Source organism: Centroberyx affinis, unplaced genomic scaffold, assembly GCF_046629955.1.
Source record: "Centroberyx affinis isolate AG114_WGS23_722 - 3 ecotype Tasmania unplaced genomic scaffold, CSIRO-AGI_Caff_v1 ptg002779l_1, whole genome shotgun sequence".
NCBI classification, from domain to species: Eukaryota; Metazoa; Chordata; class Actinopteri; order Beryciformes; family Berycidae; genus Centroberyx; species Centroberyx affinis.
In genome coordinates, this window is record NW_027280934.1 from 4,375 (window position 1) to 144,490 (window position 140,116).

The following is a 140,116-nucleotide window of genomic DNA, read 5'->3' on the forward strand; positions in this document are numbered from 1 at the left end:
TTCAGAGCTACCTTTCTGGCGGGACTGAATATGTCTCACTGGGAAGATGCAGGTCTACTCCACACCAGGTTCAGTCATTCCCCATACCTCATCTCACCTTTGACGGCCAGGACATCCCCCTTTTTTGTGTTAACCTTTGTTAGCAATCTCTTTTTTCTTTCATTATTATTTTTATGTTTTTAACTCTGTAGCACTTTGAGATTCACTACGAATGAAAATTGCAGTACAAATAAAATGCATTCTTATTATTATAAGACCTTGTGGTCTGAGAGTCTGTATTGTGTCTTGTTCCTGCTTCTCATTACGTTCTTTATAGTAGCAACTCCTCTCCGTGCCATTTCTCTCTCATGAGTGGCTTCCAGCAACGTTTATTTGAATAGTCCAATGTTGATACCCAACTATCAGATGACAAAAATTAGATGTTCAACAAAGTGTCGCTATTTGCTGAATATCCACAGACTATGTAACCCTAAACCTGACCTTAGCCGAACCCTAACCCTGACCCCATTTTTAAACCTAAACCCAACACTAACCCTGAGCCTGTTTCTAACATTAACCCCAAGCCTAAGATTAACCATAACCCAGACATCGAATACCTTTAGACTTTTCACACTATTATGAGTATCACTTGAAACTCAGCGGACATTATTGTCACTTGATAGGACACTGACTATCAACACTGGACTATACAAATAAAGTGTGACCAGGAGTTGTCCATCTAATTTTTATTTGCGGCAATATATAATAGAAAAATTGTAAATTATAGTGAATGAATGTAACAGTCAGATAAACTTGGCATATAGTTATGATGACAACTGATACCTGCTCATCTCCCACCAATATTCACTAGTGCATAAATGACCCATTGTCTTTTTTTTTTTTCAAACAACCTCTTTTGTAAAATAGGTGGACAGTGTGAGTTAATGGGCTGAACACAATGAATGAAGCCATAGCAGTACTGTGATATTGATTAAATCCTTCGTCCTAGTGATGCATCTCCTTCACACTGTCCTCCAAACACTGCAACAAAATCTCCTGCAGAGTATTACAGCTTCTATCATTCTATCCGACTGGAAGATTGTAATTGCCACCCTTCGTTATGTTAGAGAAAGACACTGCCTCCATGACTAATTAATGAGCTTACGGGAATACAGGGTGATGACCTTTGTTGCAAACCCAGTCTGATGAAGATTGAATCAAACTGCTGATTTAGGTGGTCTGCCAGTGTCTGTAAGACTTGACATTAGTATGTTTTCAAAGAGCGTATGGGTCATTTCTAAGTGTTGGCACAGAAAATCCAGCCTAAAATAGATCTCACACGTTACTCCTACGGCCTTGAGTAGATAAACAAGATGGCAACAAAACAAAATTCAAACCTGTGACGCCATCAGCAGACACTTTCTGGAGCTGCTCCATCGACAGCTACACTGACTGTGGGCGCTGTGATATGAGTACAACTAGTGGTTTGCTCGTTTGAGTGTAACAGCTCAATAAAACCTTCCCTGAATTCACAAAGTCTGTTTCCCAATCATTGCCAATGGAGCAGTTCCAGAAAATGTCTCTTGAGGAGCTCTCTGGATTTTATCATTGGGATAGACTTACTATGAGCATGTTTACTGACTGAGCTGTTGCACATCATAGGAGTGACATCAGTGAGTTCTGCTTTAGTGGATTTTAGTGGACTTTAGGTTACCAGCATCTGGCATATCCATACCATCTCCTTTAGCTTTCATTCACACTCTAAGTGTTGCAAAAATCAAATATCTGCAAATGTCATCAAGTGATGCAGGTTTTCAGCAATGCATTCAAAATTAATGTTTTATTTATAGTGAATCAGTTTTGGTTTGTCTGAAAGTGTGCAGTCTTGTGATGTGTGATGTAGAGTCGTGCAAAAGCTAGAGAGGCTTTTGTTAGGAGCAACAGCGATGTATTCATGATGATTGTATTCATGGGATACATGAAATACATGTGGCATCGGTCAGTCGAATAAGAAATAAAAAAATGAAAGTATAATTTTGTGTAGCTGATACTGTAGTTGTTTTCCGTGCAAGAAAGAATCAAACTTCAGCTTGATGTGTTCATGTGTTGGGAAAAAGCCATGAGTCCCACACTGTTTTTATAGTGCAACATTGTATCAGAAGGGGGTCCTTGTGTTGCACCAGGCGAGCCTGACAGAGGAATTTCAATACAGAAAAGTAGGACAGAATCTGCACTGGGCAAGCCACAGGGCCGTGGAAGCCTTAGTTTTGGCACAAGCAGATTTGCATGGAACAAAGCAACACACAATAAAAGAGGAAACCGATAGCAGGGCAAAGACACCATGATGAGGAAGTGCCAAGAAGTGCCAAGATGTGCCAGAGCAGTTTTTCAAGCTAAGCAGGGGCGATAAATGAACTTGGAAAGAGTAGAAAGGAAGATGCTCAGCTGGAAAGAATTTTGGAATATAAAGGCATCAAAAATGAGATACTTCAGCAACCTATGATATACTGCCATGACCACAAAACCTCAACCGGAGGCTAGGTGATGAAACTAAATGTCCTCTGTGTTCAGATAGAGCAATACTTTTACAAAGCTTGCTCGAGGACAATATAATTGGCAGCATAACAAAGTGTTGAAGTCCCTGGAATCAGCCATTGAGAGTAAATGATCAAAGATGATTTTTTCCTTTTTTCAATAGGAAACACAACCCAAAACATCATGTTAGATTCGTATATGAAGGGCAAGAAGTCAGGAAAGAATTACTAGGCAGAAGTTAGGGGAGCTAAGGGAGGCTTGGGATTGGTACATGTAAGCAGATGTAGACCTGACCTAGTATTGTTGTCCAATACTCAGTGGACTGTCTGCTTTGTTAAGCCCACTCTGCCACCAGAAGATGTTACAGATGAGACATTTAAACACTGAGCGAGCAGCCAATGCTGAAAAGAAAGGGTGCAAAGCCACGATGAGCGCTGTGGAAGTTGTATGCTGTGGATATATGGAGAGATCCACTATCAGTTTACTTAGGGAGTTACAGACTTGTGGTCAAGGCTTATGTCAAGCCAGATGAAAAGAGTTCCTCTTCCAGTGGAAAAAGTTTTTCAAAACGTATTTTAATGGGAGGAAACCACTTGATAACGCCAACGCCCTGCTCTCATCCACTATTTGTTTATTCTGACATGCGAGCCAAATCTCTACACAGGTGCTCACACTAATTCATATGGGGAACATAAGGGCCATGAGCTGGATCTAGAGGATCTAAAGCTTTTGATCTGGCCTGTGTATGAATCTGAGTTGTTAATTCTCTCTGGCCTGCGGCCTGCCTCGTCTGCAGTCTACGACTCTGAGCCACAAAGAACGGGAATAAGTTCCAGTTGCCACACAGAGTGCAGAGTATAATTGCTTAACATGAAGTCCTCACTCCCTCCAACAAAATGTTCAGCATATCCTAGCTAACCGTTGCTCCCTGCCGCATAATAAGCAAGCTAGCTACAGCAGCTAGCTGAAAATTGCTCAAATTGTGCTGACGGCAGTCAATTTCAGGGTAGGCGAGACACTGAATGCTTCTTTCTGGAGTGTAAAGAAAAGCCAGTGTCTGATTTGCCTTAAGTCCTTACTGAAGATGTGACGCTCCACACAGAGGTACGCTGTGCTGATCAATGCTGCGCCAATCATCAGTTTCATGGCGAGCAAGAGGAAAGCCATACTGAGCTGGAGGATGAATGGTGTCTGTGACTTGTTTTTTTTGGGTGCGTGATATATTGGAGCTTCTCTGTGCCCTTGATTGTGAAACTGCAGGGAAGCAAAATCAACATTTATACACACAATTGTATGTCAGTGGAAAACAGACTCACCATCACTGCATTCCCAAATGTGGGATACCTTCATGAACTGAATACATTTAGGCTTGTTAGTAATATTGGACCTATAAAAACACAATCGAGAAATTCATTATTGTACTCCAAGGTAGGCTACATTATTTTGCTTGACTGAGCATATAGCCATTGAGGTTTATGAGCTCCATCTCCCTGCCTGCTTCCCTAAAGACACACACACACAATACACAACACGCACCAACAGTCATACAACACTACAAAATGCAGTGTTATACATGAAAACATACTTCGCCAAGGCTATGAGGGATTTATCAACCGGCCACTTTGACCGCTGCAAACTGAGAACCGGCCAGTTGACCACGCTGAGAAACTACAACAGCATTACCTCGCCGCTGATTAGATGAACGAACAAGACGAATACAGTATGATCAGACTGGAGGCTTCGGCGGTCTCACCACCGGGACAAACTCCTCCTGTTAAAGAGGCGTTTGACATCGTCAGATGACGGTGTCATCTGAACAAAGCCTCTCTGTGTGCGCACTCATATAGTACCTGCATATTGGAGTACGTGATCCTAGGAGGCAATGAGCATGTCCTCTATTGGGTGTGTGTGTGTGCCACGTGTGAGCGGATCTCGGCACAATCAAACCGTTGTACTAGTGTGTGTCCCCAGGCAATGAGGTCCTGATGGCACAGCTGACTCCTTGACCAGGAATGTCAGTCTGTCGAGGCCTCCCACATTAAAATAACCAGCAAGCCCTGTCAGCACAGCCCCGCAGCATACACATGGGTGCCCCAACAGCTGCCCTACTCCAGATTTACACAACTATTGGGTGGGTGGGGGGGACATTGAGGAGAAGCAAGGAGAAGGGGTCTAGGGAGGGAAGAGCTACCCAATAGGCCCCGAGAACAGAAGAAGAGATCACTGCAAGGGGAGGAGACGAGGGAATCGAATTACCCTGAAGGCTCCCTTCTCTCTTCACTCCCCCTTCTAGTGCTCAAATGAGTCAGAAAACAAACTAAGCTGTATATTTTTTGGACAATACAATCACTTCCTGACTGCTGTGAAGGTTGTGAGATGGGCGTACGCTACAGATTGACCAGGGCTAAATGGCACATCCTTTTGATTTTCCACTGCAAACTGAACACGGTCTTGTGCTGAACCAAGTGGAGCTTGACTCTACGTAGAAGCCTGTTTCCTGCAGATATCCTTTATTAACTGTTGAATGGAGAGGCTTGGCATGGCCCGACCACAGAGTACACACACTTCAGAGACAGCTGCTGTGTCACACCAAACAGGGTGTGTGTTGGGAGGTGAGGGGGGCGGGGGCGGGGGGCAACTGTTTTACAGCACATGCTCATACAGTGCTGGAAGGAAGATCTGAAGTTGAATTCTGAGCTGCAAAACGCAACACATTCTACCTGTCAAGATCAACATCGACAAAGAGACAAACATTCTTCAGACTGACAAAAAAGAAGAAAAACCTTGTGCACAGTGTGTCAGTCGAGAGGTGCTGCAAGAAAACCACCAACAGAGCAAAAAAAATGCCACATATCTATGGCTGTAATCGAGCCTGATGAAGCTGTAAGCGAAACGCGTAGCTCAGTATGATCTATTTAAAAAAACAGATATATTCTTCAGACTGACCTCTAAGTGAAAGCATAATGCTCCGATACTGCTGGACTTCCCAGGAGATGTTCCTCTGTCCCAGATCAATTGGATCATGCAAGTTTAGGCAAATATTAGCAACAAATGAGAGAATTAAAGAGATCAGCCAGCAAAAGGACAACTCCCTGTTAATGTCAATTTCCACATTTGAAAACAGAAAACTGTCAACCGACCTTTAACATTGTAAACGATTGTACTACATTGTAATATTCTAGTGTTCTAGTGTTCAAAATAAAATATAGGCAGGGATGCTCACTTCATGAATGATTACAATATGAGCTCTTCCTGCTCATCTTAAAAAAAAAATTAGGTTGCAGAATGAATGGACTGATTTTTTTGTATGAAGGCAGCGGGGCTTTAAGAATATACAGTCACAACATAGGGTATTGCATTTAAATTTGTTTTAATTAAGGAAGTGTTATACTTTCACTCTAGGAAAAACAAAGGTGAAAATTAAAAAAAAACCTGGAAGTTTCAGTCCCAGCTTTGTTTTACGAAATTAACCTTTTATTTTAGTCTTGGAATTCCTTTACATTATACATTTTCTTTTTTTTTTAAGTATTTCAAAATATCTTTTGCTGGTTTGTTCAGTACTTTCTTTCTTATAAGTATAATCTCATTTCAATATAGTTCTCTTTTGAAAAAAAGAAAAACAAACAAAACAAAAAAAAAACATCCATCCATGCGTTTCTGTCCAGAGTCTTGGTGTGTTGAAGCTGTTGTAAGCTATGCCAGTACATGGCCAGGTGCTGGCAAGAGAATAGTCTTTCCAGTTCTGACCGCGGTAGAGAGGCTGATGGTGGCTCATCATCCACTCCACAGTCCACCGGCTCTGGGAGCAGAGCTGGAGGGTCCGAGAAGCTTCAGTGGATTTGATGCAGTGCTCCCTAGTTGCCAGATCTTTGGACCCAAGTGGTGTGCGGGAGCAAATGTGCATCAAAAGGTCCCATATCTGCGTGTTGTCCCTGGTGGGGTGGGCTCCCCCAGAGTCCTCTCTCTGCTTGTTGGTTTTCAGAGCTGCCATTCTCAGACACCAGGATGCATCGGTGTGAGGGAAAACATTGCTTTTCCACTCCGAGTGGATCTTCCCGGATGATGCAATGCGATTACTTAAACAATAAGGGTGATACTTTGTAAATATTGCTAAGACTGTATGTCTATGTTTGAATATGGCGAGACTGTAATTAACTATGTGAGGTCAAAGCTTCGATTGAGTCTCAGAGAGGCCCTTGTTTGGGCTTACACATAATCCTCTCAGTAACTTCTTGTAACATTTTGGGTAATCTTTTCATTTTGAGGGCCTGCGACGGCACAGCCCATGTTATACAGTTCTCCATCTGTTAACACATCGAATGCAAACCTCCACAGAGTGACAGCAGCTTTCTGTACATTCCTCTCAGACTCATCTGACTGACTTGCAAGAATCCCACATACTGCCCACAAAGGAGAGACCTGGACTGGAACAGGAATACAATGGATGCTGGTTCTCTCCTTACACGGAGCAATGGAAATATCTATAACAACTGGGTCAAGGTAGACTCCTTACTCTTTAAATATAAACTATGTTGCAAATAGGAAAGATTTCATTGGCTTCTTTTCTAGTTATAAAAACCAATTTGCTGGTTTTAGTAGGTTCTTTCTTTCCTTTTTTTTTAATAAAGCATAAATCACTCTTTTTTTCAGCCAATGAGAAAAATCTCATTTACACATTTAGTCCATGACTATCACTTTCTAATAGATTCACACGACCAATCCAACCCTCAACACAAACTTCAGGATAATACATCAATAGTTCCCTGCAAATGTACTTTTTTTTTTTTTTATTTACGCCACGATATTTTAGCAGGCTATTACAGCTCGATTCGTCATGCACTTTAAATCTGTCGTTTCTGCGTTGTTGCAAAAATACCCCTATCGCAGATCTCACTGTAAACTGAACTATCAGCTGTTTCACTAACAAATTTCTCAGTCGTCATCCACGTCATCTCCCTCGGACTCATCTCTCCTCTCGTACAGCTTATCCCGCTGTCTCTCCTGGATCTCCTTCATCTCCTCGGCGTATCTGCAGAAAGCCCCTCCGAACTTGCCCCAGGCTTTGAACGGGATGGTAATAGAGTTCCTGTAGCTGGGCTTCACCTCGCTGACCCGCAGGAACACTCCGTATTTGTTGGACCCGACGTCGAAAAAAAACCGTTTGGAGTCCACCATGATGGAGGTGCCCTCGGGAAGCTCGCCGTAGCCCCCGGCGGCGGTGCCCCCGGCCAGCTCCTCGTCGTCTCCGCCGTAATCATCTATGAGCTTGGCGAGGGCGTCTCTAAACTCTATTAACCCCTGGGCCGGAAGGGCTATGGTCTGGCCGGCCAGCATGCCGCCTACCGGGCCCCCGACTCCAAACCCGGGTCCGCGGTTAACGGTCTGCCGGATCCGCAGGAACCTCCCCCGCTGGTTCTCCTTCAGGTCCAGGTAGTATTTGCGGTTCTCCCGGACTAGAAACTCGCTCTTTAAAGCCCGCCGGGGCCCGCCGTCCTCACCCACGGTGGACTGGGCGATTTGCTCCGGACTGCTAGGCCCAAGTTGGGCGTAGTGCTCAATGAAATCCCCAAGGTAGTCACGGAACTCCGCCGCCACCGACAGGGAGAGGGTCAAGCGACTTTTAGAGCCCCCGGCCCCAACCTCGGCGATTTTGATGAACCTGCCCTTGTTGTTCTGCTTGACGTCCAGGTAGAAGCGCTTGTTCTGGATGTCCAGGCGCTTGGACGCCAGCTCCTGGGTCTCCTGGTCCCTCTGGAAGTGCTGGAAGCCGCTTCCACCTCCTCCTCCCCCGCTGCTACCACCGCGCTCACTCCCGCTGTCGCCATCCGCCATCTTCAGCTCCACCATTCGGCTTCTCCCTCTCTCCTGCGTAGCTTTTTTTGCGTGCACACTGCCAGAGCGCGCCCCCCTCACGGTCATCGGGGAGCGCCTCCCGGAGTGTTGCCATTGGCCCGTCCAGCTGCCACTTTCACAAAGTGCACACGCGTCCTGCTTCCCCATTGGTCCGTAGATGTTTTCAATCACGCCTACATGTCGTTTATCTCGTGAGTCATTGGTTCACATTTAGGTTCCGTTTACGTAGTTCTTGGCAAACTTTTTTTTAACTTTAACTTTCTCCCACTGGTTGTAGGATTCCGTTATTTAGTGACTGCTGATATAATATCTTTACCATGATTTGCCATGATTTTATTAGATTCAGATTCAGATCCAGATTCATGGTCTTGGACTCTCTCTCCCATCTATTTGCTTTTTAAACTCTTCTATTGCTCCTCTCATATACTCTCTTCCCTCTACTATTTATTTATTTCTCCCTCTGTCCATATTCCCTTTGGTCCATAACATCTGGCCTGCTGTAACTGAAAACTCCTGTCCCACTCCAGCTGCAGCTGTCAGGTAGAGCGGAGCGGTGTTAGGCGTGTGTTTCTCATCTGCTTTTCATGAAACTTTAAACAGTTAGCAAAATACTTCAAAGACCACTAAATCATTTTCATATTAACACCAAAAAAAAAAAAGTCATGCACCCTAAATAGTTCAGATGCTGTGCCAACCTTGAAAACACACACACACACACACACACACACACACACACAGACTCTTAAGCTCTTCTATACTTGTGCGCTAACTTCATCATGTCCTCTTCTACAAATCACATCTGTTACTGACCAGTATATAATTAATTAAAGGAAGTGAAAGTTCTGCTATTGTGAACATTCAGCTGGAACTATGAATCTCCACACAGTTGCAGATTTTAAGAACAGTTTCACAATTTTACAAAACAAAAATTCCAAAAGCTCCCAAATTACCCAGTAGGAGTATGCAAGGCCTTTTATGTCCTTTATGGTCAACTGAGTGTCACTACTGTAAACCACAATCACTGTCCAAGCACCAATCACACAAAGTCAAATTCCTTCTACATATCATGTCCCACTCTGAGTTGAATTATAAAGGCTTCTATGGAAGAGGCCGCAATCTTGGCCTCCTGGGTTCTATATCACACATCTCATGTGCTATATTTCTTTGTATTTCACTACTTCCACCACTAGTACTATCATCACCAACCACAACAGTAATAAAGGTTAATCAGGCCCAAAGAGCCTCAAGATGTCACTGTTCATTCTTGTTTATTTGCATCGTGAGACCAAACACAGACAATGTGAAACCTTGGAGGAAACATTGACAACATAGTTCAGCATTTGTCCCAAAAAGGGCCAAGATGGGACAGTTTAACATTTTCTGTCTGAGACTTACTAAATTAATTCTGAGAACAACACAGAGCTATTGAGCGACTTTACTTTTTCATTTTCTTTACATATATCTGTCTACATCACCAGGTAGAAAGGTATCATATTACAACCTGTTTTTGACAAATGATTTTTCTTTTTTTTTAGTGAGCCTCTTTTTTAGTGAGCCTCTTGTTTTTCTTGATACCAAATCCTGTCTACAGATGGCACTATAGTTTCACCTGCTACTCAGGTGCATCACTTGTATTCACTCTCTTTGCAGCTCCCAGTCGGACGTCTCCACTGACACCTGAAGACTCGCATCAGCAGTCGCTTCAGAGGGGAAGCCGAGCCACAGCTGCCATCACACTGCTGCCGTTCTGGAGTCTCTACTGCCTCAGTGTGTCCCTCCCTAATCCCTGTCACCTTCATTTGCATGATCTATCTTGTATAGTCATGAAGCTTGTAAAAGCCCTTCTATGTGCTGTTTAATATTTGATATGCGATCTTACGCATCACAGGTGCTGGAGTTGGCAGGAAAAGCCTCAAAGGATCTGAAGGTGTATCACTCTATTTCTATCTATTCAAGGGGTTGCTGGAGGAGGTGCGATGGCTTGGTAAACATCAGAAATAATTTGAATTGTGGGTTCTAATATTTTTGTCTTTGTCCTTTTTTGTCTCTGTTATCTAATGTTTCATTTTGTCATTACAGGTGAAAGCTAAAAATAGATATGACGAGAGTTCTCCCTTGTTCTGAGAATGAAATTCAATAAAACACAAACAAGACAACTCTCTTCCTCCCTCATGATGTCTTGTAGCCATAAGGCTTTGACTGGGAAGAAGAACAAGCAGAACATAGAGGACATGACCTCAGCAATGAGGAAGGAACAGGCAGCCATGTTTTGTATATTTGTTTATATTTGAAGTGGGAGAAAGTATTTTGAGGGAAATCCTGTCATTTGTCCTTCAGTATGGTGTTCATGTTGGTTTGAAGGACAAAGAAAACCCCTTTTTTTTTTGGAAACTTTATATTCACAAACTTGAGACTGGAAGGTCTTAACTTTTTTGAGAGAAGTACTCTTGCTTTGTGAGTTTTATAAAAAAAAAACTTTTATAAAAGCTATAATACATTTTTTTTTATTGTATAGTGGTTTTATTTTTCAAATTTCTAGTGATTAAATGTCTCAAACTCTCACACTGAGCTTCACCTTGTGCTTTAACTATTTAACACCAATTATCTACCTCATTTAGGTGTGTTATGTTTTTCAGAGATATTTTACTTCCAGACAATATGCATAAAAACACATGGGACAAACTGTTTCAAAGCATTTCTTGGGCATTATTTTATTTTAACACTCTGGTCCCACAGTGGCATAACTACAAAAATCAAATAAAACAATTTACAGATTCAAATTTAAATAGAACAAAACTATACATCAAGTACAGGCAGAGCTAACATAGACACACATCACATTATTGCACACCACCCTGTTTAATTCATATGATTCACCTTTGCAGCAGTAACCATTTCTTTCTATCTGCACTGATCCTGTCAGGATATGAGAATATTACAGTCAAATATCAGGCAATAAAATCTCATTTGACTAAGCCTTGCAAAACAACAGGCAGTAAACCTGCTGGGTGACATATCAGTAATGCTGAGGATATGTCTGGTAGGATCCCATGAGCTGAGCGGTCCCTGAAGGCAGCATCACCCCTGGGAGGCTGCTGTACTGGTAAAATGAGTCCAGGGGCAAGGCTGGGACGCTGGGAAGAGCAGAGGGGGAGCCGTACTGCAGGCTGTGGGGATGGAGGTAGGGGGCGGCAGCGGGGCCGTCCTGCGCCGAGTGATATCTGGGGTAGGGCCCCGGCCTGTAGGCCTGCAGCTCGGGGTAATGCAGGAACTGAGAGGCTACGTTAGCCTGGCAGGCGTGAGCCAGGGCGTCCTGCACCGTCCTCTTCAGCTTCATCCGCCTGTTCTGGAACCAGTTCCGGATCTGAGGGGAGGAAGGGAGTCTTGTGAGGCAAAGTTCTCATACTCACACGTTCTCATACTCAGTATTAGTGAACACAGACGGCCCTGTGGCCCCTGAAGCTTTGCTGTTTAAACCTCTGGCGCTTACCTGTTTGTCCGACAGATTGAGCTTCTTGCAGAGCTCGGCCTTGTCCTGCGTGCCCAGGTACGCGTTCCTCTTGAAGGCTCTCTCCAGGCTGCTGATCTGCTCTGCCGTGAAGGCCGTGCGAGGCCTCCTGCCCGACGGAGGGGAGGGCGGAGAGGCGGGGGCGCCGTCCGAAGGGGCCGCGGGGGAGAGGGAGCGACCCCCTTCGCTCTCGTAGCCCGAGGTCTCCTCCTCTGTCCCGCTGCTGAAGCCGGCCTCTGTCACTGGAGGGGCAACAAAGAAGAGAACGCTTTTAAATGACACTTGAAAAGAAGAGATAGTGTTCAATGCAACAATCCTCAACATGTTCAATTTATGCAGATGTTAGACGAAGCTTACCTTGTTTACTGTGAACGTTGTGAGAGCTTTGGTGGTGGAGAGTGCTCATCTCAGGGCCTGAGAGGCTGGGAAGACCATATGTATCAAAACCCTGGCTCCTACTTTCTTGGTGCTCCTGATTCGGCCAATTCCCCGACTTCTGCCTGCAGTAGAACCCAGGCAGGCTCTCTGAATGCGTCCCGGAGGTGCTGAGTCCAGTTAAGGGCTTGGTGGAGGCAGAGAGGGTCTCTGTGCCTGCTGGCTGGCTGCTCTGGGCCATCCATTCAATGGAAAAGTGTCCTCTCATGGTCGCAGAGTGCTGTATAGAATGTATCCTTTGGCTTGTATGGGTAAAATCCCACAGAAGGCTAAGTCCAGGCAATGTTCTGAGTGCAGAAAAAAAGAAAGTTTCTTGGGAGTCCCTGGTGTGTGTGTGCTGGTCAGTGTCCTGGTCTGGTTGGAGAGTTATGACCTGCCCCCTCTGAGCTTGTCTCTATTTATACAGGGCATCCCTCCTCAGTTAAAAGTCCCTCAGCCCAGGATCAAAGCACACATCCTCCCTTCCCTCCCTCCCTCCCTTCTTTAGTTTTCACAACTGGAGTAATTAAGACGTCTCATTCACCCTCAATGAGGCTGTTACTCACTGGCTCCAGTGAGTCTGGGAAGGAGCCCCCCCCCCCCCCTCCTCAAAGATACTAGACACACCTCGCCCCAACTGTCTGCACCTCCTCTTACAGTCTCATCTCCATACTGTAAATGTGTATGTGTGTGTGTGCATGTTTGTTAATTGTTTATTTCTCCATTCAACAGCCATTTTCTTCTCTCTGACCTTTGGGATTACACAAAACACTGCTCATCCATATTTCAAGGCCTACATGCATAAAGGATCTTGAGTATTGATTTGAGACTTGTTTGTCTCTTATGACATTTTAAAGTTTATATGTGTAACATCTGACATGAGCAGTAATCTCAGATGAGGATTCCTGTTTTCAGAAACTTCATGTGTAGCCTACTGCTAATCAAGCATTTATTTCTAATCATTGTAGGCTCATGAAGTGTTATACTATTGATCTAATAATTAACATTTACGTAAGAAAAAAAGAATTTGACTTCCATGAGCCAAATCCATCCTTCTTAAAACAGCCTATAGGTTAACATGCAACATAATGAGAATTGAGTGGCTTAATATAATGCCAATGGCTCATCAGGATGATCCCTAGATTAAAGGCATTGTCTAAAAGTTACCATTATATTACTGATTTGATCCATTGATGACAACTTTTACAGTGATAGGTTTTGGTTTGTGTGATTTTCCTTGCTGCAGTAGAGCCATATCTAAGTTTGGCTGTGGTGGCTCAAAATCAAAATAAATAAACCAGAATTCTAGAAAATTGTCCTCAATTTTATGAAAACAAAGAGCTCATCCCATGAAAAAGCACTGGTAACTTTAATGTCCTACAATTAATTCTATAAGGATAGACAGCAAAACTATTAGTCTCCATAGGAATATTAAAGGAATGTTATGATGTGAAACCATATGGGAGATTATAAACTCACTATTGAGTACCACAGACACACTACAAATCCCTATAGGATACTATATGAAAATACCATAGGACACAAAAAATCCACAAAATAGGGTAAGGTCGCTTTAAAACCCACTGCTGAGTACCAGTGACACACTACAAGTCCCTATAGGAATATCATAGTGATTTTTCGTTGGGGAGGATTTGCACAAATTTAAGAACATATTAGCCGATATTTAAAGTCAATCCGTAACACCAACTACTGCCTCTTAGAGACAGTCGTCTAATCTCCCACACTGGGCGCGTTGGTATCAAAGCGTCGTGCGCCTTTGAAGTGCCCGGTATCCGTAATGAGCTATTAGCACCAGGCCTCTCCAGTGCGCGCAGAGACAGACGTCTGGAGGCGCGGAGATAGCGCGCGGTCCCCGGATCCATTCAGCGGCTCTGGCTCTCTAATTATCTTATCAATAGACCATTTTGTGATTGACCCGATTAATCCTTAAACCCACAATGTATTTGGCCCCATGCTCCATTTGCACACAAAACACCCCCCTCCCTCCCTCTCTCCCTCCTCGTCGTCCTCTTCCGAGACAGTCCTGGACCCGGGACGGTGATGATGATGATGGGTCTGCGCTACTTCACAGGTGGGATCATTCAGCCAGTTCAGCCCGTTATCACTCAAAAAGGAGACAGATTAAGTTGATCCCGAGATCCCTATTTTAGCATTGAAAGCGAGACAATAGTTAAAGATGATTTGAGGCGCCGGGGATGAACGACGCATCTATCAGTTTCCATTATGTATGTGGGCTGCGCCAAGCCACGAAAGTCCTGTTAAACCTTTGAGTGTAGGCTCATGTTTCATTTCCTTATGGTCGATTGATCAATCCCTGATCACTAAATTAATCCCTGATGACTACATGATTGAATAAAACAGAGCCTATTAAAGAAGCAATGCACCCCATAAAGATGATCCTAAATCACAAGGATGTTTGAAAGGATGACAGTTAAAATACTGCAATGCTATAAAATGTATAATGTATAAGAAATAATCAATCGAGGTGCATGAATTATGGTGTTATGGAGCAACTATATGAGAAAGAGAGAAAAGTAAAATGGGAGGATGGGAGATTAAGTGTGTGTGTGTGTGTGTGGAGGGGTGAGAAGCCTGATGTGAGTTTGAGAGGAGGCATGTGGATGAGTGTTTTCAATATGGTGCAATATTGAGAGAGAGGGACAGAGAGGGAGAGAGAGAGAGAGGGAGAGATTGGGATGGCTGTCGGTGGGGTTGGACCGTCTCCTGCCTCTCGTCTGCCTCAGATCTGTCGTTCCCTGTCTGCCCCTGTCTCTCTCAACAGGCCCCACATCAAAGAGCCCCACACCAAGCCCTCTATCACTGATCGGGACGGGAGATGACAAGGTGGAGCGAGGGTGGGGGGGGGGCAGGACTGATACTCATCCATCCCATTATACAACATACAGACAGTGGGGCAGCAGGACAGTGAGGGGGACAGATAGGGATGTAGATATAAAATGAGACAGAAAACAAATGATCTTTGAACTTTTAACTGTCATCAGGCAGATGCTTTTTCTGTATATGGTGCGTGTGTGCGTGTGTGTGTGTGTGTGTGTTTGTTTTGCCTCTGGATAAATTCTTAGAAACCCAGAATCCTGACACCATCATTATTTTCATATTAATACTTAATTTACAGTTATACTCATAACATAAATTAAGTGTCATGCCTTCTTTGCTTCCTTTGCAGTGGTACAATAATCTGCTGCCTTTTCCACTAATAGCCTACTACTCCCATAATAAAACACTTTGTATATACTATATTTAGCTATTCTTACTGATCACTGTTCTGTTCATCATATGGATGAACACATGCAATATCGCTTCAGTTGGTATCTGTCTTGTTCTGTCTTTATTTGCTATACACACAGTTACTGTGTTACTTTTCTGTTTGCTGTTTGGGTTTGTGCACAGCGTTTGGTGTCAGCTGTCTTTGCCAGTGTTTGTTTACATTTGTTACTGTGTGTTTTGCTCTCTACAGAATAAACAGCACTTCTCTGTGGGTCTTCCATATTCATAACATAGCATGGTTCATGCGTGAGTGAAGTCAAAACATGGTGGTGTGTGTGTGTGTGTGTGTGTAAATGTGCCTCATCCATGACGAGGTGTCATTCATCCCCCTCGGCCCCAGTCCCAGGCTGCTGTCTGTGGGGTAACGGTCTCCTGCTGGGCCCGTCTTTGATTGGCTGCATTCAGACCCTTTCATCTCTAATGGGCCTGTTTGCTACTCTGTTATGGACACAAACACACCTCAGCCCCCTCGGGCCCCGGCTGGGACCGCCCCGGGCAGACCAGTGACAGACACATGCCCAAACACAACTGCCTCTTACTGTCTCTATTAAGTGGTGCAGTGGGATTTCTGCATATCAGAATATTTCTCATTCGGTCAAAATATGTCACAAACACACTCTGTGTCTCTCTCTCTCTCTCTCACACACACACACACACACAGTAAGCCAATCAAACATTAGCTCAAGCATTCTTCTTCATTACAAAATGCTTCAACAGAGATACAGCATAGCACGAGGCTGGGAAAAAAAAGTCCCTTCTCAAACATTTGACTCTTTCCGATGATGAATGGATCCCCCTATGCAGATCAAGGCAGTGATGACGCCTAATAATCATTGATCTGCATTGCCGGTAGTCTCCAGGAGTGGCCCGCCCCGTCTGTAACACAGTCAGTTAGGCCTCTTCCCCTGTCCTATTGATCCCTATCAACTCCATCAAAGGCTCCCTGGGCTTTGATGGGGCCAGCGGGACTGGTCCTGGTGGACAAGCAGGCACTGCGACTCCCCTCATCAAATGGAGCACAGGGGGAAGAGGGAAGGAGAATGAAATTTAAATTTCCCCCCCGAATCTATGAGCTGTAGTACGCTTTATGGTTCCCGAGCCTTTAGGGCAGCTGACGGGGAGAATTCCCGTAATGCTGAATGAACCTTTAGAATATTGTTTCATTCACACTGTAGTATTAATGTTTACTGACTGACAGATTTCAACACTGTTTACTCATTAGGGGACACCAATAAAATAGCCAGGCTGCAACTTCCATAGTAGTTCATATACTTCCTGAATGTATTATTCTATTTAATAAATTACAGTTTAGCACAATACTTTTTTTTCTGCGAGGGAATCTACATGGGCTCCCAACAAGATGTGGAAAGCTCAGTATATGGCAAATTTCTGGCATCTATGGGCACAATTATTTACATTCAAACAAATGATAGTGACTCTAGTCTCTGTTCTCACACACAGTACCGCAGACTGGTAGTCTCCCCAGCGCAGAAGGACGTCACTCCGCCGTCTCCCTCTCACTCAGACACTTTTGCTTCACACATACGGTGTCAAAAACAGTGATGCGTCAATGGTGATTAGTAAAATGAATGTCCTTTTCTCCCTTCTCTCTCTCTCTCTGTCTTGTATTGACTAGACATAAGCTATGATGGGTTTCCCCATGATCTCAGTCGCCCTCATGTGTTATGTCTTAAGTAGAAAAAACAGTTTCTGCACTAAACAGCCGTACAGGATGGAGTGTGCACATGTCAACGAGAGTAGATGTGTGAGAGGAGATAGAGGTGTGAGCGCTGACGCGGCCTTTGAAGTTAAACCAGTATTTAGAGGTTAATGAGGCTGTTAGGAAGAGGTGAAGGAAACGCCTGTGAGCTCACACTCTCTGGCACAGAGACACACACGCACACACACACACACACACACACACACACACAGACGGGAAATGTCTCTGAGCTCCTCTCTGGGATTAAATAAAAATGAGGACTTGTTTGTTACAGGAAAGAATTAATGAGGATGATTGTTATTATTCTAATAGATTTATTCATCTATTTTTTCAGGAATTATTACATGTCAAAGAAGAGAGATCTCAAACAATATCTAGGCTCTCTAGAAGCCTATAGAACTGTGTGGTTTACGTTTCTGAAAAAAAGTACAGATAAGGTGACATGGATGTTGTGAAATACAGGTCACCGGTACACAGGTGTGTATGTGGGGAAATGCAGCCATGCAAACGTGAAAAAAACAAAAAACAGTCTGCTTCCTTCACACATGCACTCTCTAGTTTATGGGTTTTCAGTCGTCAGTGTTGGGGAAACTACACAGAAACGTATTTGAAAACTGGATTGTATTGTATGTAATGTATTTTATCAAACAAACACTACTTTGAAACCAAACTACACTGAAAATGTATTTATGTTAAATTGCTCTTGCAACAGTCTTATCATGTCTCCCTTTTTAACATGATCTTCTGTAAGCCTGGGGCCGTATCCACAAAGCTTCCTAGCACTAAGAGTTGGTCCTAGTGGTGAAATTCTAAGAAAACTCTTAGAGTGATAACGTTTTCTAAGAATTTCCCCTTAAAAGTAAGACTAATTCCTAGTAAAGATAAAAGCTATTCACAAAGCATCTTAGCCCTTAAGAGAGCTCCTAAGGTGAAAAACTGTGAAGAGTAGAGAGGAGGACTTTTAGGAGCTTAGGAGTTTCTTAAGGAGAGGAGGAAATGGCTGAAAGACGCAGAAAAGACGCATTAACACTATTATTATTATGAAAGTTATCACAATGTTAAGATAATTGGCAATAGGCAAACCTGTTGTGGTTTATGCAACCGCATAGTAGAACAATCACACAAACAATGACAGGTCCTTCACAGCCTCATATTGTGACAAAACCTGTTTAATTCCCACTGGACGGTCACACCGTGCGCCGACAAAACAGCAGCTATGGAAACAGCGAGTTTTCTCTGTATTGTCTGGTCACTGATGGGAAACACGTCAGCACCATATACAATAAACTCTTGTTCAAAAATCCTATTCATATAGGCTTGCCAATATAGTCTATAAATTATACTAATACTACTGAGTCTTGAGCCATTTTAACCAAATCTTAACATCAAATTAGTAAAGTATAACATTACTGCAAGTATTAAAAAGTACGGTTCGTATGGTTTTCAAAGATTTTGTCCAATGAGCTCTATTTTTATTTTGATAGTATAAGCAAACCACACGTTAATATCGAGTAAATTGTGTTTTATCTTGTGTGATTCCTTGTGTTCATTCTGGATGACAAAAAGAGGCGTGTTGATTTTTCTTGATCAACCAATGACAGTGTCCAAAGAGAGCATCACACCTAGCAACGGGGTCAACCACAACTCCTTACTAAGATTACATTTTTTGTCCATTCCTTGCTCAGAGTCGCTCTGAGAACTTTCCTAAATCACTCCTATGCTAGGACTCCTTGCTAAGGACGTTTAGGCTAAGATAGGAGCTCTGAGAGGACTCTCAGAATGTTTGTGGATACGGGCCCTGAACTACTTGGCTAAAAGGTGTTAAATTACATTAAGTTAACTACTCCTCATAACTGTATCTCCTGGCAACAATTAAATATAAATGTGAAGGCTTAATTTAATTTATACATCTTTTATTGCAATACCTTAGCAGTGCAATAGGGTTGTACAGTTCAGCAGATAAAAATACTTTAAATTACAGGCACTGATGTAATTTATAGTCATATACAAAGAGGTAGCAGGCAATAATACATTACTTATGATTTTATCTTCTAACATTTGAATGAGGACACTTTGACATTTGATAATATCCATTAAGTCAAGTACTAGCGTTTAAAAGACTCCCAAACTGTGGCACTTGATTAAAAGAATAATTGATTGAATCCCTCAGTTCAACTAAATGCTGAACTGAGCTTTCTGGTTTGCTATTCAGCTGAGGACACTTTGTCTCAATGCCCCTCCCTTCTACCTTCCTGTCTCCAAAGTACAATCCTCTGTCATGGACCAAGCACTTGCTTGGAGCTCAGGCAGGTCAGGCATTTCTCTCTGAGGGAGGAATGTACTCCAGACCAAGATGAGCAAATATATCCTCCTCTGAACTAGCTCTCAGATACAGGCTCTGTGTGTGAGAAAGCAGAAAGAAAGAAAGAAGGAAAGAAAGAAAGAAAGAAAGAAAGAAAGTTGGTTCACATCATATTATACATCTGCAAGTCTCGAATTTGCAAGCAGTACATACAAGCAAGTATGAAGGTATTATAGTACCAAAACACCTGAGAACTTGCATGTTGGAAGTTACACTCTCAAAAATATTCACACACCTGTGTCCTAAATTTGAATTCACAGGAAAGATGTACAACTGTAAGTCAATATTGGAATGAATGGAACAGAAGCTACAATCTTGCAATATGATATTTGCTCAAATGTATTTGTTTTTCTTGAATATGTTTCGAGAACAACTCCATGATTACAACTTCTCCTGCTGCTGCAGCCTCAACCTTCATAATCAAGTATTAAATGCGTACGCACAGCATTAAAACAGTATGTGCATGTATGTTTAGTAGCGGGTTTTTAAAGTGCATGTGTGTACCTGCTTGTTGTCATACAGAGCATGGCTGCTTAGAGACATGGCCTTCTCGTGTCCCGCCCAGCGACGCAGCTCTCTCTCAAACAACTGGAAGTGGAAAAAACACAAAAAACGTATTATTCTCCCTGGAATCAGTCAGACTGCTGTTTTAGACTCAGGCACCAAAGGCTAGAGGTCACTTAGACCTAACGTCTAAGAGCTGACCTTGGATCCTGTCCAGCCCAGCAGAGCGAAAGCGAACTGGCTGACAGGGGAGACGACCAGGTCCACTCTCACAGCCCTCCACGGTCTGGGTCCAGAGGTTTGCGTCTGGTCTGCCTCCGAGTGTTCCTCCTGGCCACGCATGTGCGGGGCGATGTCACTAGGGTGGATCAGGCTCAAGGGATTTGGATTTGGATCTATCTGTTGGTAAGAGTCTGTAAGTGCCTCCCCTTTACTCTGCGTGGGGGCTTCAAGACTGCACACTTTTCTCGAATGAGTTTCTCGGGTTGTATTGAAGTTTTCATGCGTGTTTGTCTGCAGACCGTTCTCTGCGTGCACCTCTGACAGTTTTGCTCCTCGTCTCTGCCCCGCACGCCTATCGGTGGCCAGTTTGAAGATCGACAAGCACCTCTCAAAGCGGTCCATGTTGGAGGCGGGCCGACCGGGACCCTCCTTGGACTCGAGGTAGGAGTTTCTTGTGGTTTTCTGGTACAGCAGGAAACCCTAGGGAGAGGGGGAGAGGGGGGGAGGGGGGGGGACATTAACTTGCAGATCTGTGACTGTGCAGCAACCGCTCAAAGTTTTCTGTCAAACTGATTCAGATATAAACTGCAGCGAGGACGTAGAAAACCATTAAGAGGAACAAAAATATTGAGGTTCTTGATGTCCTTTACAGTGAAACTAACTTGATAAATGTATTATTATTATTACTATTAAGGCAGTTCAGCAGCCACTGAATCTCATAACTGTCTGATTTACTTGTGATTCCAACCAGGAGACCAGTTTAGGCATTAGTCCCTCCTCCTTGCCTTCCTCTGGGTGGGTTATGAGGAAATCAACATCATGGCCTGTCAGCTTCCCTCTGGAAAGAGCGTCAGTGAGGTCAGTGTGTTTTTTTATCCTCGGAATGTCGACTGAATCGCAGGAGACGGGGAACTTATCACATGATACCTCCTGAATCCTCCGGTCAGAGTGACCTCGGCGCCCGGCAACACGGCGCTGACCGCTTCCTCCACAATCGCACCGATGGCGTCGGCCTCGGCCTTGGTGACCGGCCGGTTGATGTCGTCATAGTGCTTCAGACCTGAACGACAAGAGATCGCTCGTTCAGAGAGAAACTAATGAGCGAGCACGCATGCACACACGCAAGCAGAAAAACACACACCTGCTTGTTGCGAGTGGTTGAGTGTGTGTCCCGATCCCTGTAACTGTGACAGGCTGTGGATCCCCTCTCTGAACCACCGATCTGCCGTCTTCGCTCCAACTCCAAAGATACCTGTTAACACCTGAGACACACTTTACATTCAATAGGCAGCGAAACAACAAAGGCTTTGTCTCATTCACAGACAATACTATGTTCATTTATTTGAAGGACTGCACAAAAGCTAAGGTAAAGATACTTCCACGGGGAATGAATTTTAACTTGACTGATGCATTGAATTTCCTCTATTTCAGTTATAAATTCTTCCAAAATCATCCTGAATTTGATTGTAATGCTGCAATCGACAAGTAGATCCCAAAATGAATGAATTACGGAACGCAGTCGACAAACCTTTAGAGCTTTATACCGCTCGGACTGCTTTATAGATTCAGCCTCGCTTGATGCTCCATTCTCCAAAATGTCCTACAGGAATCAAGACGAAAATCATCTGCTTATTAGATCTTTTGGGAGTGTGATGAAGAGCCACCAAAAGGAGGGTTAATATGACCAACTATAGGCAAAACGGGACCTGTCCCCTGACCTTGATAACCCTCTGCGAATGCTCCCCAAGACAGGGCAACCCTCTGAGCTGCTCCATGCCCGTCACTGGTCCAGGGAGGGACTTCAGCACGGCGGCGGCCCGCCTGAACGCCACGCCTCGCCCTTCGTCCTCAGTGAGCTCAGCGTTGTCTGCCAGGACGGACAGAGCATCCTGAGACAGAGAGGAACGAGACGGCGGTGGAGGGAAAACTGTGTCAATAGACTAATAGCTAATATCTATGCAGTGGGTGTAATGTAGGACAGCGGTTCTCAACGTGGGATCCACGGACCACCAGGGGTCCAGGGGGTCCCCAGCAAACTGATATATTGTTAAACTTCAGAATTATTTCATTTACAAGAAGTTAACACAATTAGAGAATGTAGAAGAATGACTGCTTTGATCATAGTTTCTCTGTTATCTCTCTACCTACAATACAGATAGTCATGGGATTCTAGACAAAATCATATCTAACAATAAAAATATTCTCAGATTTGGGTTTGAGAGACAAAATCTCATCAAATGGGGTCTGTGGCTCTAATGTGGACTAAATCCTTGATATGAAAAAGGATGAGATTCACTGATGTAGGAGATGTGGCTACATGGACTTAGTGTAGAAAAGACGCACAGTGAGCAGGGTGTTGTGTCCTTGCAGAGCGGTCCTTCTCTGACAGGCATAGCTGGGTACGGAGAACGCTGCACCCTCCGCTTGGTTCTTCTTCTGCTCCTGAAAGAAACAGAGCGATTATCACTCTTCACAGCTTATGTCCAGGCGACACACACAAGCAGCAGCAAGCGCTCCTCCACAGTGAAACCTGCCTGCAGTCTGTGTCTGTCCAGTATCTCTACAGGACGGCCTTCGCGCATGCTCTCTGTGTACCAGCTGATGTCCAGCAGGTGGACCGGTGGCCTGCAGTGGGCTCCCCTCTGTCCTCTGCCTCCGTCTTGAGAGTCCAGCCATGTCCGGACCTCGTCTCCAGAGTTGTTTTCGGACACGACGTGCGTGACAGACCGGCTGTGAAAAGAGGACAATTCAACTAAACACTACAGCAGCTGAGTTCACTGGCGACACTTAAACCAGAGAGGATGAACGTATCGGAGAAGTGCCGACAGCTCGTACCTGAACAACTCTTCCACTTGAAACCCTTTCCTTCGTCCAAGCTGCGAGAGGAAAGCTCTCCGGCTCGCCCCCATCTTTCTCTCCAAGAGGAATAAAACAACCAGGGGGAACTCGGTGACTTTATCCCCGCCGGGTTTCGCGTTGCTGTCAGTCCCAGTAGCGCCAGCACTCGAGGAGACAACTCTTCTTCGTTTTAACGGCACCATGTTTGACTCGGTGGTGAAGTTTGCTAACGTTAGATAAACGGATAAACAAGGAAAAATGTAACGTTACCAAAAAAATAAAACATATTTTATGTTGTTGCTAGGCAGTCGTGACTTTAGCCATGTCATTCTCAACAGCTTCTACATCAGCGGTTATCAACAGACTGTAACGTTAAACTAAGTTAAGTTAAACTGGCAAAACTATCGGGAATCATTTTCTCTAAATGTCAACATCTCCAGGAGATGGAGAGGTAATGAAGCCGCCTGACATGAATCATCTCTTCTCTACCTCCATCTACAGACGTTTACCAGTTTAATCCCGGATGCAGCTGTGCAGAGCCGGGTGCTGCAGTGCATTATCAAAATATTTCCGACTGGGAACCGTGATTTACCTCAACAGTGCCACCCTCTCCAGTGACGAGAGGTTGTGGAAAAGTAGGCTAACAATATTTTGTATTTGTAAAACAAACGGACTAGTGGTGTAGAAAGTCTAACTTCTGCTGCGAGTTGCAGAATGATTCATTTCACACCGACGAACAGAAAATATTGTCTCATGATCAGTTAAATGCACGAACTTCTCCAGACCGGTCGTCTTTAAAGTAGATAAATTAGATTAACTACTTCATATAGCATAGAGTAAAGCGTAAAAACTCTGTTTCGTCTTTAGCAGCCACTTCATCAGCAATTATAATCAGGAAAATTAGAACCATTATTATTTTTCATTCTGTGCACCCTGTTGTGTATCAAATTCCCTAGACTTTTTCACTGAACTGTGAACGCAACCGCTAGAGGGAGACAGGGTGAATACTGTGGGGAGTACATAAACCTGTGGGGGCTTTTTTTGTCATGTATAGAGAGCCATCTGTAATCTAAACGTCAAGTCAGAACAAATCAAGAGTCCAGTATCAATTTAATATCTTAAAGAAAACTAAATATCCAGGACTTTTCAATGCCATATGGTTTTAATAGGATAAAAAATTGGTGAGAGCATCATGAGTTTGATTTCTAGAATCAGTTTCAACTTCAATAAATTAAATAATTCCATAAAAGTTCAGAAAACAGAATTTAAATTCAGTCGTCTGCTGGAACAAATCTCATCACTTTCAATCTAAGTCATTTACACAAACACAAGATCTCAAGTCAAGACTTTAGAAACCTTTTCAAGTCATCAAAGTACAAGTCAGTCAAGTCCCAAGTCACCAGAACCCAAGTCAAGTCTCAAGTCTTCTCTTCATGCATCAAGTCAAGTCTCAAGCAATTAAAACTGTGACTCGAGTCTGATTCAAGTCCAAGTCATGTGACTCGAGTCCCCACCACTGCTGAAATATTTAATTCTCCTACAGGGATATTCTCTCCATTGCCCTCCAGGGAGGTCAGAGGTCAGGATCAGCTACTGCACACTGCCACTGCAGCTGGTAGGGATTCAGCGTTTTGCTCGAGGACACTTCAGCAGGGCGGAAGGCAGCCAACATGGCTGAACAAGTTGGGGAGGAGGTTCTGGTTCTGCCACTGGGCCAGAGGCAGTGATATAGAAAAGGATGCTAAACTATCTGCTCTTACGTACAATAACCTCCATAAGATCACAGAGACAAGTAATCTCTTGTGCCTGGGTTTGGGAGAGAATTGGTTATTGATTAGGCAGTCCAAGATCACAACAATAACATATATGATTTCTTAAACTGAGTAGTAGTTATCTTTGATTGTCCTCAAAATGCTCCAGATTTATCTCATGGCCCGTGTTATCAGTTAATTGCGGCCCATATAACAATTTTCCTCTTCTCTAGAATCACATAACACTGTGAGGAGGGAAGACAGTAGCTTCAGAGCAGAGATGCTTATGGTGCTGCGAGCTATCGGTTCATTACTGCTGCAGGCCAGCCTCGACAACAGAGGCCCCATAAGGGAAGTGCTGAAAGACTTGGGTGATCACATTTCTAGAGCCACTTCCTGTCAGGGAATGTCTTCTGTGCTGAGGTGTGTGTGCTGAGAGACTTAAATACAACTGAGCCTCTGTGCTATACACTTGCATTATTAAGAAAGAGAAAATCTGAGTAAATAGCTACATAGGGTAACACACTTTAGATTAGGGAACCTGTATGAACTATTAATAAGTTGCTTATTAACATGCATATTAGTAGTGTATTGGTTCATTATTAGTCATTACAAACCACTTATGAGCACCTTATTCTGCACTATTGTATTCTACAAGTATAGCCCATTAACTATGGCTTTTCCCTCAACCGCCTCCTAATTAGTTCTTGTATTAGTCAATAAGGTAGTTGCTGCATATGAACTGGGCTCTTATATGCTTTGCTCAGTATGGGGCTTATAAGGCGCTAGTATCACAAGAATACTTATTCTCCCTTAATTAGGTTTTCTGAATAACTTTCATTCATATGAATCATTTGAACATTTCTAATGGTTTACAATACACTAACAAAAGATATTGGTTTCCTTCCTAAAATTGCACAGGAAATGTTTTTATCCATTTAACAAACATGAGAAACCAGCAAAACTTCCTTACTGACTGCTACAAGCGCTCATTAGGAGGCTGTTGAGGGAAAACTCATAGTTAATGGGCTATACTTGTAATAATGAACCAATACAGCACTAATATGCATGGTAATAAGCAATTTATTAATAGTTAATATGTGTTCCCTAATCTAAAGTGTTACCCTAAATAGATTTTCCTTTGCAAAAACAACATCTGATGGAGACAGTGTGTTTGTTTGTTGTGTTTGTTAAATGTCAACAAGAGATTAGTAGCCTAAATAAGTCAGTGGAAAGCCATCTGATATATTTTGTGCACTGTAGTTATTGTGCAGAGTACAGTGTGTGGTATTAAATGGCTCAAGAAGAAAAGACAAATGTATAAATGGAAACTTCATTCATCCTTCAGTCAAGGTGACAAGATATCATCCACCAGTTAAAAAATCCCCATGATATAGATGAGCACAATCAAACCAAGACTTTCTTTGTGTTTGAGTTTGAGTCACAGGAGAACTTAGATGTGTTTGTGGTTGCAGTGAGAGATCATCTTGATATCAACATGTGCACAAGCTTCCTTAAAAGATCCGAGGCTCTGCTGTGGTGCAGTTGTGTTACTGGATGTCCTATTGGCTAACAGATGATGGACGTCTCAAAACTCTCTTCACCTTAATGTTAATAAATCTGAGCTTGCTCTATTTGGCTACTACCAAATGCAACTTTTAAAATTCATGACAATCTTTAAGTTTTTACAGAACAATGTCATTGCTTTTAACATGTGCCATTATTTTCCATGATTCTTTTTAGCTCCTGATCCCTGTATGTTTTGTGCCTGTTTGTTGTGTTTTGGTAGGTTTTTGTGGTGCAACCTGTCCCTGTTTGTATTTTTATAGGAAACCTTTTTTTTTTTTAATCTAATTTTGCTGCCCATCTTGACAAGGACTCCCTGGCAGAAGAGATATTGTATCTCAATGGGACCTTCCTGGTTAAATAAAGGATAAATAAAAAAAAATAAAAAGCTACATCTTGACTGTTAATATCAATCTAGCTGCCAAATATTTGAGTAAGTTTTGATTCTGATATGAATTATGACAATTATGACAGGCTCATGCAACAAAACTACAAGGAGAGAGCTGGTTTTGTGCCAAGGATCCCCATCTGACAAGACTGTAGCAGTCTGCCGATGTTTTAGGTGTGGAGAGAGCAGAGAGAGTGACGCCTCTCATCAGAGTATTCACTACTACTGACAGTCTGATAACTTCTAGTGCCCTACATACATTAAGTGAAGCCTCTCAGTTACTATACTGTACTATACTCTACTATACTATACTATACTATACTATACTATACTTTACTATATACTATACCACACTATACTTTACTATATAGGCCTACTATACTATACTATACTATACTTTACTATACTTTACTATATACTATACCACACTATACTTTACTATATAGGCCTACTATACTATACTATACTATACTATACTATACTATACTATACTATACTATACTATACTATACTTTACTATATACTATATTTTACTATATACTATACCATACAATACTATACTATATACTATACTATACTATACTTTACTATATACTATACTATATTATACTATGCACTATACTATACTTTACTATACTATACTATATACTATACTTTACTTTACTGTATACTATACTTTAATATATACTACACTATCCTATACTTTACTATATACTATACTATTCTATACACTGCACTGCACTACACTATACAATACAATACTATACTACACTATACTATACTATACTATACTATACTATACTATACTATACTATATTATACTATACTATACTATACTATACTATATAATTAGAATGTACTATTATGCTTCTATAGTTCTATAGTATCCATATCGTAACCAGAGACAGGACAAGTTTATTTGACAGTTTAAAAATAAAAAAATATATAAAATATAAGAATAAATAAATTATAAATGAATAAACAAATTGTAAATAAATAAATAAATAAATATTTCCTTAAGTTTCATGTTATGTTCAGGAACAAGATAGTCTGGCTATCAGTGTTGTGTCGTGATGCAACACTTGCAAGTGAGCACATGGTCCATAACCCCCCCTCCTCCTCCTCCTCCCACCCACAGCCTGAAAAAAAAAAGTGATCATATGACCTCCACCAAGTCGAGTCTACTTCCTCAAACTTTCAGGCTTAACCCGTGCGGCTGACCGACCAGCCTCTCTGTGTTCTTCAGAAGTGATTTGAACATATCCTCCCCCCCCCCCCCCCCCTTATCCAGGAAACGAAAGCTACCCTCACACGCGCAGAGCTCGGCTGCGCTGGCCCGATGGCAGGTTTGGAGAGCGGACCCGGACCGGACAGAGGACGGCGACACCTCGCAGCGGTCGCGCTGCACTTGGCGCTGCTCACCTGCGTCCTCAGGTGTGCGGAGAGCGACAAACCGAGCAACATCATCCTCATCCTCACCGACGACCAGGATGTAGAGCTCGGGGGGATGGTGAGATGGCCATGCTGTGAAGTCACTATAACAGATCTGTAATGGTCCTAAAGGGACTGATTAGGGACTCGATCGTGAGTTTACAGTGACGTTATCGTAGGCTACTTTTATCTCTCACTGCGTCGTATTACCATAATACTCCTTTAAAGTCTTAAAGAGTGTTTATGATACTCAGTGTAGAGTTTATAGTGACCTTATCGCACTTGATGATAGTTTTATCACCAATGGTATCTGCAATATTCCTATAATATTCCTATGGGGCTTGTAGTTTTGCTGTGATATCTGCATAGTATCCTTCTAAAATGTGTTGTAGCATTAGGCCTGGCCTGCTGTAGTTCTATTTAAGGAGACCTCTAGTTTCAGTTTGTGTGCTGTCAGAATGTTGTGGGTCCTTTGACCAGCCGGTAGCCATTCCCATACCTTGTTTCCATGTGTACCGTGGCATAGACCTACAGTATTTATTATTAATTAGAGCAATTCAATTACAACATTGCTATCTTAGGAATTAGTTTCTTGGCATCTTCCTCAGAAAGGGAAGCCAGGTCAGTGTTTGTGTATCCTCAGAGGTTATGAACTTGTTTAGATATATTCCAGTTTGCATGTTGAGAGGTTTATTGCTTTCCATGCCTACCTATCCATGTCTGCATTCTACAGACCCCTATGAAGAAAACCAAGGCCTTGATCGGAGATGCAGGAGCGACATTTTCGAACGCCGTGAGTCCTGAACTGACCGCTGTCACCTATGATCACTTGTTTTGGAGCGTATCGAAACATGAATGAATTATCCTCACTCCTCTCTCCTCCATCCTCCTCTCTTCCCCCTCTGTCCGCGCTCTCTCTTTCTTCCTCAGTTCACGGCCACGCCGCTCTGCTGCCCCAGCAGGAGCAGCGTTTTAACGGGACAGTACCCCCACAACCACGCGGTGAGGAACAACTCGCTGTCCGGGAACTGCTCCAGCCCTCTGTGGCAGAAGGGCCCCGAGTCCGAGGCCTTCCCCGTCTACCTCAGCAAACAGAAATACCAGACGTTTTTCGCCGGGAAGTACCTTAACCAGGTTTGAACACACGCGCAGTGTATACATTTAAGCAGATTCACCCCCACCCATTTAACACATACACAAACACTGATTTTCTGGCGCAAAATATGACTGCTGTTCCCATAAAGGATATGATTTATAGAGGTTTTCAGCCCATTTCATAGTCTGGATTGCCTCTATTGAGTTTCTCTGTCTATCTGGGGCATTGCTCTCCCACTCCGCCTCATATATAAGAATTTAGGGAAAATATAGTTATTTTGTAGTGGCTGCCACTAGTAACAGTTTCTTCTCCCATCAGTATGGCACAAAGGAAGCAGGAGATGTTAGCCATGTTCCACCTGGCTGGGACCAGTGGCATGCACTGGTGAGTCTTACACACACACACACACACACACACACACACACACATACACACAAAATACAATTCGTCCAAGTAATTCCGTCATCACAACCTGTGCTATATGGGTGCAGGTGGGGAACTCCCAGTACTACAACTACACGCTCTCGGTCAACGGCAAAGAGGAAAAGCATGGAGACAGTTATGAAAAAGACTACCTCACAGACCTCATAGTAAGTGCTTCTCTCTTATCATACCCCATTTGCATTGTGCAACGACTTGTGCATGCGCTGAGTCTGTAATCAGCAGTATTATACGCGTTTGGAATATTTACTGAGGGTCTATGGGAGGAGTTCTGCTTACCTGGACATTTTCCAGATAAGAAGAAGATGAAAACCAAACCTCTTCAAACTGTCTGAAATATAAAATATGATGCGTTTTACTTTCTTCCTCTGAATCGCCCTGTACTTTTACAGCAGTCAACAGTGTAAAAAGTTAATGATCAACAAACAGTAATTATACTAGCGATGTCAGAAAAGAGAAACTGAAGGTCTAACGTATATAATTTACTTTCTGTCTCTGTATCATCCTTATGTCATCCTTATAATTCTTATTCTAATAACATTTGAGTGAAGAAGTTTGGTTCCTTTCTGTTTTTGTGTATTCTCAAATGTATTTCCCATGTTAGGTTTCATGCAGCTACTGCATGACATCATCATCAGGTGACAGCCGTGTGTTTCTGCCTCACTAACTGTCTGTAACAGAATAAAACCTCCTGCCAGTGTGAATGTCTTGTTCAGAGTTCATGACAGCTGAACTTTCCCTTCTCATCAGCAGTGTTATAATGCGTTGTAGTAATATTGTTTCTTTTCCAAGCAATGAATACTGTAACAAATTACCATTTTCATTTCAATAATAATATTACAGTCACCAGTTAGGTTCCTGGTTAAACTTTATTTGTCCCAATTGGTCTTGCAGCTTGTCAAGAATACAAGACAGTAGGTTAGGTTGTTACTTTTATTATCACGACATCTAAATAATAGATTGGAGTTGAATTATCCAAAAACCATATCCCACCCCCATCCTCCAATTAATTTCCCTCAAAATTAGTCCCTCCGTTGTTTCATCCTCCATTGTTTGATTTTATAGAGCAAAAAGATGATAGACATTGGACATCAATGCTATTTAGTTTCCCTGATCATTCACACAGAAGTTGTCCTGATTTTGGAAGGGAGCAAAGGATGAAATCTGCGAGTAAAAAGCCACAGTGAATAGAGGTTTCAAAATTGGCAGCCAAAGTCATTTAGAGTAGAAAAGACAGATTTAACAAAGGTTGTTAATTGTCAAAGTGGCTTGTAGAAGTGAGGGACTTCCACTACTGGTCATAGATAATGTTTACCTGCATTTAGCTAGCTGTGATTGGATTGATAATGGTTCACAGATGCAGCAAATGCACAACCATCTACATTCCTTACAAAACTCACTCAACTAGCTTTCTTACACTGCCACTAATACACCATTGGTATTTGTTTCTGGATGTCTGATTCCGGTTTGGTCAAATGAAGAGGGTGGAGTTTTCGCTGAGGTTCCTTACTTCCACATCCGTGTTATCAAATGGTGACACTATGAAATGAAACATGTATCAACTGTGAAAATGTGCTTATCCCTTGTTGCAGCTGAACAGGTCGCTTAACTTCTTGGATGGCCGGAAAGCTCAGCATCCATTTTTCCTGATGCTGTCTCCTCCGGCGCCTCACTCTCCCTGGACCGCAGCTCCTCAGTACCAGAAAGAGTTCAGCGATGTCAAAGCCCCTCGGGACGGCAGCTTCGACAAACCAGGAAAGGTACACATAGTGGAAATACACATGCACCTACACACACACACACACATTCACGGTCAGAGATGTGGGATAAATGGTTTTATTGGGGCTCAAATATTCTAATATATATGAATACTTTTAAATGAATCCCCATCTGTGTGTGTGTATATGTGTGTGTTTCAGGACAAACACTGGCTGCTGCGTCAGCCCAGCAACCCCATGCCGAATACATCGCTCAACTTCCTGGATGATGCGTACAGGAAAAGGTGCAGCGGTTAATCATGCGCCTCATGTGGCGTTTTCCACTACCATCATCAAAACGCCAAATTATGTAATCGTGTAAAAACAGTGTCAGGTCTCCTCCAATAGAGATCCAGACTCAGGCCAAGGCACATCGACACTGTTCTGGCAACTCATTGTGGCCCAATATCTATTTGTGGCTCCTCATGCTTTTCTATGTGTGGGTCGTCAATGTATATAGGTTGAAGAAACCCTGATATGAATCAATTTAGATTTAATGCTAAAAGAAAACAGACAAGAATAATATCGAGCATTGAAGTGACTGTGTTGAAATCCCCTCTCTCCTGCAGATGGCAGACCCTCTTGTCTGTGGACGATATGGTGGAGACGCTGGTCAAGAAACTCGATAACATGAAGGAACTCGATAACACCTACATCTTCTACACCTCAGACAACGGCTACCACACAGGTCCGACTGTCCGCTAACACAACAGGCCGAGCTTGGTCATCGATAACACAACCAAACCAAACCATCTTTGGTCCTAAAATGACTTCCAGTAATCAGCTCCCTCCCTTCACTGTTTCAGGTCAATTCTCTCTGCCCATCGATAAGAGGCAGCTGTATGAATTTGACATTCGGGTCCCCCTGATGGTCCGCGGTCCGGGCATCAAACCGAAGCAGACACTGCAGGTCAGAGCCAATCCCCCACTGGACACACACACACACACACACACACTTACTTGTGCTCTCCTACTCTCTCTTTTTGTCTTCCTCTCTTTCTCATGGCTGCTTCATACATACAATTTAGGCATCCACCATACTTCATGCACCACAACTAGATAGATAGATAGATAGATAAATACTTTATTGATCCCGAAGGAAATTCTGGTGTACAGTAGCTTCCAATGTGTACATTACGAGATAGGAAGGTACAAATAAAAATTCTGAAAAAGCATGATAAGAGACTAAAAACAGATAGGAATAAACAAAGATAAAAACCAGTCCTGGTAGAGACTGGGAAAGACTGACATCTATATAACATGCAGTAGTTAAACTGTCATCTTTGTGACTTTCTGTCAGGCTCCAGTGTTGAACATCGACCTGGGTCCCACCTTACTGGACATATCCGGCGTCAACCTGTCTTCTGTGAACATGGACGGGCAGTCTTTCCTCTCTCAGATGGTCAGCTGTCACCTTAAAATGCATTTAAATGTTTTCAAAAGTATTGCCTTTGTCCATCCTAAATAAGTTTTAACAATGTATCTCTTACTCTTAGGCCCCCTCACTGCGCAATGGCACCGCGCGCCCCTATTTCCTGGTCGAATACACAGGAGAGGGCCGTCCCTCTCCAGACCCTGCTTGCCCCAAACTGGGCCCTGGCCTGTCTGTGAGTGGCCCGCCACCAACTAACTCTCCTCAAATCTGAGCGTACACAAACACGATCTGATCTCACTATCTTTTCATCGCTCCTCAGCAATGTTTCCCAGACTGCGTGTGCGAGGACGCCTACAACAACACCTACGCCTGTGTCCGGACCCTCGTCGAGCACAACCTGCAGTACTGCGAATTTGCAGACAGCGAGGTGAGTCTGGGGTGTTTGGAGTAAAAAATTATCGGGCATTTCTCGACGCGTTACCGCAGTTGTGAGGCTTATCTCGCCGTCTGTTCCCCCCCCCCTTTCTCTCGCCAGTCGTTTGTCGAGGTGTATAACCTGACCTCGGACCCGCACCAGCTGGAGAACATCGTGAAGAAGGTGGACCCGACCCTCCTGCAGGCGATGAACCAGCGGCTGATAAAGCTCCAGTCCTGTGTGGGCGACAGCTGCCGCGACACCAAAAAATAACCTGGGCGGGACCAGCAGGCCGAGGCTGGAGAAGACTGTGAACCGCTGATGTCGTCGTGCTCCTGGTGGGACGGGGGTGGGGGGGGGGTTGGTTGTGAGTATGATAGCGGCAATTGTTTTTTTTTTGTTTCTTTCTGAGCTGCACACACACAACTCATAGCACCAGGAGTTTGTTTTATTAAAATATGACCTTGTAAGATGAACTCCTGGGTCTATACATATGTGGATTGGACTTATTGATGATGATTGGACCTATGTGTATTTGCACATATGTTGCACTATAAACTTCCTTCAGCAATGTTCTTTACAAAGTACAGGGTTTGCAATGCTGTCTGGACATTTTACTCTTACTTTTTTCTTAAACGGTACATGACCAAAGGTTTGCTGGTAGGACATTGCAGCTGTTTTTATTCAGGGTGTCTTTGGGGTGAAGCTCTACATGGGTCACTTCTGTCCAGTGTCTTAGAACTCGCTCTCATCATTTTATATTGGCAGCACTTTTACATGGAATGAGGTAGTGAAGGATATGAAGACGGAGCAAGTCTTTATCTTGAATGGGAGCCATACTGTTGTCTAATTTTGTTTTTATTTCAATCTTGACTTTTGGTTGTGATTGTTTAAATTTTTTACATCGAGTATTAATGATGACATTTGCAGAGAGCCTTTTTAGAGTTGAAAAGGGAAATGTCCCTGTGATCCTGATGAGATGTGTTGTGACATTTTCTAATTGTGTGAGGAATTCGTCAAGGGAAATCTTACATGATAAAATTTGATATGAACGAAAGCTTTAATCTATGTGCCTTATGTTTTTGCACTGACGAGGCTCACGTGCCTTAAATGTGAATGTGTTTGCACTGTGAAATCAATAAAAAAAATAAAAATAAAAGAACCATTTTAAATTTGTCATGAGGGTATTTCTTACACAAACAATTGTTAATCCTCTGCTGCACAGGAAGAGATGCGTTTTAGGTTTACTGAAGCAACAACAGCGGCTTGTTGGAATAAATATAAAGTAGATGAATTATAAGAAGTCGCAGTCTACATGGAGTGTCTTTATTATTAGTGAGTTGGGCAAGTGCTGACATTGAGAGCGTAACACCAAAGGAATGTCCTCTTATCACCAAAGGTGTCAAGAAAACCACAAATCTTGTGAATTATCACTTTAAACTCCATTTATAAACTGTTAGGATCAAGGACAATCTCATGACATTATCAAATATCAATGCCAGAGCTGGTTGAAAACATAATGAACCGTCATGTTTCCATACTAATATACATACATATATTAAACCTGTATATTTTTTCATAATTCTAGATGCTGACGATAGGTAGAATATCTTTAAACAATCTCAGCCATGGCGTTTTGATGATATTATAGAATTGCATTTTCCTGGACCATGAGGGCCAATTCCCAAAACTATTAAAACTGAAAGATATCTTGGGACGTTTAAGGAAAATGTTTACTTTTGGAGAACAGAAAAGCCCAAAAGTGAATTTTGGTGGAATTACCTTTAGAGACACACACACACACACACACACACACACACAAATATGGACAATGGATCACCCAGCGAGCAGGAATAACATACAATTTAATGACTACTTTTGAACAAAGAAGAAATATTATTTAGAAGCAATATTTAACATAGCAATCATGCTGGACCGGTGCGCTTATGTCACCACAGACAACGAAGCACTCCACACACCCATCAGAGGTACTTGTAGACCGCCTTATTCTGCAGGGTCTGGATCTCTAACTTGACGGGGCATTTGTAGAAGTGAGTGAGGAGTGACTCTGTATAGCCTATCAAGAAGTAAAACTTCTGTGGCGGTAGTTTCTGTATGATCAGTGCGCACACTATGAGCATGTTGCCGCGCCTCTTGATCACAAGCTCATTGGCCAGACAGCCATGGAAGGTCCCGAACATGAATCGTCTGATGAACACGTCCTCCACTGTTCGATCTGCTGCTCCCTCCTCTCCTTTTAGGTTACCTAGCAGAGAGGGGGGGGGGGGGGGGGGGGGGGGGCAAAGACACAGGAGGATATGGAAATTAGAGTTTGGTTTCTGCCTGATCTGCATGAATTGTAACCCAAGGACGTTTTGATGGATTCGGTCATGAACTACTAAAGAGGCTCACTAGTGTGGTGGGACAGCCATCCTTTGCGGTGGGCGATGTGATGAGGGTGAAGCGCTTCCTCATAGGTCACAGGTCTGTCTCCTTTCCCCACACGGATACGAGCTGCTCGATTCTGAATGAAGAAATACACAGAGAACAAACACAAGATGTCAGGAAGAAGTCATTTTACAGCAGCCCGCGGGTTGTGTCTTTCCACAGGCCGTGGTGCTGTGTGGAGCTCGGTGTTACCTTGCAGCACACTGCAGTGACATGGAGGGCTCGGCTGCCAGAGATGCTGCTTAACGTGCCAGACCTGGCAAAGGCACTCTGCAGAGGAAACAGAGAAAAGCCTCATCAGAGCAAACAACACTAATTAACCTCAACTGGTGCCGAGAACATAAAGTTTTGCTGCCCGCTGGCACCTGTCAGTTTAAAGTACCCTCGCGATAACATCCGTGGCATTTAGCTGATGCTCTTTTCCAGAACTAAGAAATAGTGAGCAGGTACTTGGGTGGAACCGTGTGCTGTATTTTGATGTGGCAAAGAAATAAAGTTAGCTGCTCGGCGAAGTACATATGTAGAAACATTAAATTCTTAGATAACAGCATGCAATTGGTGTGACATTGTCCCCCCCGTCATTTAAGAGAGAAGCTCGGAAAAGGCACAAATCGTCGATGTCAAACATGTTAACAGCCACAGCTATACATGAAACTAAAGTTAGCTAACGTTAGCTGTGGTGTTCTAGCCGGTCAGCTAACGCTACATTAAAATGTTATCGCTTCTAATACTGTATCGAAATTAACTTACAGCAGATTTACGCATATATGTAGCCTACACACTTAGATATTAAATCGTGCACTGTTAACATGTTTTCACAGAGATTTCCACAGCTAAATAATTTCCTTACGAGTAACATTATGCTCCGTGTGCTGCTCAAGGACGCCGCCATCTTTTTTGTATGAAGACTACAAGAAGCAGAAGGGTTTAACGCCAGCGGTAGTTGTCCAATTTGTCTCTATTCCCATTCCGCTATAATTTGAATATACATTTCGTGAATATTGCAATAATTATATGTCATATCAAAATGGCAACAAAGTTTCCTTTCATTCATATTTGCTTTTAAACAGGAACTATTTATTCGACAGCCGTTCCCACCGGACTACTTTTGACCTGTACCAACCGGATGTGCTAAATTAAAATAGCTTAGCTAACGTTGCCCAACAGCCCTCCTTATCTATCAACTTGTATCTGTTGACAAACACGGTTGCTATTGGTCCGAAAGTCTTCGGCATACAGTTTTTAAAAGGTTAACAGAGTCGAGTAAACCGTTAAACCCCTCCATGGCGTCGCCGCTAGCAATGACAGAGATGTACGACAACGCTCTGCTGGGCATCCTGCAGCATGTTGGAAACATCCAGGACTTTCTACAGGTCTATTTCGGGTTTCTCTACCGCAAGACCGACTTCTACCGGCTGTTGTCAGTTCCCAACGACCGGATGGGTTTCCCCCCCGGTGTGGCGGAGAAGATGGTGCTCAAGGTGAAGTTTGTCAACACGTTAAAGGGACATTTGTTTTATGTTAACATTGTTAAAGACGACCTTAATTCAGTTAAACCTAAGATATTGTTGCAAAGTCCAAGCGTCTTATATAATTTGCCACCAAAACTTCCAAACTCGGACTGACCACCTAGCCTACATGATATTCTAGTTTGGTTAATGTGATAAATTATTACACCTAAATTACCAATCTACCAGTTTAGAGGGAACGTTGTCCTTGAATGCTCCCCTGACGTGAATATTTAGTACATTTTTGGAAACCTTCGCTTTAACGTTGCTCTCAACAATAATGATAAGAGCTACCGTGCCGATGATGATGCTGTCAGTCCGCTATAATCTCTTCTTCCCTCTACAGACGTTCAGGTTGTTTGAACAGGTGGCAGAGCAGGACAGAGGCAGACAGCTGAGCGAGCTGCAGCAGAGAGAGGAGAGCAGATCGGTCCCTCCTGCGGTCCAAGAGCTGGAGGTCAAGAGTGAGCAGCAGCAGCAGCAGGAGGAGGAGGAGGAGGAGGAGGCCGTGGAGCGGGACACAGAGGCAGCCCAGGCAGAGAGCGCTCCCTCGGGTGCCGCGGAGCCCTCTTCTTCTGCAGCCTCTAAACCGGCCGCCTGCCCTCTGCCCGTCAGCAGCAGTCCGGCCCAGCCGTCTCAGGGAGACCAGGCCGCTGCAGCCGGCACAAACTCAGCAGAAGGGTTAGTAGCCACATGGGCTTTTATGCATCAAGGCTTCAGGTTTTTGTTGGTGGATCAAATTTCACTGTGTTTCATGTGATTGTTCAGTATTGTTTTTATTTGACAAGGGCTTTGCATATCAGTAGATCTCTGTAAATGAACCAGAACTAACCAACGGGAAGTTTTCATCTATGATTATTTTTCTGAAACATGTGACAAATGGAATTTGTCATCACATCAGCTACACACATTTATTATGGCATTTCTTGGGTCTATGACTGTCTCCATATGCCTTAGTAGACTCAGCTTTGAATATTTGGCACTAGGTATTGGCATCTACTCAATTTTTCTTTTGTTTCTTTTTCTTGAAATATCTATCTATCTATCTATCTATCTATCTGAAATATATCAACCTATAGTTGTATTACCAGAATATTTCAGATGAATATTTCAGAAGCTAGCAAAAAATAGTCTATAGATTACAAAATACAAAATAGCCACTGTTGCCTAGACCAGTGGTTCTCAGTCATGGTCCATGGAGGGTCAAGAGTCTGCAGGTTTTCATTCAAACCAAACACTACAGCAAACAATCACTCCAACTTCAACTCAGAGAGGAGGAACTGATCAGTGAAATGAGCTGCTGTAGCGTTTGGGCGGAATGAAACCCGGCACACTCTCGGGTCACGTCGGTTGAAGGGTGATAATATTCAGCACCGTCAGTCTGCGATAATATTTTATTCCCTCTACTAACGTTCAAGTGGTCTGAACAGCTGGCAGAGCAGGACAGAGAGAGCACTTCAAGAGCTGGAGATCAAATCTGAGCCTGGCTGAGTTGAGGAGACCAAAGAGCAGAAGGGAGAGGCAGCCCAGATAGAGAGCTTTCCCTTAGGTGCTGGCCTAGATGGGCTCAAACAATCAATTTATAGGTCTCAGTTCTTGTCATTATGCATCTATAGGCCTAGTCTCATTATACAGATAGTGTATATGCACTGAGAAAGTGTTTTAAGTGTTTTTAAGATTCGAGCCATCAACCAGCGCATTTACAAGTTGTATTGTTCTAATTTGAAATATTCCTAGTGTTTTTAATTTCTCACTCAAACACAACACCGCTCAGTGTCTCAAATGTAGTCCTATATTAGGCATTAGAGTACATAATATATGATATGTCAAGGATTTTGAAGAAAATAAAAGCATTATTTGGGTGTGTACGATTATATTTGTGTGTGTGTTGTGTTTCAGGGGCCAGGACCAGCATCAGTCTGACCCAGATAGTTACAATGGGGCGGTGAGGGAAAACTACAGCTGGTCTCAAGACTACGCTGATGTGGAGATCCGTGTGTTCGTCCCCAAAACGGTTGTCAAGGGTAGACAGGTAAACAAGGCTTCTTCACTACCTGACATACCGGGAAGCCCGCAGTCATTTCATAACACCAAGTCACTGATTGATGTTTCGCATGATGTTTGTTGCGCTTGCCGTCATCAGGTGTCCGTCAGCCTGCAGGCCAGCAGCGTGCGTGTGTGCGTGAGGGAGGGAGCGGAGGAGAAAGTACTGATGGAGGGCGAGTTCACACACAAGATCAACACCGAAAACTCTCTATGGAGCCTGGAACCCGGATGCTGCGTGGTCGTGAGTACACGCGGTATACGAATTCTCAAGTATGTAACGCACGCACCGGCGAACACACCGGTCGAGCTTACTCTTTTTCCGTTTCCAGCTGTCGCTCAGTAAGTGCACGGAGGTTTGGTGGAACGCCGTGCTGAAAGGAGAAAAGGAGATCGACATAAACCAGATTAACCGCGAGCGCTCCATGGCGACGGTCGACGAGGAGGAGCACGCCGTCCTGGACAGACTCACCTTCGACTACCATCAGAAGCTCCAGGGCAAGCCGCAGAGTCACGAAATGGTGAGACGTTGAAAGCATTTTGTTGGCATATGTGTAATTGCTGGTAGAAATGTTATCATCGTCCAAATCGAGAGCAGGTTTTTTAAAAATTTTGTGTCATCAGGAGTAGGGTTGCAAAATTCCAGGAATTTTCAAAGTTGGAAACTTTCCATGGGAATTAACGGGAATTTATGGGAATTAACGGGAATTTATGGGAATAAACGGGAATAAACCAGGAATTTACTAAATTGAAGGTATGCTCTTAATAGGGAACTTAAATATAGTTGGGGAAAATATATTTTAGCATAATCCTGACTAAAACAACCAGATATCATGCAAGTACAGTTGAATATCTATGCTATTCCTCAATCACATGCACACATAGCACACTGCTTACTGCAGGGCTATTGAGACCACACCCCCTACATGCCTACATGCACTGTGCATTCCTGTGCATTTTTGTTAATTTTTGAATGGGTTGGGTCGGGGGGATGAGTAATATTTAACTCAACATTCATGTTTTTGTTCTTCAATGAAAGAATTGATTGTTCAATAAAATATTTAACACTTGATAAAGTTCTACTTACAAATAAATCTGTTTTAATTGTATTATTTTGGATGGATGTCTGCTTATAACAAAACAAACATTTATGCTTGGATATGATACCTTTCCATTAAATTACCCTCAATTCCCAGTTAATTCCCATTAATTCCCATGAATTCCCATAAATTCCCATAATTACCATGGAAAGTTTCCAATTTGGAATATTTCCAAAATTCCCCCAGCTTAACTTCCCATGGAAATTTACCGGAAACTTTCTGGAAATTTACCGGAAATTTTCCACCCCTTTGCAACCCTAATCAGGAGCCCAGCTGTCATTTTGCACTGGTTAACATGGGACTTGGTGGTCAAGAGTAGGGAAGGGACTCGCCCCTAGGTGGTGCTGTCGTCCTTGCCGCCATGAACAGTATGTAGCGTGTCCAGTATGTCCGGTTCGAACAACGTCTCTCTGCGTGTCTCTCCACAGAAGGTGCACGAGATGCTGAAGAAGGGCTGGGACGCGGAAGGCTCGCCGTTCAAGGGGCAGCAGTTCGACCCGTCCATGTTCGACATCCCGCCCAGCGCCGTGCAGTTCTGAGGCCCGCCGACATCCAAATCTATGAACTGAATTTTAGTTTACACGCGACCCGCGGGACTGTCCGGCACGGCGCAGTCGACATTTACCTGCCGGTCCGTTAACGGGAATGCCGGTTGAGTTTCAGCTTAATTGTAGAGGAAAGGAGTGAGAAGAAGGAGCTGCCAATTTGGATTTTTTTTATGGAGCGGGATGAACAGGAAAAAGGGATACAGGTTAAAGAAGATTTCTTTTGCTGTTTGGGGAGCACTGAAACGGATGAATACCTGTGCTGTGCAACCATTTTGCTCTTTGTAATTGTTTTTAACTACAGTGCCTGCCTCTACGTCTGCCCCACTGAGTTGTTTCTTTATTATTATTATTATTATTTTATTGTGTTTTTTCATTTTTGTCTCTTCCACTGATGCCCCTAACTGTTGAGCATTTGTTCATTCAGCATCTATTCCTGCTGCTGGGTGAATCGATCACTTCTGACCTGGGAACTCTGTCTCAAGGTGTTCGCTGGTCACTGGCAGGACTGGTTTTTGTTTTTCTTTGACCTCCCTGTTGTTGCTTTCTCTATGTCAAGGTGTGTGTTATATGTATGCCTGAAAATAATGAAAGATTATAATTAAACTTTGATTGATTCATAGGCAGCGATTATGCTGATCGAGTGAAGTCAGCAACAAGAACAGGCTAAATCATTAAAGAATTTCCTCTGTTACACTCTGTGCTGTCTTTACTCATTATTGTATGCTAGAATTATCTTTCTTGCGAATACTTGGAGGTACATAGAAGATGTAGAGAAACAAACGGATGAGATGCTTATCTGTACCCACTAAAACTGAGTCACAAGTCTTTATGGCACAGCTGGCCAGCTGATGATGCTCAGTGTTGCCCCATTGAGCCCAAATTATAATAAAAGATCTGCTACATGCAGGGGATGACTGGAGTGTCATCTCTTCCTCACTATCTAAAGAGATATTTCCATTTCATTGTTATTTAGATCGAAGACTTAGTCCAAAGAGTCTCTCTTTACTGAACTGTTTGCCAGTCTAAATGGCGATAAGGTAGGGATAATATTATTGTGCTGAAAATACAGAGGCAGTTGAAATGAATTAAACTAAACAGTGTGACATGCACAGCTTACATGCTTCAGCATTGCTGCAGACATTTATTGTTTCAGGTCATGCAAAAGCCTTATCAGTTGACAGTGACTGCAATTCTAAGTCTTGTATTTGATGAAAAAGTCACAATCACAGCAGTATTAAGTTTATAATATTTTTATTAAAATATATATTTTTTAAGACATGCATGGAGCACACGTCAAGCCTAGATGTTGGTAATAGACAGTAAAATGTCTGAAAACGTCATGATGGTTGACCTGGTGGGCTCATAATTAAAAATAATAAAATAAAACTCCATTACCTGACAAAGTAATGACATTTTAAAGTTGTATTTTCCAGGACAGGAGAAGTTATGAAAAATGATAAAAGGGAGAAAAGTTTTGTAAAAGTCATGAAATGTTATTTGTTAAGTTAATGATTTTTTTTTGTCACTCTGAAACTAAGATAAGAGCTGACTAAGAGGATAAATGTACATAGTTGTGGCATTTTTTTTTTTTTACCTCATCATCCACTTTGGCTGCCTGCACTTCCTCCACCTTGGCCTCCTCAGATGTTGTTGCTCAGTCTCTTCCAAAAGGAGACCTTGGTCTTGGCAGAGTCCTTCCCAGGGACATTTTGAGTAAGTGGGATGGCGACATGAGAGGCCCGGGAATCCTCCTCCTCCTCTATTGTGGTCAAGGTGTTGCTGGTCCTGGCAGTCCTGGGGTACCTCTCCAGTTGAGGTGACAGCCTCCTCATTACAGTAATCCAGTCTTGACGAGACAAATGCTTGTATATGTGTTTCAGTGTCTGCCATATTAAGTCTTTTGTGTCTTTGGGCCAACAATTAGCATCTCAGTTTTGTTGGCATTTAGAAGCAGGAATTTTTATGACTTTATTAATGACATTTTTTGACTGCAGACAAGCATGATTCTAGTTTTGAAAGTTGTGAGCAGTCGTTAGGCTTAATCGGTATGTAGATTTGAGTATCATCAGCATAGCAGTGAAAGTTGATGTCATAATTCTGGATGATTTCGCCAAGTGGTAGCATGTAAATAGAGAATAGCAACGGGCCTAGCACTGAGCCTTGTGGTACACCAAAGTTAACTTTGGAGATGATGGAGAGATGATGTTGTGAGAAACACTGTGCCTTCTGTTAGACAGATAAGACTTAAACCATGAGAGTGATTGTGATCAACTGTATCAAAGGCAGCGCTCAAATCTAGTAGAAATAAAACTGAGGAAGAGTCAGAATCTAGGTAGGCAGGTCAGTACCTTTGTGAGTCCTGTCTGTGCTGTGAAATGACCTAAAGCCAGACTGACATGGTTCAATTAGCCCATTGCTAGAGAGATGGGCTACTTTGTTAATTGGGTAACTACTATCCATTCCAGGACTTTAGAAAGACAAGATCTTGCATCTAGTTTTGACTCCAGTTATCCTCTCCTCACATCCATCCATTTGTATATACCCAGACAGTGCTGTTATATTCCCTATATCATCTATCCATCCATCTCTCTGCTATGCAGACAGAGAGATAGGGTGGAGGAGAGTGTATTGATGTAAATATAATGATGTTGATGCTCGCTATTCTGAGGCGATGCTGAGAAACTGAGGAAAGCTGCTACAAGGTAGAGCAGTGGTAATGAGGGGCCCATAGTGGCCCACATGCTTGGCCCTATGGGATAATCTGCTATACAAGCTTCAATTTTCTGCGTCACAGTTTTTCCCTTGTCTGCCTCTTTTCAGCACAGCTTCATTTTGCCAGAGGTAATTGTTTTAAAATTACTTTTGGTGTGGTGGGAGGTAACCTCACCGTGGCAGACTGCCACAGTCAATGATAGCTTGCATGGTGTGTATTACTCAGAGTACACAGAGTACCGCATGTCTGATTCAAACAGCTTAATGCAAAAAATATAAAGGCAAAAAACACCACACAAAAAATCTTCTTATGAGAAATTTGCATTATGAGACATTTTGACTGACATGTCTTAGCCTACTCCTTGATCACATGAAGGCCTGCTGCATATATTTATGGTGATGCAAACGATGTGCAGAGTCCTATGCAGACAACCCACACCTGAAATGTATTGAAAAGAAACTGATCAGGCATGTATTGATCATAGCATTACATGACGTTACCAAAAAATGGGACAAAACAACATTTGGCTTGGTTCATGCATGCATGAAACACATAGGCTATCTCCTACTCATGCGACTTATGCATCAAAACGCAATGATGCAAAGGTGAAAGTGCAGATTTCTGGGTTCTGTATAAAGTTCACTTCAACTGTTGAACTTCGGCATACAGTTGTCGTGTGACTCGGAAAAAAAGGCAAAGTAAAAGGACACGTAGCCTACAAATGCACGGTCAAAAACTAGTTTGTAGCTGAACAGAATCCACCTGATGCGTAAACTACATGTTACACAAGTATTTGCAATATTAATCAATACAATCAATAAACAATCAAGTCTACAAGAGATACAAAAATTTAAATAAAATATATTTTAACAAGAAATGGCGCTTAGTTTATCCCATTTGAAGTCATCATCCAAACTTCAAGTGCAGGTTGAAAATTTTGCAACTCCCCATAGGTGTTGCACATTTTTTTGTCCTCTTTTTTCTTTTTTGCTTCTTTCTTTGTAACATGATATGGATATGTAGCCTACTGTATCCTTTCTGTGATGAAGAAGAAAAAAAAGGTGTTGCAAGGTAATGCAGTCATGTTAGGTTTTATCACAGCTTAGCAGCATGGCACCACAACCCCCAGCAAGTTACAAGTAGGGTGATTTCTACTCTATTTTTTTTATTGCCCCTCCTTAATAATGTGTAATCAAACGCGATGCTCCCCCGCACTGTTCAATCAGCATAACTCCCGCCGATGATCCCCCCCCCCAGTAGATGAGCACGTCATGAAGTGGGCTCACATTACCATTCCGTGCGGTATTTAAAGAGTCCTCGCTTGCCGGAGTTCTTCGCCTATAGCCAGGACCGTCTGCCCGGGCTGCAGCTAGACCTCCCAGCCGTCCGTCCGGAGGTTTGAGGTGGGCGGAGATTCCAGGTTCCATCCCGTCCGCAGCGACACCGTCTATTTCGGGCTTTGGGACCCCGCACCCGCACCCGCACCCGTCCGAAGGCAAACATCATGGCAACGACTACATGCACACGTTTCACAGATGAATATCAGCTGTATGAAGAGCTTGGCAAGTAAGCCGTTGTTGCATTATATGTTATTCGGAGTTGTAGCCGATATGCATGCAGCCTGACCCCGTCCTAATGTGTGAGGGATGGAGGGTTTTTTTTGCACATCTGCGGATGGATGCGGCTCCATCCCTTCAAAACAAAACACACGCTGCACGCCAAATGTAGCCGCTGCCAAACTTAAATAATGATAATTGCTTGTTTGGCGGGTTTTTTTTTATTTTATTCCATTACACCTCCTCGATGCAGCAGCCAGGCTATGGCAAGGCATCAGTGAGTTCGATTTTGCATAAACAGTCGCGTCTTACAGATGGGGCTGCAGGAGCCCAGAGGCACTTAAGGCTCTTTACAGCACCCCCCCCCCCTCTGCCGATAGGCTAATTAGAGGCAGATAGGCCTAATATCGGGGGAAACGGGGTTGTGTGGAGGGGAAACTCCTCCATCATCATTTGTGACACATAGCCTCATAGAGAAGTCAGAGGAAGCTGCTGCTGCTGCTAGTCTTTCGAGGTGTGTGTCTTGGGATAAATGGAGAGAAAGAGATATATAGAGAGAGAGAGATGGGGGGGGGGGGGGGGAAGTGGGATGCAGGTGGATTCAGAAAGAGAGGGAAACTGAAGAGGCTAAATGGTGCCACAGTGGGTAGAGGCAAAGTGGACTTCATGTCCCTGTCAGGCTGTGCGTGGGTAGAGAGGATCTCTCTGCAATGTTTGCCTCACAGGAACATTTATTCTAGCCATCAAACACACAAGTGCGATGCTTTGGGCTGTTTCATTCCTGAGCCCAGAATTGGTTTTTAACGCAGCAAGGTTGCCAAGATATCATACCGTACTTTAATTTCACAGTCATGATTTGAGTTACAAGTCTCTTTTTGAGGACAGCGTTGGTGATGGTCTCTAAGCGTGTGTGTGTGTGTGTGTGGGATGTGATAAGTTAGAGACAATAGTCATGCTGGAGTAGCAGCAGCTGCCCTCACTGATAACGGAGCCTTATTGCCGTTTTGCTTGTACTGTCACTTTTCGGTGTGTGTGTGTGTGTGTGTGTGTGTGTGTGAACCAGCCAGTGAGGCAAAGAGACAGCGAGACACAGATATGGAGACAGGAAGAACTGACAATTAGAGATGGCATTCTTTCTAGGAATTGAGTGTGAATGTGTGTGGGGGAAAAAGAGAGAGAGAGAGAGAAGCTTTATACCTCTTACAAATGTCCCTGTCTGTTTCAAGTGTCGGGCTGTCCGGCTCGTCAAGTAAGTCAAACTTGTCTTACAGGAGGAGTTTGGAGGTATGGCTGCACTTTTCTCCACTTCCACCACTCCTTCACTTCTGCAGTTAACCCAGAGACAGAGACAAAGACAGAGAAAGTCAGAGGGGGGAGAGAGAGAGAGAGAGAAACACACACATGATGTTATAATGTGATATGTATGTTTTCAGACACTGAGAAGCATAGGAAGAGGCAGATGCATCAGGGTGATTTTTTCATCATTATGCTGCCCGTGTGTCCCAGATCTGCAAGCTCGCATTAGCATATTTTAGCGAGTGTTTGATGGAGGAGTTTGGAGGTATGGCTGCACTTTTCTCCACTTCCACCACTCCTTCACTTCTGCAGTTAACCCTTTATGTTGAAGCTGTCCCGTCTTTCCCCTACCACAAAGCCAAGGGTGTCGGGAGTACACGCTTACTCACCGCATCCCATTATAATAATGTATGCGTGTTGGAGGGTCTATGAGAGACAGGGGCTCTGCGTGGCGTGGGGGCGTTTCATTGCGTAACAACGCTAAGGTGAGCTATAATTAACACTGAGAAGTGACAGAGGTGGTTATTTCTGTTTGTCTCTGTCTCTGAGGTTTCTGTTGGGGCCTATGGGGACCAGTTTGATAGGCGTTCGCTCTCCAATCTATATCAGCCAGACCAGATCAGGGAGGTTTACAGACAGAGAGAGGAGTCCAGGACAGCGATGAAAGCCGAGGTCACTCTGACAGCTGAGATGCCCCTCTGATGCCAACAACGCTGATATGGCAGCTGACCCATCTCTTCCTCCTGTCTCCCGTCTTTGTTTCCCAGGGGGGCCTTTTCAGTGGTGCGCCGCTGTGTCAAACTCTGCACAGGCCAGGAGTATGCCGCCAAAATCATCAACACCAAAAAGCTCTCGGCCAGAGGTGAGAGAAACACACTGAGAGAAAGACAGAGAAAGTCAGAGGGGGGGGGGGGGGAGAGAGAGAGAGAGAGAGAGAGAAACACACACATGATGTTATAATGTGATATGTATGTTTTCAGACACTGAGAAGCATAGGAAGAGGCAGATGCATCAGGGTGATTTTTTCATCATTATGCTGCCCGTGTGTCCCAGATCTGCAAGCTCGCATTAGCATATTTTAGCGAGTGTTTGATTCGAGTGTGTGAAGCGTTCACGTCTGTTCCTCTGAGAGAGGCAGATGACTGTTTTAGTCACACGCACTGTCACATCCACTGCAAGAGGAAGGACACGAGCGTCTTAAGGACGGTTGAAATTATAATACTTTTGAACAAATTGTTCAGAAAACAGACATTTTCTGACAGCTATGAAAAAAAAGTTCAAAGCTTGTGCTTGTTTTTCACACACTAAAGGCCCTCACACACCGGGAAGCGGTGGGTTGCCGCCTCTGTATTTCAGTGGCAGGCCGGTGGCAGCTCTGCCTCCCTCCTTGGCAGCAGCGGCACAGGAAGGAGTGTGTTTGCTGCCCACCAGAACGAGCTTCTCCACATTTCTGCCGCTGACGTCTGAGCATGTCAAACTTTTGCGGCTGGCCTCTGGTGTTTGGCCAGTCAGATAGAAGGGGGCGGAGACCAGTGGTGTAGCAATAGCTAAGTTAGCACAACTTTTTTCAGCTTTAACAAAAAAACTAAGAATATGTCCGCCACAATCAATCAGGTTAAGCAAATCAGTACCAGTACTCTCACTATAATTCAGTTTTTATTTTATCTGCTAATGTGTACACAAAATGAAGACACTTTATTCATAATGTCGCTCCTGTTATCATATTTTTGGCCAGCTGGCCCTAGCTATGACGTTGACAAAATCCCCGCCCCGTGAACCGTGGTGTTCGGTGACAAAGGCACAGATTCAGTCTCTTATGTTTATACTTCAAAATTAATGTGGTAATGATTTATTGATGATAAAATGCTACAAGCAGCACCTTTAAGAAAAACACAAATCCCGTCAGCCACACACACAGACCAGACTACAGTAGCTACAGTAGCTACTGTAAGCTACTGTGGCACGTCTCTTCAGCCTCAGGCTCCAGCTCTGCAGCTCTGCCTTACTCAGTTTTGTCACAGAGTCAAAGCCTTCCCTTGCCCTGCTGTTAGGTCAGTGGAGCCGGGTTACAGAACCACTTATGTTTTTGTATGAGAAAGAAAAATCCCTCTATTTGAGCTGTGTGAGTGTGAATATGACTCAGCAGGACAGGACTAACCGCAGCGTTCTGGCAGCCACAACAGAGCAGAGGCAGGACAGGCACCGGGATCGCTCCAACTAACACGCCCTCCTCTCCACTCCTCTCCTCTCCCCTCCTCTCCTCTCCTCTCCTCCCCTCTCCTCTCCTCCCCTCTCCTCTCCTCTCCTCTCCTCTCCTCTCCTTAGCTATCTGGAATGGGGGTTAAATGGGCAACTGGGACAAATGTAGCCCTCAGGCCATTCTCATCTATGCACACACACACCCAATCTATGTCCGTGTGTGTGTGTGTGTGTGTGTGTGTGTGTGTGTGGCCACATGGGTAAGACAGCATGCTTGTGTGTGTTCACTCACGACTGCTTGTCAGTTCCCATCACAGTATATCTCATCATTAGATTTCTCGTCCACTATCAACACACCCAGCACATACTATGTAAACCCAAAGGATGCAGGCATATGATATCTTTATTATGGAATACTATTTGAGACAATCAATGACATTACATGTGGTGTAGTGGCGTCTGGGGATACTGTGAATTATCAGGGAACCCCCCCCCACACACACACACCATAAATCACCAGTTTGAGGTATTGTTGTAAAGCCCCTGCTTGACTGTCTTGTAGACCATCAGAAACTGGAGAGGGAGGCCAGGATCTGCAGATTGCTCAAGCACTCCAACATCGGTGAGACTCGACCGCTTTTAAAATACGTTTATTATTATTTAGGCGTGCTTTAGAGCAGTGATTCTCAACCTTTTTCATATCAAAGACCCTAATTTAGTCCATATTAGAGCCACGGACCCCCATTTGATGAGATTTTGTCTCTCAGACCCAAATCTGAGAATCTTTTTATTATTAGATATGATTTTGTCCATAATTCCATGACTATCTGTATTGTAGGTAGAGAGATAACAGAGAGACTACGATCAAAACAGTCATTCTTCTACATTCTCTAACTGTGCTAACTTCTTGTAAATATAATAAATAATGCTGAAGTTTAACAATTCATCCATTTGCTGGGGACCCCCTGGAACCCCCTCAAGGAACCTTGGTGGTCCCCGGACCCCACGTTGAGAACCACTGCTTTAGATTACATTAGATTTGATGAGATAAAGGGTTTAATGGTGTAATCCCCATGGTGAAATTGCGTTGTTGCAGCAACAAATAATAGGATACAGCAATGAAAGAAATAGGATAGAAATAAGAATAGAGAAACATTACAGCAGTAGTGCATATTAAGTCGAAATATATGACTGAAAAGATATGAGAAGTATGAACATGGTATGGACAATATGTACCAAATGAGAAAATAATATGAAAATAAAATATGTGAATTGTGAGCATTCTTAATGATCTGATCTTTTTGATACGTCTTTCTATGTCTGTCTCTCTCTCTCTGCCTGTCTGTCCCTCTCTCTTTCTCCCTCCCTCGCTCCAGTTCGTCTCCATGACAGTATCTCAGAAGAAGGCTTCCACTATCTCCTGTTTGACCTGTGAGTTTGTTCATTTCCTCTCTCCCTCCCACTCTCTCCATCTCCACATCTCCTGAAATCTCTTCTTCTTCTTCTTCTTCTTCTCACTGCTATGCCTCTACTTCAGTCTCCCTGCTGTACTGTGCTTCCCTCCCTCTCCCTCCCTCCCTCCCTCCCTCTCTCCCAGTGCTTTATTTTCCACTCCCTCTTCTCAATCCCCACTGCATCTGCCTCCTTTATACTCCCCACTTTTATTTATTCTCTCTCTCTCTCTCTTCTCCTCATTCCATCCTCTCCGTTCCTTCTTCTCCAAGGCTCTCCTCATCCTTCCTCGTTTCCAAGGCAGTTTCCCCCATTACATAACAGTCAAACCCCCCTCCTCTGAGCTCCCACTTTAGCCTATCGCACACACACACACACACACACACACACACACACACACACACACACACACACATACACACACACACATACCGCCACACTCCCCCGCACAGGAGCCAGTCTCCATGGCAACCCAGAGTCAGAGTGAATCCTGCAGCCGGGGTTTCCCCCTAATGAGGACATCCCCCTCCTGTCTCTGTGTGTGTGTGTGTGTGTGTGTGTGTGTGTGTGCCTGTGCTGCCTCAGTGCAGGAATGTGTGTATGCGCTTATATAGCACGCGTTAACCTACCCGTCTTTCCATGTCTCAGGGTGACAGGAGGGGAACTGTTCGAGGACATCGTGGCTAGAGAGTACTACAGTGAAGCAGATGCGAGGTAAACAGCCAAATATATTTCTCTTCTCTCTTCCCCCCTCTCCGTATGTCAGTCTGCCAACCTCTGCAGTCCCCGGGTCCCCCCCACCCACCCCCCACCCCCGGGTGACGAGGTTCACAGACGGACGGAGGGAGGGAGGCACGGACACGAACACAAATACACACACGCCCCCCCCCCACCTCGGCCCCCCCCTCAGGAGGTAGACTTAAATCAGTTTGGCTGTGGAGGCGTTTTGTGGAGGCGAGAGAGAGAGAGAGAGAGAGAGAGAGGACAGAAGATATGAAAGGAAGGCAGGAGAGAGAGAGAGAGAGAGGTGAAACGAGAGACGCAATAACAGGAGGAGGAGCTGATTTCCTTCGACTCTTTTTTGCTCCTTTATATCTCACTCCCATCTTTGAAACAAGCGCATAACTCATGCAGAAAACTGGCTCTGTGTGACCAAATCCAAAAGCCTAATGCAGCTTATTGGTTACTTAAAATAATGCATCCTGCTCTAATCACATAATTGGTAGCGGTTCATTTTTAATACGGGATACATTTGTCAGTGAAGTCCCGCATAATGGGTTCATCATAGTTATTAATGCAACTTTGGGATCAATAGATATTGACAGTGAAAAACAGCCAATCAGGAAAGTGGGAGGGTCATTAATAATGTCACCAATCAATAGGAAACTCTCTCCTTGATCCGACAAGCCATCACTGATCTCAGTGCGACTGTGGGATAAATACTGTAGATATCAATGATCAAAAAACAGCCGATCATGAAAGGGGAGGTGCTTCAATGACATCATCAACCCACTGTCACACATCTCAGTGTGTTTTCAGAATCAATAGAAAAAGGCAATCAGAACTCAGCCGATCGGTCCTGGAAATCATCACTGGACTGGAAATTCTCCTGAGTTCAGGTGAATGCGAATTTGGAATGAATACAAATAAACAAAGGGAAAGCAGTCAGGCAGGAAAGGGGGAGGGGCTTAAATGAGCAATCGATAGGATACTCACTCCTGAGTCTGACGAGCATCACTCTTGTCTTAGGGACTTTAGGGATCAATAGAAATAGAAGGTAGACAAGCATCACTTTTGTCAGTGCGACTTTGGGATCAATAGATATCGATGATGAAAACCAGGACAAAAATCTTCTGAAATGTAAACATGGTGACAAGCAGCAAAAAAACTAATGTTTGATTAGTTGCGATGAGGCAGACGACCAGAGAGGATTTTCTGTGGTGGCACCCAGACAGCTGTTTGTAGTCACGCCAGTGCTTCCATATTGAATTTCCAGTTTAAATGTAGGTCACATGCAACCAAAATGGCAGCACTTTAGATCCCTGATGTTTCTACTGAGGTGTTTCTCCTGTCTATGTATGCTTGTTTTTCCTCTGTCTATATGCCTATGCCTCTCCTCCTCCTATTTTCTCTTTTCTCCCCCTCATCTGCCCTCATTCCCCCTTGTTCTCTTTACATAAATTGTGTGTGTGTGTGTGTGTGTGTGTCACTGTGCGTGGGCGTACGACTGTAGCGCGGCATGATCGCTATCCACTAGTATCTCACCGATGGTTTTCTCTCCTCACTCACGTCTGCACACTTCCATCGCTCTATCCCTCCCTTGCCCTCCAACATAGCCACCTTTGCTCTTCCCTCCCTCCCTCACACCCTCTACTTTCCTTCTCTCCTTCCCTGTCTCCTTTCCCATCTCTCCCACAGCCCCCCCCCCCCCCCTCCTCTCTTCTTCTTGCATCCTATCCTCCGTGTTTGCTCCCTGTATCTACGCCTCACCCTGTCGTTTTGTCTCCACAGTCACTGTATCCATCAGATTCTAGACAGTGTGTGTTACACCCACCAACATGACATAGTGCACAGGGACCTCAAGGTGTGTGTGTGTGTGTGTGTGTGTGTGTGTGTCTCACCGTGCGCCCTGCACCCTCTGCACAAGGGCTTTTTGGTCTTTACACGCTTGTTTGTGCTCACCTGGGTTTTTTTTTTGGTTTTTTTTTGCCTGTGCTTCAGATGACTTGCCTGTGCCTGCGGTCTGTCTCTTTTTGCGTTGCCTGTCTTTGGGTTTTTTTGCTTTTGGGACTCTTGTTGCACTATTTTAGACCGTCTGAACTAGAATTGCAATTTCCAGTGGGTCCTGGCAGACACCAGAGAGAGAGAGAGAGAGAGTGAGTGAGTGAGCGTGAGAGTGAGAGAGAGAGAGAGTAGAGTTCAGCGGAGTGGCCTACCTCTCGGATGCCGGGTAACCTCCGAAAAATTCCGTCAGAGGCGCCTGGTCGCCCTTCCCTGAATAAATTACACAGGGAAGTGTGCAGGTTAGACACACCGCCTCCCACACAGGGCTGAAGCACACTCCTACACCGCCTGACTAATGTTCGGCCCTCCACTGGAAATAGAGAACGGAAAATTGCGCACCTTCTCCTTCAATAGTGCACCTTCAGGTTCCACTGTTCACACATACACATGCCTATGTTTCAGCGCGCCTAGGGAGGGAGAGCTTTTCTTTCCTATATATAGTATGTGTGTGTGTGTGAGGATAAATTGGTGTTTCAGTGTGTGATCGATGGCGAAAGTGTGTGTGTGTGTGTGTGTGTGTGTGTGCATTACGGCACGCACACAGCCACCGAGACGTCGCTGCCTTTGCATGACTCTGATAGTCGGGGTGGGGGGGGTGGGGGGGGGCTGAATGTGTTCGGACTAACCTGCTCCCCCTGCTGTTTGCATGCAGTCATTGCATCCAGCAGATCCTGGAGGCCGTGCTCCACTGCCATCAGATGGGGGTGGTACACAGAGACCTCAAGGTGAGTCACCTGCAGGGTGTGTGTGTGTGCGTGTGTGTGTGTGTGTGTGTGTGTGTTTGGATTTGATTCATGGTTGTGTACGACTGTCTGTCATACTGTACAGTGAACACCGGTAAGTGCGGCGAGGAGTATTTTAAGAAGCATGGTCATTGTTTTTTGCGCATGCCTGTGCATTTTTCCAGGCCTGATCTACAGTATGTGTCAATGCATGCGTGAGTGTGTGTATGTGTGTGTGTGCGCGCCTTTCTGTATGTGTGTGTGTGTGTATTTGTGTGTAATTAGAGTGTATGTATTCATTTTACTAGATCGATGTCTTCCAAGAATGTTTCAGTTAAGATCAGGTTCATTTGAGTCGCTCCAAGTGGCTCCAAGTGGATCCAGGTGGCTCCAAGTGGATCCGAGTGGCTGGTGTGGATCCTTCTCCAGACCGGCCTCGACTCACCTGACGTTATTGCAGTGCTGAGCTCAATAATCCCTTTAACCTACAGAAATGTGTGGAGGGTTTTCCCACACAGAGGACGCCAAATGCAGTTGCGATGCGATGATTTCCCCAGATGCGTTCTATTAAGTGAAAAGGAGAAAGACACCGAGATATTATTGTTGTTTTTCTCATCAGCTGTTCACCAAATGAGGCCCACAGATATAGGCCAGTGCCGTCCCCGCCCTTCACCACCCCGAGGACCAGGAGAAGAACATTACCTAATATGTTATAGATGGATATTTGGTCCCCGGTGTGCAGCAGTAAATGTCATATATGTCCTACTGCACATGGGTTTTTGTGATAGACATAATAGCAAAAAAAAAAAACAGGGAGCTCATATTGTGTTTTTCCACTTCTGACTGATTTCCCTCCAGTGCAGTAATTCTCCTTCTTTTATGCACCAATAACAGAAACGCTCCCACTCCTCCACTTCACGATGTGGCAGCGAGAGGAAACGAGCCAAGACTCTCTCTCTCTCTCTCTCTCTCTCTCTCCCTGTCGATCTCTTTACCACTAATCCTCCCTCTCTCTCTCTCTCTTGTACCTTGTCACCCACTGGGTCTGACTTCAGAGTGGGAACAACCTCACCTTGGTAACAGGGAGGGAAAATGTCAACCTCGCAGGATGCATTTTATTCCCTGAGAAAGCGTCCGTTCATTTTCTCACTCCCTTTCTTTTCCCCTTCTTTTTTTTTTTTCCTTTTCCCAAGAATTTATTCAAATGTATTTAAACATTTTACCAAGTAACTAAAAGTAAAGTAAGTTATTTTATTTATTTTACCTATTTTAACAATTATTACTATTATTATTATTGTTTATTATTACCTGTAATAAACAATAATAAGGTAATAAATAAGAAAATCCAATCCAAACTCATCTTTAGCAGCCCACAACTAAATGCAATCATTAAATGAAGATGTCTTCATATATAAGAATCACTCTCATATTTATTTCAATGTACTCTGCTATATCATTTTATTAGAGAAGTGAACCCGCTTGCTTCCAACACTGCCACATATTTATTCAACAGTTTATTTTTCACCTTGAGCCTTAGTCTTCATCAGGTATCTCACCATGAATTCAGAGGGTCGAAACAATGGTGAAATAGTTGAATAAGTATGTGGAAGCATTGGAAGCAGTGTGTTCTCCTTTTCCATGATTCCTTGTAAGCTGCTACACTGGACCTCATGTTCAGAAGTCAAGCTTGTTCTCGTTGAGTTTTGAAAACCACCAGCAGAGGGCGACGTGCCGACTCTCCTCACTGTAACCAGTGCAGCTGCAGAACATGTCAGTGTTTCTGTTTGCCTCTGTGTGCCATGCTGGAGGAATGACTAGTGATGACATAAATCAATCACTATCATCAATAAGTGCACATACATACAGCAAGGCACTGCTAGAGAGGGAGAGCTTTTCTATACTATATATATATATGTTATGTATGATATATATGTTTGGGTTAGATCAGTGTCTGAATAGGAAAGACACAGCTGCTGCAAAAAAAGACAAGCAGTGTTGGTCATTTGACGGGGCCCATCTGTCTGTCTCAGCATCTTAGTGTGTGTGTGTGTGTGTGTGTGTGTGTGTGTGTGTGTGTGTATGCATGCACGCGCCTTTCAATATGTGTGAGTGTTGCTATGAATACGTGTGCGCTGCATCGGTCGCTATTTATAGCCCTCTGATCCGGGTTTAACTGGTTGCATCTCAGTGGTCTGTCACAGCTTCCTTCCTTGTTTTTCTCTCCTTTTCACCTGATATGAAAACCATAAATCATGCCAAGGTCATAATTTTCACCTATTTTGCCAAACGTTTTTTTTCTCACCCGTCCGGAAAATGAAAACTTTAAGAATAGGAAGGAAGCTTCTCCGGCTCGTTGAGATGCATCCATCGACTCCCGGAATGCTTACATGATCATTTTCTAACTTGTAAAACTGATGTGAGAAGATGGTTTTTGCTGAGGTGACGGTGTGTGGGGTGTGTGTCCTGTGTCCTGTTCTCCGTGTGCAGCCGGAGAACCTGCTGCTGGCCAGTAAGTGTAAGAATGCGGCGGTGAAGCTGGCTGACTTTGGACTGGCCATCGAGGTTCAGGGAGACCAGCAGGCTTGGTTTGGTATGTAGCACACATACACACACTTAAAGACCGACACTGGCCCCGGGCCCCAGAAACCTGACCCCCACTTGTGTGTCTTTGTGTGTGTGTGAGTGCAGGTTTTGCCGGGACCCCTGGGTACTTGTCTCCAGAGGTGTTGAGGAAGGAGGCGTACGGCAAACCTGTAGACATTTGGGCATGCGGTAAGTTCTCTCTCTCTCTCTCTTTTTCTATTTCTCACTGCCTCCCTTTCCTCTCACTTAATCAAAGGTTGTGTGTGTAGGTGTGATCCTCTACATTCTCTTGGTTGGATACCCTCCGTTCTGGGATGAGGACCAACACAAACTGTACCAGCAGATCAAAGCGGGAGCGTACGATGTGAGTCTGACTCTCTCTCATTCTCACTTTTAGATGAAACATTCACATTTACAGTTTCTCTGTATTCTCAATGGCACACACAAAAAAATCTTGCATGCATGTGTGTGTATGTGGCTTTAGTTTCCCTCCCCAGAGTGGGACACGGTGACTCCGGAGGCGAAAAACCTGATCAACCAGATGCTGACCATCAACCCGGCCAAGAGAATCACCGCCCAGGAGGCCTTGAAGCATCCATGGGTCTGCGTAAGTACATGTTCAGTCACTGCAGCAAGAAAACAGGGGCCTGCAATTTGTCCGTCTGTTTACACACACATCCAATCTCTGCTATGTACAGACTCTAGGTCAGCTCGTCTTAAAGGATTTGCTCCATATATAAAGGGCAAAAGAGCAACATATGGCAGGGATAAGCACTTCTCTCTGCCCTTCATCAGCAAAAATAATATCAGCAAACACACCCAAGATACTCTGATATGTGCGGTGAAGGCTTGATCCATATAAAAGACAAACATCTGACAAAAACGACACCAGGGTTTGGAATGGAAGAAAAATCTTGAATGATTCATACAGCGATGACCTGTCTGACTCCAGCACCAGTCAGTGTGCTCCCTTTGGATAATGATATATTATAAAACTAGTTACACTGCAAAAACTGACAAACTTAAGTTATTTTTATAGCTCATTTTAGGATTTTTTTGTCAAATAATCTCACTGCACTGGCAGATGATTTTACTGGTTTCAACCAATTTGACTATTTTTCAGGAGAATGTAACTTGTTTCAGGACATATACTTGGTAAAAGTATATTGTTTTATGATGATTTCTTGAAAGACGTCATATTGGCATGGATCAAGTGACATTTATTGAAACCAGCAAGTTCAAATCACTGGTCATCTTGTCATTTTTTGCAGTGTAAAATAGATTCTTGGTATTGAACTGAATTAAGAAGGGTGATGATTGCAATATATGGAATGAGACATAAAATCAGCAAAGTCCAGGGAAGCAAGTCTCTCCTCACATAGACTCCAGCTGATGAAAGCACTGTCAGTGTTGTTCCTCTAATGTTTCATTTGTCTCTCTCTCTCTCTCTCTCTCCCTCTCTCTCTCTCTCTCTCTCTCCACAGCAACGTTCCACTGTGGCCTCCATGATGCACAGACAGGAGACAGTCGAGTGCCTGAAAAAGTTCAATGCCAGAAGGAAACTCAAGGTCTGCATGAATATTGATGACTGGTCAAAATATAGGAATCTTTGAAAATAATCCCTGTAGTCTTGTGATACTGCAGGTTAGTTAGTAGGGGGGTTTCTTCCTCTGATGACCATAACTTACCATTTCGTGGACATAAATCACATTGTATACGTTTCAGTTTCACCTCCTCCTCAGCTGCAGCCTCTCCCACCTCTCCTCTCTCTCACTCCCTTCACCTGTTTTCTTCTCTCGTGCCTCCGCAGGGCGCCATTCTGACGACCATGCTGGTGTCCAGGAACTTCTCTGGTGAGTTGCTGCTCGTTAGAAGGAGGAGAGTCAAGGGAGCGTCTCAGTCAGCGGCCCCGAGGGGGAGAGGAGAGGAGGACAGGATGACACGCCATCTGTCTGCTTCTGCCATCTCACACACACACACACACATAAAGCAGTAACAGCAGGTTCATGGGTGGCGGTGTCACAGTAAGCCGAGTTTGACAGGAAACGGAGCAGAGATCTTTGCTTGGTCTTGTGCCTCGTTACCCATAATCTCCTACACCATAATTTCTGTTTGCTCATTCTTAACTGTGCTTAGTTTGATGCCAGTGATTCACTGTGTGTCCCTATGTGATGACAAAGCAAATAGATTAAGACCTGATAAATCAGAAAGTAGAGAAGCGGTAGAGAACAATCTTTATAGTCTTACATGTCGTGATCAAATCATTTTCCCATAATAGTGGTGTCTACTTTACACTGACATTGCTGTTCATTCTAGTTTATACACCGGACTTCACACAATCTTATATATTAGCTTATATTATTTGTAAGACACGGTATCAGCCTTGTTAGGGGGTAAAAGATCAGTACGTTTTTAGAAAAAAAAGAAAAATAGGGACAGGGGGATGGAGTGAGGGGGAGTAATTTCTTTATATATGCACATACAGTATAGAATACATACAAATACATACTTAAACGTATATATAGTATATACGTATACATGCACATACACTTATACATTAACTTCCACTTATACACTGCCCGTCAAAAGTTTGGACACACCACATTTTCCTTTATTTTTACTATTTTTAATATTTTAAAATAACAGCAAAGACATCAAAACTGTGAAATAACACAAATGGAGTTATGCAGTGACCAAAAAAAGTGGTTGGCTTTGGAAAGAAATTCACACATAGGATCAACTTCACTATTTATATCTGCCCAAGAAACAAATTTCAAGCATTTAAGCAGAAGCCTTTAGATCAAAATGGCGTTAAGAGAATGAAAAACAACAGCATTCAGTGAGGTGTGTGGAAACTTTTGACTGGTAGTGTACAGTATATACATATACATGCACATACACATATATAGTACATTAACTTCCACTTATATTTGCATATGCGTGCCTCTATATCTCCACACCCAAACCCAGAAAACTACAGGTATATGATTTTTTTTTCACATAATCTTGGAAGTTGCAGTGTAACAGTTACTACACCAGTCTAAAGTCTCTCTTCTTCTCTTCCTCTGCTCTTTGCCCTCTCACCAACTCCTTCTCTCTCTCTCTCTCTCTCTCTCTCTCTCTCTCTGTGTGTTCCAGTGGGCCGGCAGACTACCGCCCCCGCCGCCGTCAGCTCCGTGGCCGCCACCACCGCCGGCATCGTGGAGCAAGGTAGCCTCGTCTCTCTTAGTTTCATTCTCACGTATCTTTCATATCTCTCCTCCCTTCCTCCTCTCAAACGTTTTATCCTTTCACATCATCCCTCAGTGTCCCCCCCACCACCCCCACCCCCTCTCACACAGTCCCTCTGTCCCTTAGCTTGTTTTAATCTCTCTTTCCCAATCTTTCCCCCTAATGCTTCTGAAATGTTTGCCAAGGTAAGCAGCCTCATCTCGCATCTGGGAGCGGAGAGAGTATTACTGTTCAGACTTCTTTTTGGCCGTCATGGGTGAAGAGGGGCTTGTGTGTTGTGCAATGCAGTCACATGGACGGTGTATGTGGCCCGGATATTACAGGTGGCGAGTTATCAGATGCGCTGGAGGAAGGGATGTGCTAAATGTGAGGGAGGTTTGAGATGCAAAAAGCAAAAAAAAAAAAAAAAAAAAAAAAAAAAAAGAATTGTGCGGTGTCGCTTTTGCGAGTCGCGGGGGAACGCGCGCCCACTCAGAACCTCGGGGGTTGCCATGGCGATTGATTAGTGTCAGCGCTTCAGCTTTTTTGTGCCGTTACCTTCCCCAGCCGTCTCTGTGTTCGTCTTATCCTTCTTTTGAATCGTTTTAAGGGAAGACAGCGTTGATGTTACACGGTAGCGTCTGTAAAGGATGCTGTGTGTGTGAGTGTGTGTGTGTGTGTGTGTGTGTGTGTGTGTGTGTGTGTGTGTACATCCCCCTGATGCGCCACCCGCACTAAAAAGCCTACATCCCAGCCTTCTGGGACGAGGACCAAAAACACATACTATTTGGCTTTTGGATGTCTATTTTTGTACTTATGGCCTCGTACCGCTAAAGTGTGTTTTTGTGTTTTTGCGTCCCGCTCCATTTGCGACATCCCGCCCATTGGAACTAATCCAGCCTACTCTTGAGATTAACAAACCCATTATCGCATACCTGCATCTCCATTCCACTCTCCTCATGGTCTTTCACCTCTAATCCCCCCCCCTCTATCCGTGCGTGCGCGTGCGTTTGTGTTTGGATTATACGGTGAATCGGTTAGATAGACTGTTTTTTTTTTTTTTTTTTCACATCCCTGATGCCCTCTGCTTATCTAACGCTTTGGGCAATGGATCAGGGTTAGGAGGTGCCAGTTGGACGGAGATTTTTAATGCTCGCGTGTGTGTGTGTGTGTGTGTGTCCGTGTGTGTTTATACGTTGGATTTTAATGTCTTTTTACAGGAGGGAGGGAGGGAGGGGTGTTTTCAGAGGGAGGGATGAATTCTGTTGCCACAGTGTTTTCCCTGCAGGGTGGTAAAGGGGAGGAATGGGGGAGAGATAGATAAGCATTGTCACCGTGCGTGTGTGAGTGTGTGTGTGAGTTTTGAAGTTTAAAATTAAGATTTTCAGACGCTTTTATGAGCAGGTGAAGTCCAGCGAGTGCATGCATGCGTCGCCGTGTGTCTGCGGCTGTGTTTGTGTAAGCAGATTTAGAGCGCTGTGGGCATCTGAAGGTGTATGATGTGTACTCTTCCATCTGAGGGAGTCTCCTTCTGCCTCTCTCCAGCAGCCAAGAGCCTCCTCAACAAGAAGGCTGATGTCAAGGTAAGGCGGCTCTCCTCTTCTTCCGCCCGCCCTCACTTCGCTCCTCTCCTCCTCCTCTTACTGTACTTTCTCTTGTTTCGACTTTGTTTGCTCTGTATCTCCTCGGCTGCCCTCACGCTGTCCCGACTCCTATTGTCTTCTGACCTCAGCATTAGGGAAATACTTTATTCTGTTATTACTCTATCACAAGGGCATCCAACAGTTTAAGGTTGCTATGACTTTGTCAGGCATTGTAGAATTTTACCTACTATAATACTTATGAGATTTAAAAAAAGAAAAAAAAAAAAAAAAAAAAAAAGCTTATTAACACAAATTGTCCCAAGCTGCTGCATTGAAATTGGCCTTTAAGACACAGCGGGAGTTAAAACTGTTTGAAATTATCTTCCTCACCCTTTTCTCTGTTCTTTTTTTATCTTTCTGCACAGAGGTGCACCGATGCCAGTTTTTCAGAACCAAAATGAGTACAGAGTACTTTATCCAAGTACCAATCAATTAACATTCATTCATTCTAGTATTGGCCTATTATAAAACAATAGCAGGAACAAAGTATGCAATGAAAATTGTGCAAAGAGCCTCAATCAGTGAAATAATACTAATAAAATAGAAAATGATTATAATTTTCTTTTTCAAAAACAGCAATGATTCAGCGTTTTCATGTTCAGGTTCATCTACCACTGTCAAGCCAGCCAGAATAATAAAAATAATGCTTTCTGGTCAACATTTCAGAATAAAACCCATATTGATTACGTTTTTTTTGAGTAATACAATGTACCCAATAGTGAATATATTTAAGGGGGGGGGGGGGGGGGGCTCTAGAGTGAATGAACATATAATCCTGTTCACACCATATAGGCTATTTATACCAACATGACTTGACAGGTGACAGTGGCACATATTACGCTTTTATTTTGAAGGAAGCATCGCCTCCCTTCCGATATTCTACGTGCCTCTGGCTGGACTGAGGGAGCTGCTTCTCCTCTGCTCCACTCCGGAAAAGTATTTCATAAAAGTATCGGTATCAGGACGGCTTCATTTGCATATCCGAGTACGGGGTACCTGGGCTACAGATATTATCGGTGCACCTCTATTCGCTCTTTTCTCCTTTTCCCGGTCCCAAGAGTGTTTGTGGTTTGCTGCACTGTGTCACAGTCTGTGTGTCTTTGTACAGCACACAATGCACTCTGCACTGTCGCAAATGTGTATGTGGTGTGCATGTGTGTGTGTGTGTGTGTGTGTGTGTTAGAGTGTGTCCTCATACATGCTTGCATGACTCAGTGTGTGGCCTCTGTGTAAAAAACTCTGTATGAGCATTTTCAATGTAATTAGCTGACTTTGTCTCAGATGCAGATTGTTGTATCCAGACCTTTTGGGAGTTAAAGGTGTGTGAATTTATCCGCATCCATAATAGTTTTACCTTCCCTCTCTCCTCCTCCTCTCGGCCTCTGCTGACCCGTTTCCATGAGCCTGCTCTCTTTCATTAACCTGCATCTTCTCTCCCCTCCAGCCTCTCTCTCCTCATTTCCATCCCTCTCTCCCCGGGGTGGCTTGATGCTAATCTCAGATTATTTCCCACCAGATGATTAATCTAGTCGTTGCATAATCCCGGTTTCTCCCTCGCTGCACCCTGACGTCACGGGGATGCACACAACCCCGGAGCTATTTCAGTATCCCCGCATAAGCATAGGCACACACACACAAACACACACACTCTCTCTCTCTCTCTCTCTCTCTCTTCTCAGTTTCCAACAATCCCCTGGGAATATGCTCTTTTTTTCTGACCAAGCAGGTGCAATATCTAAGGGCAATAAGAGTTCAAATCAAGTTACGTAACAGCGGTAATAGACCACTTGTCATCCTTAAAGGGGAATGCCATTCAGTTTAAGAATTCACGTGTGCATGGCCAAGGACTACCAGCTCCATTGCCAGTGAATGGGGAGACATGATAAATGGATAGGATATTTGCTTCAGCTTTTAAACCCAAATGAACCTCTTCTTAGTGCTCTTAGTACTTGGAAAATTCTTTATGATGCTGTCAGAGTTTACGTTCCAGCCTCTGCCAGTTGATTTTCAATGAAACTATATATCTATATAACATCTCAGATTAGGGGAAACTCTCCTGCCGTCATTTCTGACATTGAGTAACAAAAACTGAACTGTCCTACGTAGCAGGAATTATATATTTAAACTCTGCTAATCCGTATTTCCCATTTTGCCTCTTATAGTCCATTTATCCCGCACTGCGTACCACACATAATCACCCCATTCACTACTACACTTAATCACCCCATTCAGCTTTCATCATATCTACATCTGCAATGTCATATACAGTAATACAAAAATCGCATGACTGTAAAAATACCACTTTAAAATAAAGGGCAGGGAATGTTGATTGTGTTTCTAATGGCCAAGTAAGCCTCAAGCGATGTTAGCTTTCTGTCCATCACTCCTAAACCCAAACCAAAATGAGAGAAAAAGAAGGAATGTTAATTGTCTGTTGTATGGAAAAAGCAAAAAATAAAAAACAGGGTCTTTGTAGTGTCTGACTTAATTAATTAATTAATTTTTTTTTAATAATGAATTGGTTAAAGAAAAAAAAAGAAAATAGCATCCATCCATGATTCAGTTGAACTACCAGCAAAATATTACAGCAAAATATAGTTTAAGTACTAGTTTGATTCCGTGCAGTGAAACTTCTCCCTGACAGTTATGGTTATGAAGAAGAGAGCAGCTCACTGGTCATAAAATATGTTTTGTCATTTAGTTTCAACACTTTGTTTTACAGAAACCAAAAATGCTGATAATGGAAACTCACAACAATTCATTGAACAGTGAAAAAAACCCATCTATTCTAAACAAGTATAAATGGATATAAGTGGAGTAAAATGACATCAGTAATACAGCACAGGTGCAAAAAATGAAATGATGTTTGGTTAAACCAAAAAATGGCAAACATTATTGATGGTGGACTTAAATGGGCTGGGGTTTTCAGATGGAACATGTAATTCATATGCAAGCCAAGCAAAAGAAAAAGTGTTTCAGTCCTCTATGCTTCTGAAGCAGAAAGGAATAATTAATTTAGTCAGGATCTAGTGCTGTGCTTTCTGAAGTCTGGGTGGTTTGGTTCATTTGCAAGATTCATCTTTCTTGCCGAGCCGCTGTCCATTCCTGCTCCACCTCTTGGATCTGGTTCAGCAGAGACTTTTCTTCCTTCCAGGACGCTTGTTGGAGGAGGATTTTGGCCTCCAGGTCCTTGGTCCTCATGGTGTCTCTCTCCATGGCTTTTAAACCTCATGCACAGCTTCCCAGTACAACCACCGTCTTCTTCTGTTGCCCACTGAGCAGCTCCAGTCAAGTCAGTTCACGTCCCCCAGGATTCAAACCAGTGACCGACTGGTGCTTGAGCCATAACACAATGAGGCAGTGTTGAAATGAGTCCAGAGGAGACCAGTCACCATTTATATTTGGCCTCCTACATGATGCCCAAATCTGACAGCACCCTCCTACAACCGTCTCACATGGAGACAGCAATGTCCCAAAGCCATCTAGGGCCTAAGATCTGCTGCAATGTTACAATGGCCCAAACCAAATATGGCTTTCACACAGCTGTGAGGGGGGTGATGTGGGGTTCTGTTGTCCTTAAGGGTCTCCTCTTAAAATGTGAAGATGTCTGTTTATAGTAATGCTTATTATTAAGAAAAACAATAGCTCTTATCAGTGGTGACCCTTTGGCAAAATGAATGTGCAGAAGTCTCCTTCTGCTTATTCGGACTGGTCATTTGATTTTTCCCACCTGGGAAACTACGCGGGTGTTCCAGTTGTGATCACTCCTTCCAAACTCCCCCCAGCCCCTCTGCTTTCCACTAATCTAAATGATCTTTATTATACCATATTTTTTTTATCACTCTGGCCTTTAAACTCAGAGAAATAGTGAAGAAGACAAAACTATAAGAGGAAAGAAAATCAAGGAATGCAAGGAAATGCATTGAAAAAATGTTATAGCAGCAGTAGTTATAGCACCATTTGCTGGCTGTATGCAGGACTGCATTTTAGGCTCAAATATTATTATTAAATATTATTAGGCCCAAAATAACAAGTGAATAAAATAAAAGTGTTCAGTGCAATCTCCTAAAGCAGATGATATGATTTCAAAACTTGCTGTAAACTTGCCGAAAAATTGCTTGACTGTACAAACAACAATTCATTGAAAACATTGGGTGGAGAAAAGAATTATAAATTTCTGCTCCATGAAACCTTAAAATAGAGAAACAGCAAGGCCTGTTTTATATCCAAAATAGTTGGTACTGTAGTTGCAGTAGTCAACTATGCGTCAAAATAACAAAAAAGTGATGAACTACTAAAATCACTATCCAAATATGAGTTAAATCAAACTGAATAAAGCCACAGCAAAATGTAGTTCAACTACTAGCTTCATTACATGTAGATTAAGAGTTTAAGAGGAATTCAAATGTAACAGAGGAAGTTAGATGTGTGAATGTTAGATTTGAGGTGATACTAACAGACACACAACAGTAAATCAAGTAACAACTGTTGAGAAATGCATTAAAACAAGTAGAGCTTTAGTAATAACTGGGCATCATACTGTAAAGTCAGAGTATAGATGAGCACATTTCAGTCCATACCTGTCCACTTGATAAACCCAATGACCTCTAAGACCCAAGATCAGTTTCTCCATGTGTGCTCACTGCTCACCCAAAAACACCAATGGATAGTGACATCAGATCCTGTGTATATGTTCTCTCCACATCTCTTACTGCTCTTTCTCTCTCATACCCCTTTCACTCTTTTCCCCATCCTGGCCACAATTTTTGTTTCTATTTAGTTTCTTCGCTCACAACACAATGAGTCAATTACAGGCGGCTCTGCTGAGGAAGACAATGAGGAGGGAATACAGAGTCAGTCGGCTTCGAGCGTGGATCCGGTCTGCTGTGCCTGCGTTTGTGTGTTGTTGCATGTTGTCATACAAGTCGTGGAGCTGTTGATGGTGTCTATGGGAAGCGCTTATAGAACGAGGTGTCTGTATGTGTTGGCATGTTGGCACGTCTCTACTCCTCTTTTCTTTCTCCCGCTGTTGGGACCAGGCTGTTACATGTTAACCGTCCTGAGTAGAGATACATTTAGCACTGCGGTCTGTCGGAAGTAGCAAATGCAGTTTGACAAAATGGATTTCAGCGCTCATGTCTTTTATATCTGACAGATGTTGCGGAGGTGCACAGCTGTCATTGGTTTCGTTTGCCATCTGCCGAATAGCGCGCCCTGCCAGTGAAACCCAACGAAGTAGCTCAGATTTGAATATCCGAGCTCTGACTGGGATTCATTTAGGTTTTATTGCGGTTAGAAATACACTCCTGAATTTCTACTGTAAAGCCTTTTTTTTTAAAGCCACATCTGGTTATGCTGGAGTCAGGATTGTGGGAAAACACTTACGCTCTCCAGCACTAAACAACCCATAAACTGTTGGTTCCACCCACTATTTCTGTCTTTATTCATACATGTATTATACTATTTTTATACAGTGATCACCCGCTTTACAACCACCTCTCACCATTGCTGCTGTGCTCTAATGCAGCCCTTTGTGTTCCCCTGCACAGCCCCAGACAAACAGCACGAGAAACAGCATAGTCACCAGTCCCAAAGGCAACATCCCCTCTGCTGCACTGGTATGCAGCTCTGTGTCTGTCCATCTGCAGTTCCTACTGTCTGTCAGTGTGTGTGTGTGTGTGTGTGTGTGTGTGAGAGAGAGAGAGCGAGAGAGAGAGAGAGAGATCAATCTTAATGATATGGTCTTAGGATATTTTTTGCAATGACTTCCTGTATTATTTTTGTAAAGATATAGATAAAAAGAAAGATGCTTGGGCAAAGTGAGCGAGAGATTTTGTGAGTTTGTGTGTGTGTGTGTGTGTGTGTGTGTGTGTCTGATTTCGCTCAGGTTTAATAAGTATTGCATTGGCATAGATCAGCCATAGCAGTGATGGTTTCACTCTTATAGCCATTCTCTACCATTAACTCTTTCTAATCTTTATCCTATCACAATCAGTATTTCCCTCCTCTTCAGAATTAACTTCTTTCTCCTCCTATCACCTGCTACTCCTGTTTCTCTCTCCATCCATCTTTCCCCTTATGTCTCTCAAACTCTCCCCTCGTGTTGTCGTCCTCAAACCACCCGCTCTCTCGCTTTCCTTTCTCTCCGCTCATTTCTCCGTCCACCCTCTCTCTCTCTCTCTCTCTCCTCCTTTTCTTCCCATCTTCCCCCCCAGGAGCCCCAGACTACTGTTATCCATAATCCAGTGGATGGCACCAAGGTACATCCTACTCCCCCCTCCCCTCCATCTCTGTATTTCTTGTCTTTCTGTCATTTTGTCATTCTTGTCTTCACTCGGTTTCTCTATCTGTGTGGGTTAAGCCGTAATTGGAAAAAGGTCTGTTTTTTTGGTTGTTTTTTTTTTTTGCAGGATGTGTTTATTTCTGTATTTCCGTGTGCATCTATTCGTATTTGTGCATGAGACAGAGACACAAAGAGAGAGAGAGAGAGAGAGAGGCTGAACCCGTGAATTACTGTATGTGTGAGGTCTCTGTTGTCTTATACTGCCCCTCTGTGTTCAGATGGATGGGGCATCTCGCGGCTCAGAGCTGCCACTGTCAGCAGGAATGTGACGAGATTAATGGTCATCCCGCTGTTCGGACCATATGTAACAGTGGCTGAACGTGATGTGCTGTAGAGCTGTCTGTACCTGTCTGTATAAGACGGCTCAATCCATATGCCGGATTGTGCTGCTGAGTCACACGCAGAAGTGTATGTTCATGCAGTGTGTGTGTGTGTGTGTGTGTGCGTGCGTGTGTGTGTGTGTATGTCTCAGTAACTGACATGTCTGTCTGCGTTTCTGTGTTTACAGGAATCAACCGACAGCAGTAACACCACTATCGAGGATGAAGATGTGAAAGGTGGGATTCTCGCACTCACACACACACACGCACACACACACACACACACCCCGTAGATGACAGGGAGGCTCCTGTCTATTTTGTGGTGATGCGAGGGACTGCAGAGAGAATACAGACACAGAGAGAGATGACATGAGGAGGGCAGAAAAGAGAATGAACAACAGAAAGTGAGCGAGAGAGAGAGAGAGAGAGAGAGAGACAGGGAGGGAGGGAGAGAGAGACTCAAAGCGAGCTGAGCCCTCCCGCTGGGCTGTCAGTGTGGGGAGGAAGCGGAGGGAGAAGGACACAGTAAATCTCATCTAAAGTGCCCGGGGACAAGAATAGCAGGATGAGCTCAAGCGGCCTCGCACGGGAGATGTGAGGGACAGACACAGCGGGTAGACATGTAGGTGAGGATCAGTCGGGGGTGTGGTGTTCCCTGGGAGGAGTTTTTTTTTTTTTTTTTTTTTTTTATTGTGGATGCTGCTCTAGACCTCCATGCTGGCCTGAGCCGGGACAACTCCTCCTTTGCTTGGAAGTAGTTTTGGTGTGTGGAGGGGATTTCACTAGAAACAGATGGAGAGAGACAGATGAAAGGGAAATGAAGTAGATTTACCATGAGTAACAAGCTCGTAGGTGAGTAACATGGGCTGCATTCACCCTCAGTGTGTATGTCAGTGGTGTGTGTGTATGTGTGTGTGTGTGTGCCACTATCATAAGCTGTATTCACACTGTGTCCTGTGTGTGCATGAGAGCAGAAGCATGCATGGCTGTGTGGCTGCATGATGTGAGTGAATTGTCAAGTGAGATGGAAATACTTTGTTGTTCTCACTCTCTCTCTCTCTCTCTCTCTCTCCCCCTCTCTCTCTCTCTTTATCTCTGCAGCTCGCAAACAGGAGATCATAAAGATCACAGAGCAGCTTATCGAAGCTGTCAACAATGGAGACTTTGAGGCCTATGCGTGAGTGCAGCACACATCCTAGCTTGTACCACAGCCATCTCCAAGCAGGAGTCTCTTCTGTTTACATTTACTGTATGTCACTGTGGGGAGACGTAAGATTTTAGTGTGTAAAATGAGCGCTAAAGGTCAGTAGAGCCATAGCAAACTATGCATTAGACCTTCTGAAGTGATTGTTTTATCCCTGCATTAGATGATTATGTCCTTAATGTGTGTGTTTTTTACAGGAAGATCTGCGACCCTGGCCTGACCTCCTTTGAGCCTGAGGGGCTGGGCAACCTGGTGGAGGGAATGGACTTCCATCGGTTCTACTTCGACAATCGTAAGACGAGAATTTAAAGGAATAGTTCACCCAAAAATGAAAATTCAGTCATTATCTACTCACCCCCATGCCAGTTGAGACTCTGGTGAAGTCTGTTAGTCCATAAAACAGTCCCGGAGCTTCCCAGCATGACTCCGTAGCAAAACATTTGAAGTCGATGAGGACCGATCTTTAGAATTAGAAAAATAACAGAAACATAACCATAAAATTACTCCATACACACTCGTGTAGCATAATCCAAGTCTTCTGACACCATATGATCGCTTGGTAAGTGGAAAAAAATGAAATTTGCATTAAAGGATAAAGCTGGTGTTTTTTAATGCGTTGCTTACCGTCAACAAATCCTATGAAAATAACAAAATCAACAATGCGTTTGCTCTACTCCTGTTACTTTCAGACTTCCCACGTACCGTTTTTAGCCGTCAACCTAGAAGTCATTGGCTCCAATTGTAAGCTAAAAACCTTGAAATACAGCTCACAAAGACATAGTTTACATTTTAAAAATCATTAACTGTTACCATGAAAAGTCAGGCTGTTGTAGTTATTACTAAATCAAATTCAAATGGGAACAAATTCTTCATTACGCCGGGGACTATTTTCTGTGCTACGGAACTACTTTCCTGAGATCGCAAACATGTTTACAGCCGGCTTATTAAGTTGTTTGAGGAAAAAGTCGGCTGGCCCGGTACATCGCGATGATGAAATATGTTGCCCAGAGCAGCAGCATGGCTCTTTGACGTGTTTTTAATAGTTTTTTTAATACAATGGAGTTCTATGGCTGCTGGGACATGGCTGCATTGGGCACCGGCTACATGGACGAGACTTGTTGGCAAAACAAAATCATTGCTGATTTTGTTATTTTCATAGGATTTGTTGACGGTAAGCAATGCATTAAAAAAACACCGGCCTTATCCTTTAAATAATGGATTAAAAAAAATAAATCCACTCACAGGGATAATGACAGAATTTTCATTTTTGGGTGAACTATTCCTTTAAACTATAATTGAAATTCTTAGTGACTTGACAAGTTGTCAACTCACTAATCAATCTCTCCGTCTCTCCTCTACCCCTCCGTCAGTCCTCGCCAAGAACAGCAAGCCCATCCACACCACCATCCTGAACCCGCACGTGCACATGATCGGCGAGGACGCGGCCTGCATCGCCTACATCCGCCTCACGCAGTTCGTCGACGGGCAGGGCCGCCCCCGCTCCAGCCAATCGGAGGAGACCAGGGTATGGCACCGCCGAGAGAGCCGGTGGCAAAACGTCCACTTCCACTGCTCAGGAGCCCCCGCCGCCCCGCTACAGGGATGAGGTGCGCAGGAGACACACACACACACACTACACACAGTATTCACACTCACACACACATGTAGACTCACACAGTCTCACTAGACTGCACACTGCAGGAATCCTGATAATACAAATATTAACAGTAATAACTTTTGTAGCAGTTTTTCAAATGCACTTTACAGAGTGTTATAACACATTACGTAAAAACAAGAGATTACATAAAAAGAGATTCCATAATATTGTATCAATGAAAATTTAGTCAATAAATAAGCACTAAGAATTAAGATTCTAAGAGTTGATGCAGAAATAATTCCTAAAAAGAGAAAGAGTCAAACAATGTAACTGCACAGGCAATACAGGCAATTCTCTTAAGAAGAAGTTGTCATTATTGTTGCAAAAAAGTGGGGAGGGAAAATATGTTTTGTGCAGAGGAGCACTGGAATATTTTCTTGGAAGCAAAAAGTTTGATATAGAGGAGCAACGACTATTGGATTGCAAGATTCACACCGAGAATGAATCTCCATCTCTCAGCATTAGAATCACACTGCTTTACGTTGTGCTTCAATATCACAACGCACACATTTTCTCTCCCTCCTTTTCCTTTTGAACACCCTCCTGCTCACTAGCAGGCTGTATTCAGGTGTGTCTATTCCATCTTGATGTGTTTTTTTTTTTTTTTTTTTGGTGGGATGTTTTTATAGGCCCTGTGGAGTCTCCTAATCTCACCCTCACAATATATGTATTTTACACTTCTCTTTTCTTTCTGTTCTTCATTCGTATTTCATTTGTAAGTACAACTAGACTCAACTCAACTCAACTATTGTGCTCTTTTCCCAGGAAAGAGAGACTCTCAGAGGAGCAGAGAGGAACAAGTGGATAATCCAAGAGAGAGCGTAACGGTATGGAGAGAGGAGCGCAGGTGGATGGAGAGAGGCTGAAGAAGTGTGAAAAGTCAAACGGGTGTCACGGGCGTCACGGTCGCCCCGCTCTCTGCAGACCCGCCTCGCTCTTCTCTCTCTGCCTCACTACAAACCTCGACAACAGACAATAACACCGGCGCACACACTCCCTACCCGCCTCCTGCCTCAGCGCACCAAAACATACAGTGAAGAGCATATCAGCCATAAAGGGAAACCGGACAGACTCTCCCCCCCTTTTAATTCTATTCAAACATAAAGTTATCGTTACTTACTCCTCGTGTTATTATGGCTGCAGTCTGTTGTCGTTCTGTTTGAAACTGTACAGTATATTTAATGGTTCATTTTAAACTCTCTTTCTTTCTTTTCTTCTTCTTCTTCTTTTTTTTTTAACATGAGCATGACTGTATTAATATTACCAGTGGCTGTTTTTCTGCACGACTCTAAGGCTGCCTGTGTGAAATGAACATACAGTACCACGTGTCTCACAGAGAGCACCCGTGGGTGTATTTGATTAACCGGTTCTGTTTGTTTTCCCAACTGAGCTTTTTCTCTCTGAAGTGTAGTTGACCCCCCCTCCCCCCAACCCCCTCTGAGCTCCTCTGTGAGACCCCCCCCCACGCACTTGCAATGAAAATCATGCAGCATGCTATAAGATATTAATGTTGTTCTTACTTGATTCTCTGTGTATGAAGCATCGCAAGTACTTACTTAAGAAATGACGATATCATGTTTAAAACTATAGTAACACGCCGTTATGTAAAACTCCAGTCTCATCGTGGTGACTTAACTACAATATACTGTAGATGGTATTTTAATTGCATGATATTCAGAGTTAATACGTTGGTGAGTTGGGTGTTACTGTGTGTTTTGTTGGTTTCTCTCTTTTTTTTTGACTGACTGCTGGTGAATTATAAACTGCTGTCTATTTTCTGAGCTTTGTAAGTGCATAAACTATTTTTTTGTTAAGATGATAATGTAAGATATGAGGATATGGGTGAGGATGAAGGTTGTAGCGTGACTTTTTAAGAGCATTGGGCTTGGATCCTGGTCAGACATGAAGTGACTCTTAACAGTATCAAAGGCAAAGCAGAAGATCCTAGAACTCATAACTTAGTAATAAGAATAAAACCTTATCTGAGCGATGAAAATAATACAACTCAAGGGCGGCTCTCAGGTTGGATTATCTGCAACCTTTCAAAATGCAACTTTTTACAAAGAAGAGATTCAAAGGGGCTAGGGATTTAAAAAGGTGGCGTAATTGTGCCACCTGTGGAATACACCAAACTCTCCTCAAGAGGGTGCCAGCATCTCACAACACACAACCAAGGCAGATCATAAAGAGTGTGTGGACAGTCCGAGTAGAACCAGAACAGCTGCTGATATTATGCTGCTTATATTTGAGTCCCACACAAAAAACTCTCCAGCGCTGACTTCCACAGGAGCAGATATGAACATTATTGACACAGTGTGCGCACAGTACAGCCGGTGATGGGGAAGGGTGGGCCCCCCGGGGTCTGATAAGCAGAGAGCAAGAAGACAGAGGCTGGGAGAAAGATAACAACAAACTAACGCAGACTGTCTTGGGACTGAGAGAGGAATTGTCTTTCCAGGCCTTCACATACATCAGTGAGTTCTAACTGATCACTGCTACTCACAACACCGACAGGATAAAATCATGCAATAGTGTGAATGACTTGGTATGGCATAAGAGTGAGTGTATTTTTATCAGACAGACACTATGCAGGTTGAGTGTGGTATATTTTTCTTACCATTGCCACTCTGTTGCTCCTATACGGCATAATAAACCCGAATAGTATCCTTAGAGTAGTGGGATTATCAACCTGGTCACTTGGAGTCAATGTCCCCATGGTCCGATAATTATGTGGCAGTTGTGTAGAGTTTAGGAAAACAAATCCAAGGCTACTGGTAACCTCCACCTTAAGTGCTTTAGCTGAGCCTCATGATTCTCTTTCTCAGTTCAGCTGAATGAATAGGAGAGGAATGATGATTGAACAACGGTAATGTGAAAGTTATGTAAAACATTTCTTTTTTCTGTTTTCTTTTTTTTTTAATTATTATTATGATGATGATGATGATGATGATTCCTCCAGTGTGCATTCCCAGTCCTATGAATAATGAAATGTGATCAGATGTTATCAGTGTGTGAACCAATAAACTTACAATGCAGAGAGCACCCGAGCGCTCCTATCTCTTATCTGTACCTGTGGCCAAAGAACAAAGTGTGTGTGTGTTTGTGTGTGTGTGTGTGTGTGTAAACGTGTGCATGTGCTTCTGTGTTTGAGTGACAGCACACATGTCATTTCATTTATATACCCATCTGCCTCTATCTCTTAACTAGGGACAAAGTTTAACCTGACTCTGCAGCCACAACCCAACCAGTGGGTAGAGAATCACCAAGAACTGTGCCATAAAACAGTATTACCAAAATACCATTTCAGTCAAGAGAGCAACAATTCATATCCAGCTGCTGATAAAAAAAAATGAAATTGTAGGTTGCAGTAAGGACATTTTTCTACCTCCCACTGTGCAAAAGATAGTTTTGAGGGTCACCAGATGGAAATTAAACTCAGTCTTTGGGTCTCAGTCTTTTATGTTGTTTTATGTGGAGATCCCAATGCCTAGTAAAGGACTTGACTCTAGTGATGTCAACAAGTCTACATGGGAAGTCCATAAACTCTGTGTAAGTCTTGGTCTTTACATAATCAATGCCAGGACAAAGGTTGACTAGATATTTACAGCTCTGTCCTAGCTAGTAGTTTCATGAATTATGCTATTATACCAAAACATATAAATGCACCATATAAAACCACAACTATACTCAGATCACAGCCAGTACTTTACCCAAAGAGACTCAAGGAGGAATGTTCAGACAGACAGATAAGAGAATGGCAGTAAATGATAAGCAATGTGATTCACATCTCTGTACTGTATTTTGTCATGAAAACATTCATTTAGAGCTGAATAGAACTGAACTGTATTTAATTCTAGATTTAGGAATGACCAGAAAGTCATCAGAAAGTTCAGTTCAAGTCAGTTCAAGTCAGTTCAATTCAATTCAATTCAATTCAATTCAATTCAATTCAATTCAATTCAATTCAATTCAATTCAATTCAATTCAATTCAGTTCAATTCAATTCAATTTAATTCAATATGTTTTACTGGTATGATAGAACAGAAGCCTAGTGTAAGTTGTCAAAGCAAAAAGGCAGAGGAAACATTATCAACATGAGGACGAGAAGTAATTAAACATCAATCAATAAATACCAGTGTTATGTTATCAGCAATAATATAATGAACAAACAATCAATCAAACTGTTCCACTGAGTTAATCATTACTACAGCATACACATGTTTCTGATGCAACAGCCAACAGCACAGCCGGCTGAAATTGAGGTTTGCGTGCTGACGTCACGGCCGGCGTGACGCAGATCAGCACCAGGGTGATTAGACAGTGCCCGGCAGTCCACAGATCAACCGGCACCACCTATGCGCCGCCAGACCATCCTGCTCGGGACAGGACAGGGTGCGTTTTTGTCCTCGACAACTACAGCAGAAGCGGTTGAAAAAGCTCGCCAAGCGCCAACAAGTCTGCGGGAAAGGTAACGTGCTTAACCGAGCTATATAATCCTGGTGTTAGCCTACTTTTGGCTAGCTATTACTGTTTAGCATGGAGAGAAGAGAGAGAGAGATTTGAATTCACTGTCGGAGCGCTACATGACTCACGCGCGTCACTTCTGCAGGCAAAACAGCACTTTGTATAGTTTTGCCATTCACAGTCACATTTACCCTATTTGTATGTGCTTTTGCTGGGCACATACAGTATGTGGGGGTGTGGGGGTAACATTGCGTACCCAAATTTTATGGTTATGAGACCTTTCCAAGAGCCACAGTCTCCAGTGGTGGTCTATATTTAGGATGTAGCCTACAGAACTGTACTCAGGTTTATCATCTGATCTGGCCAGCTTGGGCACTAAGATAAAGTTACTGCACTGAACAGTTCAGCATTAAGATTTGTACGCATTTAATCGCACTGATGGAGCAGAGTGTGTCTGATTGTCTTTGTGTTTACATTTGTACAGACTTAGTGTCAGGAGGCCGGTGAGGAGGAGCAGAGGTGGAGGAGCAGGCTTCACCGGACCAGGCAGACAGGAGGAGCAAGAGGAGCAGCAGCTGTTGAGGAGCCCGCAGGGTCTCCTTGTCCCGGGACATTACTGCTGCCTTCTTCTTCCCGGAGTGGAGAGGAAGAGGAGCTGACCTGCAGCCATGCACCGATTAAGGACTACGGTTGCGAGGCTACGGCCTATCACGGCCGCACAGACTGCCAAGAGCCTCTCACAGCCCCGACCCATGGCGGTTGACGGGGCCCTAAGGACGTTTCAGCCCATGAGACGCCTGAATGCATCTGTGGCCGCTGAGCCCTTTCTGAACGGGACCAGCTCTAACTATGTGGAGGAGATGTACTATGCATGGCTGGAGAACCCCAGGAATGTGCACAAGGTAATTGTGTGTGTGTGTGTATGTGTGTATGTGATATTTGCTTGATTTATGTTTTGAGAGCCAATGTGAGACACTCTGCTTCAGTTTGCCCTCAGGCCACACAAACACACATACCTGCAGTGCTATCCCACAGTCCACCCAATCCTGACCCTCACATGGCTGTGTTGTTGCACTGAATGTGTTTCATTGTGTCCTGACTGGTCCGTCTCCTTCTTCATGACGGCTTGTAAAGACGAGTTCTCAACAGTAGTCGATGCCTGTTCAAAAATCAGTAGGGTAAGGGTTACACAAATAGGCACAATCAATACTGTGTGTGTGTGCATGTGTGTGTGTGAGTGTGTGTGGATAGAAGAGCCCCTGAGCAGCAGAAAAGCAGCAGAGCGAAAAGTAAATGACAGGCTGCAGGGCAGGGAACAGAGGGAAAGGAATGGCTGGTATTGTAGGTGTTAGGTCAGCGTTGAGGAAGCTACTTTGAAATTCGAGTTTCACAAGCTGTCTCTTACTTCACACTGGAAGAAGCTGAACTACAGTTGAGCTTCCCTTAAGAGAAATATAGTTTTTTAAGCAAATCATGAAGAAAAGCTAAGACTGTGACCATGTTTTCTGGTTATTTAGTATTTCTAAGGTGAAAAAATGCTTCTTATTATATTTATATTGCCTTGATATGATTGGCCAAGGAAAGGTTGAGCTCAAAGATGATGTTAAGATGTTTGGCAGATTCTTTTGGTGCTAACTGTGCAGCAGTTGAGATTAACTGAAAGGGTTGATTCTTCTTTTGCTGCTTAGTTTTATATGCACTGAACTACTACTACTACTGCTACTACTACTACAACTACTACTAGTGCTGCTACTACTACTACTGCTACTACTACTGCTGCTACTACTACTACTGTTACTACTACTACTACTGCTACTACTATTACTACTACTACTACTATCACTACTACTACGACTACTACTACTGCCACTACTGCTACTATCACTACTATTACTATTGCTACTACTACTACTACTACTACTACTACTACTACTACTGCTACTACTACTATTACTGCTGTAATAATAACAATATTTGATAGCACAAAGTTACTGTAAAGGGAACTAAACAGATATTCATCCACAATAAGCTACAGTAAGGACATGATTTGCATTACTGACGCCATTAATGCCCGTAGCCAAATTTGGGACAACTAAAATAAAGGCATCAATAACTTTCTCCAAGTCAGAAATTAATATTTTGTTCTAGTTCTCAAATGGTAGAAACAACACTGAATAACTATTTGGAATTCAGTCTCATAATTTAGACCAGAATCAAAACACTTCTAAATTACTAGAAAGCCTGATATTAAATACCAGGTTGCCAAGACTATCTAGAATTTAAAACTTTTCTTTTTTGAGGGCTAAGTAGAACAACCTCAGATTTATTGTCATTAAGCTGATCAAACTATTAGATCATTAAGCTGATTAACCTGGCACCCTTGGGCATAATCACAAACTTGCTGAATAGAGGCAGTTGATTGAATTACTTCATCTTCTAATTAGCCTTTTTTTTTTAAATTGGATATAATAAATATATATTCAGTGTTTATGTATCATTTTCTGAAGTTTATGATCTAATGTTTCAATTTCATACCCAAGACCATAATTCACTAGTTTTCAATGGCGGGCCACCATCTTTGACCTGGCCAGCTTAGGGTTTTACTCTATTAATAATAATATTAATTGTTATTGTTATTATTTTTAATACATTACTTCTGACTGGAAGTATATACAGTATATTCATAAACACACCATCTTGCAGGTCCCTCACTTCACTTGCATCAACATTTTGGTCCGACTGTCCGTAGCCACATCCCTCCACAGCCTCACACATCATTAAATAACCATTATTTTTACCACTAACATTGGAGTGTAAACTGTGTGGGATGCTTTGAATGAACTGAGAGACAATCTACTCCGCCCACAGGAGGTTAATATGAGGGGAGGACTATGGAAATATGTAGAGAGCTGGAGAACCTCGCTCTCCCTCACTCTCTCTTTCTCTCTGACCATCTCTTTTCTCTCTCTAATAGCAGGCTCCCTCCAGCCGTTGTCTGTTGGTAATGAGCCGCATTATTGTGCGGCCAGGTGTTAATGTCCTGTGTGCTGTTGTGCTGCAAGCCTTCAGTCTTACAGTGCCCTACTCAAACCTACATTATGTCACACACTGCCTGTAAGCCCCTATCCCTCTGCAGAGGCGGATGTGAAGTAGGCCACGGGCTTGTGTTTCCTCTATACTGTAACAGCATTGATCTTTAAAGCCTCTTACGGCAATAAGCCAATTACTTTTCTCTCTGGTTAGAAAGGTAGATGCAAGGTCAAACCCTAAGGCATGTGTGTGACTGCGTTCATGCGTGCGTGTTTGTTGTTGATCTGGTGTGACCCAATGTTGCTTTGACAAGGGTGTGGTGACCAAAAAAGCAGGATACCATGTGTTTGCTTACATAAACGTTATTACCATGGTTGTGAAATACAGTGTGTTAATCAAACCCAGGATTTAGTCTATTAAATCAAACCCTGCTTCTGTGTCAGTTCTTATTGCTCCTTGTGGGAAAACGCCTTCTTAAAATGGCTTGTTAACAAAAAGGATTACACATTATACCACTTGAAAAACCAAATGTCATTGAGTTGTCTCCTCCTTTCATCCTCTCTGCTCTCCCATGTCCTCTCTCTCTCTCTTTTCCCCCGGCAGTCCTGGGACATTTTTTTCCGTAACGCTAACGCCGGGGCTCCCCCGGGTGCAGCCTACCAGAGCCCTCCACCCCTGGGTGGGACCGCTCAGGGACTCGCCAATGCCCGGGCCCTGGTGGGGGCTCAGCCCAATGTGGAGAAGCTGGTGGAGGATCATCTCGCAGTACAGTCACTCATACGGGCATACCAGGTACATTACACACATGCTGTTACAGTCATAAAAACTCTCTCTCTGTCTCTCTCTCTCCCTCTCTCTCTCTCACTCTCTCTCTCTCTCTGTCACTCTCTCTCAATCAGAAACAAGTCATATCAGAGGGGTTGCAGTGTGAGCACATCACATGACATTGATTTTCAGGCGACACCTCCGCTATCACTTAGGCTCTTTTGACCTGTTTGTGTATATAGCAAGACACCAATCTGTAGACATGTGTTGAGAAAGACTGAACTGAGCATCTACACACAAACACACACACAAACACGCACACAAAACCACACACACTGAGCTGTATTGCCCTGTGCCCTAGGTACGAGGGCATCACATAGCGAAGTTGGACCCCCTGGACATCAGCTGTGTAGACTTTGATGATGCCCCATGTACCATTGGTTTCCAGAATGTTGGTGAGAAATATTAACCTGCTTACATGTTCATTCATGTTTTTTCTCTCTGTCCCTGTCCTTCCTCCTTCCTGTCATTCTTTGTTTTTGGCACCTTTTTGTCCTTATACACTTGTCCTCTTTGGTTTATTCCACTCTACTCTGGTATGCTGGTTTTATTTTTTGCTCCTTGATTTTTATTACTTACATATTTGACACACCCACTCATCCCCCACATGCTTGAGTGCTTTCCCCCTCCGCCATTCATCTCCCGCCACTTCTTGTTTACTCCCAACTGGCCCATCCTTGCCCCTCCTTGGAATCTAGATCCGGGGTCACCACGTGGCTCAGCTGGACCCACTGGGCATCATGGCTGCCGACCTGGAGCCCACGCCTTCAGATCTCATCACTTCCCACGATAAACTGGGTGAGGAGAGGGGAGGAGCAGGAAAGGAGGGGACAGGAGGGCTAGAAGAGAGGGATTGGATATAAACCATCCAAAATACTCTCATTCCATCTTTAACAACCCTTATCTTATCACCTTCATCTTCTGCTCCGGGTTGCCAACTACTCCGGCTTGCCACTCTCTAATTTTCAACATTTTCTATACTATTTGGGCTGTGGCATGTGTTGCACAGTATTTTCTCTAACTGACTATGTGTTATGTGTATACTATAGTTCTTATCAGTACATATAACAACTCATTGTTCTTTGTTCATCCATACATATGGCGAAACAAGATAAGGTGATATGCGTTATGGTTGTTAGCTTCTTAAGTGATGCAGATGTGGAGATGGAGAGATACAGTCATGATGCACACTTCCAAGTGTTGTCAGAAAGCACATTGCATTCTGCAGGTGATTTATTTGTGCCACATAAGAACAACTTATCTCTGTTGCAATTTGATGTGATAACACACCGCCTACTGTCCCTTTAAAAATGAAGCACTTGCGGAAATAGTCCAGGACATTTTTTTCAGATAAGGCTCACGGTTATGGCCTATTGTGTTAACTCTGTGTAGTCAGACCAGGTTTGTAGCATTCATTCATAGTGTTCTGTTCTGGAAATATGTAGTGCATTGCTTATTCAGTCCCCTCTTCCTCCACTGTGTTAACTAGCCATAGACAGTAAATGCACTGAAGGCCCCACTGTTCTCATCGCAGTTTTGTTATAATGGTGCAAGGCTTAGAACAAATAGGAAGGTGTGTGTGTCTGTGTGCATGTGTTTGGTGTATGCAGTGGTGTGTTATGCACTCTCTGTGCGTGGAGAACACTGTCATTGTGCGGCAAATGAAAAGGTTGGGCCTCTGAGTTCAAAGCCAGGTGATTGTCACAACCTGTTGTGTTGTAGGATGTTTCCACAGTTAATAGTGGTATTGTTAGGTTTCACCGAGTTCTGCTTTGTCCCGGCAGTGTTGAGGTTCACAGAGAGGTCTAACAAAAGGTCGGTGCATACCGTATGGAGTCAGAATTGCCCTCAGAGAATATGTGAGAAGCTCTACGATGCTTAACCTGTGTGTGTTTGTGTCTCTCCATGCCTCCAGAGTTCTCTGATTATAAAGAGCGTCTATGTAATCTGGCTGCCGGAGGTAGGACAAGACCCTCACACCTCTGCTCCTAGTGATAAACTACTGTATACCTCTTCTCCCTTTACTCTCTTAGTGGGAACTGACCCAAGGCCTATTTCAAGTAGTGTACTGTACATTCATATGAATAGCTCTGTCTGGGCCACTCAGTACAGAATGTACAGAAGCACAGTGCTTGGGAGTAGGCTGCGGGTCAATCTGTGGTGTCAGTGGTGAAGTTTGAAATCAGTTTCCCATGGTGTATCATTAGCCTGTCAACTAATACTTGTGATGGCAGGGTTATCTTTAGTGTCCTCTGTATTGGTACTCTTTTTTTTTTCTTGAGAAGAATGTTGGCACTGACACAATGACACAAAGAGAAGAAGGGATGAACCTGCAGGATAGTGCACCCCGGAGGTGTGTGTGTGTGTGTGTTGGCTCCTCCTAACCTTTGTCCAGGAGTCAATGGGGTCAGATAGGACTTATCCAGGCTTATCTCGGCCCGGTTCATTAAAACGTTACCTTGATTAGATTGGAGGCGGACTACTTGATTACTGTGCCGGATTCTGCCTCTACTTTGAACCATCAACAACAAAACAAGTGTGTGTGTTTATGCGAGGGGTGGAAAGTCTAAAGATCTCTTATGTAACGCAAAGAGCTGACTCTGGCATTTTTGATTTAAAAGCCCTGTCCCTAGCACAGCACCCTGCACCACTTTAGGTGACATTAATGTACAAACACAAGATATAGATACAACCCCATACTCCCCCTGCCAAGGCTGCAGGTCCCATATTGTCTTGTCCCTGTTCGGTGAGATCAGGACATCCTGTGTTTTGAACAAACACAGGCTCTCCTATGCCTCAGGCTCCCCCTCCTCAGAGTATACATTTAACCACATAACCAGCAAAGTGACCCAACTATCCTGTGTGTTTGAGTTCAGTGTGTGTGTGCTTTCAGCTGCTGTTTGCACTGCTTCAGAAGGAGATCAGCTGTTTCTCACTGTGTTGTCTAGCATACTGTGGGGTTTACCACAAGGGGAAATCCACTCAATTTAGGAATTCCTATATGGTATAGCTCTGGTGTTAGCATAGTCCAGTTAATATTTGTCAACATAAACTTTCAATGCCAGAAACTAGAATGCCAAGACTGAAACCTGTGATGTCGGCAAGATGAAAAATCTAGAGCTGGTCCATAAACAGTGAAGGAGATAATAATCTTGTTCACTGACTGACTTTTTTGAGTTTTTTAGTTCCATCTGAACTTTATTCTTTAGTGTATAATGGTGCTGAAAAAGAAAATGCACCTTGTTTCCAGACAGTGTGGCTCTCAAAGTCTCCCTCACCGTCTTTTCCAATGCATTCTCTGTGGAGCAGCTCCAGATTTTACAGGTTTGATGTCAAAGGTTCAGCTTTCAGTTCTCACATTTTTGGCTTTGTGAGAGAGTTGCCCATGTTCACAAATATGAACTGGACACATACCACATACCATCATAATAGCATATATGTGACCTTGTAATAATACTAAATAGTTACAACATGCTTTACAAAATAAACCGTGAACAATAAATAATAAAGAAAAACAATACAATATAGATTATAAGAGTAAATGCACAGAATAGAAGAGTGGAGACTGTAGTTCAAGTAAAAGCAAGCCGAAAGCCATTTTTAAAAGTGTTTTAAAGGAGGACACAAAGTTGGCTTGCCTGATCTTGTCGACCAGATCACCTCAGAGCCTCAGAGTGATGGAGAAAGCAAAAATCACCTTTCGTCTTCAGCCTAGACTGTGGAATGACAGCCATAAGGGGTTAAAAGATAGAGATGGAGATAGAGATAGAGATAGAGATAGACCTCGATGCTAGTCCAAAATGTTCCTTAAAAGTTATCAATACAATTAGTTAAATGGTGGTAATATGCTGTCTCTGTTCATGTCAGGAGTCTTGCTGCGGCATTTTGGAGAAACTATAATCTGCATATAATAGTCAACACGTGACAAAATAAAAGCACGGGTCACAGTTTCCAGGTAATCTTGAATTCAGTGGAGTTTCCCTTTAAGGCAGTTTGACCTTAAGATCTGACCTGCCCTTTCTTGGTAATGGTTATATTCTCTCTCTCAACCTTATGGTCACTTGTTTTTCTGTTCCACTTTCTGTCCCCCAACGCCCACCCCCGCCCCCGCCTCGACCTGGTTTGCCCACCTCCACTTCTTCGGCTGCTTCTCCCCGTGTCACTGTGGTTACAACAGGTTTCTACGGACTGGATGAATCCGACTTGGACAAGGTGTTTCGGCTCCCCACCACCACCTTTATCGGCGGCAACGAGAGCGCTTTGCCGCTCAGAGAGATTATACGCCGCCTTGAGGTAAAATAGACTTGCCTAGTCATTTGGTTAATAGCGTACAAACTCCACATTCCTATAGGCTGAATAGGACATACTGCACCTAAGATGTCACATGTCTCTTCTAGATGGCGTACTGCCAGCATATTGGAGTAGAGTTTATGTTCATTAATGACTTGGAGCAATGCCAGTGGATCAGACAGAAGTTCGAGAGACCAGGGGTTATGCAGTTCAGTCTGGAAGAGAAGAGGACCCTGTTGGCTAGAATGATCCGATCCACCAGGTCTGACGTTTTTTCTCGACATTCCTAAACACACCTCACTAATTAGCTGGAAGGCATGCCGAGCATTTGGAGGGGGAGGTCTGTCTCTGAGGGGAGATTTGACTGAGCCACAGTATGAAGCAGCACCACCCACACCTGTCTAAGATTTCCCCCTGTTTACAGGTTCGAGGAGTTCCTCCAGAGGAAGTGGTCATCAGAGAAGCGTTTCGGCCTGGAGGGTTGCGAATCGCTAATCCCCGCCCTCAAGGCCATCATTGACAAGTCCAGTGAGAGCGGAGTGGAGAGTGTCATCATGGGAATGCCGCACAGGTACACATGATTGACATGTTTTTGCACTGTGCTGTGCATATGAAACCGCCCTATGCATTTACCTCACAACATGGCAGCGTTACCTCATGTTGCTGGGCAAGCATATCACCCAGAAATACTGTGAACTCATTATCCTCTGCATAAGTCTACTGATACCTTTCATTACTCTGCCCTCCTGTCAGATTACTGCACAGTGTTACGGCTGAATGTTCCTCACTGATGTCTTTCTGTCTCTTGTGTCTCCTCAGAGGCAGATTGAATGTGCTCGCTAATGTGATCCGCAAGGAGCTGGAGCAAATCTTTTGCCAATTTGACTCTAAGCTGGAGGCTGCAGATGAGGTTTGATCATTCATTACAGAGTCCAGTGAAAGTTTTGATCAAAGCGGTTTCTGCACAATTAATGAAACTTGTCATGGATAATCCAAGCTAAACAGTTCACGTTAGCTCAGCCCTGAATATGTTAGCTTTACTTGTCAATAACTGTGTCTTTATTTTCCGCTCTTAGGGTTCTGGGGATGTGAAGTATCACTTGGGCATGTACCACAGAAGGATAAACCGGGTCACTGATAGGAACATCACGCTGTCACTCATGGCTAACCCCTCCCACCTGGAAGCAGTGGACCCAGTGGTGCAGGGAAAGACCAAGGCTGAGCAGTTCTACTGTGGAGACACTGAGGGCAAGAGGGTACATTTGTTGATATATGAAAGTATACAAAAGTATGTGGACAAAGCTTTTGTGTTTGTGTTCATAACATACGTATAACCTATGACTTCCCAGGTGATGTCTATTCTGCTCCATGGCGATGCTGCATTTGCAGGCCAGGGTATTGTCTACGAGACGTTCCACCTGTCTGACCTGCCCTCCTACACCACCCACGGCACCATACATGTGGTCGTCAACAACCAGGTACGCACACACTTAGGCCCAGTTTCAGAGTTGGTGCACATAAGTCATGCAACTATGTCCCTCAGCTCAGCCAAGACAAAAAGTACGCGAGAATATTTAAAGGGGAGAATATTTAAATGACCTCTCTTTCGCACCAGCCCACTGGGTTGCCAGGTTTCTGATATTAGTATGTTTTTGTAGGTTGGTGCTCTCATCTGGCCACTCACATTCTAGGCCTGAAGAGAAACTGAAAAGTCTAGGCCTGAAGAGAAACATAGCATAGATCAAATAGGCCTAAAAGCTGTGCCACATATTTAATTACATGATATGCTTTTATTAGTTAGCAAATTATATGGATTTGCATCATTGCATTATTTGTTCATTAGGTCTTTAATTGGCTAATCTGTGTTTTTATTTAATTTCAATATCAAGTGCTATAATTTGGAAATTGCTAAGACATTGGCCATATTGAATCCAGTATCAGTTGGGCTAAATAAAATGAAGCTGTTGTTTTTATAGTGGGTATAGTTTGACCTCCAGGTTTCCATTTCATTGCCTATTCTGCCCAAACTCCCATCCACACAGATTGGCTTCACCACAGACCCCCGGATGGCACGTTCGTCTCCTTACCCCACAGATGTAGCTCGGGTGGTCAACGCTCCCATCTTCCACGTCAACGCAGACGACCCAGAGGCTGTGATGTATGTGTGCAAGGTAGCGGCGGAGTGGAGGAACACCTTCCATAAAGATGTGGTGGTAGACCTGGTAAGTATGTAGGAGACACTGACTGTGAGTGTTTTCAGAACTACGTGCGTTATGCAGAGGGTTCCTCCTGATCATGAAATATCAGGATTATCAAGTAATTCATTGATTCTCTGTTGAAGTCATGGGATGTCAAGACATTTTACAAATTGGTCATTGGACGTAAATTATACTGTTTGTTTCACAAACATTCATTGCATTAGATGGCTGTAATCAGCTGCTTTTTCATTCAGTGGCAATATAAGAGATCAGGACCTGAGTTAAATCAAAGAGTTTAAAATGGACATTATACAACGAATGGGTGAATTTAGCTGACACTCTTATCTAGAGCGACTTATAATGACTACATCAGTAGAACAAGCTTCAATTCCTAGATCATTACAGGTGACCAATACAAAGGAGGTCAAAGGTCAGAGGCATAGTGCCTGGTCAATAGATATAAGTATTGTCGTGACCCTAGAATGTTTGTGGACGATAGAGAAGAGGTAGAAAAAGGAATAAGAGCTTGTGAAAGCTGTATGAAGGATCTTTGTACTTCAAGATATATACTGGTCATGAGTTTGTGTCAACAAGAGAAATGTGTTTTCACAAAAGTTGTGTAAACTTTGTCTCTCAGGTGTGCTACAGGCGTAATGGCCATAATGAGATGGATGAACCTATGTTCACCCAGCCACTGATGTACAAGCAGATCAAGAAGCAGAAAGGAGTTCTGAAGAAGTATGCTGACAAAGTCATTGCTGAGGGACTCGTCACTAGACAGGAGTTTGAGGTAAAGTATTTTCAACCAACGAGGTAGCTGAAAATGGCATGGTTTCAATTTCAAGAAATATGAGAGACTGAATATTTATTTACCAAATGTAAACAAACGCCTATGTCTCATTTGCCTTGTGTCCTTTCTGAATTTGAAGATGTGTGATTCAACACCCAGGTAAAATTATTCTGCTTAAGCTGAGGAAAACTGCTTCACTGCTTCACTGTTACTGAGCTTGAAGATGAAAGGTGGTTACGGGACTTGGCTTTTCTGTGTGGTGTAACAGAGCATGTCAACACCCTGGATGTTAAACTGCAAGGACAGAAATGGATGATCACAAATAGTATGATACGATGAAAGCTGTCCAGACAGAACTGTTTGTGGGAGAGCTACATGCAAAAGGAAAACTTCAGTAGTAGGAGCAAGACTTAAGCATGATATTTGATGACCTTGAGATAGACTCAGATATTGAGTTTTCAAATTTTTGTAAATGTAGTTGCAGTTGTTGAAAAGCATTCCAGTATATTCGAGATAGAAATCAATGAATTACAGTACAATGAAGGCAAGTTTGAATCCCGTAGGACAGGCAAGTTTGGCCCTTTCATCCAAGACACAACACCACCGCTCTGCCCTTAGGCCAACCATGTGCTGAGTACATTGGGAAGCACCTAATTGTTTAGCACATGTTCTCCATGATAGAGATGAACAAACCATCCAACAGGTTCCACCTGACAAACATCTTCTGTCCATTTTGAAAGTGCCCACAGCTCAGCATCCCTATAGGATTAATGCATTTACATCAAAGAAACGGTGTCAGGTGTCTGGTGGGGGCAAACAGGTCAGAGAACAAGCTGTACAGGCCTGTGGCTAAGTAATATGCAACAATTACTTTGTCATATTTAGGACTGTGAAATAGCGTATATGTTAGTTATATGGGACCTGTTGAAACTTGGCCAAGAAATGTATTATCTTACTTAATGATTTGTTATTTTTGTGGCTAAATGCCACATATACACACTTAAGTGTCACTTTTTGACCTGTGAGGCAGGCTATGTATCACTTAGCTATATAGTACATGTAAAAAGTTAAACATTATATGGAACATTTAACAGGGCCAGAGACCATTTGCTTGCTTTGTTCAATTAAAAGATATATGAATCATTTTTCATCCCTCAACTTCATTTTACATTCTCAGTGTGGCCCTCATTGAGATTGAGTTTAAAAAACCTGAATTAATAGAACAAGTGAGAGCAGCAACAACGCTTATGTACTTAAAAATGTCTGTGAGTCATCCACTGGCACCCATATTCTCTTCCACTTTATTCTTTTTACATCCTCAACTCACATTGCTCTCTTTCAGGAGGAGGTAGCTGAGTACGACAAAATCTGTGAAGAGGCTTATGCTCGCTCCAAAGATGAGAAGATCCTTCACATCAAGCACTGGCTAGACTCACCCTGGCCTGGTGAGTGCTTTTTGTGTTCATTGTGTATATGTATGTGTATTTGTGTGTGTGTGTATGTGATGAAATGTTTATCGGAGTACATGTAGACACACGATTGATATTTCTTTATGCATGTATGCATGGGTATTTCTTTGTGTGTGTGTGTGTGTGTGCAGATTTTTTCACACTGGACGGCCAGCCAAAGAGCATGAGCTGCCCTTCTACCGGCATCAGTGAAGAGGACCTCAGCCATATTGGAAACATTGCCTCCACTGTCCCTGTGGAAGACTTCACTATACATGGAGGTATTCTCTACCATCTCTCCTCTCCCTCTCCTCTCCCTCTTTTTATATCTTCGCAGCACAAGCAGTACAGTACGTGAATGCTCTCTTAACGTACTCTTTTTGTTTCTGCCTGTGCACATTTATTAGGCCTGAGTCGTATCCTTAAGGGCCGTGCAAATATGGTGAGCCAGCGAGTGTGCGACTGGGCCCTTGGGGAGTACATGGCCTTCGGCTCTCTGCTCAAAGAAGGGATCCATGTCCGCCTCAGTGGACAGGATGTGGAGAGAGGCACTTTCAGGTACATGCATCATTGTGAATAGCAGATCCACTTTTGCTAAGTAGTTCTGTCATCTCATCCATTCTTACCCCTTTCCTCTTCCTTTTTTTCCTCTTTTCTCCGCGTGGCTTCATAGCCACCGACACCATGTTCTTCATGACCAGAATGTTGATAAGAGGATCTGCATCCCGATGAACCACATCGCCCCCGACCAAGCTCCTTATACTGTCTGCAACAGCTCTCTTTCTGAATATGGAGTACTGGGTGAGTAAAGCACACACACACAAATTGTACCCTCTCCTCTAATGCTCAAATGCTACTTTTGAACCATACAGATATTACAGTATAGCTTTACATAAAGTATATTTAGTCACCCATCACTTAACACCCTCTATTTTGCACCTGTTTCTTCTTGTTCTATGTGCAGGTTTCGAGTTAGGCTTTGCCATGACTAGTCCCAATGCGCTGGTCCTGTGGGAGGCCCAGTTTGGGGACTTCCATAACACGGCCCAGTGCATCATCGACCAGTTCATCAGCCCAGGTCAGGCCAAGTGGGTCAGACAGAATGGCATAGTCCTGCTGCTTCCCCATGGCATGGAGGGAATGGTAGGAACTAAACTGCTTTATCTGCTGCTCTCTGTACTTCTCTCTCTCTCTCTCTCTCTCTCTCTCTCTCTCTCTCTCTCTCTCTCTCACACAATCTGAGTTTAAGGTTAAATGTGCAATATTTCTGCTTTACTGAAGCATAATATGACTTGTAAATATCAGCAGAGGTTCCCGAATGGTAGTGAGTGAAACAAAGGGAACAGCCACATCTTAAAATATAATTTGAGACTTGTTGCTAATCGATAGGGTGTTCTGGTAAATTCGGCATGTATACAATCCTCCAAATAGCTCGCATTCTAACAGACCGGCCCATTTATGTGCCATGGAAGTAGTGTTACGTTTGTTGTTGTTGATTCTGAAACAGTCCAACCTGCCCTGCCATGCCGAGAGTATGGAAGGTAGAGTGTTGTTGCAGTGACAACACTGAACAATAGAGGCCAGCATTGGACCAGAAATTACACATAGACCCTTTAAGTTTTGTGATGCTGTAAGACATCAACTGTTTCAGAGTTTCAGAACATTTTGAGCAGGTTTCCCGGACATGGAACCAGTCCAGTCCGTGTTTAAATTCTTCTCACTCGAGGTTAAAAAAAAAATCAAGTTTGTCAATTGTTGACATTGACAGGCAAGTTAACATGTGCAGCCTATACAAGACATGGCATACTCTGTTTATTGCTCTGATGGTTTTCTACTCATCCTCCCTCCCTCAGGGTCCAGAGCACTCCTCAGCCCGACCAGAGAGGTTTCTGCAGATGTGCAACGATGACCCCGATGTTTTCCCTGTGAGTTTGAGTTTCAGAAACAGTGTGTGTGTGTGTCACTGTGTCTGCGTATGCTGTTAACACACCATTAACTGTCAACACCGCTTTTTTGGTAGAAACTGTCCGAGGACTTTGCAGTGCAGCAGCTGTACGACTGTAACTGGATCGTCGTCAACTGCTCCACCCCTGCGAACTTCTTCCACGTGCTCCGCAGACAGATACAGCAGCCCTTCAGGAAGCCTGTGAGTGACACACATATGTGCCGCAACACACTCAACGCACATTCACGGAAAGATAATACAGTATGGCTTACATCGCATCGTGTAGCTCACATTGCTGACCGCCTTTTTTTGCTCTGTGCTCTGTCTCTCTCTCCTCTTTCACTCCAGCTGATAATATTCACTCCCAAGTCTCTGTTGCGCCACCCTGAGGCCAAGTCCAGCTTTGACGACATGGTGTCAGGTGAGCAGTGAATAAGAGGGGAAAAAGGCAGAAAAACATAGCAGGAGATTAAGGATGAGAGATATAGCATACTGTAGCCTGGTTCTATGTTATTTCCTAGTGTTGCGATGTAAGAGTATGCATATGTGTGTGTTTCTTGTCCCTCCCAGGCACACACTTCAAGCGTATAATCCCAGACGACGGGCCTGCATGTGCCAGCCCAGAGAAGGTGAAGAGAGTGATCTTCTGCACCGGCAAGGTCTACTACGAACTGACCCGAGAACGCAAGACCAGAGGCATGGAGGACGCTGTAGCTATCATTCGCATTGAACAGGTGATAACAGACAATTCATTAGATTTAGACATAATTCAGTGTTGAGCCTCCTGAAGGTGTTGTTGGCCTGATAGTTACATCAGAACCTAATGTGCATTGCAGTTTTTTAAAAATTCAAAATATTTGGTTTTTCCCTCTCCTCAGCTCTCGCCGTTCCCCTTCGATCTGGTGAAAATAGAGACGGACCGCTATCTCAACGCTGATCTGGTGTGGTGTCAGGAGGAGCACAAGAACCAGGGTTACTACGATTACGTCAAGCCTCGCATCCGGACCACCATCGACCGCACCCGCCCCGTTTGGTAAGCTCTTTGTTTTGACTTGACGGTGCATAGGAAGACACCTCAAAAAGGGATTTCAGGCAGTAACTTTACTTGTGTGTGTGTGTGTGTGTGTAGGTATGCCGGTCGCGAGCCGGCAGCAGCTCCAGCTACAGGGAACAAGCAAACTCACCTCCTGGAGCTGCAGCGTTTCCTGGATACTGCGTTCAATCTGGAAGCATTCTCAGGAAAACAGTAACAGCTATTCGACATCTACTTCCACGCTCCCACAGATTTAGTGCTGTCTGTGAAGCCCAAGATCCTGCCCCTCAGCCTGGGCAGTTCCCCAAGACTGTCCTCACACTTTACCTACACCATTTTTTTCCCTCCATATTTATATACGAGACCTTTTTACAGTGTAAACCTCAAGCACACGGACTTACTGGCTCTCTTCTGGCACTGTTACCATAGTGTCCACAGTGATGGACATGATGAGGAATAGGACACAATGTAATTAATACTATATTGAATGTATGAATATATACAGAATGAATTTGTAGGAGAAAAGGCTATAGTTTACCTTTTAAACAGGCGTATTCATTATATTGCTGAATGAAACCCATTTTCCCTTTATTTTTGTAATGCTCGTTAATGACAAAAATAATTGCAATCTACTCCACTCTGCACACCCAGAATCCTACTGAAATGTGCAATCTCCTTTCAAAAATGATTTGAATCCTTCTACTGATCTCTGGCAGATTGTGTAAAATGGAAAAGGTTTTTGGCAGAGCATGTGGTGGCAGTGGGCAACCAGCAAAAATTGAAAATGATGGCACAAATATTTAAATTGGATTTGTAATATGGATGTCTAGCAATGCTTCACAACCACAATGTGGCTAATGAGAGCATGAGACCTGGCAACACTGCAATTCATTATTTTAGATTTGGGGAAAACGAAATGGAAATTGTTGATGATCAATTTCAATGTTTAGGCCTAGTCAAGTTGCGATTTTCATCATTATTCAGCTGAAATAATTCTAATTAAATTGAGAATAATAAGGCTATTTTTAAGCACCTTTACTATCTGTTTGAGATATATAACATTTTGTAAAGTAAAACTTTTTTGAAAGGACTCATGCCTGCCTTCTGTCTTAAGTTTATTTCAGTTGAAAAGCCTGTTTGTAAAGAACAGCTCATACAATTCTGCACTTTTATCTGAGCAGAACAGCCACCTTACTATGGGGTTTTGATGTGTTCAGACTTTGAAAACACCTATATTAAACAATATGCCAAATACTCGTCCCTACTTATTCAGCCACTGTATTTCGTTCCTGCTACTAATTCCATTTTCCATCTATTCTGCATCCCTTCTTCCATTTCTCCATTTTTTATCTCCTTCATGGCTCACTCATCTTCCTGTCCCATCATTGTAAACTTCTCCACATGTGCCAAATGTAAGCAGTCAGGAGATTACTTGAAAGTACTCTTTTAATTTTATGAAATCATGCCAGCTACGGTAGTGACTTATGTAAAGACATGATGAAATTCCTCAGCTCCTCATAAGTGAAGGATTTATTTATTTTCGTATAGTGTTGTATGTTATTTTATTGTTTTCAACAAATAAAGATTATAGTTCCATGTTGTTGGAGTTAGATTTTTTTTTTTCCAGCAATTGCAACTCCTGTACTTGAAGCTTTTACAACAACATCTTGCAGTTCTCCAATAAATTGGTTGAGAAAGTTCATTTTAATGAACACAGTAACAATCATTATAAATCAGCACTGTAGTGTAACTCATATGTATCTTCTATTTCCATTTGAGCTGACCACAAAATATACATTATCAGTAAAAAATGAGAAAAGAAAAGATGATTAATAAACAATTTCTTCATTTCCGGTCATTCCTGTGAGTTTTTCAGTGCCAATAAAGCATGAAGACATGGAAGTTAATGTGTCCTCACAGGAGACTCTTGGGAAGGTTGCTCCTGATGAACTGGAACAGCTCCACATCAGCAGTCTGCTTAATAGCACAGTAGTCCTCCAGAAGTCCATACAGGTTCCCTGTGAGGAGAAGAGCGACGCGGTCAGGAGGACGAAAGACATTTAAGAACAAACCCAAGAGCTTGAGAAACATCTGTGAAATTTTAACTCCAGTCAACATGGGATGTGAGTCTTGGGAATACTCACCAACTGTAATCCCCTGTGCAGCCAAGAGACAATACATCTGCTGCAGGCATTCCTTAAACATCTCATCCTCAAAGGTAAAGAAGGCCATTCCCTTCTTGGCCACTGCTGCTGCCATCAGTTGGATCACAGCTGAGATGCACAGAACGGAAATGGAAGTGTGACGTTGCGATGAATCAATTCATGGGTGATCCGACATTGAAAACCACTTGTTAGAATAAAGCATACCTTTGAGTTGTGGGTCTCCGTTGAAGGCTCCACAGCCCCACTTGCCTGTGGCGATGTCTGGGTCACTCTGCCCATATGCCTTGAACCCACAGAATGCCTTCAAGGAGATAGAGGATAGTGGTTGATGTATAAATATTATGTATAAGTATCATAGGACAGATTTCCAGCAAGAGTTCCATGTGTCCAACTTCTAGCTATCTGCACTTCCAATGGAGGAAAAGAGTAAACCATACACACCTTGTTGAGTTCCCGTGTAACTTGTAGCATACTGTACTGTTCCCTTCTGTGTCTGTAGCGGAGAGCGTCGATGGCTAAGATCTGCCTGTGCAGCCTGCCACACTCCCTGTAGACAGCCAATCAAATCTTTGAGAAAACTAAACAGACTAAATAATCAAGAATATATATGTATGTATGTGTGGTCATACCTTTTGGCACGTGTAAGGCGGTCGTCATGAGGCCCCGCCCACTCAAAGCTGTCACTGAAGCCAGAGTAGCAGCTGAACTGCTGAGAGCCTGCAAGGGAGGAAGAAGATTCACGCTGTAGTCGGAAAGCCAGAAAACATTCCGCAAAACAGGCAAACACATTCACACACAAACACCTTTTATGATCAGACACTCGTTGTCCCCTAGCTTCTCGGTGAAGAGGCGGGACACGATCAGCTCTGGGTTCATCAGGAACAGGATCTCCTCCTGCACCAGCCCGGAGCTCAGTACACCTCCGCCTATCAGATTGCAGGCGAAATCCACCTGCACGCACACGCAAACCATAAGCATAAAAACCACGACAAAAATCGGGAACATCCTCACTTTAAAACGGATGAATCAGCGCTCACCTGTAGCATGCCTGTCCCTTCAGTCTCTATGCGGCCATCTGAGGTGACGTGGAGTTTAGGCATCGTCTCCTCACAGCTACCACACAAACCCCCAAAAAACCAGAAAGAAGTTAGACTGGTTTAGACCCGCAAGCGAGATACTGCGGATTTGACGTGTGAAATACCTCCTCCACTTGGGTGTGTCCGTGTCCTTGAGGCAGTGCCTTTCAAAGGTGACCAGTCCACGAGGCTTACTGTCTGCCAAGACAACAACAGCAACAACAGTCAGGGATTTCCACTGAGGCATCCCGCAAACAGGAGGGAGGAGAGGTTCATCATCAATAACTTACTGTCATCGGTAACCGTTTTGAAGTAATGCATGATGGCCCTCAGCTTCTCTTTCTTCCGCACTGACCACTGCCCAAACAGACTGTATGCAAAAAAAATGAGAGTTAAGAGTTACAATGGACAGTATTTAGTGGTTGCAATCAAATATGTAACGCTGTACTAAATGAACGCCTGACCTGTTGAAGTTAATGGTGGGGTAGCTGTGGTACTCTGCATTGGGAGCAGAGGTGTTGCGGTGAGGGAAAGTGCAGTAGAATGCATTGGCGAGCAGACAGGATATCTGCACCTGCGACAGAGTGATGGATGCAGTTCGTCCCCTTTGGAGCAACGGGATAGCCTGCAAACGGGGACACACACACGCCGTCGTCACCGTTGTCGTCAGTGACAGTAGAGTCTAGCTGAACGTCAGCGGGTTCAGGTTCCTACCTTCTTCACGTGTTCATGGAGTCTCGAGGCCAGTGCGGCGATCTTAGGCAACAGCGCGGGGGAGTAATTCTCTGCTTCGGGGATGCACTGGAAAGGATTAGAATTAGGACCAATCGTTCATTGTCATTGGAGAACATATATACTGTATATACACTCTGCCACACAAGTGATGATTACAATTCTTACAATTCTTTTCGCCTGAGCACATGGCAGCTGACCTTAACAAATGAAGAGAGGGCATCAAAGGACCATTGACCTTTATACTTTGGGTTATATTCCATTATAGCTTCCTAGAGAGAGAGAGAGACAGAGAGAGAGAGTTTGAAAGAGAGAGGAAACATTTCACGCAAAAAGTAGCCAATAGATCGGTGAAACAAATGGTGTGTGAGGCAGATTGTCCACTGCTGCCCATGTACCTCCACATTGTCCACCATCACTGTTTTCTTCTTGGCCAGACGCTCCAGCGCCTTGGAAATCACCTCCCACCTCTTCACCTGGGAGGTGTGTATCTAGAGGCAGGAGACATGATTGTATTCAGTGCAGCATGTATTTGAAATGTGTATTTAGCTACGTTTGTGTGTTATTTACTCTCTGTAGATGTGAAAAAGAGCATGTCATTTGTAGCAAGCTTAACTCTAAGGCATTTTTCTATTTTAAAAACATTAAAAGACTTTCTAGCTGAGAGGACTTTTTAATAAGAAAAAAGCATCTTCTACACTATTTATCCACGTAAGATTTTGTGAACAGCTCACTGCTATAATACACAGGTGGATTAAACTATTAACTCTGTGTATTTTGATGTAGAGCTGCAACGATTAATCGATTAGTTGTCAACTATTAGATTAATCGCCAACTATTTTGATAATCGATTAATCGGTCTGAGTAATTTTTTAAGAAAAATAAGTCAAAATTCTCTGATTCCAGCTTCTTAAATGTGAATATTTTCTGGTTTCTTTACTCCTCTATGACAGTAAACTGAATATCTTTTGGGTTGTGGACAAAACATTTGACATTTTATAGACCAAACAACTAATCGATTAATCGAGAAAATAATCGACACATTAATCAACAATGAAGATAATCGTTAGTTGCAGCCCTATTTTGATGCACAAAAATATCCTATTAATATTTGGGGTACTCGAGTCTTTAAATGTCAGAAGTGAAAATGGCATGCTCAACTTCAAACACTTGAACCTAACAGGGTGCCAGGTTCAGAAAGATGCAATTTAATAAGGAAAAACCACTCAGTCAGTCAGTTCAACAAGAGACTGAAGAGGACGAAACCCTGTAAAACAAGGCTTTGAACAATGGAACAGCAAGTTCCATCTGACAAAGATACTCTGCATTGGAATTAAGACATAACTTTGCTTAAGGTCTAACTGCCATAGAAAAGTTAAGTGTGTGTGTGTGTGTGTGTCTGCTTGTCTGTCAATCAGTCAATCCATTGCTCAGCCAGAGACCGCTTGCCTCAAACCCACCTTTAGTATGGTCTTGTTCATCCAACTTGATGGGGAACATGGCAGTTTCACAAAGTTACTGTGCCACATATCTCTCCCTTGCTGGGCCTGAACTCCTCCTCCACTGTTAAAAAGACCCACCTAGGAAAAGAACAAGCACATTTGACAACAATCGCAAGTTTCCATTGCGGTTTCCATTGTGAGAGTCGAGGGTCAGAGTAGAAGAGGACAGGGTCTTACATCTACGAGGACTGTGTGGGTCTCGCCGAAGGACAAGCGCTCCGGCGTGACGCGGCTCGGGGGAAGCCGCCTCAGATCCTCCAGCAGACAGCAGGAATCCGTGGCCTCCTCCCTCTGCTTCCACACCCGTTCATCCCTCTTCTCCTCTCTACCTCTCTCAACCCCGGCACAGGGAGGTTTGGAGGAGCAGGGACTGGCCTGATCCGCTTTGTCGGTGGCGTCACACTTTGCTTCAGGACCTTGTTTGTGTTTTTCCTCCTGTCCCGACCTGTCTGTGACGTCAGGCTGCAAGATCTTCTGCATCTGCGAACTGTCGTTGTGCTTGTCGCACCGCTTGGCCATCTCTAAGGGTATCAGGGTCAGGACGTCAGGATCACCGAATGGGAAGCGTGTTATTTTGTGATGGGACACTTTTATTTTGACCCACACATTACAGATTCTGAGTAATACAGACTTTTGAGGAGCAGAATGAACAATAATTAGTATTTGATTTCTTGGCTCATCTTACACATCATGGCTTGAGAATGATATTCTCAAGCCAATAATATATGGCCAATGTCATCAAATCTTGCCATCAAGCAAAAAAAATAATTCTCAAAACAGAGTATGCAATGGTCATTTTGTAATATTTAGACTATCTAAATAGAAAGGTGACCTCTACACTGTCCAATTTAGTCAGAAAATGTCATGGTTTTACAGTATGGCTGTATGTCCGTGATTTTTCTTAAATAGCTTAGGCCTAAATGTTAGTGTGTTGTGAAAGTACAGGTCTGTAGGAGTGTTTTGACATAGAACTTGTGCAGTAGCAATTTAGTCTGTGTTCTGTAGGCCTATTCTAGACATTTAAATATAGGCTAGGCAGCTTTTATAGTTAAAAAATGCACATATTATACAATAATTTTTCTTATTATTATGACAGCAAATATTAATCTGGGTGCTCACTTATTGGATGTGACGATCAAATACAGATTAATTGGTATAAAACATAATTTCTGCACGTTAAAAATATTGCGCTTTTATTTTGAAGGCTGAACGCCCAAACCGGAAGTCTTATTTCTGGTTATTCTGGCTAGCGGAACACAAGCCCACGCCTCCGCAACAAGTACTGCTTTTCTGTATTAGCCTAACAAACTAAAAGAAAAAAAGAAAAATGCAAATCGCTGTCTTCTGTGTGGTTTCCACCTAAATGCAAAAAGCAAAAGGCGGGAGAATTGCTATTTATTGCACTGAAATGAGTAAAACAATTCATACGAAGGTACACGCATTGCCTAATCATCCACCACCGATGTGCCCTGTCATTGCGCAGGAAATAAAACGAATACAAATAGAGATTGTTGTGTAAGATACTCACTTTTCACCAGACAGCACGCCAAATATGTTCAACTTTAATGTAATCCTTGAATTACAAGGTCCATCGATGAAAAGCGCGTCGGACTGACAACACTAGTCAGGAAAACGAGCCTTCAGTCATGAGCTAAAGTTTAGTTTCACATTTAGACTAACGTGAAAGCGAAAGTAGTCTGAAGTGTTGCAGTAAGTGAAACCTAAGGCGTTACAGGCACTTAAATACTTTAATGAATTGTGGTTATTTGCGGTTTTGTTATATATACGTTGTTTTTTTTTAATCATATATTAAATAAGAACTTGAGCGTCCCAATGCCAATTAACAAACCACATTGGTTGTTTATCGTTTAATACAGCATGCAGTTGTGTAAATTAATTTTTATTTCGGAATAATGTAACTCTGGTCAGTTTGCTGTTAGTGATTGACTGCTTTTGAGGGGACTGACTCAGTCAACAATATTCAGACAGCTATGACAACCATAGCAGATACATACAAAAACTGATTCTGGGACAAAAAATAAATAGTCAAAAGTAGTAAGTCATACAATCAAATAATTTGTGATCAAGTTTATCATTTTATGACACTATACCTGTGTGTAATGGTGTGTTTTCAGGAATACACTTTTTCAAACGTGTAGGCTACAGCTGCAGGGTATACTGTACGATATAGTATATGGAGCTTAATTTCTATCAAATGTTTTGTACCTGAATGCTCTAGGGTTCAACTCAATGCTGGTGTGGAAGTGTCCTTAATTTAAATTGTCTACACAGTAAAGAAATAAAACTGCAAAGGGGATCATTATTGTTCCAGCAACTATTGCATGTAGCATGTAGTCAGACAAAAGATATATTTTTGAACACAGGATGGCAGTAGTGAACAAGTTACAACTAGTTTCCACAAAGACACCAACATAAGTCAATAATGTGTATTATTATTTAGTATTTAGTATATATTATTGTTTATTATTGTTATTATCATCAGTGGTGGTGGTGGTAGTAGTAGTAGAAGGCTAATGAAAGTAGTTGCAGTAGATGAAGTAGTATTGTTTTGCTATTGTTATACATCCAGGATTTAATATAGCTACAAAAGCAGATACAAAATTAAGAGAGAATGTCTGAAAGGGGCCAAACACTGAAGGTAAGGGTATCATTTCATTAGAGGGTACTGGTGGAGCCAGCACTATGGAAAACCAATCTAAAAGTTGCTCTTGCATTTGAGGTAGGCCTAATGAAGTTAGAATCATGTTGGAATAGAGTAGAAACTTGAAGGGGAAGCTTTGTAACTTCAATCTGATCTGGTATTTTACAGGTAATCACCGCACTTGGTTTTGGGATAGGATAATGCAATTGCAGCTGAGTTCTATACAAGTTGGAGCCTTTCCAGGCCTTTGTTTAATGCCAAGAAAAGAATACCATAGCTCTAGTCAAGCTGATCCAGATGTTTCGAATGTATAGATGAAGATTCAGCTGAGGAGTCTAGCAGATTTCATCCATACAGCTATGTAGATTTTAGTTTAAAAAAAATATATATATAATAATCATAATAATGACGATAATATTAGTAATAATAATTAAACTGTATTTATATAGCACTTCAAAACAATTAGAAATTGGAGTGTCTCTGATATGTTGGGGGACAGAGTTCCAGAGGGATTGGGCTGCAATGGAAAAGGTCCTGTCCCCCCAGGTCTGGTGCTTGGTCCTAACATCCTTGCAGATGCTTAGAACCCTTGAAGAAAAGGAGAAAGACAGATGGAAAGAGTACCTTCCCCATATTGTACATACATACAATTGTATGCGTCATGAGGCGACTGGGTACTCACCGTTCTTCTTACTTTTTGGTCAGCATCCACCCTTGCCCATAGACCTATTATTCAGACTGACGACAGATTAGGACCCCAAGATGCAGTGGTGTTATGCTGAAAAATGGGCTGAAAGGATGACCAAAGCTTACCGCATTGCATTATAAAACAGCAAACAGTCTAGTGCACATAGTAAAAGGTATTATGACTGACACTTGAAAGGAGTTGTGTTCCCTCCTGGAGACCAGGTATTGGTACAAAGTCTGGCTCTGGAAAGTTGAGGTCATATTTGGAAAACACAATCCACAAAGTCGGGGCCAGATCAATGACAGCCCTGTGTATGCACCGTCGAACTGGAGGAGAAACCGGTGGAGCTGTGGAGAGAACTGAAGTAGCTACCTAGCAACATGTATCCCTCTCTTTATCTCTCTCTAGGTGTTGTGTAGGTGTGGTTTGTTGTATGTGTGAGTGTGTAGATGGTGGAGGACGGGGACGATGTAGCTTCATTCACACTCAAACATAGTCCAGTGTCAGTGTTTTGAGCCTGTATAATCCTTCACATTCACTGAAAACCTGCCTGATGCAAGCAAGGAATTATACTAACAAATCGCTGAAACATCCTATGATGCTGCATGATTCTTAGTCTTAACAGAATCTTAAAATGTCAGCACCTCTAGGACTAAAAACAAGTATCGATGGAGTGAGGATGATGACCCAGAGTTGACAAACCAGGCTAACCAACAGGCTAAACCACCACCAACACCTCTGAGGGAGTCACCCATCCATAGAGAGCCCAATCTTCTGCTACTCTCTCCTGATGATGACACTGAGCATTTCTTGACAACATTTGAAAGAATTGCTCATGTTTGCTGAGAAGTCCTCAATCAAGGATTTCAGAACTGATAACTGATGGACCATCCAGAGCTGGAGGTGTGGATCCGGGAGTGTGACCCCAAGACTGCAGAGGAGGCAGCTCACCTCAAAGAGGGGTGATAGTCAGAACCAGCCCTATTGAGCTAAAGTGTCCTCCACTAAGCCTGCTAAACAGGAAATCAGATGTTACCAGTGTAATGCTTTAGGTCATACACAGTACACATGCCCAGGTACTAGGTAGTAGGTACTTTTGTGCTTTATCCCACGACACACCAAGTTAGAGCAACCAGTGTAAGTAGGCCACACTCTACATGTTTGAGTAAATGGCCAGCATGAGGAAGTGCTTTGAAGGAGCTACCCATTTATAAACCACAGTTGGAGGCAGGCTCATAGCAGGTCCCCAAGTCTAAGGCCCAGAGCCGCAGGGACAAGTTTTTGGGTGCTGTCAGGGACAGAGTTGAGGAGCTTCCTAAGCCACACCATCCTTTAGACCTTGACATTCCTCCTGATTTAGATACACTACAGGGAAAGGAACCAACACTTAAACTGTGGTTCGAAAAGGTGACTGCAGGTGACAGTGTTACAGGGAAGTCCAGGGTCCAGGGAGGAGGCTTCATATGTATGTCCTGAAAGATGGCATATTATACCAGCATAAGGGCAAGGTTGCATTGCCACAGCCTCTTAGGCAAAGAGTCATGGAAATGGGGCATTCAGTTCCTTAGGCAGGACATATGGCATTTCAGAATTGCTAGTCGTTTTGTTTATACACGCAGGTTTTACAACATTCCAGTTCGTGTGAAAAGTGTCAGCTTACCTCAGGGAGGGGTAGTTCATGCTCACTTGCAGCCATTGCCAGTTATTGAGACACCTTTTGAGAGGATTGGCATGGATGTGGTGGGGTCATTAGAGAGAAGTGTCTCTGGTAACCGTTATATCTTGGTCATATGTGATTATGCTACCCGCTACCCTTTAGCTTTCCCTCTAAAGTCAGTCAAGGCCAACTCACAACTTTTCTCAAGAGTATGTATAGCAAGAGAGGTCCTGACAGACTGTGGAACAAACTTCCTGTCCAAACTGCCACAGCAGGTGTATCAATTGTTAGGCGTTAAGGGAATGAGAACCACTCCTCAAACAGAAGGTTGGGTTGAGAGGTACAACAAAATGCTGAAGAACATACTCCACAAGTTTGTTTCCCAGACTGGCTCTGATTGGGACCAGTGGCTACCATATGTTCTCTTACCCTGAGGTGCCACAAGCTTCAACTGGATTTTCACCTTTTGAACTGCTTTATGGATGCCAGATGAGAGGTCCTCTTGACATCTTGAAGGACTGGGATGGTCCAAAAGACTTCTGAGAATATGGTATCCTATGTTGTAAAGATGAGGCAAAGACTAGAGGACATGATGGCACCGGCACAAGAGAACATGAAGACAGCACAAAACCATCAGAAGCTATTGGTTGGTTGTTATGGCTGTGCACTCTAGTCTGGCAGGTTACTGAATTTTGCTTATTCTGTCTATTAATTGATATGTACGTGGTTTTTGAAAACACCTGGTAAAGGTAGCATCCAGATTGGCTGGGCTATATAAAGCTGCCAGTTTTCTCAGTCAGGGGTTGCCATGGTTTGCTGTCTCTGCTGTTGAGGGCTGTCGTCACTGCTGTAAGCATACTATTGATGTTATGTTCTGCGTATGGACAAAGTTAATAAATGCACCTGCTGGGTGTTCTTGATTGGAAGTCATTACCTTTGCATTCTCACTACTCCAACCTCATTCCGGCCAGTCTAAGTTTTGTGTCGAATGGGTTGTTAGATTGCATGTTGGGTCAAGTAGAAACCTTGTAGAATGTCCTCGCTGTCCATAATGGCAGCTGTTGTTTGTTGTAATGTAATGGCTCAGATAAAGTTTTAATATAATGTACAAATGAAAAATATAAGGTATGAATGTTAGAGATGATGTTATTTGAAAGTTTACATACTAGATTATACTAATTCACTATAGCCATTTTGAGAAGAGGGTTGTAGCTACGCTGTTGTACTGGGAATTACAATGTAAATGCTGCATGTTGTATGTACTTACCTCATATACTTGCCTTAGTGATTCTCCCGTGAATGTTTTATCATGTTTTCATATATAGAGCAGGCTGCTTCAATTACATTTCCAAAAGTAAAGATATGTTGATAACTGGAATACTTACAAAAAGAACAGTTCTGTTACAGTTAATGAAAACTGTAACAGAAACAGAGAATTTACACTTGGTAGTCTATTTTCATTCACAGTAACAAATAGTAAATACAGTTGCTTAAAGCGATTAGTTAACTCAGTTGTCTTATACAGGAAAATGCATATTGTTTTGTGATGTGAGTATGGTATTCAAGAGATTCATGGAATTTATTTATTTTTGTATTTTTGTGGAAGATGATCTTTGACCAGAAAAATAAAGAAGAGAGAGCACAGATGGGTAAAAATTTGATAAGAGAACAGCCTGATTGAAGAACACAACTCACTTCTCCAATTACCAGTTCACCAATTCACCAGTATCTCATGCCTGTAATATCAGGCGAATTCTATGGAAATTGAGTCATCTGCTAGCTCATCCGCTAGGTCATCTGTGAGGTCATCGGTGACTCTGTGGTGGCTAAATCATTATTTTTGTATGGTTTCAGGATTCAGGTATGGGAATGGAGTTGTGGAGTTGGAAGGGGAAAGGGGAGGAGGGGAAATGCTGTTTTGGCTACTTGTGATGACAGTTGTGTGTGTTGCCATCCCAGAGTCCTGTGTATTCAATAAAGCTGGCAGTAACCTGTGTTATTCCACAAGAACTGTCATGAGTTTGCTGTCTGAGGAAGCAGTGGTTTACGTGTGCTTGGGCAATGAAAGGGTGGAGGACCTTGCTCAGTCACCCTGCGTCTGCGTGTGTGTGTGTGTGTGTGTGTGTGTGTGTGTGTGCGTGTGTGTGTGTGTGTGTTAGTGAGTGTTATTGTGGGTCAGCCATTTCCCTGGAATGTTCTGGCCCTAGCCAGAGAGAAGTCACTACAATGGAATGCACACATAACACTGTAGAAACACACTGATGACTTAAAAAGGCCTGAGAGTGAGGAGACAGAGCCTGTGTAAGCCTGTCTCTTGTGTATGTGACCAACATTTCTATAGTGTTAGAGAGGGTAATAACACATGCTTCCTCTGTTCAGCACTTTTAGGCATACCTAAATAACTAAATATATTCGAAATAACACCTAGAGTTATTAGGTAGGTGTGTGCAACAGGGTGAACTATCCACCCAGAGTCTTCAAAACATTCCTATGTGCATAATAAATTCAGTGAACCAAGCAAGGAGGAAAACATTTATACTGAAGGGAAAGGGGGAGAAAGAGATTGATACTCTTCCTATCCCTTTCTCTAGCCTCACCTCCAACCAACACACATCAGAGAGACACACCACACTCTTACATCTAGGAGTTCAGTCAGCTCTGCTTTCACTTTGTCTCTCTCCAACAGTCCTCGCTTTCAGTTGTTCCCTCTATACCCCCCATCCCCCTCCTTTTCTCCTCAGAGATTAGCTGGAGGTCAGATTGTTGCAGCAGCAATGTTGTTCAGCCTCTCTGTCTCTCTCTCTCTCTCTCTCTCTCTCACTCACACTCACACTCACACTCACACACACACACACACAAACACATGTACACACAGAAAGAATCACAGTAGGGTCAATACTGCAATGGTGCGTAACCTTTCAGGATTTGTGTGTGTAGTCATGTAGTAAAGTCAAGGAGTCAATTGTTCTGTTATGTGACATTGTAAAATGACTGCAGTAGATTGCAATTGTGTGTGTGTGTATTCTTTGTGTGTGTGTGTATGTGTGTGTGTACTATGCGGCAGGTCGTGGGGGAGGAAGCAGCAAGGCAGGAGTGTGTGGAGGGGGGCGATATGGATAGTGAAGAGAAAAATGAAGAAAAGGAGAAAATCTCAGCACCTGTTTCCAGGGCAACAGAGGTCTGAAAAGCGCAGGCAGGTTGGACTTTTTATTCTCCATGCTGCGCTGCCCTCTGGCAAGATACCGCAGACACCTCTAATGACTCCAACACACTCACTCGTCCTGCTGCTAAAATACTGCCTGACTCCAAATGACACACTCACAAAGACAGACATTTACACTGTGTGTGTGTGTGTGTGTGTGTGTGTGCAGGCACATGCATATACTGGAGGCTGCTGAGGAGGTAATATTGTGACCAATTTAGGTAATTTTCCATGCAAGAATGCTTAGATGCATGGCTGTGAATCAAGGTCACAAACCAATATGGATTATGTCTGTGTGGATCATAGTGATGATTTATAGGTTACGTCATTGGCGACATCTCTCTCGATGAGTCCCTCTGAACGATCTGCTACTCTGGTCTGCAGTCAGCCGCCTGACTTGTAAGGAGGAGGGACAGGAAAAATGCCTTTCTCTGTGGGAGACATCAGCCCTGTGATCTCATGAATACATTATAGTGGGTCATTGTGCAATGAGGGAGGTATACTAAGCTGCCAGGTTATGGCCTTCCCCAGCACAGACTACAACAGTTCGAGGTGGCTCGGTTAGTTGGTATTGTTTATTGGTGATAAGCACCGCAGGGAAGCAATAAAGAATAGTGGTGTTATCGAAGCGCTGAACAGTCTGTTCGCTTCTCAACGGTCTGGACTGTAAAAACCAACGTCAACAACATTAGTATATTGTTAACTCAAGGCTCGCCAACACGGTATCAAGCAGCCTTGTTGCCCAACGTTAGCCCAGCTGCGACATTAGCTAACGTCGGTTAGCTAACTATCTACAATCAAGCGGCCACATCGCCTGGCAGCTGGGAGGCAAAGGTAAGCTCTATAAACATCTCTAATTATCAAGCTAGCGTGTCGTTATTTTGTTGCATTCATCTCAGCTACTCAACGTTATATACACCAACTTAACGTGGGGCTAACTAGCCTTCGGTAGCTAACGCTGTCAGTGTCGGAGCAGCGTGTTAAAGATCCACCACAGTGCTGATTATCAGACCTGCTCTGCTGACTGTAACGTTACAAGCCAACTCGCTAGGCAATGCAAACTTAATGCTGTACCCGTCTGCGTGGCTGCGGAACTGACACTCAGCTATTTTACCTAAATAAGACACGTTTTTTTTTCTAATGGTACCTGCTGGTTTCTGCGTACTGCCACCTCGACATATCAGCGTTTCGAAAGCATTTATAAAGCAGTTCAGCCAGGTGGGTGAAACAAAACCTCTCCTATTGTGATTCTCAGTGATGGGTAACCATACAGAGAGGCTGGACTGATCTACAGCAAGGACTGTGCTGACATTCTTTGTTCTGTTATTCTACAGATTTTAGCAGCATGTTTTGTTGAATTTTTGCAGGAGTAGGTGCAATAGTATCCAGGTAGAAATGGGCTTCATGTGTTGATTTGCATGCTTTGCATTACACTGACCATCACCATTCTTGGGCTTAATCACATATTAGCAGAAAGATAATCACACCAGTAAAGCAAGTAAGGCATTGCTCGGAACAAGTCTGACAAATCAAGCTATTGTTTTGAGTTTTATGGTACACTGAGTGCTTTGTAGCTTTGTGAATCTGTAGTTTAGCGTGCTAAAGGCTTGCGTAATATGTTTTTTTGTTGTTGTATTATTGCCTGCTATTTTACGTTCTTGTAATGCTTCTGCAGTGGTCAGTCATTCCCTTCTGCCGTGACTTCCTGAATGAGCCGTTGGTACAATAACATCTTAACTTGGCTGGAAGCCAGGTTGAGTTAGTTTAGGGTCAGTGTTCACCCGAAGAAGACAGAAGTCTAGGTAAAACAAGGTGGTGCAAAAGAGTGACAACTGCAATGCTTCCACGGTACTAGTACCTTATCTTAGACAGCAGACACAAGTTAAGACTGCTGTCCTGGGCTTGTGTTTAGGCTGTTGGTGTTGGACCGAAGCAGACAGAAGTATGAGTATCAGTCCAAAAGACTTGTTGTGGTTCTAGGATATGACCAGCTTGTTTCTCATCTAGAACTCTGTAAACACACACACACACACACACACAGAGTGAATTAACAGCATCAATATGTCACTGGTATGAGACTTTAAGGTGCTTATGTTTGTGTTTTGTAGTAGACACAGACATGCAAATCCTAGGTACCGGCATTGATTTCGACTCAGTGTGTGTGTGAGTGTGAGCGTGTGTGTGGACTTAGCCTAAAACTGTTAGTTCCTGAATGCAACACTACGAAGTTCAACTGCTTAGCATTAAGTAATACAATACAATTAGTGGAAGTAGTTCACTACGTTACTCACTGATTCCTTTCCTCTTAATCTGTTCCAGGTTAAAGAAAAAGCAACATATTGTGCTTGTCATTTCGGAGCCCCACCACCAAGATTTTAATAATCTTGGTGAATGTATTTTCATCACGCATATCTGTGGAAGAATGTTGGTTGGTTGCTATAAGACACCAGTTTGACTTGAGGATGAAATTGTTTATTCTCTTTTATTAGAAGACATGGTTTGTTTGATCGTACACACCGAAGAAAATTGATGTATTCCAGTATCCTAAAATTAAAGGATATTTCATATGTGTAATGTGCAATCTAAGACGGTAACATACTGTATAGCCTAAGTAAACTAAGTCTTGTAGTGCACAAAGATATGTAAGGGATTATATCTGACAAAGTGTACTTTTAAATTATTTGAAGGGATGAGGCAAACAGCATGAATACCTGGTTACACCTGGAATATCTGGTATAATCAGTTTTGAGGAAATTACCCCAATACTGTGATTTTAGTTGCAAATATGTGTATTTATTTTGTGTATCAAAATGCAAGCCTGTAGGTTTACTCCCATAGTAAGTCACTTCATGATCTAGGCTATATGGATTTTGACTGTGAATTCAGGAGAAACACATCCAGGCTACAGTATGTGCAAATTCCTTAATAATCTTAGCATCCTGCTGGGACATACAGGAAGGAGTTTGGCCCGGACACTGCTCAAATAGCCCTAAGTTCAAGTGAAAGGAGTTGGTACTTAACACAGCATGCAATAAATGGCCATTTTGAAAAGCCTAGCCTTCATGGGGACAAAAAGAATCAAGGGAGAGAAAAATGTGATGCTTACCACTTTTCTTAGGGAAGAATCTGGACAATCTGGATACAGTAACCAGCAAATCAAGGTAAAGCCAAGGTCACTCATTTCTGACAATTTAATTAAAATGGAACACTAAACTGAACTTCTGTCCATGAAATTAACCATAAGATCAAAAACTGTAATAAAATACACCACATGGACTGATTTTGGTGGTGGCACAAAACTGATTTTAACATAGGCTATCTCCTGTAGAGCTGTTTTGGTTGTATTAGCCCACATCTGTTAAAAATCATCCATCATTACTAGTGTGGTGTTTTATATTCATTTTAATGGAGTGCTGTCATTTTTTTAAGGATTTTTTATTTATTATGTATTTATTTATTTTAAGTTATCTAGTGGTTGAGTTGATAACAGTAAGTTTTGGCAGTGAAACAAATATATTTATTCATTTATTTCACATCAAATAGGTTTTTCACATTTTCTGCAGTGTGACCATCAAATAAATGTAAATGAGAAAGATAGGCTGTAGCATTTATTTATTTCCATCTTTATCTATTTGAGATGGCAGGATCACATGTGACCTCCCTACTATTACAAGGTATATGCTCAATATTTATGTATTCAGCCAGCAGCTAAGTTATCTGCCCAAGCTCAGTGAATAGATATAAGAAATGAAGCACTTAATAGGCTAATTTCTAATGGCTATGATTGTCAAAAGATGTGTCCTACTATACAATGAGGAAAACTCTGTCTGTCTGTCTGCATCCATTTTGCTCCTCAGTGGGTTGGCCAATCAATCTGAAACTGCACATGGGCATTGAGCATTGGCATAGGCAGGGACTGACGAAGCTGATTTTTCCATTTTCCCAAATTTACGCTTTATGCACATTTTTGGCAAGTCTGCGCGGAGTTGTGGCACGCGCATCCCTGGGTATGGACTAGTTTTATAACAGGGGAAGTGTATTCCTCTGTTCTGTATCAAATGGGTGGCCCTGCTAAACTCTTTTCATACTGTATGTGAGCTCTCTTGTTCCTGGGCTACAATGGTTAGCAGTAAATATGCAACAAACCTGGCTCTGTCTCACCTGAATATACCTTATGTTTGCGAACAACTGTGAACCATACATTGCGGAATTGAGTGTACAATGACTAAAAATGTTGCGTTTGGGGCTGCAAGCATAAATTTCCCTTAAGGAAAGGTGTTTTCAGTTTCCACCTGGTAAATCTGACAAGGCAAAAGCACTAAGACAGGTTTGTATTAATACTGGAGTGAGTGATACACTGTTCTCAGCTCTGGGTATAATTGTTTGCTGATACAATTTGGTTTCTGATCTACTGAGCGGGCCGTTCCAAGCCAGCAGTGTCAGTTGTCCCATTAGGTTATTGTTGTTGCAATAGGGAGTTATAAAATGACTGAATAATGTTGGGAACTAGGGATTAGCCTCAGTGTAGGTCCAGGGCAGCGGAGGAGACTTTAGCTGTATTTGGTGTGGAGAGAAGGTATTGATCATCATCACAAAACAGCTGTGATGGGAGGAGCCCAGCTGATAGCAAAGTGACAAACCTGCACTCACACAGCCAACTGTAACATGTGGATCAGGTGGCTGGGGAACGCTGCTGCCTGTCTGATGGTCCTGTAGAGACTCATGTCCTCTACACTCACTGTTTGTGGGTTGGTACATCAGTCTTGGGCTTCTGTATGGATTCTCACCCTGGATCTTAGCACAAAGGATTGCAACATCACATTCTGTGGACTGGTAAATAAATGCTTAAACAAAAGAGGAGCTGAAGCAGCCAAGTGGCTTGATTCATTTACCTGACTGTCAGGTTCAAGTTGGAAGTGGCAGCCAACCAATCATCACTGTGTTTTATTTGATTAAGTGGTAGAGGGTATTTAATCAACTTTACCCCACTTTATGGACTAGCTGCAAGACCCTCTTCCTCTCTGTAGGCCTACTGACAGCAAGCATTTTATACATAAATGAAAACACAAGCATGGGCATTACTCCTGACCTTAAGTAATTAGCAGTTTAACTGAGATTAAGAATTAAGAAAAAAAAAAAGAGAATGTGACCTTTGTATTCTTGATCCAGAGTTGATCTGCTGCTTTAATCTCATCTATGGAGAATACAATACCTTTAGCCTATTGCTAGTTGTGATTTGGTTATAAAATGTGAGTTTGTGGTGTCTTACGATCATAAAATGATTAAGCTATTTGGCCTTACACCACTGTATCATAGCATGCAAGCTAATCATGGTGGCTGCATTCAAAACTGAGAAAAGGCTTGACCGCTCCGTTGGGCATTTGATACTAAATTATATCACAGAGTACACTTTATTAAACAAGACAGTAATAACATTTCTGCATGAAAACGATATTCCTTTATTTATTGTAGTTACTTGTAGGTTGTTAAGATGAAATGGAATTCTTACAAAGTTGTGTTGCAGTGAACTTAGTTTTAGTTTATATCCTTGTTCACAAAATCTTTTGGTTAATATTGAACAGTTATTCATATTTTTGTGTCAATTGGAAAATTAATGAGGATCTTTGCAGGAATGAATGCAAATACCTGGGGTGAAAGTCTTTACCTCCCTTACAAATAGATGAATTTGAAGAGGTTACAGTTCATTTCATTTGTAAGTCTTAATCAGTTGGTACTGATGATGTACACAAAGGTTTCTTTGTGTTATTGGGAAATGGAAACTGGAAATAAGTATGAACAATACTAAACATACCGCAATCTTGATAAACCTGGCTCACATCTTCTTCCTCATCTGTTCATCTTTCATCTGTTTTTACACACAAAACTAAAATCATACAGTCGTAACAAAAACAACTAAATAGTAACTGCGAGCAGAGCGCCAATCAAGGGGTTGATTGAGTGAATGCCTGTGGTGTCTCGGCTGTGGGGAGGATGGCACTGGCTGAGAGGTGGGAGGAAGAGGAAAGGACAAACCTGCCTATGAAAGCACTGACACTGAGGAGTGGGACCACAGTACGGGAGGGCTGAAGAGGCAGAGTTGAGGGTAAAGAAAAGGACAGGAGGCTGAGGTCAAAAGAGGCAAAGAGAGTGTGGGAGAACAGCGTGTCCTGCTCATTCCAGCGCTGGTACAGTCTGTGCTGCTAGCCCCTCATACACAAACACCGAGTTTAATGGGTCTGAGCTTGTGTGTGTTTAATAAGAGCATATTTTAGAGGCACTCTTTAACATTGTTTGTGCCTTGTAAACATGTATTGGTTTATGATCCTTCAGTGTCCGCATGGGTCTTGAGGAGAGACATGTAAGAGAATACATACGTTATTTTTCCTTTGTTTGGGTTAGCTGCTTGTGGAAGTTGCCAGGTGCCGTTGTGATAGGAGGGAATTCAGAATTGCGCTCACGTGATCCAATCTTGACTATTAGCTTCCTACTCTGCTACGTGATATAGGCTATACCCTGCTCCTCTCACCACCCCTCCCGCTACACAAGATGTGGGGTGTCTGACCCAAATCGGCGAGAAGCAAAAGGAAACCGGAGAGAAGAAAGGGGGAGGGGTTCTTCAAGGCTCTGATGCTGGTGGGAAATTAGCATGTCAGTTGGTAACCACCATTAGATAAAGAAAATCATAAGCGGGAGCTGGGAGGAGAGGAGAGATGGAGTGTAAGGATGAGGAATGAGTATAGATGTAATATCTTAAATCAGTGATTCTCAATCCTGGTCCTTGGGCACCACAGTCCTGCTGGTTTTCTATTCTACCTGGATTACATTCACCTGGTGTCCCAGGTCTCATTCAGCCCCAATTACACCAGGTGAATGTAATTAACTAGCTGGTAGAATAGAAAACCAGCAGGGCCGTGGTACCCGAGGACCAGGACTGTGTGTATGTATGTGTGTGAGTGAGTGATTTTAAGTCAGTGTGCAGTGAGAAGAGTCTGCCTCTTCACATCTCTGTTCTCTTAAATTCCTTTTGAAATCAGTGAGCTAAATTTAGCTTGCAGCACCCCTCCCCCTCCTTTGAGAGGTATCAGAGCTACAGCAGTCAGTGATAGGCTAACATTTTGATGTGCACAGTCCACACACACACACACAGGCACACACACAGATTAAAGTGAGTGGCTCAGAGTAGGAGGGCGCAATGCCTTTGTGCACACAGTGTGGGCTATACCGATGATAAATTGTTGCTCTGCAGTAAATGAGCTATGAGTAAGTCTTGTCTTTCTCTGTGTCTCTCTCGTAGGGCTGCCACTTGAGGACAGCAGGGGCTCTCTAATGATCCCCCCATTCATCCGATGAACCCCCTCAACTCCATGAAACCCTCCCTGCCTCCCACTCCGCAAAGGTACACACACACACACACACACACACTATGTATCTGTGTCCCCAGGTAAACCATTGGGTAGTTCCCGTTTGACCCCTCATCTGCTCTGCCCCCATCTGATTTCAGTTATATGATGTTGTTATGGCTGTAATGGCCTCACTGCGGTAACTGACATGTTACATTGTGTCTTGCGGTGTTGCCACCAGTCAATGGGGGGCGGGGTACAGACATGTAAACATGTCTGCTGAAGCTGGCTAAAGGCTTTTTTTTTTTCACTGTCAACTACACCCACAGCCTCCCCTCCTTTGCAGCCACTGATCGTGCATTCAGCTTCAGCCAAAACTGCATACAGAGAGGCGAGGGGAATAGCTTATAGATTTTTGTTTGTACTGTATGTGTAGAGCTAAATGAGATGAGAAAGAGGAAGACCAAAAGTTGTATTTTAAAGTTGATACTAAATACATTAGATAGATATTCTTATATCTGTTAATAAAATATGCTTAAATGAACCAAAAGAATACAAAAATTGTTTGAGAGAAAGTTTTTCTTTTTCTAAAGCTTGCCAAATGTTCTGATAATGGCTACAAGCTATGTTCAATATTGGATCTCTTGCGGTTGGCCTACTTTCTCTGATGGATTCTTATAGTTCTAGATACAATTTCTCTAACAATTTACAATGAAGGAAGCACAAGCAGAATTTGGATGGGTGCTGTGTGTGTGTGCGGCGCTCATGGCTGACAATAGAATCCCTTGGAATTTAGCAACATCATTAAAAATGTCTCCTAAATTAAATAAGCTTATTACAAACATCATAGACTATTTTCTGTCCCTAAATCACGCCTATATAACAGCTACATCTCTGCTATTCCCATTTCCAACCCTCAGGTGGAATCTTCCGTTGCCATGGAATCACGTAATACATTCTCAGATGCCAATCAGAGTACAACTCAATGCTGCAATATTGACACAATATTGATAAGAACAACAGTTTTGGCATTCCTTATTGCTGAATGATGTGGACAGAGCCTTTCCAAACCTGCTGATACCGTTTAGGATTTACCTGACTATTCCCTCTGTTGACTTAAACTACTGAAAACCTTCCTGTGCTCAACTATGAACTAGAAGCCTGTCTTTCAGCTTCATGTCATCTTCTTTTTATGCTTCTTGTCTAGTTTTTGTGGGAGCTTGGAAGCATGGAAATACCCTATTTTGATTTATCTATACACGATGAAGACACAGAAAATCTGATCTCTTTATTTACTGCGCCAAAACTTCAGTTTCCTGATTGAAACCGATGAATGAATGATGATACCCACACACTATAAACTCACTATAGAGTACCATGGACACTAAGTCCCTATAGTAATACTAAAGGCTGTATTTTAGCCTGCCTTTTTTGCTCTGGGCTCTTACTCTGTAGCCTAGTTTGTTATCTGTCTTGTCAGCTCTGTGCCTATAAATGAATATATATATAACCTTTTTATTGTGCCAGGAGTTCAGTTTCCTCATTGAAGCCACAGAATGAAACGGAAAAATGTGACGTGACGGATACGCCTTCACAGAGTGTCAAGCTGGTCGCAGCTTATAATGAATTACGTGCTTGTTTTCTGATGTGTCACTGAGGATCAGGGCTGCATTTCCTGAATAAGTTGCACCCATATGAAAGGTCAACTCTGCCCATGGAAGGAAGGGACACTCTCATACAGCAATCATATCTTAGCTTAGTTACTGTTTTGTCCCCAAAATGGGAAATGTAACACCCAGCTTTAACAACCAGCACCACAGTCACTGTTCATCAGTATGCCTTGATAATGATAGGGCCAAAGTCTACCACCAGGCCATGACTATGCTCACTGTGTGGCTGCTTTAAGTTTTTCCAAAGAAATGACAGAACAAAAATAATTAGGACATCAGACTATTGATTTTCCCTGTTTTGTCTGCTCTGCATATTTTTATAGGCATCGTCTACTCAAGCCAAGACATTCTATAATTGAACGCAGTCACACTGTTCCCCTAGTTTGACTAAGCCTATTGACTGCTCCATTTCTCTCCAGAAAGCAGCGGAGATGCGTTGCCAACGTACTGACACTGCGATTTGTAAAGGAGCCTCGGAGAAATGTGGTAGATGGTAGAAAGAAAGAGAACAAAACAAAAACTCTGTTTGATAAGAATTATTTCAAATTATGTGCGGTCTTCAGCTCATGGCGATATTTACTGACAAAAAAGGGAAAATGGACAAAAAAACAACAACAGTTATGGTGATTAATAATGGTAAATTCACCAACCCTGCAAATGCCGTGGTAGGGAAGCAATGCAGTTGTGGTAGTTTCCTGTTGCAGAAATGGTTTTAAAATGAGGAAGTAGAGGGAAACCAAAACCCTGCGAAAACTAAACCATGCATTAGGTTAAATGTTCTCTCACCAAGTCAAATAACCTTTCACTCTTGATATTGTCTGTCCTTACACATGAGTACAATGAGTCCTCACAGGGTTTTATACCAGCTAAACTTTATGTTGTGATCCAATGACAGTAATTGTTTGCAATGTTGTCCATCACTCATACTGTGGGGGTCTAACTCTCCAAAACAAGGCACCTCTCCTGAACCTTGCTATTCCATCATAATAACTCAGCCTCATATCCATCCGCAGCAGTGACGGCTCCTTCCTAAATGACCCTGTCTCCTGGCAGCCAGGCACCAATCAGCACGCAGGATCTCTCTCCGTAGTAACCACAGTGTGGGGCGTGACCAATCCCACACACAGCCAGGTAACACATGACTCACCGCCCTGAGGCAGTTTTTCTCCATGCTGTTTTGTATAAATATACTTCTGATCATCCCCCTTCTCTATCTGTCAGCCATACTTCTCCTATTAGTGTGGTCTTTGTTTCTTTACCTCCTCTCCCCTCACACCACTCTTCTTCTGATTAATCAGACTTCACTGCACTTCATCCCTTCGTGGTTCCTGTCATCTTGATTTATACCTGTTCCGCCCGTGTTTCCCATGTAGGTGTTTTGTGCGCCCATGGGTCCAGGGGAGAACTCGGGTGGTCACATGATGCCCGGAGGCAGCCCCGGCATGGGTGCCGGCATGGGCTCCCAGTTCATGGGGCAGCAGTCCTACGGAGATGCTGTCTCCAAGGGCTACGGCCAGCCGGGCATGTATGGACGTCCCAGCGCTGCTTACAACCCAGCCCCAGGCTACGGTGGAAGGTACGCTTCCAATAGTGTTTCTGTTGATTACTTTCAGGCTGCAGTGAGATTGAATTTGACAGTGAAATGTCAAATTCATCTTCATTTTCAAATGAAAAGTGAAAATGTAAAACCTAATGACTAAGATAATTTATGAAACTTTAAAACAACATTTACCTATTTCACTTTATGGAGCAGTATGCTTGTATATTCCTGTTTTGAACGTGCTATTACTGTACGCACTACTATTGTGGGGATTTTACATCGACTCATAGCAACATATGTATGTCAGAGTGGGTGGACTTACCCACTGCTCTGAGCCTCTGACTCATGCTATGAAAAAGCGTCACACACAGAGTCACACACTCGGCTCTAAGTTCACAGCCCGCCCATCTCCCCATCTCATCTTTCCCTCTCCCTACAGTTACTCTGGTAACAGTGGTGCCGGTCTGGGCGTTCGCCCCCCCTCAGACTTCACCCAAGCTGCTGCCGCTGCCGTTGCTGCCGCCGCCGCCACGGCAACTGCCACTGCTACAGCAACTGTTGCAGCAATACAGGAAAAGCAGAATCAGGAACTGAGCTATGGCCAGGTAAATGTCTCTGTCTGTACTACACCCTGGGGTCTGGAGAGGGAAGCAGTATCTTTTACCCAGGGAGTCATTTTGTACTTTCCTTTTGGCTAAAAGATTGATAAAGTGCAAATGCAGCCTGTCAGTTTTCCATGGATACAATAGATTAAGAGGTATATTATGGTGTATTTTTTTTTTTGGCATTTTATCACATTGGTTGATATCGCCATCAGGCTTCATTCATGCTAAGTAGAGCCCCTATACTAGCAAAGGCGATTTTCCAAACTTACACCAATATCCCTATGCAGGATGTCTTGAGTTATCCTCAGTCACAAACTCTGGATCATTAGCTCCCATCTACGGAGCCCGGGAGTGGCCATTGGGAGAGAAAAAAAGTTATATCGAGTCCACGATTTACCGAAACGTGCGCACGTTTTAGTCCATTCACACGAGATACAATTTGTTCCCTCGATTTTGTTAAACTGTGCAATTTAGGAAAAAATGCAACTTAAAAGGAACCTTTTAGGTATTGCAGATAGGCCTAGTTAGCATTTGGGATGTTAATATCCATTGTCTGTTTACACTGAATAGGCAAATCCCCCAAATATTGCAACATATTTAGCCACTTAACCTTCAGGCCATGTAAACACAATCAGATGGCTGCAACACACCCAGGACAGCGCCACATTTAAACATAATCACCAATATGTGCACTGACTCTTTATAAGCTTGTGAAGAGCGCATGTATTATATATCCAGAGCACGATATCACTATTTTGAGGGCACGTTTTGGCAATTCGTGCGCACGTAAAGAGGAAATCGAGGGAACGAATTGTATCTCGTCCGCACGAAAAAGAGAAAACGAGAGCTCAAATTGCATATCGTGCGCACGTTACAGTAAATTGTGGCCACGACATAAATAATTTTTCTCCCAATGGCCACTCCCGGGCTCCGTACCCATCAGGTTTTGAGTTGTGATGTTCGATTGCAGGGCTGTGGGAGGGGTGTAAAGCAGAAACTATTTCCGTACTATTCACACAGATTCATGAGACATGGTTATTAGCAACAGAGAAATCACATTACTTGACAGTTGCTAGACTATTTACTCAGCACATCATCGACCACTTTACACCTGGTAGCGACATGCGATCTGAATCTGAATATCTTATCCGGATAAAGAAAAATGCTTGTTAAAGGACCATTCCAATGTGATTGTTTTTTGTTTTTTTGATCATTTTTTACATTTTTTGGACATTTTCACTTAATCCCACTCACACAAATGTAACAAAATGCACAAAATACACAGAGTTAACCCAGTAAGAACAGAATGCCAATATCAGGCTATAAACGTCTACATTTTGAAAGAAGTTCGCTTCAGTGTAGTATGACCGTTTCACAATATGTGCAGTCGGAAACACTGTGAGAGACGAGACAGGAGTGGGCGTCTTATTTCCACTTTCTGCTTGTAAACAAGGGAAAAAACAGCGAACATTTCCGGTTCACTATGTGTCCGATTTTTGCTTTTTTTTCTCTCCTACATAACTCTTTCAAACTAATAGCTAACATTCTCTGTGGTTACGGTAGGACATTCCTTCTGTCAGTCACAACACAGTCAAGCCAACATGCAAGTTAAAGCAAGATGCTTCCGCCAGCTTTAGTGTGTAAAATAAATTAAAGCTACAATTTACAAAAATACAGCTTTAATTTGTTGCCTTCTTCTTTACTTGGAGAAACTCCTATTTAGACATCGATTGCTTCAAAATGTTGACTTTTAAAAACAGCTAAAATAAAGGGAAAATAGCACTTATCTCTTAAGGTGATAAAAGCATTGGGAAACAATCTACAGGGATGTAAAACGGTAAGGGAATGCAAAAAAGCCAGTCATACTGGAACGGTCCTTTTTTTTTTAATGGAGGGAGTAAACGCACGCGGCACGCATTGCGATCGGAATGCAATTGGATCGGCCAGATGGCTCTCACTGCAGCGGGATCTCAGCTGGAGTCGCCCAGGTGTAAATGCAGCGCGGCCGCATTTGTGAGGAAGCACCGCCAACTGGGTGGAAACGTCATGACTCATTCTGAAGTTTGCCTTCACTCCAGCACGATCCACTCCCACCCAGCCGGCGCTCCTTTCCCTCATTCTCGGCGAAGGAGTCACCGTGGTCGTGTTCACAACTGCAAACACTAATGCGGCAAAAAAGAACCCGCTGTATCGGTTGCCTCCTTCAAAAGTCTTTTCCGCCCCGAGTAAAAAGCAAATCCAGGCTGTACAGTATTACGTCTACTGACCCTATACCCCGCCGTGTTTGTTTTTGTTGACAGTGCTCTCCACCTACTCGCCCGTTTTCCATTGCGCGCATGAAAAATGAGATATGATCGTAATGCAGACAACGAAACTGCATGTAAATACCAGGGCATGACTCGATTGATCATTATCTGAATAGGATGTCCAGATACAGATCACATTTGAATGCCAGGTGTAAAAGGGGCCTTCCTCTCAAGATACGCCCTGTAAACTCAAAAACCCCTTTTCTTTATCTCCCTGTCAGTGTGTCTATGATTTTTCCCTCTCCAGCACTTCTCTTTTGTCAACCCCATTTATACAACCCTTTGCCTGCGCTGTGTAAAACACCTAGTGTGCTTTGTTTTTACTCCTGCTGTCGTACTTCCCTTTCCTTCCCCAGATGGGTGGAGCATCCTCTTACAGCACCCAGTTCCTGTCTCACTCCGGCCCCCGTGGCCCTCCAGGGATGAATCCTGGTGGGATGGTTCCTTCCAGGCCTGGACCTCCACCTTCCATTGGGGGCTTGTATCCATCTCACCCTGCCCAGACGCAGAGGATGCCCCAGCATGGAGGCTATCCAGGAGGACAGCAAGGGCTCAAGCGACCTTTCCATTCAGAGGTCAGTGAGGGAGTTACACATGGGCCGTAGCTCATACACACACATTGCAGAACGCTAGCTACTTCTTTCATATCCAAGTTTCCTCATTTTCCAGCATTGGTGTGGTTTCCCCACACCAACAACAAAGGTACCATTCTTATTTGAGAGAACCAAAACAAAAATATTTGTTGAGAATTAAAAAAAACCCATTTATTTTGTTATTTTGTCTGTTGTGGGTATTTTCCCTGATTTTGCATGTCAGTGACTATCATTATCAAATGCCTAATTGGGCTCCAACTGGATTTGGTGGAGCACGCTTATAAGGAGGAGTAAGTTGTAATTTTCCAGAGAGAAGTTATTACTCAAAATGGGCACTACAAGCTTGTTAACTTCTAGTGTTGGTACTAGTAGTGGTAGTAAGTAAATAGGTAGTTATAATATTATTAAAAAATAACACCATAGGGGCATCCTGGTGACTTAGTGGAGATGCATTCTATGTAACTGCGACATTCTGGGTTCATATTCAGCCCAGGATCTTTGTCGCATGTCACCCTTCTCTCTTTCAAATTTGAACCATCTAATAAAGGCACAAAATTGCCAAAAAAAAGAATCTTTACAAAAAAAAAAAACGATAGAAAGAGGAGATGAGAGGCAAATAGACAAGAGGTGCCTCAGCTAGGAACAATGCATATTTTCCAACAATGCTAGCAACGGCCTCAGCTGTGCTGCCAAAATGTCATGAGATAAGGTTGCACATACCTGTTTACACTCCCACTTTCCCAGTAACTCTTCCCTTTTTAACCCTTTCTCCAGATGTGCTGTACTGTTTTAATTTCACCCTGTTAATCTCCTATATTTCAGAACAATTCTAATAACTAGTTAGTAGTTAAATGTATTTTTTCCAGACGTTTGGCTTGGCATCGTGTTGTGTTCCTATTCAGTTCCTATTCAGCATTAATACAAGGAGGAATATGCACTAACAAAATAACTGCCCCCTTTTTCCAGGGTTTTCCAGTGCAGCAGTATGGCTCTGGTGGGATGTCGGCTTACCCTAACCAGCCTCTACAGTACCCCACTGGTCCTCAGCAACGATGTGCCCCCTCACCCTCTTATCCCAGCAACCGTATGCCTCTCATGGGCCAGTACGCCTCTGGACCCCCCAACCCAGCACAGTTCCCCCCCGGAGCCGGTCAGCCCAATCCTTCCCAGTATTATAAGGTAATTACACGTCATCCTACCTGTACCACTACCTTTCCCATACCGTTCTCATTTAGCTTTAATGGTGATGAGAAATCTCGATGGCTGTTTACCCTCCACTCATGTAATTAATGGCTTCCATTGATTTATATGTGCGTCAGTGGAATGCTACACAGATATCATGTCTGCACCACTGCTTGTCTCGTTTGGGTCCAGACAGATGGACAGTTAGCTGAGTGTCTTGTTTCCTCTGTATGTTCTCCAGTCAGAGCCATTCAATGGCCAAGGCAGCCTGCCATCTGGAGGAGCAGGGGGATACAATGCCTTCACACAGGCTGCTGTGAACGGGGTAAGTCACTGGATCTATGGGTGCTGTCCAATAACTCCATACACACTCACCTCACTCCCTTATTAAAGATTTGAATCCAGTATGGCAATATCGCGCACAAACAAACATCTGATGGTGAAATTATACACTTGACTACAGAATAATACCAACCCACTTACCTCAGATACTTACATACTCAAGTGTCAGTAAGGGGTTGCTCCTGCACAAGGCTTGTGTGTTTATATTGTTAATCAGATGCTTCCAGATTCAAAGTTCTGAACACCTGTCTGCTTCCCTGTCTCTCAGCCAGGGAGGGGCGGAGTGATGCCGGGATATCCTAGCTCTCCTATGGGAGGGAATCCCACCCCTCCGATGACGCCCGGCAGCTCCATGCCTCCCTACCTTTCCCCAGGACAGGATACAAAGCCGCCCTACCTTACGCCTGACACCAAGCCCATCATCAATCCCCAGCAGCCCCCTACAGGTGAGACCCGACACTGCAGTGAACCCACACCAGGAAGCACACTGTAAATTAGAAAGTTGTTAAAAAAAAAAACACAAGAAGGTACTTTGGACATGTGATGCAATATGAGCTGTTTGGCCACATCTGAAATACCAGTTGTTCCCTTCCTGGTTTTATCACCTCTTATTACTGCCTTCACAAGACAGAATCAATTGAGGTTTCCCTTGTAAACACTGATTCCAGAAGTGAACTACAGAACCATTTATATAGTATGTGGATGAGTTTAGATTTGTCGTTTGTCCCGCTATGATCCATGTTCCTCTCTCCGCCCCCATCCCCTGCTTCCCATTCAAGGTAACCCCAGCGATGACTTGCGTCTGACCTTCCCGGTACGAGACGGGGTGGTGTTAGAGCCGTTCAGACTGGAGCATAACCTGGCCGTCAGTAATCACGCCTTCCAGCTCAGAGATTCTGTCTACAAGACGCTCATGCTGAGGTAAGAGGCCTAACTTGCCAAACACACACACACTTAAGTTATGACCCTTGTTGTGACCCATGAATTTAGAATACTAGGTCCTGTTTTATGTGATTAGGACACCAGATAGATCAGAACAACAAATGAAGAATGTTTAGTTGTATTGTATCTCCTCCTGCAGGCCAGATCTGGAGTTGCAGTTTAAGTGTTACCATCATGAGGACAGACAGATGAACACGAACTGGCCTGCCTCCGTGCAAGTAAGTGTCACCCCCTCTCCTTTGGTTTCTACCGTTTTGGCTGTTTGTGATGCTGCTGCTTCTTAACTCTGCCCTCTCTGTGTTTTTCCTTTTGGATCAGGTCAGCGTCAACGCCACTCCGTTGTCCATCGAAAGAGGCGATAACAAAACTTCCCACAAGCCTTTGTACCTGAAGCAGGTGTGCCAACCGGGACGCAACACCATACAGATCACAGTAACGGCCTGCTGTTGTGTAAGTAGCCTTGAGGGAGAATTCACACCTTCCCGTGTCAGTGTTCGGTATGCACTGTTCCCACAGTGCAACACATTTTTGTATGTATGTTTGTAAACAAATACATTAAATCCCATACCAATCTTTTCTTCTCTCTCTCCCCAGTCCCATCTGTTTGTGCTGCAGCTGGTCCACCGGCCGTCTGTCAGGTCTGTCCTACAGGGTTTGATGAAGAAGAGACTGCTGCCGGCCGAGCACTGCATCACCAAGAGTGAGTTACAGTCATTGTCACATACTGTTTTTTTTATTTATTTTTTATTCCTATCTCTCCCTTCCCACACTCTTCACACAGGCATGATCCTGCCAGCCTGTATGCATATTGCATACCATTAACCCGTCGTGTGCTGATTGATTTTTATTAACATATTACATCAGTGTTCTCTACGACCACAGATTAAAAGAGTAATAAGAGGTAATAAACCTTGCCAAATTTCTCTGCATATGGACCAAGGTGTCTTGAGGAAATTGTAGTGATCATTTGGCACTTTTACAGAGTTATGGTTGCAAATGTAATAGACATTTCTGCACATTAGAGTCGGGTCTATAATCCTAACACATCAAATCTATAGAGATGAACAGGAATGACACTATGATAACTATGAAACACATGAAAACTAATCTTTTACGGTGAAACAAAGTGAACATGCTCTGAGTTGTGTAACAGTTAATACATTTCTAGCAGAGCAGTAAAATAATTGTGTTACATTTCCTTGTTCACCTCTCTCCGTTTCAGTAAAGAGAAATTTTAGCAGCGGCACTATCCCAGGGACCCCGGGGTTGAATGGAGAGGACGGGGTGGAGCAGACCGCGATCAAAGTGTCTCTCAAATGTCCAATCACATTCAGACGAATCCAGCTGCCAGCTAGGGGTCACGACTGCAGACACATACAGGTGGGGACGGATACACACACACACACACACACACACTTGTATATGCACTTGTATGCAATTAAATTCTCACTTGTGTGTCCGCACACCCTGGTCTTTATTTTGCAGTGTTTTGACCTGGAGTCGTATTTGCAACTGAATTGTGAAAGAGGGACCTGGAGATGTCCTGTGTGCAAGTATGTACTAAAGATTCATATCACCTTTTTAGAATCGTATCAGTGCTGGTAAGAACAATATTTCACCCGGCATCTTGTCTCTCCATCACAGTAAGACCGCTTTGCTGGAGGGACTGGAAGTTGACCAATACATGCTTGGGATTCTCGTCTACATCCAAAAGTAAGCATCTATTTGTGTGTTTGTTTGAATTAATTCCATGTAAATGAAATGATCTGAATGCGTATAACCGATGTGGCATTTCATCCTGTGTTTGAATGTCCAGTGGCTCCATATGTAACTAAAGACCGCATCTGTCTCTCCCTCCGTCAGTTCGGACTATGAGGAGATCACCATAGACCCCGTGTGCGGCTGGAGGCCAGTGCCCGTGAAACCAGATATACACATAAAGGAGGAGTCCGACGGGCCGGTCCTGAAGCGCTGCCGCACAGTCAGCCCGAGTCACATGGTCCTGCCAAACGTCATGGAGATGATCGCCGCCCTGGGCCCGGCTTCCTCGCCTTACCAGACTCTGACCACAGGGGGCAGGAACACCCCAGACTACAACAGCCCAGGTAGCTTGAGGACTGAGGAGGACTATCATGGCTGTGTGACTTGATGTTCTTTATTTTTTATCGGTGCACCACAGCTACTGGTAATTGATGCTACTGGAAAAAAAATTTTTTGGCTTTATGGCAGATTAGCTTGGCAAAATATATTAATGAAATAGATGTTACCCTCTCTTTGTATTAGCATTATGCTTTTCTTTTTTTGGAAGAAAGATTCTCTGTCTTCTTGCTTGGTACTGATTAGTGTTACATATTATAGAGCTAACATGTAGTGTAACTGCCTATATACTGCCTATATATACACACATATAACCATGCTTTCTAGGCCTCAGAACATATTCTTTTAAATGGGAAGTGACCCAGAACAACATTCCAAGCAGCCTGCTCTCAGAGCATGAGCATGCCAGGACTAGCAAGTACAATATCCATGCTAAGACTAGCAAATACACCCCGCCCCACCCCCGAACTTATGCCCGCTCATGCCGTGGGGCTGGAAGCACTTTCTCTCCCAAGCTCCTCTACTCACTATTATGCAAGAGAAAGGAAGTCTACACGGACCTCTTAGTTTTTATTTGCTGACTGAAAGTAATACTGGTTTTGTCTCGGTCCTCTAGCGAGCCAGGGATTCTCCAGCCAAACAGGATTTCCAGACTTCCCCAACACTCCTGGCACCCCGACACTAGGAGAGTATACCTCATCAGGACCACCACCACCCCCGCTCTCCTATCAGTCTGACCAGGTTAGACTCGCACACTCCACCAGAGTAAATGCACTACTCTCACAGATTCTCAAACAGATTCCTGTACATTTCCTATGAAGGTTTTATAGTAGCAATGGCGAATATAAGTTAATGGACTTAAGTGATGTTCTACTACGTGTGTGTATCGTTTACTGATAAAAGCCAACATGTTAACACAGGTGTGAGAATATTTTCTGAGTATGACTTCGAACATGCAAGTTCTCATGAGTTTTGCTTCAATAATACCTTCATAATTCACTGGCATAGCCTCAGGCCACAATGACGAGGATCAGGCTCAACAGCATTTCTTTCAGTCGGCTTGGGACATTTTGCTTAACGGTTGAATGGGCCACAATGACTGCCAACATATGAATGGGCCATGGCTAAAGGCCACTGTACTTCAACCAGCTTCACATATAGCACCAGTGTTATACATAGCTGTTTAGAAATATCTTCAGTATCTTCAGTAGAGTCCTGACATAGTAGAGGCTTCTCTGTTGCACACATAAATCACATTCACTGTTGGATATTCTTAACATTTAAATAGTTTGAAAGCATTTGAGTTTTGTCACACACCTTAACACCAGTGATGTAGTGACTGATGTAAAACTGGGCAGTATGCAAGCTTATTTGTCAGGTGTGTGTGTGTGTAAGAATGAGTGGCTGTAGGTTTCTGCCAAATGATTATGAAATACTTGTGCGTGGGACCGTTTTTATGAAAGGTGTGTGTGTGTGTGTGTGTGTGTGTGTGTGTGTGTGTGTGTGTGTGTGTGTGTGTGTGTGTGTGTGTGTGTGTGTGTGTGTGTGTGTGTGTGTGTGTGTGTGTGTGTGTGTGTGTGTGTGTGTGTGTGTGTGTGTGTGTGTGTGTGTGTGTGTGGGCGCTGCTGAATTCATCAGTGTTGTGCAAAGCTGACTGTCTTGCCCTTCTGGCTTGTGTGTGCAGTGGAGAGCCTTTAACTGAACCTGGAGTGGACAGCATTGACCGAGACTATGTCCTCAAACAAACACACACACACACACACACAGTGAAATGCTCACACCTGTCGCACACAGCTGCTCGGCTGTCCACGAAGGGTTTTTAGAGAGAGGACCTCTACTCTGTCACACACTTCTGGTGTTCAGCCTGTTAAGCAAAGGTCATAAGGATTATGCCTTTTGCATAGCATTATATCAACCATTAATGTACTTAATGGTAGGTAGGACGTATAACAACTTGTTTTCATTGTTGCCATGAAGTACAGATTACGGTCCCTCTCTTGGTTTCTCTGTTTCACCTTTTCTGTTTCTTCTTCTCTGGTCCTTCACTCTCAGACGCCTCACCCTGGGCGAATCGAACACCCCCATAACATCCTCCAGCAGCATAATTCAGGCGTTCATGGTAACCAGAGTCTCGGCGAGGCCGGCAGTCCGCTGCTGCAGCGGAACTCCAACGCCCAGAATTCCCGGCTGCAGGCGGAGGGCTCGGTCGGCCTGGGCGGCCCGGGAGCGCCCGGAGGAGAGGGAACAGATCATTCACTAGATGTGAGTGACAACTTGTATTTGGCTGGATGAACAAATGAGTAAAATTCATATTTAGTCAATGTTTTTTTCTACATTTTCATCAGATATGAGCATTGCACCTGGGGAAACTGTTACTTGAATGTTCGCCAAAACATTTTTCTTCTCCCCCCCCCCCCTTTCTCCGATGTTCTCGCCCCTTTCTCCGATGTTCACACTCCAACCCTTTTCATCCAATTTATTTTAGCATAGAATAATAATTTAGCCTTGTTAAAACGGACTTACTCACAAATAGACAACACCTCATTTCTCTCCTTTTCTCCCCTGTCATCAAGCTTCTCCCTGAGCTGACCAACCCAGATGAGCTGTTGTCCTACCTGGGCCCCCCCGACCTTCCCAACAACAGCAACGACGACCTGCTGTCTCTGTTTGAGAACAACTGATGCCCCGCTCCACATCCGTGCACCCGTCATCTTCTAGTCCGCCCTCTGCTTTTCCACGTGCTGCGACCCCGTCCACGTCAGCACAGGACTATCCCACCCACTTCTTGGATTTTTTAAATTTCATTTTTTGAATAGCAACTTCATAGGTTTGCTTGTTTTTGTGTGTGCGCGTGTGTGTGTGTGTGCGTGCGCATGGGTGTGAGTATGTGCGTGTTTTACTCTGTCAATATATTGTGTCATTTTTAAGTGTCCTGCTGAACCTTGAATTCATACAGTTAATACATAGGCACACTCTTCACACACGAACACTGGCTAGAGTATGAAGAATAACACATAGGCACTGACTCTGCAGACCAGCAACTTAAACTATAGCACAAATCACAAGCTGAAGGATTTGTATTTATACGATTACTTTTTATGGGGTGGGGGGTTAATGTAAGATGACATGTATTTATAATTATGAGGAATCAATAAATAATTCTGGAGCTCTTTCCTGTACATATAGTGAGTGAAAAGGGAACAAGACGGTGATATTATGTGTAGAAACACTGAAACATACTTAAAAGGTTTATAATGAAAGACGGTGCAGGCTGATGATGTAATAAGGGAAGTTCAGAAAGATGGCCACATTTTTTGTACCTCTGCTCGGATAGGGTGACAGAGGGAAAGAGAGGGCATGGGACCACATCAGATAGTAAAAGAAAAAGAAGAGGCGTTGTGGGAAGGGGTGAGGGGAACTGTATCTACGACATCCTTCAGCACTGTGAAACATGAAAACTCCCACCTTCTCCCTCTGTTGGTTTACCCTCTTTGGGGTCTTCAAGCATGGAAGAGTGCAGTCGTTGGCCGTGGTATTTTCTGCCATCTGAAAGATATTTGTATGTTTGTAAATTGTTTGAAATGTATAACCCATCAGGGCACGGGTTTATGTACTGTATATTCAACTGTTTTCATTAGAGAACGTGTGCGTATCCAATGAATTGTTAATCATGGTAATATTAATGTCATTAGTTGGATTATGGATCATTGTCGCCACTCTATACATATGTAGAAAATGATAAAGCATTTGAAAAAAAAAAAAAATCTGTGATCATACAAGTTTATGTATGACAAAATGGATAGTCAGCTGACATTGAGTAGCGCAGTTAAAGATGATTCCGGATGCCACTTTTTCAAGCTGGCATTTTTCTATGAGTACTTTTATGACCGCTCCACTGGAGTTTATACCCTTTGTGGTCCAAGATTGCCTACGCAAGACAACAAGAAATATTTTTAACTGGCTCTTCAGCAACACAATTACGGCATATTTGGAATTCATGGACTGTTTAACTGCAAATTAGCTAGGAAAAGATTAACTTATACTTATTTGTTTTTGTTTTTTTCTAAATATGTAAACTATTACACTTATTTTGTAAGTAAAACATTGTGATTACCATTATTTTCTATTTATTTTTCGAATTATACTCTTCATTGTATTAAATCAGCGTTACTTTTGGTCCCTCTCCTGAAATTCAGAATCAGAATTACAGTCACTTTATTTGCCAAGTACAATAAATATGCAAGAATTTGTTTTGGTGACATTGTTGCAGAGTCACATCGATAATTTACAGATGTCACAGTGCTGGCACACACATGGTCATGGATGTGAACTGTCATACAAGGACAGAAAGAGCTCACAAGTTACATGTGCTCTTTTGTTTTCATTGTTAATGTATGAGGCTGGAAGCTGTGACATAAAGCCTATCAATGAACAGACCTATCACTGATAAAAATGGTATAGGCTAGTTTCAAAGTGAGAGTCTAAAACAGTACTACAGTACTACTATAAATTGAGGGATGCTAAACATGCATCAGCCCAGAGAAAAGATACAAAGCTCGTATTGTATCTTTTTTTTGTACTGTCTATGGTATTGAGTTGTTAAATGGATTAGGCTACTTTTCCCTCCTGGTACTGGCCTCCCTGCTCTCTCCTCAGGCGGGGAGCAAATACGTTAATTTAAAACCTCCTTGGAAATTACCTGATAGCAGCGATGCTATGGGTCCAGTGCACGCGAGGGTTATGATGGGTTAGCTACATGCGTTAGTTTTCATCTTGATTTTATTTTCACTGGAGTTCATGTTTATTTGCGTTTCAGTTAATTTTCACAAATAGCATACGGTAGTTGGATAAATACCATGGGAATGCCGTAACGTTAGTCCTACTAGACGTGGCTTATTTATCTCATTTATACATTGACTGACTTTGACCGACACTAAATGAAATTTAAAATTAAAATTTTATTTCAGTTCGCTAAAGCAACCGTACTGCACAGCTCGGCTGGTTATTTTGGGTTAGTTGGATTCGTCTTACAGGGTGCACTGAGTATGTTCATTTACAGAGGGGAACATCCTTCTATTCACTGCTCCGCCCAACTGGGCTGCCTTGGAAGCAAACCCGGACATCACTAAGATGACCCCACCTATACCTACCTTCCTATTGGTCGATAGCCTAGAGCGTTTTAGAAGAGAAGGGCTATGATTGGCTCTCGGAAGCCTCGTCACCCAGACCGGGCGGGGATAGATACTTTATATTCTGTGTGTCTGATGCAATGAAGGTGCAGTACCTCTAGGCGTTTTTTAATCATAACCACAACACAAGCGCATCTATAAAAATGGGAAACCCCAAAGTTTTCTTTGACATTACTATTGGTGGCGCTAAAACTGGCAGGATTGTGATGGAGGTAAGATAAACATAAGACAATTTGTGCTTACCATATCGCTGTAAATGTATGTCCTCTATTAATAAATTAAATGTTGGTTGACGTTAACATCGGCTGCTATTGCAATTTTAGTCAAGTGCAAGCTTAACCTACGTCTTTTATATTGTGTAGACGTTATTGGCCTTAAATGCGTACTTCCTCAAACCAGTGCTCCGCGCCCGCATACCTTCACCTGTTTCGTAATGTTTATGTTATCTCAGCGGTTGCCAAGTAATCCTGGCACGACCAAGCTATTTGATGCACTGATGCCAAATGTTTTTCACCAATACGCACCTAAGTTGTAAAACAGCAACAACAGGAATATATACATCTTTTAATGCAGTGTTGCGCATAGGATGCCAATGATGCTGATAGCTCATGCTAGATGACTGTCCACCTCTGGTAATAAGGAGATGCAACGCTGAAAATGGGATAAGTCAGCATTTAAACTGTTGTGGCACAGTTATTCTACGGGCATATGATGGGCAGTAGTATCTCTCTCTCTCTCTCTCTCTACATAGCCTATACTGTAGCCTATTCACTGGCTAACTGGCCTCATTACATAAGAGAGCGAGTATTGACGTAAGAGCCATGCTTTTAAATGTAGGGTTTAAGATAGTGACATCATTCAAATTGTCTGTTATATTTACTGTTCCCTCTTAAATGTTTTCCTTATTCTCTCTTTAATAGTTTGTATTACTCTAAAATCCCTGCAAGGCATGGGCAAATGTTGATCGGAAGCTGTAGGGTTAGACTACTAAGGGCCAATGGGACTCCAGCTGAAACTGGCATGGCACATGCCCTAGAAAGCACAGCCACCGTATTTCCTAACCTATTGTTGAAAGAACTGTTGGCTTCCGGGCTTGGGCCTTGGCCAGTGGACGGGCAAGTGGAGTCGGTTTGAGATGGTTGGGGACAAAAGATGAGACAGCCTGTGCTATGTTGTACAATAAAATTGTATTATTTGCCTGTATTGTTGCTGCGACTGTGAGGACTGATACTTCCTGTGTCAAACTGCCGCTCTTCCTGGTTCTGACGGATATGTCTGTGTTTTGCAGCTCCGGGCTGATGTGGTCCAAAGACTGCAGTAAGTTAAGGCAATAGGGAGATAGGGCTTTTAAAGTTCAGTACATATAAAATAAGTATTACTAGTCCATACCCGGGGATGCGCGCGTTACAACTACGTGCAGACTTCCGGGTATGCGCGCGCCACAACTCCGCGCAGACTTGCCAAAATGCGCATTAACAGCGTACATTTGGGAAACTGGGAAAATCAGCTTCGTCAGTCCCTGCCTATGGCAATGCTCAATGCCCATGTGCAGTTCAGATTGATTGACCAACCCACTGAGGAGCAAAATGGATGCAGACAGACGGACAGAGATTTCCTCATTTTATAGTAGGATGCCACATACTCAAAATGTATTTGTATTAGGGTGGGAACACCAAGATGTTCCACGTCCACATCTGAGAATTTATTGTAAAGTGCCTATAGGCTATGGGTGCTGTACAATGGGGTATAAAACCAATGGTCAAACTAGCTATTGTTAGCCTATACAGTCAGTCATTGTGCTAATTGTAGTGTAAGTAGTGGTAGCAGAAGTATGCTTATGACAGTGCTGATGCACATGCCTACAAGTGGTTGTGACTACAGTGTGTGAGTGATTTCTCTATTGACCCACAAACGGCATGTAAGTTTCCGTTACAGGAAAACATGAGGCCGCCTCAGTCAAACCACACTTACTGCTCCTCCTACTGTATCACAGCATTATTGAACCACTTCTCATGTATGGCTCCATCTGTTTCTACACTATGCTTACTATCTCCAACAAAAATGAACACACACACAGCAGCAAAGATTATTGGCTTGCCGACACCCACCCTGTCTGACCTCACCACCAAAGCACATACAATAGCCCACTAAGCTCATGACACAGCCCAAATAAATCAGCATTTCACACTGCAGTAACTGTTGAACAAACCCCTCCACCTTTTTAAGACCCTCCTGATGTCGACATGATGTAGTGGCTCAGTACAACATTTGCTAAACAAATATGTCATCTTATTCAGCATGTTATTCCTGTTGTAAGTGACCAATAAAGGGGCACTTTTTTGTTTTATTTTATTGGTTTTCCCTGAATTGTCACATATTTCCCAAAATAATAAGCAATACTGCACATCTTTGGATTTCAAATTCTTGTGTTAACTAAAGCTCAATTAAATGATGGAAAGGGAAAATAAGCATAAATCAGTAATGGATATTCTTGGGAAAATATCACTTCCATGTTGTTTTATATACAAAGCAGAGTGACAATGGTTTCTAGAGGTCAATTTTTTATAACCAAATATATGTCATAAAGAAAAAAGTGTTGATGGATGTACTGCTTGGAAAGCTAGATAAAAATAAGCAAAAAAGGACACATCGTGCACATGTGGGTGAAGAATAAAAAGATCTAACCAAGGCTTTTCGCTGAAAACCATTAATTTTAATTAACTAGAAAAGGTTAAATTTTCTGAAGAAATTGTGTGTGCTTATTTCAGTTTAAAAATAACTGAAAGTTTGAGTTTAACTGTCTTTAAAATGTGATTGTTTGGAGCTCAAGCAATTTATTTGTTGATGTCATGTAGTAACCAATACATTGAAGAGTAGGTAATGTTTGAAAAAAGTCATATGAGCAGTAGTAAAGGTAGTAATACTAATATCAGTACTAGAAGCAGTGATAGTATATGGAACAAAAGTAATACTAATAGTAAAAGTAGCAATAGTAGTGGTAATAGCAGTAGTTGTGGTTGTAAAAGCAGCAGTAATAGTAGTAGGAGTAGTAGCATTTGTAGTTGTAGTAGGTGTGGTAACACTTGTAGTAGCAGTGGTACTAGTTTAAACAATAGTAGCAATAGCAGTAGTAGATATAGCATATATAGTAGCAGTACTATTTACAATAGTAGAAATGGAAGAAGTCGTAATGGTAAGTAGTAGTAATAGTGCTAGTAGTAGTAACAGTAGTAGTGATAGTAGTCGCATAAGCAGTAGTTGTAGCAGTAGTAGTAGTAGGTGCAGTAATAGTAGAAGTAGTAGTAGCAGTAGGAGTGGTAGTAGCAGTACTAATTGTAGTTACTGTTTGAAGTAGTTGAAGGTAGAAAGGAAATGCTTAACATTTTAAAGTTTGAACAGTGTTGATAACTTAAACGGTTCAAAAGTAGTTAGAGAGCAAAGATTTGGTGGAAGAATAATAAATGAAGTAAACAAGAGAGTAAAGAGAGTATGTGTGACTTGCTGAAGCAAGTACACTAATAAAGACCATAGTGAAAATCTTTGAGGTAGTCAATTGCAGTTGAGGTACAAACAAAACAGTATTGGGGTGAATTATTGGTGACATGCCCTTATAAATATTTAACAGGCTCCTATTTATATTTTAGTTGGTATACATATTTGTACAAAAGACTTCTATTTATTTTACAGAAAATTTCCGTGTTTTGTGCACTGGAGAGAAGGGTTTTGGCTACAAGGGCTCATTGTTTCACCGTGTCATCCCTGGATTCATGTGCCAGGTATGGTTATGTCAAGGGATTTGTCCCATTTCCTTGTTTTCACAATTTCTGATTCAATCTGACTTGAAATTGTTTGACCAACTGTTTGATCAACTATATTTAAGGGTCTAAGCACATAGTGGAATTCGTTCAGCCCTTCAAAAACCTATGGGTGATGTCACACTCACGACATCCATCTTGTTTTACAGTCTATGAATGGACTGCATAGATTTTTATTACATTTCACGTAAATGCTCTAGGATCATGTCCAAATCGACTTCATGATTGCTGAAAGTGGGCGTGGCTTATTACATAACCAAATTTCCATAAATGAAAACTTCATAAGAATTCATAAAAAATCAGCCGTATGTCCTGGAGAGTTGAAATCTTTAGGACATGTCGGCTGAAGTTAGATAATCTTTCGTACACTGGTACCAACCCCCTCTGTTTATAGCAACCTTGATTTGGCATCACTGATTGGGGTGTGGCCAGAAGTTTCAACCCATAGAGAGCAGTGCAGCAGCGGTTTTCCTGCCCATGTGACTTAGTATTGATTTATTTGTTAACAGAGAGCACTACAAAGTTCTATAATGTGGTTAACACTGTCAATCATAGGCTGCAGTATAAGGATCAAGGGAGGGATACTGCAGTTACCGTATCCCTCCCTTTAGTTTGTTTCTCCTCAGTAACACCACACCAGGTGTGGCTCAGTAGGTAAAGCATCGGCTTCCCATGTGAAAGATTGTGAGTTAAAGTCCAGGTTTGTCCTTTCTGAAGTCAAAAACAAGGGGCATATTTTCCACAAGAAAGTTTTGCCATTGTGGCTAACTTCAACAATGTGGTTGCTATGAAATGACAAACTTGACAGAAGTCACAGGCCAACACAAAATTTGCTATAACTGCTTGACTGCATGTTCAGTTGTCACAAAGCCTGTCTCTGTGTGTCTGTGTATCTTCTGTAATGTTTTAAGTGTGTGTCTGTCTTTTCAAATTGTGCAATCGCTGCGGCTTGTGGCTAAATTTTTGATTGCTATTGCTACATATCCATAGCCAACTCTACTTCTTTCAGGGTGGGGACTTCACCAACCACAACGGAACTGGAGGCAAATCTATTTATGGAGAGAAGTTTCCTGATGAGAACTTCCAATTGAAGCACACAGGGCCAGGTATCCTGTCCATGGCCAATGCTGGCCCCAACACTAACGGCTCCCAGTTCTTCATCTGCACAGAGAAAACTGAGTGGTGAGGTTCACTTGCTCTGTTGCACTTGGATCCTTAATAATGCATAATTACACCAGTTGTGTAATTATAATAATGCATAATACTCTTCAAATTAATGTTATGGCAAGTAAATTGTTTCACCTTAGCTCAGATGTGTGTCAATGTACTAATCAGTTCTGATCCCCTCTAGGCTGGACAAGAAGCATGTGGTTTTTGGCAGCATTGTGGAGGGCAGTGATGTTGTCAAGACAATGGAGAAGCAAGGCTCAAAGAGTGGCGCTTGCAAAGCCAAGGTTGTCATCGCTGACTGTGGTGAACTTAACTAATGCCCTTTTCAGCCTCAACATTAATAGCTCCTTAAAAACACCCATCCATTCAGTCTGTTGTCCTGTCAGATCTATCCCCTTACCATCCAGATTCCTATTCATCTTTAGTTTGCCTATATCTGCAATATCAGTACTAACATCCCCCCTCAATTTCTCCTCTTAACAAGTTTGTCTATTTTGTCTTGATATTCAGTATGTAATTTTTTTTTACCTTTTGAACTGTTAATTTAGGACCACCTTTGTTAACAAATTCTGAATAAAATGACAATATAAATAAAATAACTTGTCTGGTTTATTTAAAGTAAATGTTTGTACTTTGTGCTTTGTATTAAGATATAAGGGTAAGGGTTGTTATTAATGTGCACAGGGCTATACCACCTACTGAAAGATGTGTGTGTTTTGGTGCCATGAATATTATAATTTTTTTCAGAGGATAGAGGATGAATGAGGTAGAGGATACCTCTGACAGCATCTCTGTGATTAGAACTCTTACAACCTGATTCATTCCAAGGGGTTTGAAACAAGTGGATGTTTATCAGCTAACATTACATATGGTTTGATTGTTACAGCTGACACATTTTAGGGTAGGCATTAGTTTAGTTCAGGGAAAATGTGTTCCTCATACTTGTTATGGGAATGTACAAAAGCAATCTGAAGACAGTGTTTCTTCTTATTATATCTATTCATCTACAGTTAATAAATTCTCTGAGGTTTTGGGAAACATTGCACCACAAACAGGTGTCAGCCACAAAATGTGTACTCTGTAATGGATGTGATTTATAATGTAGTGAAGTACAATACGTACTTAAAGCAACTTAGTTTTAACATGGGGGTTATTTGGCACTTGACCGCCATGAAAACCATAATACAAACTAATCACCAAGATCGGATGCAGCTGGGACGAGGCTGCAAAACGTCATAAAGGTTTGTGGGGTAGCCCAAGAGGCTGCAGCCCCCACATCCTCCACTGAAATGCCTTGTAACAATTAATGCCACACCCCTGATAGAATGCACCCTATGGCCCCCGGAGTAAGCCAAAGTGATATGGAGTAAGTCAAAGCGATATCCTCCAGTGTGATAAATGGTCTTTAGACAGGGCCTTCCCAATTGCCTAGGAACCATAACAACTCAACAGCTGATAAGAACGGCACAGCGCCCGTATGCGGTCCACGTAGACACAGAGCACACATACAGGACACCACTCCTCCTCATCTGACTGAAAAGGACGAGGATGAAAGGAGAGGTCAATGACCGTAGAACTAAAAGTGACCATTATAACCTTAGGCTAAAAAGCAAGATTAGGCTGCAAAGTAACTCTCCAATTATTGGGAGAAAAAATGAGGTAAGACTGATTGCTGCACAGTGAGTGCCACCAAATTCCCACATGCTTTGCTGAAACTAGTGCTATTGCTATCTTCAGAGACAAGAATTTCAAAGCTACCTCATGGAGAGGTTAAAATGGGGGCTTAGTGAGGACAGCACTGTGACTAAGTCCCACTCGGGAGACAATGAACGGGTCGATGTGTACGACCGGAGAGCACCTTGCATAAACCAAGAGACCAAAATATGGCTACCAGGTGACTTGCTGTCTATCCCACTATGACAAGCTGAGCTGGCAACCAAGTACACCTTAAAGAGTAACTGAACCCCAAACCCACCTGTTGTACAAAGATGAGCCAAGAGCAGATGGCCAGTTCAGGACCCTACTTTTCACCATTAGGTGTCAGGCTTCATCACAGATTTGGGTGGGGTTTACTGTTGAAGTGTAGAAGGTGATAGGCCGCTATAACATGCAGTCAGACACTTGAAACTTGGTATGTAGCTGTCACTTGGCATGCTGAACAAATTTGCCTCAAAGACCCATAAGGTCTGTCTGGTTATATCTTGGAAATTTTGTGAAACCTTTCACAATCTTCTGAACCATGACAACAATGACAACAATATTTTGCATAATGATTAAGTAAAAAATGGCAGAGTTATTAGCCAATCAGATTCTGGCATTATTCAATCTATCACAACGCCACTTCACATTTAATTGGCCTATGATCTTGAAACATGGTGGGCACGTTAGTGACAACACCCTTAGGGACTGTACCACTTTGGTGTTCATAGCCCAAAGAACGACAACACAGTACCAATTTCAATTTGTGCAATGCTAACTGCTAAATTTTCATTTTGACCCAAATAATGCATCCAAAATTGGAAAATGAATATGCTATTGTGGGATTCAATTTTCATTTTCAGTGATGGCTTTATGGATGCAGGAGAGAGTTTCCTATTGATTGGTGATGTCATTATGTGACCAATACGCTTTATCAGGGTTTTGTATTTGGCTTCAAGAGCCAAATAGGTCACAGTTTATTACAAATTACGTGCTTGTTGATATCAACCTCTGCATTGGCCACCATTTTTTGTAGGAACATTTGAATGATGCAAGGAGGTGTAATAGGACACAACAGGAACAGTTGTATGAGGAAGAACACAGAGTGATTGTATGATTGCTCATGTTGACATAATTTACTCTGAATATTTTATACTTTTCTTATCTAAAACATGTAGATTACGTCTTCCACTGCCACTCATAACAAAATGCAGTAGACAGTTCTGAGAGAATTATTTATTTCTGATTCATTACAGTTTATCAAAACAAAATTATCAATGTTCAACGTTATTCACAATAAAAACATAGAAACAAAAGTCTTAAAATCAACTTTAAGTACACAGATTAAGGCATCAACACCTCCTTTGCCAATTTCTCGTTCAATTAACCTCACAGAGAGTGATACAAAAATAAATTCAAAATAATTCAAGTATTCCTATAGAAAGGGTCTCTGTAACAAAAGGAAGGTAGGAGAATATAAACCAAGAATTGAGACCAACAACCAATCACTGCACATTAAAACCACAAATACAAAAAGTACAGACCCGATACAGCCAAGTTAAAGATCACATGTAGAGAGGCCCAGCCCAGAAAATATCCATGGCTAGTTCCCCATTTTAGAACGGCTTCCACTCGTGTTTTAATTGAGTGAATGGAAGAAAACTCCTGAAAAAAGGCAGTTTCAGCTGTCAACAGGACATCATGATACGTTACATAGCACAAAAACTTTCTCTTTTTCTGCTTCTGGGCTAGAATAACTTCACAAATTCATAACCCCATCCAGATATTAAATAGAAAATGTTCCAATTTCAAATATCAAGGATCTCATTAAAATATCCCTCATGCTATAGCTTGGTTAGTTGTGGTCCCTTAGCTTGACTTCTGGTCTACATGTACTGTAGTTGCCAGTAGCCAACAATGGTGCAAATGGGTATTTTCCCCTAAACATGAAGATACCTTGCTAACAATGTTCCTTTTACTCAAGATATACTTCTCCAGATGTTTTGTTGCTCCACCTTGTCTTCCAAGGCTAGGAGTGAATGAACCTCATTTTGAATAACATGTGTCACCCTATGAACAACACACTTCAAAGCTCCACAGGGCACGAACAAAGCCACAAATCCAGCTTTATGTACAGTTTGCCGCATCTGAGCGAGCAAAGTTGCTCAGTTCTTTTTTTCCATACCGATAGTTAATCAAGGTGTTAAGAGAACTCAGTTCAAACAGCACAGACGTAGACCACAAATCACAAAAAAACATGTTTCTGATACTTGAGGTATTCATTAACAAACACAAAGGTATTTTCAAAGCTGGTTGGAATATCAGCATTGGATCGTCTATCGATTTCGCTAACATGAGAACACAAGCCTCATTTACAATACCGAGACAAAACTGTGGAGTTTCCAAGACTGGTGTACAGCACATTCACACAGTACTGTACGTTGTGCATTTTCCTATCACCCAGGCAGTTGGTAGCTTTACAATGGCACATGATGTGGTATCATAACCCGCTGCACATCTACTCTATAAACAATTCTTGTGCTGGTACATTACATTATCACTTAAAATTGTATTCCAGAGGGCTAACAGTCATTGCAAAGTTTAAGTGATACACCAGACAGAAAGTTGTGGAATAGTCTAGTTAGATTACATGTGCTGATGCTTACTTGTAATCTACTGTACGAATTTCAGTTCTTCTTATTTATTCCATAAAAAGTCAAGAAGGACGGTGATTAGCAAAATTTGAAATACCTTTGGTTGAAAAAACACATTGAAAATGAACACCCAATTGAAAAAAAAAATCATAACATCTGAATATATTTGCTGCTACTCACAAACGTGCTAATCACAGATAAACACTGTGGAGAGATTGTGACGCTAGTTTGAATGCTAGTCATCAGGCTACAAAACTGTGCTGGTTTAGAACTGGGCTACAAGTAGTGTGTGAGCTGTTTAGGGCACTTCATGACAATGTAGGTAAAAGAGTTGAGGGACCAGCAGGACTGTAGCTCTTAAGGACTGAAACCATGCAGAAGTATCGCTGAACAATTACATGTTTCTGAGGGCTGACATCAGATTACATGGGACAAATGGATATGATCCATGTTTAGTAATCTGTGTATATTGGGCTACAGAGGGCTGATTTTATTCTAATCACATACATTCCTGTGGGCACAGATTCTAACAGGTATACAGCACCAGCAACAGTTTAGTTACACCTTTTCCCAGAATCTCCCATTTCAGCACTGACTGAAAAGAGTGCTCAGTATTGTATGATATTACCTAGGTTTCCTAGGTTTAGACTGATATACTGTATCAGTTTGCCAATATATCGGGTACATTGGATATAAAATATGGGATATCGGCCAGCGATCAGCCAGTCTTCCACTGCCGATACAATGGCGATTCCTCCCTAACTACAGCAACATAAAAACAGTCTGTAAAATCTTCAATGAAATGTTATTTTCTTTGCACGTTTCATTTATTCATTTAATTAATTAAATAAAGTATGTTATTTGTAAAGTATTTCTTCATTGAATGTATCCCAGAGTTTCCCCTACCATGTAATAGATGGGGTGTGTCACCCTAGCTTAAGGAGCTGCTAACCCACCATATTTTCATTGATGCTTTACTTTTTTTTAAATTATTTTGGCGTGAAAATCGTCAAATTTAAAGATATTTGAAAATCAGCTATCGTCGACTTAAGTCTAAAAATATTTGCATTGGTACAGGTATCTGTATTGGTCCATGTATGTCGGTCAAACCTTATTATTAACTGCCATTAAGGAGCATAGTGTTAGAAACTTGCAGGTTGCTCCTAACCCCAAAGCACACTCGATCCCAATTCTACCCACGTCTCACACCGCCAGAAAGTAGCCGGCACCTCATGCTGTGCGCTCCGGGGGTCTGCCGAGCTCTACGGTGAAGTCTTGCGGCTCTCCCTGAGGATGCCGTCCAGGCCGTTGAGCTGGCGCAGGAAGCCTCGGTTGGGGATGACGCCGCGGTGGTCCTTCACCGTCTTGATGGCCTCCACCAGGGTCAGGTTCTGTCTGATCATCAGGTAGGCCAGCACCAGCGTGGCCGAGCGGCTCACTCCCACAGTGCAGTGGACCAGCACCTTGCCTTCAGACGCACAGAGGGGGAGGGAGAGAGAGAGAGAGAGAGAGAGAGAGAGAGAGAGGAGTGATAGCAGGATAGAGTATGTAGCTGAGACTGACCAGATTAACAACAGCTTCTTCAGCTGTACATCTTTACTTAAGTGCACCACAATGGACAACAGCACTCTACTGCTGGTATCTAGCACCTCACCTGCTGTCATATTATCAGTTCTTATATCAACTCTGTTCTGGCTGAATAGATACATATTTAGACCTATTTATACTCTGGGCTGCTGTGCAATACTCTCTAGATCTGTATGTATTTCTGTTTATTCTGCTTATTCTTTTTTTTTTTTTAATATATATATATTGTTATCAACTTCCATAGCATCCCATCAGTCAGGTTCCAACACTGAATCCTATGCATACTGTATAGACAGCATAATAGACATATTTTTTAAATGTTCTATTTATTTTTATGCTTATACACTACTTTCTTTACATAGTACTTCAAAAAGAGACCTATTCTCTAACTCTTCTTTTTTTTCCCTTTTTTATATGCCTTTTTTTCCCCTTTATTTTTATTTTATTTTGTGTTGTTTTATAGACCTATTCTCTAAATTTCATTTGTTTTTCTTTTTTTTTATAGGCTTTTTTTCTTTTCATTTTGTGTTGTGTTATATTACGGTGACCTATGGAAGCAAACCTCCAGGTCAAATTCCCGTATGTGCAAACTTAAGTTGGCCAGTAAAACTGACTGACTGAATGTGATTGTGATATTCACTGTATGGATAAATCGCATCCACACACACACACACACACACACACACACTAGACACACCACTAACCTCCACTGGTGAGGGCCTTGTGGATGAACTCGGCAGCAGGGTAGAAGTTGACGCTCATGTCGAAGGTGGGGGAGTCGTGGGCCTCGATGCCCTGATAGGTGATGCTCATCCCGGCATAATACTCCGCTCCGCCGCGCCATTTGCTCTGGGCGCAGTTCAGGATGTGGGTGATGCCAAGTTTG

The 140,116-nt window shown here is 42.9% G+C and overlaps 12 protein-coding genes across 16 annotated transcripts in view; 6 read left to right on the top strand and 6 right to left on the bottom strand.

Moving 5' to 3' along the window:
* Positions 1 to 5,902: 5,902 nt before the first annotated feature.
* purbb (purine-rich element binding protein Bb) lies at positions 5,903 to 8,373 on the bottom strand. The gene has a single exon (XM_071535881.1). It carries the CDS (start codon positions 8,359 to 8,361, stop codon positions 7,447 to 7,449), a length of 915 nt encoding a protein of 304 aa, XP_071391982.1. The 5' UTR covers positions 8,362 to 8,373; the 3' UTR covers positions 5,903 to 7,446.
* Positions 8,374 to 11,383: 3,010 nt separating this feature from the next.
* Positions 11,384 to 12,518, bottom strand: ved (ventrally expressed dharma/bozozok antagonist). Its single transcript, XM_071535888.1, has 3 exons — positions 12,242 to 12,518; positions 11,858 to 12,117; positions 11,384 to 11,731 (listed from the first exon to the last, which is right to left on the bottom strand). The coding sequence occupies exons 1-3, from the start codon at positions 12,516 to 12,518 to the stop codon at positions 11,384 to 11,386; spliced, it is 885 nt and encodes a 294-aa protein (XP_071391989.1).
* A 6,751-nt stretch (positions 12,519 to 19,269) lies between these two features.
* On the bottom strand, positions 19,270 to 23,750 carry polm (polymerase (DNA directed), mu). Its single transcript, XM_071535883.1, has 11 exons — positions 23,242 to 23,750; positions 22,941 to 23,136; positions 22,750 to 22,848; positions 22,125 to 22,295; positions 21,935 to 22,006; positions 21,548 to 21,668; positions 21,334 to 21,466; positions 21,142 to 21,244; positions 20,386 to 20,886; positions 20,185 to 20,268; positions 19,270 to 19,716 (listed from the first exon to the last, which is right to left on the bottom strand). Exons 1-11 carry the CDS (start codon positions 23,445 to 23,447, stop codon positions 19,630 to 19,632), a joined length of 1,773 nt encoding a protein of 590 aa, XP_071391984.1. The 5' UTR covers positions 23,448 to 23,750; the 3' UTR covers positions 19,270 to 19,629.
* Positions 23,751 to 28,222: 4,472 nt separating this feature from the next.
* Positions 28,223 to 33,819, top strand: gnsb (glucosamine (N-acetyl)-6-sulfatase (Sanfilippo disease IIID), b). The gene is made up of 13 exons (XM_071535882.1): positions 28,223 to 28,459; positions 29,114 to 29,173; positions 29,311 to 29,514; positions 29,795 to 29,860; positions 29,968 to 30,066; positions 31,510 to 31,677; positions 31,837 to 31,919; positions 32,244 to 32,362; positions 32,481 to 32,584; positions 32,975 to 33,076; positions 33,171 to 33,281; positions 33,369 to 33,476; positions 33,585 to 33,819. The coding sequence occupies exons 1-13, from the start codon at positions 28,289 to 28,291 to the stop codon at positions 33,735 to 33,737; spliced, it is 1,548 nt and encodes a 515-aa protein (XP_071391983.1). The 5' UTR covers positions 28,223 to 28,288; the 3' UTR covers positions 33,738 to 33,819.
* A 967-nt stretch (positions 33,820 to 34,786) lies between these two features.
* On the bottom strand, positions 34,787 to 36,868 carry mrps24 (mitochondrial ribosomal protein S24). The gene is made up of 4 exons (XM_071535887.1): positions 36,763 to 36,868; positions 36,105 to 36,182; positions 35,877 to 35,988; positions 34,787 to 35,730 (listed from the first exon to the last, which is right to left on the bottom strand). Exons 1-4 carry the CDS (start codon positions 36,802 to 36,804, stop codon positions 35,447 to 35,449), a joined length of 516 nt encoding a protein of 171 aa, XP_071391988.1. The 5' UTR covers positions 36,805 to 36,868; the 3' UTR covers positions 34,787 to 35,446.
* Positions 36,869 to 37,048: 180 nt separating this feature from the next.
* Positions 37,049 to 41,889, top strand: nudcd3 (NudC domain containing 3). Its single transcript, XM_071535886.1, has 6 exons — positions 37,049 to 37,393; positions 37,767 to 38,101; positions 39,320 to 39,452; positions 39,564 to 39,707; positions 39,796 to 39,984; positions 40,992 to 41,889. Exons 1-6 carry the CDS (start codon positions 37,196 to 37,198, stop codon positions 41,100 to 41,102), a joined length of 1,110 nt encoding a protein of 369 aa, XP_071391987.1. The 5' UTR covers positions 37,049 to 37,195; the 3' UTR covers positions 41,103 to 41,889.
* Positions 41,890 to 45,328: 3,439 nt separating this feature from the next.
* LOC139657888 (calcium/calmodulin-dependent protein kinase type II subunit beta) lies at positions 45,329 to 71,898 on the top strand. The gene is made up of 21 exons (XM_071535871.1): positions 45,329 to 45,390; positions 47,444 to 47,538; positions 49,438 to 49,497; positions 50,252 to 50,306; positions 50,976 to 51,041; positions 53,764 to 53,836; positions 56,321 to 56,423; positions 56,522 to 56,605; positions 56,686 to 56,780; positions 56,901 to 57,023; positions 57,901 to 57,984; positions 58,227 to 58,269; positions 59,555 to 59,626; positions 61,172 to 61,209; positions 66,819 to 66,887; positions 67,485 to 67,529; positions 68,121 to 68,169; positions 69,034 to 69,109; positions 69,334 to 69,428; positions 70,507 to 70,743; positions 71,559 to 71,898. Exons 1-20 carry the CDS (start codon positions 45,329 to 45,331, stop codon positions 70,740 to 70,742), a joined length of 1,623 nt encoding a protein of 540 aa, XP_071391972.1. The 3' UTR covers position 70,743; positions 71,559 to 71,898.
* Positions 71,899 to 75,146: 3,248 nt separating this feature from the next.
* On the top strand, positions 75,147 to 91,129 carry ogdhb (oxoglutarate dehydrogenase b). Of its 2 annotated transcripts, XM_071535878.1 has the most exons (24): positions 75,147 to 75,261; positions 75,742 to 76,159; positions 78,891 to 79,079; positions 79,811 to 79,910; positions 81,028 to 81,072; positions 83,290 to 83,405; positions 83,510 to 83,664; positions 83,827 to 83,973; positions 84,222 to 84,312; positions 84,479 to 84,658; positions 84,752 to 84,880; positions 85,445 to 85,624; positions 86,238 to 86,390; positions 87,733 to 87,835; positions 87,991 to 88,119; positions 88,246 to 88,396; positions 88,512 to 88,639; positions 88,803 to 88,981; positions 89,692 to 89,763; positions 89,859 to 89,984; positions 90,132 to 90,204; positions 90,354 to 90,517; positions 90,662 to 90,816; positions 90,913 to 91,129. In XM_071535878.1, the coding sequence occupies exons 2-24, from the start codon at positions 75,926 to 75,928 to the stop codon at positions 91,031 to 91,033; spliced, it is 3,120 nt and encodes a 1,039-aa protein (XP_071391979.1). In that variant the 5' UTR covers positions 75,147 to 75,261; positions 75,742 to 75,925; the 3' UTR covers positions 91,034 to 91,129. The 2 variants fall into 2 exon arrangements, with proteins under 2 accessions (XP_071391979.1, XP_071391978.1); XM_071535877.1 differs by lacking the exons at positions 79,811 to 79,910; positions 81,028 to 81,072 and adding an exon at positions 79,414 to 79,507.
* Positions 91,130 to 92,409: 1,280 nt separating this feature from the next.
* pargl (poly (ADP-ribose) glycohydrolase, like) lies at positions 92,410 to 97,966 on the bottom strand. Its single transcript, XM_071535879.1, has 16 exons — positions 97,820 to 97,966; positions 96,469 to 96,812; positions 96,250 to 96,369; positions 95,188 to 95,280; positions 94,990 to 95,061; positions 94,772 to 94,858; positions 94,522 to 94,682; positions 94,348 to 94,427; positions 94,183 to 94,255; positions 94,019 to 94,094; positions 93,785 to 93,932; positions 93,611 to 93,698; positions 93,423 to 93,528; positions 93,186 to 93,282; positions 92,961 to 93,089; positions 92,410 to 92,834 (listed from the first exon to the last, which is right to left on the bottom strand). Exons 2-16 carry the CDS (start codon positions 96,808 to 96,810, stop codon positions 92,731 to 92,733), a joined length of 1,776 nt encoding a protein of 591 aa, XP_071391980.1. The 5' UTR covers positions 96,811 to 96,812; positions 97,820 to 97,966; the 3' UTR covers positions 92,410 to 92,730.
* A 7,051-nt stretch (positions 97,967 to 105,017) lies between these two features.
* Positions 105,018 to 127,325, top strand: zmiz2 (zinc finger, MIZ-type containing 2). Its single transcript, XM_071535876.1, has 20 exons — positions 105,018 to 105,334; positions 111,795 to 111,896; positions 114,524 to 114,641; positions 114,884 to 115,086; positions 115,490 to 115,655; positions 118,318 to 118,536; positions 119,521 to 119,733; positions 119,978 to 120,061; positions 120,347 to 120,524; positions 120,858 to 120,999; positions 121,160 to 121,238; positions 121,339 to 121,470; positions 121,615 to 121,720; positions 122,243 to 122,400; positions 122,506 to 122,573; positions 122,665 to 122,733; positions 122,884 to 123,125; positions 123,734 to 123,858; positions 125,170 to 125,379; positions 125,691 to 127,325. The coding sequence occupies exons 2-20, from the start codon at positions 111,847 to 111,849 to the stop codon at positions 125,796 to 125,798; spliced, it is 2,670 nt and encodes an 889-aa protein (XP_071391977.1). The 5' UTR covers positions 105,018 to 105,334; positions 111,795 to 111,846; the 3' UTR covers positions 125,799 to 127,325.
* A 1,073-nt stretch (positions 127,326 to 128,398) lies between these two features.
* On the top strand, positions 128,399 to 133,884 carry ppiab (peptidylprolyl isomerase Ab (cyclophilin A)). 3 transcript variants are annotated; one of them, XM_071535874.1, is made up of 5 exons: positions 128,400 to 128,518; positions 129,595 to 129,606; positions 131,975 to 132,082; positions 133,131 to 133,303; positions 133,473 to 133,884. In XM_071535874.1, exons 1-5 carry the CDS (start codon positions 128,450 to 128,452, stop codon positions 133,606 to 133,608), a joined length of 498 nt encoding a protein of 165 aa, XP_071391975.1. In that variant the 5' UTR covers positions 128,400 to 128,449; the 3' UTR covers positions 133,609 to 133,884. The 3 variants fall into 3 exon arrangements, with proteins under 3 accessions (XP_071391974.1, XP_071391975.1, XP_071391976.1); XM_071535875.1 differs by having other exon boundaries at positions 128,490 to 128,518; positions 129,595 to 129,621; positions 131,991 to 132,082; XM_071535873.1 differs by lacking the exon at positions 129,595 to 129,606 and having other exon boundaries at positions 128,399 to 128,518; positions 131,951 to 132,082.
* A 5,007-nt stretch (positions 133,885 to 138,891) lies between these two features.
* Positions 138,892 to 140,116, bottom strand: part of LOC139657899 (dual specificity protein phosphatase 26-like) — a 2,237-nt gene continuing 1,012 nt past the window's right edge. For both annotated transcript variants that reach the window (XM_071535885.1, XM_071535884.1), the window contains exons 3-4: positions 139,935 to 140,116; positions 138,892 to 139,111 (exon numbers count right to left, since the gene is read on the bottom strand). The exon at positions 139,935 to 140,116 is cut by the window's right edge and continues 30 nt beyond it. In XM_071535885.1, the coding sequence (XP_071391986.1) occupies positions 138,906 to 139,111; positions 139,935 to 140,116 (388 nt within the window). In that variant the 3' untranslated portion in view covers positions 138,892 to 138,905. The remainder of the gene's footprint in view (positions 139,112 to 139,934) is intronic.

Bases quoted from the DNA above. Each gene is read 5' to 3' on its own strand.
- pargl (XM_071535879.1), bottom strand. From the start codon at position 96,810: ATGGCCAAGCGGTGCGACAAGCACAACGACAGTTCGCAGATGCAGAAG. The intron at 94,859-94,989 runs GTCAGCTGCCAT...AATCCTTTCCAG, and splicing joins CCCTCTCTTCATTTGTTAAG to TGCATCCCCGAAGCAGAGAA. The intron at 94,428-94,521 runs GTCAGGCGTTCA...TTTTGCATACAG, and splicing joins CCCACCATTAACTTCAACAG to TCTGTTTGGGCAGTGGTCAG.
- gnsb (XM_071535882.1), top strand. From the start codon at position 28,289: ATGGCAGGTTTGGAGAGCGGACCCGGACCGGACAGAGGACGGCGACAC. The intron at 31,678-31,836 runs GTACACATAGTG...TGTGTGTTTCAG, and splicing joins GCTTCGACAAACCAGGAAAG to GACAAACACTGGCTGCTGCG. The intron at 32,363-32,480 runs GTCCGACTGTCC...TCACTGTTTCAG, and splicing joins AGACAACGGCTACCACACAG to GTCAATTCTCTCTGCCCATC.
- zmiz2 (XM_071535876.1), top strand. From the start codon at position 111,847: ATGAACCCCCTCAACTCCATGAAACCCTCCCTGCCTCCCACTCCGCAA. The intron at 120,525-120,857 runs GTGAGACCCGAC...TTCCCATTCAAG, and splicing joins TCCCCAGCAGCCCCCTACAG to GTAACCCCAGCGATGACTTG. The intron at 121,239-121,338 runs GTAAGTGTCACC...CTTTTGGATCAG, and splicing joins ACTGGCCTGCCTCCGTGCAA to GTCAGCGTCAACGCCACTCC.
- purbb (XM_071535881.1), bottom strand. From the start codon at position 8,361: ATGGTGGAGCTGAAGATGGCGGATGGCGACAGCGGGAGTGAGCGCGGT.
- LOC139657888 (XM_071535871.1), top strand. From the start codon at position 45,329: ATGGCAACGACTACATGCACACGTTTCACAGATGAATATCAGCTGTAT. The intron at 58,270-59,554 runs GTGAGTTGCTGC...TGTGTGTTCCAG, and splicing joins GGTGTCCAGGAACTTCTCTG to TGGGCCGGCAGACTACCGCC. The intron at 69,110-69,333 runs GTGAGTGCAGCA...TGTTTTTTACAG, and splicing joins GGAGACTTTGAGGCCTATGC to GAAGATCTGCGACCCTGGCC.
- ogdhb (XM_071535878.1), top strand. From the start codon at position 75,926: ATGCACCGATTAAGGACTACGGTTGCGAGGCTACGGCCTATCACGGCC. The intron at 88,120-88,245 runs GTATTCTCTACC...CACATTTATTAG, and splicing joins AGACTTCACTATACATGGAG to GCCTGAGTCGTATCCTTAAG. The intron at 88,397-88,511 runs GTACATGCATCA...GTGGCTTCATAG, and splicing joins GTGGAGAGAGGCACTTTCAG to CCACCGACACCATGTTCTTC.
- mrps24 (XM_071535887.1), bottom strand. From the start codon at position 36,804: ATGGCGGCGTCCTTGAGCAGCACACGGAGCATAATGTTACTC. The intron at 36,183-36,762 runs GTAAGGAAATTA...TTTCCTCTGCAG, and splicing joins CACGGAGCATAATGTTACTC to AGTGCCTTTGCCAGGTCTGG. The intron at 35,731-35,876 runs GTGAGCCTCTTT...CCTCTCTGCTAG, and splicing joins ATGGCTGTCCCACCACACTA to GTAACCTAAAAGGAGAGGAG.
- ppiab (XM_071535873.1), top strand. From the start codon at position 128,450: ATGGGAAACCCCAAAGTTTTCTTTGACATTACTATTGGTGGCGCTAAA. The intron at 128,519-131,950 runs GTAAGATAAACA...TTTATATTTTAG, and splicing joins CTGGCAGGATTGTGATGGAG to TTGGTATACATATTTGTACA. The intron at 132,083-133,130 runs GTATGGTTATGT...TACTTCTTTCAG, and splicing joins TCCCTGGATTCATGTGCCAG to GGTGGGGACTTCACCAACCA.
- nudcd3 (XM_071535886.1), top strand. From the start codon at position 37,196: ATGGCGTCGCCGCTAGCAATGACAGAGATGTACGACAACGCTCTGCTG. The intron at 38,102-39,319 runs GTTAGTAGCCAC...GTTGTGTTTCAG, and splicing joins GGCACAAACTCAGCAGAAGG to GGGCCAGGACCAGCATCAGT. The intron at 39,985-40,991 runs GTGAGACGTTGA...GTCTCTCCACAG, and splicing joins AGCCGCAGAGTCACGAAATG to AAGGTGCACGAGATGCTGAA.
- polm (XM_071535883.1), bottom strand. From the start codon at position 23,447: ATGGTGCCGTTAAAACGAAGAAGAGTTGTCTCCTCGAGTGCTGGCGCT. The intron at 22,849-22,940 runs GCAGGTTTCACT...TGTTTCTTTCAG, and splicing joins TGGACAGACACAGACTGCAG to GAGCAGAAGAAGAACCAAGC. The intron at 20,269-20,385 runs GTCAGCTCTTAG...TTCCACTTCCAG, and splicing joins TGGGCTGGACAGGATCCAAG to TTGTTTGAGAGAGAGCTGCG.
- ved (XM_071535888.1), bottom strand. From the start codon at position 12,518: ATGAGAGGACACTTTTCCATTGAATGGATGGCCCAGAGCAGCCAGCCA. The intron at 12,118-12,241 runs GTAAACAAGGTA...TTGCCCCTCCAG, and splicing joins AAGCTCTCACAACGTTCACA to TGACAGAGGCCGGCTTCAGC. The intron at 11,732-11,857 runs GTAAGCGCCAGA...TCCTCCCCTCAG, and splicing joins TCAATCTGTCGGACAAACAG to ATCCGGAACTGGTTCCAGAA.